The 144,179-nt window shown below is 44.1% G+C and overlaps 1 protein-coding gene across 2 annotated transcripts; it reads right to left on the bottom strand.

Annotated features, from left to right (window-relative positions):
- Positions 1-38,251: 38,251 nt before the first annotated feature.
- On the bottom strand, positions 38,252-108,306 carry NCEH1 (neutral cholesterol ester hydrolase 1). Of its 2 annotated transcripts, none has more exons than XM_041003122.1 (5): positions 108,057-108,306; positions 58,504-58,763; positions 55,895-55,957; positions 43,823-43,994; positions 38,252-41,857 (listed from the first exon to the last, which is right to left on the bottom strand). In XM_041003122.1, the coding sequence occupies exons 1-5, from the start codon at positions 108,192-108,194 to the stop codon at positions 41,240-41,242; spliced, it is 1,251 nt and encodes a 416-aa protein (XP_040859056.1). In that variant the 5' UTR covers positions 108,195-108,306; the 3' UTR covers positions 38,252-41,239. The 2 variants fall into 2 exon arrangements, with proteins under 2 accessions (XP_040859056.1, XP_040859057.1); XM_041003123.1 differs by having other exon boundaries at positions 55,895-55,964; positions 58,535-58,763.
- Positions 108,307-144,179: the final 35,873 nt, after the last annotated feature.

The raw sequence follows: 144,179 nt of genomic DNA, 5'->3' as shown, positions 1-144,179 counted from the left end.
ATCCGTATGATTGTGCAGTTCACAGCCCAAGCCATAGTGACTCTGGGACAGGGTTTTCATTGGCCAAATTTGTTCATTTGAGGACACAGAGAGAGGCACATCTGCTGGTTCACTGCCCAAATGCGTTCACACCTGGAGCTGGGCCCAGGCCATCCTGGCTCCACTGTTTCCTGGAGCCTACATTAATAGGAAGCTGAACTCGGGAGAAAGAACCAGGTCTCTTATCCCAGACACTCTAGTGTGAGATGCGGCGCCTTAACAAGGGTCTTCACTGCGAAGGCAACACCACTGACGTGACTGTTTTGTAACCAAGGTAGTTTATGCACAAAAGCTACTGTGCCTTAGGAAGGCTGTAGATAGAGCTACCTAGCCAGGCCAGTCTGCAGAGCCCCAAACAGCTCCTGAACTGTGAATTTCCGGGCTGCGCCAGGTGCTTTTGTGGCGCGGGAGGGATTCGGATCAGTGCGATTTCACTTCAGGCGGTTGTTGCATTAGGGGCTGAAGCTGGGGTTGGGCTTGGGGTTAGGGTTAGGGTTACATACCTTCCTTCCGCGTGTTTCCCCCCTATGTTTATGTTACATATCTTTCACCTTTGTGTATATCACTTCCTCCTTCATCACTGCTGACCCGTCTCTTCTATCCAACGCCCTTGGAATTTTTAATGATTTTTTATTTTAATATTTATTTATTTATTTATTTTGTTATTTCTTTGGATGAGCTTAGGCATTTGACGAATTGCTTGTTAGTTTTAAGGTCAGGGTCTAGATTAGCATCACGGTGAGTGCTAGGATTAGATTTACACCAACTTCCGCCTACGTCACTTCCATCAGTCTCCTCCTTTTACGTCATTTCTGCAACTCTACTCATATGACGGTTGGTCACGCCCTCATATTTTTCTTTCCGAAAAAAATTTCTTGTGTGGATTTTCATTCTTTGGTCAAGCTGCTTCGCAAGTTGGGGAGGAGTTCTTGCCCACCCGCAGCCATAGACTGTTCCGCAGTATCAGGACCCGCACCTTGTTTTTTCTCGCATTTCCCCTCCACACGGGTTGCCCTCAGGGACCCCGGAGCTTCGGATCAGTACGATTTAACTTAACTCCGAGTCCAAAAGTGCATACTGGGACGTATTTGACCTGGAGTCACTCCCACAAAGGAGTTTGACAAGTGGACCACATTGGGTTGGGAATGAAAATGATGTCTCATTATGTTGGACTTATGTTTTACCACGTGGACATGGTACACACCATCTCAGTCATGTTGTAACATCTGTGCCACGTGTTAGATTGCCCCCTTGTCCCACAAAGAAGCCAGGACTAGGTCACACAGGCACGGCTGATGCAGTTATGCCAGTCATCACAGTGCAGCCCCAGGAACTTAACAATGTGAATGACTGAAGGTATGTGGGGCTAAATGAAAATATACAACAGAAGAAGAACTCAAAATCACTTGCCGTGAAATCATGAAAGTTGGGGCTGACTCCATACTAATCCTCTGCCTGTAGTGCCAGCATGCCCTACGGGTGCTGATTCAAGCCCCAGCTGCTGATTCAAGCCCCAGCTGCTGCACTCTCCTGATTCAGCTCCTTGCTGGTGGCATGTGAAAGCAGTGGAGGATGGCCCAAGGGTTAAGATTAGGGTCTCGTCTGGTTAGGATCTGGTCTGCATTTGGGAGACCAGAAAAGGATCCTGGCTCCTGTCTTTGGATCAGGTCAGCTCTGGTCACAGGAGCATTTGGGAAGTGAACCAGAAAGTGAAAGATCTGTCTCTGTCTTTTTCTCTCTCTCTCCTCTCTTTCTGTGTATCTTGGACCAAATAAAAATAAATATATATTTAAAAAAATGAAAGTGAAAGAAAAAAGAAAATCCTGAGTTGCATTCACTTTGCGTTCCATCACTCAGTTTCAAACCATGCTCTTTTGATCCTACTGGATATGTGTTAAGAACACTTAAGTAAGCCTTGCCTCTTTTTCTGTTTCAGATACCATGGAGGAGGGGTGGGTTGAAAGTCCTAGCCCTGCAATACAAAGTAGACAATCAGAGTATATGCAGAAACCCTGCCAGCATCCCCTGTGTGGTGGATCTGCTAGGCATGGGAGACCAGCTCACGTAAGGGCAATCGCTCTTATTTTGCTGTAACCAAACCCTGTGCCAGTTAAGCCTGGTTAGCTTCAACCCTGAGTGACACTTGGCTTTATACTTGAGCACATCATAGTATAGCTTAATCTGTGGTACAGCCTGACCATCTAGTGGAAAATGAGATCCAAAGGATGGATGGAAATACAAATGGCAAGAAGGATGTGATACTCACATCCTCACTTCAGAACCAATGACACTGGAGACATTCCACCGAGACTAAATCAAACTGGGTAATGAGATTATTCTTGATGATCCAGAGGAACCACGGCCATCATGGAGGATTTATAAGTGGACAACAGTAGAGTTATAACATGATGAGCAGAGGTAGAAAAAGGAGATGTCACTTGCATCCTGGGCCAAGGAAGGCAAAGTCTGGAACTGAGGGGGAAATAAAAGGAACTGCTTCTCTCCTGCAGCCTCAGAGAGGAACCTCCACTTTGATTTTAGGACTTCTAATTTCCAGAGTATCTGTGCTGTTTTAAGTCACTAGTATGGTGATGTATCATAGCAGCCACAGGAAACCAACAGATGTCCAACAATTAGACCCCAAAAATACAGCAAAGTCGGGTGTTCTTTTCAGCAAATCAGCCACAGGCAGGAAGAAGCAAATTAAAATGTATGAGTTGCCGTAGCATGTGCTAAGGAGAAGGCTACATACTTAACATGTATGTATGCTTGGAAAAGACATGTGAAAAGCAGAGACTTCCTCTAAGACCTGGGTGGAATTTCAGCTTAGCCATAGTTGCAGATGAGTGGTTTTCTGTTTTTTCATTTCAGTTGACTGTATTATAATATGCTGGTGTGATAGTACTAGCCTTGCAGCGGTGGTGGAATGAGATAAGAAATAATATATTTAACTGTTAATATCAGTACCGCTGTATAGCAAAGCACGGTTGAACCCATGTGCTTCCTGTGACCATCACTGAAGCAATACATTGCTCATGGACAGACTCTATTATGTCGTGGTTCCTTCTCCACTGTTTTAGAACTTTCCACTGGCCGTTATCCTCTACGTCTCACTTCTATACAAAGAGCCACAAAACATCCCCTTCCTTAACCCAGCTCAGCACAACACTGGCTATTACAACCCGTGGCTTACAGTGTACTTGGACAAGAGCAAACTACACACAAATAAAAGAAAGTTGTACAATCCCTTGCAACTTCATCAGAGTTCCCCCGTCCTTGGAGGGACCCTTACGTGCTCTCAGGAGTGTGGCTTCTCTCGCGACTGAACAAGATCTTTCGCTTTTCCTGCTTTCAAGAAACAAGTTAGCAAATAACTTTTTTCTGAGCCCCAGTCTGTTTTACTAGGTAGATCATCTGCTGTCGCAGAATCTAACACAGGATGTAAAATATTCCTGAGATTCGTACCTGAAGCTTGATGCTTGTGCCTTTGAGATCCAACCTCTAGCGGTAACTGGTGAAGCAACTCCCTTGAAGTCTAAGTCACATGGTATGATGCAGGAAGTTAAGCCTCTGCTTGGTGTTGGGATAAGAGGCAACTGAGGATGACAGAGACCTTTAGTTTAGGCAGAGGGTTTTATTAAGAGAGAGTCTAATAGACTGCTCCCTGGCGGGAGATGGCACAGGACCACTTGCGCGTGGTAGGGTGACCACGTGAGCAAATGGCCATCCAAGGCATACACCACTGTGTTGTTGTTGTTGTGCATTTTAGGCAGGGGGGATGGTAGAAGGTGGCTGCTGCTCAGTTTGCACATGCTTGTGACATGTAGCATGTGTACTCATCATGGTGGATGTCGACCTTCTGAGCAGAGGCAAAGTTAGCGTGATTCAGCTTTCCAAACATTCCTGATGGGAGTGTCAGCTTGACATCCCACAGGATACTAGAATCACTTCTGCTCCACCCATCTAACGCTTGGGATGCCATAGTCTAAATCAAAATCCCGACTACTTTGCTTGTGATCCAGCTTCCTGATAATGGAGGGGAGCCCACCCCTGTGTCTCATGGACAGATTCCAGATGGAATTCTAGGCTCCTGCCTGTGGTTTTTGCAGGCATTTGGGAAGCGTACCAGTGGATGGAAGACGCCTCCCCACCTCCACTCCACCACTCTGCCTTACAAATAGATGAAAATGAATAAATGAACACTAAAACAAAACCAAACAAAATAAAAAATCCATGGATGTCACTTTGCCCGTGGAGTGAGCAATGGCTTACGTCATTGAGAGGAGGAACAACGAAAGCTATTCCTTCTCTGCATCTCTATGGCGAGAAGCAGCAATCAGCACAGATCAGCAGCCATGAAAGCAAAGGATTCTTTCTGTCCATGCTGACTCCTGTTAGGACCTTCAGCAACACCTGCACAGTGGTCTTCCAACAACTGAGGGATGGGGGATGGGACAGCTGACGTTGATTGAAACTAACCACAATTTGCCACCTAAGCCTTTACTCAGAAGCTGCAGTTTTCAATCTACTGCAGAATTGTAGAGCTGTGCCACCAGATTCTGGCAATGCAACTGCTAACGACGAACATAGGAAGAGAGCTTTCTATTCTCTCATCCAAGTACTAACCAGGCCCGATCCTGCTTAGCTTCTGAGATCAGAGGAGAGCGGGTGTGTTCAGGGTGCTATGGCCATAGACGAGAGCTTCCTATTCTGCCATTGTCCTAAAATCCTCCCTGATGAATATGTGTTATTGCATGTAAATGAAAATTATACTACATCCTCCATATCTGAAGAATGTTTGAGGGACTCTTTTAAGTTTGGAAATGGGATTTCAAAGTCTTCTCGTAGTGAAACCACAGAGAAACAAAAGCACAACTTCAGAAAAATCTATAAAAAGAAACTTAGCTTCTGTTTGTTCCTGGAATAGAATTTCAGTTAACCTTAAGAGGGAAGCTTCCTTCCTCTTGGAAATAAACTTCATGAAAACAAATCAGAAGGAACAAAAGTTACATAATTTCTGTTGCCAAAGGATTTAACCATCATATAATTAATTTTCCTTTTGATTGAATTATATTTTTTCTCAAGTAAAGGAAAGACTTTCAAAGTTACACCTAGGGAGTATCATATATAAATATATAAATATATAGTATAGTATAGTATAGTATAGTGTAATATCACATACAAATATATTTAACATAGAAATATATGATATATTTGCTCAGGTGCTGCAAGATAGGTTATACGAATGAGTTTCACATTCTTAAGGAGTAAATCTTGAATTTGTCAACTGTCAAACAGAATATGAAACTACCAAATATCATTTGTGGCATTTTGACTTCCTTTGAAAAGCTACCGTGTGAGCATCCATATGATGCTCCCTGAGGGACTTAAAATTAACCCCCAAATTCCTCCTTGATGCACAATTGCAACATTCTCTCTCTCTCTTTTATTTTTCTTCACTTCACCTCCATGGAACAGGTGAAGTCTTAGTTGCAACTGAAGCTGAACATGCCCTACCCCCATACCATTATACCAGCCTAGCCACAAGGAGTATATTTCCACTTTCCTTCCCAGTTCAGCTTCATTCTAACAAAAAAGGAAAAATTGGATACACTGATGTTTACTATATGCTGAAACTCACACAGAATTGTACCTTGGATAGAAGTGTGATGCCTGGCCACCACCCTCATAATGTCCTACAAGAATATTGTCACTGCTCTAAATACACTCTTGTCTAGTTGTCCTGCATGGAGAGGAAGCTGCAATTGACCAAGTAAGAGAGCAGCTTGAGTTTTGCTGGGAAAAGTAAAATCCTTGCTTTTGAGTTCGGTGGAAACTGGATCTAGAGATGCTGTTATCCACGGGGCTGCTTGTAGACAGACCTAGCCATCATGAGAACCAGGTAACATGGAGGGAGAGAGGGATACACAGACACAGACACACAGACACACACACCTGCATCTTCATTGCTAGACTTTTCAGTTACATAAACCACCACATTCTCATTTTTAATTCATCCAGTATGAGATGGGCTTCTGAATGACTCAGAAACATGAACAACTCTAGAAATGAGTCTAAGGAAGATAGGTTTTACACCAGGCAAGACTGCAACTTATCACAGCCCAGTAAAATCCTTTCTACCCTGACTGAAAAAGAGATCTGTAATTGGTGATAAACTGCTCACTTGTCACCTGCTGCTGTTGTTTAACAGACACACACAACAACTCGGTACTTAATAATACTGTCTGCGTTTTGCTTTGGAAAGGCAGAGTTGCAAACAGAAAGGGACAGAGTGACATACAGAAATTCCCCAAATGGCCCCCAATCTGGTGCTGGGCCTGGTAGAGTCATGAGTCTGGAACTCCATCCAGATCTCCCAAGTGGATGGCATGCGCCCTAATACTTGAGTCATTTTCCACTGCCTTCCCGGGTGCACCAGCAGGGAGCTGAATCATGTACTGATGTTAACAGGAGGCAGGTTAATGTCACAATGGCCCCGCACCCATAACCCTTGACACATTCCTGTCATCTAACGCCGATGGTTCACCTTAGGGTTCCCATGGGGTGCTGTATGTTCTATAGAGTCTAATAAAAGTAAAATGAAATGCACCCATCTTTGCAGTATCACATGGGACAGTTCCACTCACCTCAACACCCTCTCGGCTCTGCTTATTTTCCCTCCCCACTACCCCTGATAAATGATCATTGCTTTGTCTCCATAGATCCAGAACATTGTGTAGTTGGAATCATATATTCTGAGGCTTTTTCAGATTGGCTTCATTTTTCTTTTTTAAGATTTTATTTAATTTTATTGTAAAGTCAGATATACAGAGGTGAGACAGAGAGGAAGATTCTCCATCCTTTGATTCACTCCTCAAGCAGCCGCAACAGCAGGAGCTGAGCCTATCTGAAGCCAGGAGCCTCTTCTGGCGCACAGTCCCAAAGCTTTGGGCCATCCTAGACTGCTTTCCCAGACCACAAGTGGGGAGAAGGGTAGTGGGAGTGCTGGGATCAGAATCAGCACCAATATGGAATCCCGGTGCGTGCAAGGTGAGGACATTAACTGCTAGGCCACCACGCCAGGCCCAGATTAGCTTCTTTCATGAGGTAATGTGTGGTATTAAATTTCCTTCCTGTATTTTCCTGGTTATATAGCTCATTTCCTTTTAACATTAAGTAATAATTCATTATATGGATATATGTCAGTTTATTTATTCACCTATCTACTGAGGGGCTTCTTGGCTGCTTCCAAGTTTTGAGATATTATTATAAATAACTGTGTGCAGCTTTGTGTAGACATGTTTTCCACTCCTTTGTGTGAATATCAAAGACATGATTGCTGAATCATATGGTATGTACATGTTCAGTTTTGTAAGAAACTCTGAAACTGTCTTGGTAGGTTAAACTGCTGTAACACAACACCATAAGCTAGGTAGGTCATAAACCATGGGAATGTGTTCCATAACTTTAGATTCTGGCAAGTCTAAGTTATATAACTTGGCATTAATGTCATGAATCCCAATCATGAGGTTTCTAATCACATAACTTAATATCTACTAAAGTTTACATTTTCTACCACTGTCGCCTTTGGGGTTAGTATTTCAATGTATAAAAGCAGGCAACACATTCACAAGCAATGCTTTCTAATGCCTTCTAAAGTACTTGTACCATTTTGCTTTCCAGCATCAACAAAAAAATTCTTATTGTTCCATACCTTTGTTAGCGTTTTGTGTTGTCAGTGTTTCAGACTGAATTCACTGTAATAGATGCACGATGATATTTGACTGCTATTTTAGCTTAAGATGTCTTAATGACACATGATATTGAAAATATTTTTGTGTGCATACTCACCAGCTGATGAGTGTCTATGCCCCTTTGTATTCCATTTTCCTCACCTTTAACTTCCGTCCCCAGATTCAAATGCTTGAGTGGCAAATGGACTTAAACTTTGCAGGGTTCCCTGTGATCTCCTTGGCAGTTGGGATATAGTCCTTGGTGCCCATACTGATAGGCCTTGTGAGGATCTGGGAGCTCCAGGCTGGGATGCAAGCCTCCTCCTGTCCACCTGCTTCATTCTGGGATCTTCTTCCTCTCTCTGTGTATGACCTCCTATTAAGAGACTGTCAGGATCGCTCTTGGATTCCACTGTATGTCTTCATAATTTTTGCTAATGACTAGTGTAGTTTCGAGTCTGCTGTCTGTAAGTTACCTGTTACAATCTTAATAGATTATATTTAACATCTTCCCCACACACTCTAAGAAGGTGGAAGATTTCTCTGCTCTCCTGACCCATTGCAAAATACCATAGGGTATTAAAAGCATATCAGACTTTTCAGTTCTTTGATGTAGATCATAAGCAGTCTGTTTCTCATTGATTATTGGTTCATTGGTTACATTCACAATGTCTTATTGCGTGTGATACAGGCTGTTTGAGGGTGTAATAATATTACAATTTACAGGTACTATTTTTATGATTGACATCATTTCATCATAGGCTGAGAACTCTGAGGTCAAGCATTCCCTATCAGATCTCCCACATGGGATGGAAGAATCCCAGAACCCTCCTCACAGGGTCTAACGACATCGGAACAACAGCCAGGAATCCCGAGTGGTCCTCAGAAACAGAAGAACAGTCAACTTCCTTCAGGACTTGGGAGAGGAGCTTTCTCTGGTCCTTACTTAGTCACAACTTTGGCTCCCCACCCTCTCTTGCAATGACCATTAGGGTTGCTCCAGAGCCCCAAAAATTAGATCAGCTAGACAGAGAGAGAGACCAATAAGGAAAGCTTAGAACAGACAAGAAAAAATCAACTTGGACTTCCACATACCTTACTAGGTAGAACACAAAGATCAGTTACTCCTCACTAAGGTATTGAAGATTTCTCTGCACACCCCTCGTAACATATTGTTAACATATGCCTTGTTAGAGTTATGGGCCTGTTTGGACTATCCTAAAATTCATGAAACTCAGTAAAAATCACACTTGAATACTATAAGCTGCTAAATATAAATATGAAGGAAAAAAAGACACAAGACAGCTGACTATACCCTATAACCATTTTAAGGTTTATGGCAGTGGGTTATGTATAAAGTAAAATTGGAATGTCAATGAAGAAGTTACAGGATGTGCATAAGAACTTGCATTTTCTAGCACATTGGTCACTCAGTACCATGTCAATTGACTTCATGATCTTGTTAACGCCCATGTTTCTTCCTGTTGTTGAATTTGGGTTGTGGCTTTTTATTGGAGGGGACGATATTCTGCCAACTGCCAACTCTGCTTTCAGATCAAGGATGGTCTCCCAATGAAACTGTTGAATTTATCTGGACAATAAGATGCTGAACTCTCTATATAATCCATGCCCACAATGCTAGAATTATGACTGGTTATGAGTTGTACTACTGTAATAATATGGAGGAACTCAATATGGGGGGAGAGCTTGGGGGAATCAGTAAAAACAAACAAACAAACAAAAAACACTTTGCAGGGTTAAAGTCCAGTTTCTCTGCACCAACTTAAAGGAAGCAAATGAAGGCAAATGTAGTTGAACATAAGATTGATAATTTGTGGAAAAGTTGATTCTTCTTTCTCCAACACATTCTTTTGATTTCATTTTATTGAAAAAATTGACAACTACTTCATTGTCCATGAGGTGTAATATGGGCTGAGTGGAAGGAGGCCTGCTCTTGCTTTGCACTGGCCAGGTATCTTACCAGAATGCTGAATTCTTATAGAACAGCTGAAGCAGTAGAACTTAGTGTTGTATGGCAACAGCTGTCAGATTTGGCTGTTGACTACAAAGCCACAAATATCCCACGTCTGTGAAGCTGAACAAACATAAACCAGTAAAGGCTTGCGAACTTTAAAGATGTGTTGCCAGAAAAACCTTAAGCCTGCAAAAATGCGACTCCTCACTCAATCCCCAGGCCTCAAAAATTCCAGCAGCTGGAAACTGGCAAAATTAATTAAGGAACTCATTAGAGAATATTCGTTGTCCCTGCCTAGTAAGATTCACCGGCTTTAAGGCCTTTCGTATTCCATTTTCCTACCTTTAGAAGGGATTTTTAGGATGATTGTTGCTGTTTTCCTGTTATTTCATTTTGTGGGAGATCTAGAAGATGGATATGACACTCATTCATCCACGGTGTCATAGCATAAGAACTTACGAGAAATGTGGACCTGCCAGGAATTCTGAGGTTGTATATGACAACCGGGTGCCACCCAAAGAGGAACACTAAGTATTTATGGTTGTAAGCAGATGGGTGAGTTTCATTAATGTGCAGAATTTCCATAGGGAAGTCTCCCTATTATGTGAGGTAAAGAATGTTTATGAACTTCCAGAAGCTAAGCGATACCTTTGATATGTAGATCTAGCCTACAGTCTGGGTCTATCTAGCATCCATCCTTGATATTCACAACTCAATTTATAATGGGGGAATAACCCAATCTCCTTGGATCCGTGAAATCTCAATGGTACTGACTCTATCCCTTGGACTTGGTAGCAAATAAATGCATTGTATCATTGACTTAAGGATGCACAGATAATGCAAGCCAGTCTAATTAGAAAAGGCATCCCTGAATGATTTTTTGTAGTCAGAAAAGATCAGATTCTGTCCCATCCTTTCTAACATGATAGACTGCAATCCTGGATCTCCTAATGGTACTCTCACTCCCACTTGGAAAGAACCTGCTTACAGTAGAACCAACACCTGAAAGTGCAGTTGAGACATGGGGACATTCCTGACTTGATCTCTTGATCATCTGAATTAAATTTGTACCTGAGAACTTTCACCAGACTTTTTTGTTATGTAAGCCAGTACATTCTTTCTTTTGCCTTGTTAACTTTGCTTCAGGGGCCGTTGCTAGCACTCAGCAAAAAAAGTTGCCACCTGCAAAGCTGGCATCCTATGTGGGCATAAATTTGAGCCCTAGCTACTCCACCTCCAAATCCTGTTCCCTGCTAACATGCCTGGGGAAAAATGGCAGAAGATGGTCCAAAGGCTTGGGCCACTGCAACCACCTGTAAGATGCACTTGGAATCTCACTTTAACCTGAAAGGATACTGGCCATTGCATCCATTTGGAAAATGAACCAGCACACAGAAAATCTTTCTGTTTCTCCCTTTCTCTCTTTAACTCTTTCATACAAAAATAATTAAGCAGTATAAAAAAATTATGGCATTTGGTGACTTTCCTGGCTGTGTAATCCCATTAGACTGACTGTTTCAGTGTTGCTTTTTCCTAGTCCATAGGCTATTAGTTACCTTGCTTTCAAGAGTATATTTTCTTCCCCAAAGTATATATTTCTGCTTAAAATTTGTAGGTTAAAAACTTGTAGGTTAAAAACAGGGTTATTAGTCTGGACTGGTCAGGGCAGCAGCACCCAAATGTGCATCCTGATTAGGGTGTGGGGTGGGTAGGGCTGCAACGTTCACTAGCTCATACAAGGCCAAATGGAAGGCCAGACTGCGCCGTGCACTGGCCTAACCCAATGGCATGTGTGAGAACTGGGTCTGGGAGTGGATTAAGTGGAGGAACTTGGGAAACTCCCTTGGCGAGTCATAGCTCCCGCCGGTGAACATGTGGTCCAGACCTGGGGGTCAGACAAGCTGGGCAAAGCAGCTCCAACAGCGGGCAAGTGTGTCAATTGGCAATGGAACAGGGTAGATCAGGCAGGACTGAGCAAACCTTAGCCCACAAGCAAAACTACAGACCAGGAGGGAGCACAGGTCATGCCGAGCTAGGCTCTTGTACCTGCTGGTCTGCATGAGCCAGGAACACTAAGTCACAGTGTCTAAGGCAGAGGTTGGGATGGGTGAGGGGCTGTGCCAAGCTGAGTCAGAGCAACCACTGGCATGCATGTGATCTATGGCTGGGAATAGGCCCAGTTGGGGAGCTAAGGGGACAACCCTAGCTAGGTTGAGGTTCCCACCAAGGGGCGAGTGACCTGGAATGGGGGCTGCGTTCTGATCTGGAAATGGCTGTAGTCTCCCTTGGCACAAATGTGGACTGGGATTGGATGCACCGAGCCAGGCCAGACCCCAACTCCCTCTGGTGTCCTCCTGGAGGACCAGGATAGATGTGTGATGGACTAGACAAGGTCTCAATCCCCTACTGAGCCATGTGTGAGTCATATGTGGGTATGGACAAACCATGGCTGGGCTGAAACATCCAACAGCAAGGACCAGTTTGGGTTGAAGGCCAGTCAGGAAAAGCCACGGTTCCTGCTATGACAGGAGGTGAACTGAGTAGAACTGGCTCATGGGCCCACTGGTAAGCATGAAACCTGGCATTGGGAGAGGTTCTGATGGAGGAGCCTGAGCAACTCCTCTGGCAGGACACAGACCTGGCAGGTAAGCGCAAGAAACATGATAGGAAACAGCCCAGAACAGGCCATGGAAAGCTACCCACCGGGATACATTTGGCAGGGGTCGAGGGAAGACCAGGCTGAATCGGTCCACTTCACCCACTGGCAAATCCAAGCACCAGAACAGTGTGGGTCGAACCAGGTTCGGTTGCAACAAAGACTAGTGCACAATATGGAATGCCAAGGTGAGGTGGCCTGTACCGGAAGGGATCGCAGCGCCCAACCAGCAAATGTGAGAACAAGGAAGGAAGGGGGCAGAGCCAGCAGGGGAACAAGGGACGGTTCCTTTGCTGGACAGCTACTCCAGCTGGAGAGTGTGAGCTGAGATGGGGACAGACCAGACTAAGCAGGGCTACAGCACCTGTACGCCTCATATGGACTAGATCAGGGAAAAGCCAGGCTGGGCTGATTATTCCTACTGGTGTAAATGAAATTAGAGTGGGTGAGGGTTGTTTTGGCTTAGCCACAGCATCAGCCTGAAGAAGCTGGCACTGGGGGCTAGTTCTGTCAAGTTAAACCACAGAACTACCTGGAGAGTACATAATCTGGGAGTGGGAGAGGCCTGGGAGGGAAATAGTGGGCTCCTCCCTCTTGGGTTACCACTCCCACGGGAGGGCACGAAAACCAGGGGCTGGGGTGGAATGGGGTGTGGGACAGACTAGACTACTGCTACACATACTGGCAAACCAGAGTAGGGGGTGGGCAGATCTGGTGGGGGTTATTGCGGGTTGCTCCAACTAGGCTGCAGCTCCCACTGGTTTATGTGAGGGCCAAGTATGTGCTGGGCAGAACCAGGCTGGACTGCAACACCCATTGGTTCCAGGGAAAATCGGGAGTGAAAACAGAACCAACCCAGCAATTGCAACCACCAGCTCATCGGGGTGATGGACTGTGCCGGGCCCTGTACTTGCTAGCACATATAAGAATATGGTCAGAGAACACCTTAGACAAAGTTTATTTGGAGATCTTCCTAATCTAAATGCTGGACTCAGAACCCTAACCAAGAAAAGAGAGAAGACAGAACAGGTCAACCAACCATCTCAGCTATGATGGACTATGTCAATCAGTGGATTTTTCTAAGACCTCATAGTGCTTGGAGTGGCAAGATTGGCAGTGATTCATAACTGTTGCAATATCAAAACCACTTGAGCAAAAACCTCAGAGCATACCCCACATCCAGGACTTGGGGAGGGTGGGAAATTGGGTGGGCCTTCTCCCTTAATACCCCTCTTTAAACATGAAGGAAACAATATGAAAAAATACTAGTCTTACCCACTTTGCTGTAGCCCTTGAACCTTTTTACCCTAATTAACTATGTAACGATTGTCAAAATATAATAATAATAATAATAATAATAAAACCACAGTTATTATGTTCCTAGCACACATGCTTCAGTTTGACAGGTGTCAACAGATGGTGTCTGTATCCCCAGGTTAGTGCCTGTGCTCTGCCACTTGGTCAGTGTTTGAACTGACTTGGGTAATGGCCACCAGTGTAAGCAGCTTTCTAAAGATACTTTCTGCTCATGGACAACTATCTTACCTAATATAACTGACTCTTAAATGTCTGTAAGTGTAGTTAGAGATTAAAACTTTTACCAAGTAATAGAAGAGTGTGGGATTTTACCTAATATTTAAGGCAGAACAAAACCATTTTTCAAAAAAAAAAAAAAAAAACCTCATGGAATGTCTGAAAGCAGAATAGGAGGGCTTGAGCAAGCCACTGGTTCTGATATTACATCTATGTTAAATGAGAGAACTTGATTCCTTGCAGCTCGAACTTTCTTCCATTCATTTTGGAAAAAAGAGAAATAAAAATGAAACAGCTCAGAGAAACAAAACTTAAGGAAATGTGACTAATGCTGGGAAATCAGGCACACACCCAGAGCTGGAAAAAGAAACCAGAGTGAGCAAACATACTTGGCTTGCACACACAACAGATCTGCAATGAACAAAAGTACATTAAACCAGGAGGAAGGCAGGCAGGTGTGAACCAGGGCAGAGAGTGTTCCTGCTGTGTTGCTTTCTTCTTGGAAGACTAGCCTCTAGTTTGCTACTTTTTTTCAGACTAAACTCAAATTTTTAAGGCAGATTTTTTTTTTTTTAGCTGAGCTGGGCACACCCAAGCATTATTCTTTCAGTATTTGCACACTCCAGCAAAATTATGTTCTAGAACTACTTAAAGTGCTGTTGGTACTTACCTAGCTTTTTTTCCTTCTTTCTCTTCCTGATTCTGACTTCCGAAAGTTAAGATAAGAAAAATTTTTAAAAAGGGAAGAAGGAAAATATACAGGAAATAGGTTTAAATGTAAGCCTAAGAAAATACTTCTTCATGGTTTGCTATAAGGAAAACAAATTGCAAAGATCATAGAACTGTTTTCTGAAGAACATAAGAAGCATTCAAGATTTCTTTAAAAATTATAATATATACATTTTTTTTCCTCCACAGTTCACTTTCTTTTTATAATAACTTCTCAAAGAGACACCTGAGGGTTAAGAACATTGGTTTTGGAGACCAGTGTTGTGGCACAGTGGGCAACCTGCAGCACTGGCTTCCTATATGGTCGCCCATTCAAGTCCCAGCTGCTATACTTTTCAATCAGCTAATGACCCGAGAAAGCAGCAGAGGATGATCCAGATGCTCGGGCCCTTGCACCCATGTGGAGACCCAGAAGAACCACTGGCTCCTGACTTTAGCTTGACCTAGCTCTGGCCATTGCGCCCATTTGGGATTGCTATGAAGAGTGAACCAGTAGGTGGAGGCTATCTTTCTCTCCAACTCGGTCTTTCAAACAGATAAATAAACCTTTTAAAAAGAAGGAATATTGTTTTTTTTAAAACAGAACCAAATCTTTTTAATTCTGTCTTCCCTCTCTCAAGTCCTCCCTCTCCCGCTGCCAGCCAAAATGAGATGAGTTCAAATCTTGCCCAAGTAGTCATAGGCTTAAAATAGAAGAAGACATCATTTCCCCCATCTGTGGAAGTAGGATGAGGGATGAGTAACCGATGCACCATCCTGATCCCGGGTCTAGCTGCCACTCTCTCACACCTCTCTGGTAGGGGAATTCATTTCTCTATAACTCAGGGATGCCTGAAGCTGAGCAGCAGCGGCTGCCTGGAGATTTCGGAAGGAAAATTCCAAGGCTCTAATGCTAACATATGAAAGAGGAGGAAGTGTCAAGTTCTAGTCATGAAATGTCCCAGTGGATTTCCTTTGAACTTTTTAAGAAAACTTTGCCTCTGCCAATTTGGGACTAAGTGGAATGATACCCAGGGCCCAGAACCAGTGATGGACGATGCTGCTGTGTCTGCTTGGCCCGGCAACCTGGCTCTGAAGCACAGCATTCTGAAGATTAAGTGTCTATGGACTGTGGGAGAATTCCAGAGCGCTGCATATACTCCCTACTCCTGGGGATGCGGTCATCGTGCTGGCTTTGTGCCCTGCATGGAAAAAACAAGAGAGAATTTATTGTTTCTCCTTGAACTTTTGGAAATTCCAAAGCTCCACCTAGGCATATCCTTTCAGCGACCTCATTGTAGCGCATGTGCAGTGGGGTTACACTGTAACTGTTCAATCCCGGCTGGATGACCTTAAGTAAATGTCAGTGTTGATATTTTTTTCCTTTTTTTTTTTTTACCCCTTTCCTGACAAGGATAAAACAAAAAAGGGAAAAACACACTTGGAGTTCTTAAGGGGAAAGAAAATCATTACTAAAAACTAGCAACCAAGATAAACTCTACGATACATGGAATCAGTATATAGATTCATGTGCATAGTAAGTACTGGAAAAGCTGCGGAAATGGTTTATGTTGTTGTTGTTACTTTGTTACCTTATTGTTCCTTTGCATGGGAGTCACATCCTCTTTGTTTATCTGAGGGAAACACTGCCAATTCATGGAGGCATGATGGTGCTTCAATCCAGCTGAGCACTGGGAAGTAATTAGCTACAACTGGGCTAATTGGGAACTTCCCAGTGACTAGCTGGAGTTCTTCAGGAAATTCGTTCTTAGCTTGAAAATAATAGGATAGCTCATTTTCATTTTTGACTAAGGATCTGAACAAAAGCCATATTCCTATAAATAATAAAGCCCCCAAACCTCACCCAGCATGGAGATAAAATCCCAATTAATTTGCTTCTTAATAGAGAAGGGAGAGTAATGCAGAAAATAAAACCAAATAAAACTCTAGCCGGGTGTGTAGGGACTTGAGTTGGTTGTTTTATTTCCAGTTATGCTTTCGTGTTCCAGTTGTGAAGGATCAAGGTGTTCTGTGACTTTTCTTGCCGTGCAATGATCTGGTTCCAAATTTAACCCTGTTGTTTTCTGTGTCCTCTTTCAAGTGTAGCATTATGTTGTGAGAGCAATGGGCACGGGAGTAAAAACTTATACAAATCCAATCAACTTTAGGACTAACAAGCCTAAACTCACATAGAGTTAAGGAACCCACAATATTCACAGGGCAAATGAGGGCACACAAACTTCAGGGATTCCAGCCGTGCTACTGTCTGTCTTCCCTTAATAATGAACAGACCATAAAAACGAATTCTAAGGAACAGAAAGAGAAACTGACACACTCATTTAAAGGCAAGCAACTCCAGAGCTGTTAACTTGAGCAGCATTTGTGTTCCCAGCCGTCTCTATCAGCTCCTTTACAGGGTGTAGGCTCTTGGGACACAGCCCCCTACCAGATTGGTTTTACACTGATTTGAGCGACACAGAGTTCTGGAGCCAGGACCTTCTTTAGCTTCTGAGGTGACATTCAGCGTGGTCCCCGGGCTCCCTCTTGCTGGTACTGCAGGTACAACTCCCAGATGGTGTCATTGTCAAAGTTAGGCACTTGGAAGATGCCCTATAGTTTGAGGGTGATGTTTAGGGGAGCTGTTTGGATGCTAACTTAATCAGCAAATGTTTTCTCTAATCCCCTTTGCCCCCTCTCTCATGCTGGAAGATGGAGAGAGAAAAGAGCCACGTGCAGCAGTGTGGAGGAGTCAGGGCCAGGCACAGCGTGACAGCATTGGAGCTGGGAGGGTCTCTGGAAAGGTCTTGGAAACTTTTGGAGCTTCAGAGACCGCTTGCTGCTTCCCTGCCCCCTTGCAGGATGGCAGTGAGCATGAAATGAAGTGGGTGAGCAAGCGTTTTGAGACTTCTGTACACCCTAAGCAGGCACTAGTGTATTTTAGCACAATCTGTGCCCAATTACAGTATGAATGCAGACATCATTTTCTAGTTCAAGGAATGAACGGTTCTTAATGGTTCTCTGCAGGTTTCTAACTGTCTCTGATTTGGGAGTCCTGGCAGGCAACAGCTTCTGTCTGAGTGGATATGTGGAGACAGACAGATCAGAACTCACTGGCACCGTGACTTCTGTGGGTCACTTTTCTACCCTGTGCCTCCATTAGGCATCTCCAACGAGGTCTGTCCTGGGAAAGTGCCTGATACAGAGTGCGGATGCCATAAGTAAGCCCCCTCTCTAAGTTAATCACATAAAACAGATTTCAGCAACATGCTTTCCATCCAGAGGTACACAGCACCAGCCATAGGCCACAATGAAAACAATCCTGTGAACATCAACAAACTTGCATGATGAATTGCAACTCAGCACTGTGAGAATGGAGGAATTGATTTTGTGAAAAGACACATTTTCTCAAGTGAGACTATAGAATGACAAAATATGATACTATAGTAATGTTATCCACGTGCAATGCCATCAAAAGGCATCTTTTTTTATTTTAAGATTTATTTTATTTTTATTGGAAAGGCGGATACACAGAGAGGAGAGACAGAGAGGAAGATCTTCCGTCTGATGATTCACTCCCCAAGTGAGCGCAACAGCCGATGCTACGCCGGTCCGAAGCCGGGAACCAGGAACTTCCTCCGGGTCTCCCACGCGGGTGCAGGGTCCCAAAGCTTTGGGCCGTCCTCGTCTGCTTTCCCAGGCCACAGGCAGGGAGCTGGATGGGAAGCGGGGCCGCTGGGATTAGAACTGGCGCCCATATGGGATCCCGGGCGTGCAAGGCGAGGACCTTAACCACTGCGCCATCACGCCGGGCCCAAGGCATCATTTTTTAAAAAGTAAAAATAAATGTAAAAATCTAAAGTGTCAGCTTTACACTGGATTTTTAAAAAGCCTTTAGTGTTTAAACTCCTTTTTTGCAGGCACTTAGAGTATCATTATTCCTGCTCGTAAGTAATGTGCATTTATGAATCCTTGTACTTTTTCTTTTTAAATTTTTACGTATTCTTATTGTTTAACCTAAGATCAGAGCAATTATCCAAGTTCTTTTTCAGTGATTTCATGCAATTCTGCATTTCTTGGAAGAATTGCAACCCTGCTTTGCCATCTGTTTGAATTGTACTGTGAGAGGTTTGTAACATGCTACAATCAGTAAGAGACAGACTGAAAAACTCTGACTTGCTTATCAAGGGAGGTAATCAAGCTAACGGGGCAGGCTGGTTAGCAGTGAGTAAGTTTGTGAATATCGGTTCATAGGTGAGTATTTTCTTTTTTCAAAAAAAGTATTTATTTATTAATATGGCACACTAGACCAGCCCTCCTCTCTCCTCTCTCTCTCTCTCTCTCCCTCTCTCTGCTTCAGATTTATTTATTTATGCTTGAATGAGTTACAGAGTGAGGGAGAGTCATTAGTTCATTTCCAGAATAGACACATGGCCAGGACTGGGCCAGGCAAAATCCTGAAGCCTGGAACTTCATCCTGGCCTCCCACGCTGTTGGGCCATCCTTTGATGCTTTCTCAGGCGCGTTAGCAGGGGGCTGGATTGGAAGTAGAGCAGCTGGGACTCCAACTTGTCCCAGGTGAATAGTCAGCACCATAGGCAGTGGCTTAACCTGCAGCATCTTCATGTTGGGCCTTTTACACCAATTGTCTCTTAAACACCTTTCTGTGCCAGTTCTGTGCTACTCATTCTGCAAATAGAAAATACTTTCATATATCAGTAGTGTGATATCAGACAAAATTGAAAAGTGTTTATTCATCGAATTCATTGTTTCCAACAAAAGAACAATACCTTAATTTTTGTGTGTGTAAAAAGCCAGTAGTTGGGGACAATGCTGTCACACGACAGGTAAAGCTACCACCTGCGGTACTAACCTAACATATGGGTGCCGGTTTGTGCCCTGGCTGCTCTACTGCTCATCCAGCTCCCTGCTCATGGACCTGTGAAAGCAGTGGAGGATGGCCCAAACTCTTCAGCCCCAGAACCCATGTGGGAGACCCGGAGGAAGCTCCTGCTCCTGGCTTCAGATTGGCCAGTTTCCTGCGATTGCGGTCACTTGAACCAGCACAAGGAAAGCATCTTTCTCTTCCTCTCACCCCCGTCTCAATCTCTCTCTCTGTAACTCCACCTTTCAAATAAATGGATAAATCTTTTACAAAAGGCCACTAGGTTCGTCAGAAAACATCACTAATTGTGAAAGACTGAGAAAAATATTTGTAGTCGATAGAATCTCCAGTAAAAGGTTTATTTCAACCTGATTTTTAAAGTCATCAAAATATAAGCAATTTTAATTTTCAATGCTGTGCTAATTATACATGGGTAATTTGTTTATGTTCTATGTGTGTCTAGCAATATTGTTTAAAAAAATAGTGAACGATAATTTATGTTCTGTGCTCTGTAAAGTTGAATTGTACTGCTCAAACAAACTCAACTATCAACCCACAGTGGAAATCAGCAATAACAGACACGATTCAGTGTCCAGTCCTCACAAACCACTTGGCCAAGTAGGAAAAGTAGCGCTCACATTTCGCCTATAGGGACACTGAGAGCCTGGGAGGTGCAATGAACCACAGAAGACATGGAGGAGGCCAGTAGACCCAAAGGCTTCTGCTTGCTGACCTCTCCGTGTGCGCCACCACGCGTGCTGCCTGCACGAGGAACAAGCTATTTTTTTCTGATTGAATTGAGTCTCTAATTCCCACGTGACTTCTCTATGTTCCCTCTGATTTCATGCTGGGTCCAACACCCCACTCCAGTCTCCTCTAGTGTTCCCAGCAAGCAAACTGCGCTGCTCCATGAACTTTAATACAGACAGATTTGTGCCCATTTTGGCCTTCTGCCCACCATCCTTCAAAGCTAAAATTAGGATTTCCCAGTTGATTCCCTAAAGCGCTCTGCTTAATTTTAATCTCTTTCACATCCTGGTGACTCTTCTTCTCTTTTACTCAGCCCTTATAATGTATTGTTTTACATTTCCGGTATTGGGGTATTTGCTCTACCTCAATTAACATGCATTACTTACCTTAAAATGTTTTTAAGTTAACCAGTGTAAAAATGACTTCAAAAATGAGAAATGCCTAATGCGTATGTTTCAAATTTAATAGGTTAATGGCAAAGCAGTAAAAGAAATATATATGTATGTGTGTGCATGTACACATTGCATATATATATATTCCATATATATATGGAGTTATTTCTTTTTATTGGAAAACCAGATATACAGAGAGAAAGGGACAGAAAGATCTTCTATCTGATGTTTCATTCTAAGTGGCTACAATGGCCAGAGCTGAGCCTATCTGAAGCCAGGATCCAGGAGCTTTCTCCAGGTCTCCCTCACGAGTATAGGGTCTAAAGGCTTTGGGCCATCCTCCACTTCTCTCCCACACCACAAGTAGGAAACTGGATGGAAAGTGGAGCATCCGGGGCATGAACCTGCACCCACATGGGATCCTGGTGCATGCAAGGCAAGGACTTCAGCTGCTAGACTATTGCGCTGGGCCTGAGAAATATATATTTTAAAGATTTATTTTTATTATGTTTTATTGGAAAGGCGGATATACAGAGAGGAGAGACAGAGAGGAAGATCTTCCGTCCGATGATTCACTAACCCAAGTGAGTGCAACGGCCGATCTATGCCGGTCCGAAGCCAGGATCCAGGAACTTCCTCCAGGTCTCCCACGCGGGTGCAGGGTCCCAAAGCTTTGGGCCGTCCTCGACTGCTTTCCCAGGCCACAGGCAGGGAGCTGGATGGGAAGTGGGGCTGCCGGGATAGAACTGGCGCCCATATGGGATCCCGGGCGTGCAAGGCGAGGACCTTAACCACTTGCGCCACCGCGCCGGGCCCGAAATATATATTTTAAAACATTTATGAAGCAAGCTTGGGAACACGCATCTTCATATGTAGAGAAAGGAAAACAACAATGCAGCAGAAAAATGGAGTGACATAGGTGAGAGGGAGTAAAAGCTTCCTAGTTTGAAAAAGTTGAATAACTTTAATACATATATTTGATCTAATGTACACCAGAACGATAGCTAATAATAGTGTGTTACACATTGAAAATTTGTAAACAGAGTGAATTAAAGACACTGTTCAAGCAAAAAAAGAACTCTATAAAGTGATGAAGATGTTACCTTAATTTACCTATAGTAATCCTTTCAGTATGTACACATAGCAAAGTACCAGGCTGTGTATCTTAATTATATAAAATGAGAATAGCTACATTTTTTTAAAAGTATCTTATGTTTAAAATGCTTAAAAATAATTTGGGGGAAGGGGAGCTGGCACAATAGCTCAACTGGAAAATACTCCACCTTCAAGCACCAGCACCCCTTATGGGCACCAGTTCATGTCCCAGCTTCTCCATTTCCAGTCCAGCTCCCTGCTTGTGGCTTGGGAAAGCAGAGGACGGCAGCCCCAAGTCTTGTGTCTCTACACCCGTGTGGGAGACCCAGAAAAGATTCCTGACTCCTGGCTTGGATCAGCTAAGCTGCAGCCATTGCAGCCATTTGGAGAGTTTACCAGGTTGATAGAAGATCTTTCTCTTAGTTTCTCCTTTGCTCTACAAATCTCCTTTCCGATTAAATAAGTAAAAAACCAAAATTGAAAGAACTTTGTTCTATTGAATAATGAGTTACTTTATTGAATATTGATAACCACAAAAAGGTAAACTTAGCCAACAGGTAAGTGCAGTGCAGTGCAGGATGGCTAGAATATTACCAGAGAGAAGTGTGCTATTTAGGGAGAAGCCAGATAAAAAATGACTGATTAGAATAACTGATGTGAAGAGTCACTTTAATAAGGCTTCCCAACTATTAGATTTGGAGCTTGTATAAGGATTTAAAAAAAAAAAAAAGCAAGCAAAACAAAACCACATCTCCTTTGGGGTAACGTGACATAAGACAAAGAACTTGGGCGTCTGACCTATTCAAAGAGCTTGGGTGTCCGATCACTTTCTAACCATGCCGCCACTGTCACTTTCATGGTCGTCTTTACTGAGCCATAGGTTGCCCCAGGTGTTTGGTTAAATATTATTCTTTCAGCATATTCCTGGATAGGAGGAGCATTTGAACCAGTAAACAGAACAAAGCAGATTTCTCTCCTTCCTGTGTTAGCCTTGTGTGATCTGATAAAATCCAGAATAGGAGAAAAGACTGGAGAATAAAGGAGAATTCACCTGCTTGGAGATGTTTGAACTGAGGGATATAGTGTCCTGTTTTCAAATTCACACTCACGCTGAAACTGATGCTCTCAGCTCCCCTGATTCTCAGGACTTCAAACTCTACGATTACACCCTAGGCCCTTCTGTATTTTCCGACTTGTGAACTGTGGCCCCTTGAACGTCTCAGCTTGCATAGTTGCAGGAGCCAATACATTATAGTAATTCATTTTATTTTGCCAAGATAGACATACACAATGCATATGTTGACAAAGTAAGGAGAAGACAGAATTAAAAGATAATACCACATAATTTTGAAGTACCATCATACCTCCTATTGGTTCTATTTTTCTCTGAAAAAAATCAAGAATGAAACAGATGTAGTCTTGAATGAACTAATAAATCTTTCAATGTATGATTTACAAAACACACAATATTGCAGTGTCAGGAGACAGTATTTGATATGCTTGTCACACGTAGTCATAGGAGTATAAGCATTTAACACATCATATTCATAGCTAATATTGTTAGTCTTTCCTTCAGGATATGTAGACCATTGCTTAAATACAATTGTTTTGCACTTCTTAATATTTTAAGTTACATAAAAAACAGTATATTTCCTATCTTTTGCTATTCTGTTATGTGCCTTGATTTTGAGACACCCTGATTTTCACTGAGAGCCTGGTGTACCAAACCTGGCCAGCTAAAGCTAAGGTGGAAACAGGGTGCAGCTCTCCCTCACTGGACAACAAAGTGTTCCCTCTTGTTTACAGCGTTCTTTCTCTATTAGATCATCCAATTCAGAAACCGAAAAACACATGATTTTGGGACTACTTAGAGGGCATTCTAATTTGGCTTCATAGAACTTCATGTGCTGTTTGGGGCACACGTTTATTATGGCTTCACTGAAAAGAACAAATGTTGACCATGAGGGCAATAGAACATCATTTATCATATTATCCTGGTCTCTTACTCCCTCTCAGCAAAACTGGAACAAATAATGCAAGCTTGATCATGATTGACCTGGCTACAAACTCGACTTTAGAAATGGACATTGTTGGAGCAGTCATTGAACTCATGGAAGCTTCAGAACCAGACCTGAGAGGAGCGCTAAAGCAGTGAGTCATTTTCAAGTGACCTTCACCCTGTTTTTATACCAGTTCCCAGAACCCCAAGCCAGCTTTCATTCTGAACCTCCTTCCTTCTCTGTGTTCTTTCAAGTCACTCTATTCCAGTAACAATTAAAGCTGAGTTATGCTTTGGATTTAATGACTTAATATTTTACCCATCCAGGTGCACTTGACTTTTAAACAGAGAAAGCAGTTATAAACCAACATTTAGCATGGACATATATAACCTGTGTTTGGCTTTAAGTTTCATCTGCATAAATCATTAATCAGTGCTTAATTTCTCTGAGTTTCAGTTACGACTGTGAAACCGATAAAAATTAGTTCTAAGATTGCAGTGAAAATTGAATAATAATGTCTGCAATAAATTCTTCGGTAGAACTCCAAGTTTTAGGTCTCACATACAGTGAGCTTGGGAATGACCCATCCATTCTAGCAAGCGAAAAGTAAGCCACCCTAAAATAACAACTTCTCTTAGAGCCACAAGACAAAGTCATGGGCAAAAGTGCTGTCCCTCAAATTGGAGAGAAAAATTACAGGTAACTAGACAGAAACCCACGGGTATAAACCTCCAAAAGAAAATACAGCCAGGAAGAGCAACCTGAATTGCCCTGGCATAAAGAAAGCACTCAACTTTCGACATTTCTAGCCTTTCATATAGAAGGGAGATATTGAGTGTCAAGCCCTTCTGGCCATCCTAGCCCACCGAAGAGGATGTGCATCCCTGACCAACAAGCGCACACGAAGTTCACCTTCCACAGGTATAATCCCTAAAAGACTGATGTTTAATCCTAGGAAAATAGATTACCTCCCCTGTTCAAGCCACATTACCAAAACCTTATTGATAACATTTGTCATCCCCAGTACCTCAAGTATAGCTATCAAGAAATAACGACATGCTGAAAGGCAAAAACTGTAATTTAAAATCAGACTTTGATACAGCAAGGATGTTGGAATCATCACACAAGAAATTTAAAACACCTGTGATGAACACCCTAAGCATTCTAATGGATGAAGTATAGAGCAAACATGAACAAATGTGAGAAGAGTGGTGGATATGTTAGCAATCCAAAGAAACGTCTTTGTTAAGCTGATTGAGTATGGCCGAGGAAAGAATCCCTGAGCTTGAGCTTGAGGATGTATCAATGGAAGTCTAAAAACTTAAAAGCAAAGAGACGTAAGACAAAAAAAAAAAAAAAGAATATTCCCAAATTCCAAGGTAGCCTGTGAACAACAAGAATATCAGAAGACCTAGAATAAACAAGACTCAATTGCATGTCATCCATAAGAAATTCAGAAGAATATCGAAGGATTCCAGCTCTTCTTCCAAGTCACAATGAAACTGAACTAGAAATGAATAAAAGTAATATCCAGAAAAACCCCAAAATTGTTGAAGGAGAAATTTTAAAATATTTTGAAATAAATCAATCAAAATACAATTTATCAAATATTGTGAGATGCAGCAAAAAATAGCACAAAGGGAAAATTCATATGTTGAATGCATATATTTGAACAAGGTATCTAAACTTTAAAAGTAAGTAAAGATTAGAGCAAACATCAATTCAATAAAAGAAAAAGCTGACTTTTTTAGAAAAATCAACAAAATTAGTAAACCTCTAGCCAGATTAATTACAATAGACAGGAAGGGGTGGGTGCTTGCCGCATTGCCGAAGATAACACATGGCATATCGCATTCGGCAGTGGAATTCTGGCTCTGGCTCCACTTCTGAGTGTAATTTCCCGCCCCTGTACACCATGTGCATCAGGTGAATGCTCAATATTTATGTTTCTACCACCCGTGGGAAGACCTGTACTGAGTTCCTTGTTCCTGGAGTCAGCTTGGCCAAGTCCCGGCTGTTTTAGGCATTTGGGATGTGAACCACATGCTTGGGTCCCTTCAACCACGTGGGAGACCTGGAAGAACTCCTGGTTTCAGATCGGCAAGGCCCTGGCCATGGTGGCCACTGGGGTAGTAAACAGGTGGACAGAAGATCTCGCCCTCTCTCCCTGTGCCTTTCAAATAAATAAAATAAATCTTTTAAAAGAAGCCTTGACAAACGAGGAGTCGCTACTTACAGGTGAACAAACTGATTTCTTGATATGGAGTCTACTTCTGATGAAAATTCTGTGAACATTTGCAGTGAAAAACAAAGAATTTTGCAAATTACATAAATGTAGTTGAGAAGTATGTTTAAGAGGGTCTATTCTTACTTTGAAACAAGTTTTGTGGCCGAATGCTATCAAACAGCACTGCATGAGACAGCGAAGTCTTTCGTGAGCGATTCAATTGTTACAACAACCTTCATTGTTGTCTTATTTTTAGAACTTACCATTGTCACTGTTAGCAATTTTTAACCATAAAGTAACTTATAGCAAAGCAATGTACATTTTTAGACATGTATCCTTAATAGAAAATAGTATACACATATTTTTTAAATGCACTAGAAAACTGAAAACTCAGTGTGACTCACTTGGTTATATCTCCTTTCTTACTCTGATGAGGTGCTAAGCACACAATATTTTCCAAGGTAAACCAGTTTACAGATGACAAGTAAGCAGATGGAAAGATGCTCCACAGCAGGAAATGTGCATTAAAGCAACACTGTAAACCACCACTCACCCATCAGTGTGGCCAAAGTCCAGACCACTGATAATGCCAAATGCTGGCGAGGAAGTGGATCAGCAGGAACACTTAGCGGGGAGTGTGATGCTAGAGGGGATTGAAAATGGTATAGTCACTTTAGCGAACAGCTGACAGTTTCTTACAAAACTGAACATTCTCTTACCATACAATCTAGCAATAATCACCTTGGCTTTTTTTTTCTTTTTAGATTTTTTGTTTTGTTTTGTTTGTTAGAAAGGCAGTAATACGGACAAACCAGGGAAAAAGAGAGATCTTCCATGTGCTCATTCACGCCCCAAATGGCCATGACATCCGCAGCTAAGCTGGTATGAAACTGGGAGCCAGGAGCTTCTCTTCTGGGTCTCCTACATGCATACAGGGATCCAAGGACTCGAGTCATCCTCCACTGCTGTCCAGATGTGTTAGCAAAGAGCTGGATCAGAGTACAGCAGCTAAGTGTTAAACCCAAGCAGGCTTAACATGCTGCATTACAACGCCAACTCCATCCTCTTTGCTTTACATTCAAAGCAGCTGAAAACTTAAGTCTGTGATGATCAAAGTTTGGAAGCAATCAAGATGTTCTTCAATAAGCAAATGGATAAATTGTTATATTTTCAGATAAGGGAATATTATTTAGTGCTCGAAAGCAATGGGATATCAAGCCATTCAGTGACAGACAGAAAATTTAAAGGCATATTCGTAATTAGAAGCCAGTTTAGGAGCTGGCGTAATGGCTTAGTAGATGAAGCCATGGCCTGTGATGCTAGCAGATGACATGGGTGCCAGTTCAAGTCTCAGCTACTACTCTTCTGCTCCAGCTCCTTGATAAATGACCTGGGAAAATCAGCAGAAGCTGGCCGAAGTGTTTGGGTCTCTGCCATCCGTATGGGAGACCCAGAGGAAGCTCCTGGCTCCTGGCTTTGGCCTGGCCCATTGCTGATCGTTGTGGCCATCTAGGGAGTGAACCAATAGATGGAAGATCTGTGTTTCTTCTTCTCTCTCTTAATTATAATTTTCAAATAATTTAAGTAATTTTTTAAAAAAGAACCCAATCTAAGAATGGTACATGGAATCAGGGGCCCGAGCTGTGAGGTAACAGATAAGGCCAATGCTTGAGACACCAGCATCCCATATCGAAGTCCTAGTTTGAGCCTTTAGATGCTCCACTTCCAATCCGGCTTCCTGATAAGGCATTGGGAAGGCAGTGGACGGTGGCTCCAGATGTGAGATCTTCCTCTCTATACACGTTGGAATTACGGCCAACAAGACTCCCTTTTCCCCACATGAATTAAAAATTAGGGCTCAAAAGTAGGCAACAAAGATTACTTGCTGCTGAAAGTCAAAACGAAAGGTTACTAGAATATTTTTTGTTATTTGGCATACGAATTTCAGCCAGGAGAACCACAGGACATTGATGTTATAATAGAACTGGGCCTATCATTTCCTCTAAGTGCCATTCTAAATTAAGTATCACTTGTAGTATTTTTTTTTAAGTGTAATTATTTCAGATAGCATAAAGTGCTACAATTTGTCCGTAAGGAGTAGACATAAACAACATCTATTTCCCCATATTATCCAGGCTGCCGAAGTACTAGGTGTGGGGCTTAGGCTCCAGAGGGAGGGCATTAGCCCCTCCAACTCCACTCCTCCCCAGCTCTGCCCTGTTGGGGGCCCAGGAAGTCTGACCGATATAGATGGATCAAACAGGCTTTTTTTCTCCCAGTTCAGAACATGAAAATCCCGGGCATGTGAATCCAGGGCAGAAAGAGAAAGAATCCCGGAAGCGATGGCCCTGGCTTCTTCTCTGTGGCATCAAAACACACACCTGATGTTGGGCCTTCCTTACACAGTCACCCACACGGAATGAGAGCTAACCCCTTCCCTGGCATACCACGTCCAGAAAACTAAGGGTTTCTCTTGCTACCAGACCCAGAGTGTTGTGCGCCTCCTGTCCCATTACATGCTGCTCATTTCTTGGCATGGTGTCCCGATGAGCCAGTCGGAGCCATCTCTTTCTTGCTGGGACCCAGAGGACGCCCTCCTGTGCAGAGAACAATGCATCTTCTTGTGGACCTTCTGTCGGAAAATCTAGGAAAATCCTGAACAAAACCATTTTTTACTGACACATCTGAATAACTCACTGGTCACATCATTTTTATAGCTCAATTTACAAATACTTACATACAATATTTCAACCAATCTTATAATGAGGGAAGTGACCATCAACAACTGAATTGACAACATAGGCGTTCTCATGCTATGTTTAAGAGCAGCAGCAACAACATTACTTAGAACTTTGGTAAGATGGAAGTTATTGAGTCCTGTCCTAGTTGTAATGACTCAGTAACTTTCGGGGTGGGATAAGAAACCTGTGTTTTATTTAAATTGTTGCTGATGTTTTGTAGGGGCTTTTAACCGACAGGGACTTTACTCTGTTAGCTCTACCTTCAGACCAGAGAAGGTCTCCCCTAGAAACCGCTGAACTTATCTGGACAATAAGATGCTGAACTCTATGCTAGGTATATGCATGCAAAGAATGAATCCCAACTGAACTTGAACTGTGGTTATGCAGCAAGGTGGAGGAATCCGCCATGGGGGTAGGGTTGTGGGAGGGGTAGGGGGAATCCCAGTGCCTACAAAACTGTATCACATAATACAATGTGATTAACAATAAAAAAAGAAAGAAAGAAAAAGAAACCTGTGTTTTAACAGACTCTCTGGAAATTTCTAAGGCATGCTCATTAAGTATGATTACTTACATATGTTAATGTAAATAACACCCAGGACTTAAACAAGCACTCCAGTGTGTGAGGTCAACATCGCAAGCAGTGGATTTTTCTTTTTCTTTCTTTTTTTTTTTAGATATTTATTTATTTTTATTGGAAAGGTTGATTTCCAAGGAAAAGGAGAGACAGAAAGCCCTTCCATTCACTGGCTCACTCCAAAATGGTTGCAAATGGCTGGAGCTGAGCCAACGAAAAGCCCGGCGCTTCTCCTGGGTCCCCAGGGTTTGGGTCAGCCTTCATTTCTTTCCTAGGCCACAAGCAAGGAGCTGGAGCTGATGTAGAGCTTCCAAGACATAAACCAGTGCCCATATGGGATCCTGGCACTTGAAGCAGGAGGATTAGGCAATTGAGCCGTTGTGTATCCCATGTAGTTTATCAAATGGCTAAACATCTATCATATTCCTACCAAAATTGCGCAGTAAGGCCTTGACACTCAAAGTATAATTGGCTGACCAGCAACATTAAATCATCTGGGAATTTGGAGAAAGACAGACTGCTGGGCTGACCTAGACATGGTGAATTACAATCTGCAGCCTAACAAGACCCCAAAGTATTCATGTTTGAGAAACAGAAGCCTTGGTAAATAACAAGCACTTAAAATCCATCCACAGTTGATAATCATTCCTGATCACACAAAGTTATGATGGCTTGCAAAAGCAAGCCAAGGGGGCCCGGCGCGGTGGCCTAGCGGCTAAAGTCCTCGCCTTTGAACGCACCAGGATCCCATGTGGGCACTGGTTCTAATCCTGCCAGCCCCACTTCTCATCCAGTTCCCTGCCTGTGGCCTGGGAAAGCAGTTGAGGACGGCCCAAAGCCTTGGGACCCTGCACCTGCGTGGGAGACCCAGAAGAGGCTCCTGGCTTTGGATCAGTGTAGCTCTGGCCATTGCGGTCACTTGGGGAGTGAATCATCAGATGGAAAATCTTCGTCTCTGTCTCTCCTCCTCTCTATATATCTGACCTTTGCAATATTTTTAAAAAGCAAGCCACGGAAGACAGAGAAATTGGACATTGAGAAGATAGGGAAAAAGAAATAGAAACTCTAGAGGGACAAAGAAAAGAACCTGGATTCTTGAACTTTCTGCATCAAGCTTTCTGAGGGCAGGTTTCTCTTCATTGTTTTTTTTTTTATTATTTTGCACATCCAATTGATTTCTGGTTGCGACCTTAAGATAACCTCCCTGATTACATAAGCTAGCTTAAATAACAGCCTGTTTCTTGCAAGAGATAACTTGCAAGGATTTTATGGCTAAAAGAAAGTGAAAATACATTGCTTTGAGTCATTTTGCAAACCCTGAACAGATTATTATTTGTGGATATGTTGACATTTCTTTTTCATCTAAAAATATTAAAAATAGCCATTATTTTTTTTAAAAATCCAAATATTTCAGAGAAGCAAAATGGGTAGAAAAAGTTTTTTTCTCCCCGGCCCTGCTCCTGCATTCCTCCCTAAAGGTCACCAATTAATGATTTTCTACATAATATTTAATAATTTTCTATGCATCTATAATGTCTTCTTTCAAAAATATTTGAGATGGAGAGACAAAAAGCCACACACAGAGAGAAAACCAGACCTGATTCTCCCAAGTCTCCCACGTGGGTGGCAAGTACTGAGTCATCGCTTGCTGTGTACCAAGGCTACACACTTTAGCAAGAAGCTAGGATCTGCAGTAGAGCCAGGACTCAAACCAAGTGTGCTAAGACAGATGTGCGTGGCCCAGCAGCGTCTCCCTGCTGTGCCGGATGTCCGTGCTTGCTTTGAGCATTTTTTATGAAGGAAGAGATTTGAAACAACACAATTTTTAAAGTGGAGGGAAGGGCAAGCCACCGACGACATGTCTCTCCGTATTTGATGGTAGAGGTTGAGCTGGGACCAAATTTCTCCAAATTCCTGTAATGTCTGTCCCCTATAACCTGGGCGGTGAGCTTGTCCCACAACATAGGCTATCTATTTTGTGAAGATGGCAACCCCAGAAAATTCCCTGATGAAGGTGGCGTTGGTGTGTGCTTAGCCTTGGCAGTCCAGCTAGCCCTGCTCGATGGCTTTCAAGGCAGTATCTGCGCATCTGAGAGTCCACAGGCCACGGCTGGGTGGCCGGGCTTGCCGGGGAGCACAACCTAAGGCCGAAGGCCCTTTATGTCCTGCTGCACCAAGTGGTTCTTCACAAATGTCAAGTACCATTTCACCGGCAGCTTTTCTCCAAATGGAAAGCAGATATCGACCTTGAATAAAAGCATGTTTTTAAAAAATGGACAAAATGCTTGGGAGGGCGGAGAAGTGAGTCATGTTCAACCAAAGAGCAAACTGAGATTTGTTTGGTTCGTTTTGAGAGTTCAGTTTTTCTCCCATGTACTCATGAAGGCTTTCCATTTTCTCTGTTTTAAAAGAAACCACCCAATTTAATTTATTCTGTGATGAAAAAGGACCTTTTATTCAAAGTACACATCAGCTATTAGGAAATCATTGTTTTTTTCTCCTCACCCAAAAAAAAAAAAAAAACCGGATGAAACATAAACAGCATATTAGGTCACTGAAGTTGACTTTCAAGGGCGCCCTCTGCTGGCAGCTGCCCATATATTATTTTATTTCATTTCAAGGCAGAGAAACGGAGACCTAGACCTCCCATTGACCCGTTTGCTCCCCAGCTGTCTACAACAGCCAGGGCTGGGCCATGCCCAAGCAAGGGGGCTGCAACTCAGTCCATTTGCTCTCATGGATGACAAGGATCCAAGTTACAGCTGTGTGTGTTGTGGAATGTGGTTTAAACCCTGCCAGTTGACCACAGGATGCTAAGCTTAGAAAAACGTGGTCATGTATGAGTTCTAATTTATTTGGGGTGTTTTTATTTTCAGCTGTAAATTGGGCAAATTTCAGAGATGTGAGAATGAGGGGAGAGAAAAAGATCATTAGAGACTTACTGCCATTGTGTGCAGGAAGTGGTGAGGGGCTCAAGTGGATATTGTGATTGAGGGGAAAGGGGAGAACCGAGGAGATACACTGCCCCAGTACTGCCCTGGACAACTGGAAGAAATATGTTACAATGAAACGCAATGGGGACTGCATGAGAGTACTGCAAAAGTTCATGGGAGGGCGGGCATTAGGTGTGTGGGTTAATACGCCACTTGGAATACTTAACAACCCACATGCAGGAGTCCGGATTTGAGTTTTAGCTCAACTCCTAATTCTAGTTTCCTGTTAATACACTGGGAAACAGAAATGGTGGCTCAAGGAGATAGGTGCCTGTCACTCACGTGGGAAGCCTGGACTGGGTTCCAGGTCCCCAGCTCTGACCTGGTCCAATTGTCACTAGTGTGAGCATTTGAGAGTGAACCAGCAGATATGATGTCCCTCTCCCCCTCTCTCTCTTTTTTCACTCTTTCGCCCTCTTCTCCCCTATCTCTAAAATAAAACAAGTTTTAAAAGACAATTTTTAAAGACTCGGTGATACATGCATTTAATATAGTAGCTAAGAACGCCACTTAGGATGGCCACATCTCTGAGTGCCTGGGTTCAAATCCTGGCTGCATTTCCAACTCCAGTTTCCTGCAAAGAGAACCCTGGGAGGTATCAGCGATGGCTCACGTAGCTGAGCCCATACCACACATGTGGGGACCTAGATTGAATTCTTAACCCCTGACCTGAACAAGCCCTTGCTGCTGCAGGCATCTGGAGAGTGAACCAGCAGATAGGGGCTGTCAGTCTGTCTCCATTCCTCCTTCTCTTCCTTCCTTCCTCTTAAGTGCATAAGTAAATTTCAAAACACTTTAAAGAAAGCTATAAAATAAATTTTGTAAATCTCATGGAAAACGGATTTAAAAGATGCTTTGGTGAAATAGGATGGAGTCATAGTTTTTTGTATGCATTTTTCATGAACTTACCTGATTTTTTTACAGCTGTTTTTTTTTTTCAAAAAAAAAAGCATTTATTTATTTTTATTGAAAAGGCAGATTTACAGAGAGAAGGAGAGACAGGAAAGTTTTTCCGTCCACTCAAGCACTCCCCAGTTGGCCGCATTAGCTGGAACTGAGTCAATTTGAAGCCAGGAGACAGGAGCTTCTTCTGGGTCTCCCATGTGCATGTGCAGGATCCCATAGCTTTTAGCCATCCTCCAGTGCTTTCCCAAGTCACAAAAAGGGAGATGTATGGAAAGTGGAGCAGCTGGGACATGAGCCAGTGGCTATATGGGATGCTAACACTTGCAGATGGAGGATTAGCCAGTAGAGCCATCGTGCTGGCTGCTTCAATGAACTTTTGAAAAATAAGCTAATGCCAGCACAGGAAGGAAAAGCTGATACATTTAAGACTGTCAGTGGAGTTCAACGTGAAGATGACCAAGACATAGTTTCTAGAAGAAGATGAGTGCATGAATCTGAATCTCATGTAGGGGCAGAGTTTAGAATTTAGGGTATTCCATCTCTATGGGTCCTTTCAAAAGACTGGAAGGCACCCCCTTCATAGCCGCAGATGCTCGCTGCTTTTCTCAGAGTATGAGAGCTTGGAATAGACTTTTGAATATCAGCCAGTCAGTATGAGGACACCCTTCCCCTAAACTACACTAGCCCCCCATCAGGATGTCTCACCTATGAGATGGCTCACTATGGCAGCAAGCCTTGTTGAATCCCCAGACGGGGACATTCAGCTGGAGGCATATTTAACCTGGGTTTAGTGGGATATGTTTATGGGACTTGCTACAGATTTCTGGTGAGTTATTGGTTCCTGGCTCGGAGAACACTCCTCTCCTACAAACCACAGCAGTACTGGGTCAGATGTGCTGTAATACCACCATATTCTATGGTACCTGCATCAGAAGGTTAGGGCTGAGGAGTGGAGGGCATACAAGGTTAAAAATATGCCAACAGCAATTTGTAGAAAAGTTTCCCTAACTTCAGACACCTAAATGACATTTAAAAAAAAGGACTCTGTTCTCAGCAGTGACCAGTCCAAACGAGTTTCCTTCTGGCAAGAAATCCAGTGCATTAAAGGTGGCTATAAATCCTTTGGCATTCCTACGGTTCAGCAGTGGTACCTATTCCTTCCCTTCAACCTTGGCTGGTCCCATGATTTGTTTTCAGCCACAGGATATGATGGAGTTGATGCTGGGGAACTGCCAGGTGTACAAAGTTTTTTGCCTTTGTTGCACTGTTCATTGTGCACTCCACCTGGCATGCTTTTAGCATCCCAGTTCAGGAATGCAAGCTATGAGAAGGAGAACCAAGGCACTTGGCCAACCACCAGCACAACTGCCAGCCACTTGATCAGTCATTGTGGATGTTCTGGCCAGGTGGCTCTTAGATGTTCATGGTTCCAGTCAACCTACACAGAGTAGATGGTCCACCAGGCTCAGCTCATTCAACTCAAAACCTTGAGATGACAAATAGTATTGTTTTAAATGAAAAATTTCGGAATAAATTTTACTTAGCACTTATTTTAAACTCTCACACACATGATTTTCTTCTCTGATAAAAGTTGGATAAAGTAGAGCTTTGCATATTTACATTTCTCAACTTTTATGTGCTTAAAACATATTTTTCAAAATTTTTATTTGAGAGAGAGTCTTCCCGTGCACAAATCCCCTCCCCAAATGTTCACAACAATGAGGGGAGTGCCAGGACCGGGGCAGGCTTAAGTTATGAGCCAGGACTCAACCCAAGATTTCCAGGTGGGTGGCAGGAATTGAGCCATCACCACTGCTGCCCGAAGTCTGCATTAGCAGGAAGGCGGAAGGTGGAAATGAGCAGAACCAAGTATCGACCCCAGGCGCTTTGATGTGGGTACCTTCACAGTAGGATGAACACCTGCCCGTGTCAACTATTTTAGTCGAAGACAATTCAGTGTTTGGATCAGAAGAAAATGAAAATGAGATACAGGGCCAAGGAGGAGTTTGGTCCAGGCAAGGCAGATTGGATCCTATTCATATTCACAGAGCCAATATGGAGCAAGCAGAGATGTGGAGTTAAAGGTACAAGGCAGATAGAGATACTCTGGTAAGTGCTTGCATGAGACAATGATGGATTGGATTAAGGATGCTACGTAGTACCGGCTAGGTGGTACTTGGCCCAAAGGAAAAGCCACCTCATCCTGTAAGAGTGGTGGAAATAAAATAAACATGGAAGATGTTATTGAGTAAACTATTATAGTAAACTAGAATACTCAAAATTACTTTAATCTGTGGCCAAGCAAAGTTAAGTACATAATATTTCTTGAATGTCTGAATTTAACAGGGAGGGGGAGCTTGCTTTCTCTATTCCTGCAGTGGGTTAAGCAGTTGCTTGGGATGCCACATTCCATAATGGAGTGTGAGTTTGAGTCCTGGCTACTCTGCTTCTAAACTAGCTTCCTACTAGTGCATCCTAGGATGCAGATAGAGTGCCTGGCCCCTGGCTTCATGCTGCCTTTATGACCATTTGAGAAGTGAACCAGCAACAGAAGCTCAATCTCTGCCTCTCTTTTTCCATTCTCTCTTTTCTCCCCCTTTCAAGCAAATAAAAATAGCAAACAAACATTTATAAATATAAAAAAAATGAAAACAGAAGTAAGGAAAAGTGTGGGCAAGTAAGTGCCAGGATGGGTCTCGGCTTAGCTCATGCAATGGATAGTGGGAACAAGGTTTTAGTGAATGTCTAGAGACTCGAGATGCCCCGCGCCCTTGGTTTTAGCAAAAGACCCTTCTCTTGTTTCGACAGCACCTCGAGACCCCGCGGGCCCTGTAGTTGGCAAGAAGCCCAAGGCTCTCCTGGTATTTCCCTCAATCTCAACCTCTTCTGGTGATTTGGGTACTTTCCAGTTACTTGTTCAACCCTTCCCCCTGACTACCCCGGCCAATACCTATCCTGTGGTAGACTTGTGATAGTCTTGTAATAAAAAATTCCAGGATGTGGGGAGGTCACATAAGTCGTGGTGGGCTACATGGTGTCACCTAGCAAAGTACGTGAGAGTTGTACTGATTGGCTAGGCTTATAATATGTAATAGATGCTTATATCCAATAGCAATATTGTTACTACCCTGAAGCTTGTTTTCCTGGACCCTCCCTATATAAGCTTGTGCATGATTGCTAATAAGCAGAGAAGTTCACTGTAACTGTCTCTGATACTTCTCTATTGAGAATGCTGTCACTGCCTCATCTTACCTGGGTGAGTGGTCTACAGCTGAGACCCCTTCGCCCCAGCAAGATAGCATCCTAGAGGTGATAGAATTGCTTCTTAACATTTCTGAAATTATTGAATTGACTTCCATAGAACACCTGTGAAATGTGTTACGTAAGTCATTCTTTCAGAGTGTTTTGCAACAAATTGTCCAGCATAACAAACTTTATATTCACTGAGAAAAATGCAAAACAGATTCGATTTGTAAGAGAAAAAGCTATCTCGAAATTAGCTTGTTTGTTAAAATTTGGCATTTAGTAGAATTTAAGTTATTTTAAATGTATTGGTTTTGATTGGAAATTTTTAGATAACCTTATGTAACTATGATTTATTTTTGACATAATCTTAAATTACTTCTAGAGAGAAACACAAGGGAAATAAGACCCTAATTCTTCATAATTGAATGTGTGAGGATTTACTTATTCAAAGACGAGCTTTGATCACCTACTGTGTGTTCTGTTCTAAATGCTGAGAAAACAGGGATGGACACAGCAGGTGCCCAGGGAGCTTTCAGGTAAGCATGAGAGAACAAACGTAAGCATGTCAGTCATGAAACAAAGTGAAGATGTCAGAGCACTGAGATGAACAGCAATAACAGCCAACGAGGTCAGCTGGGGAGTGATACAAGGTGTGGGTGCCAGCTCTGGCAGGTGCAGTGATTCAGCCTTGACAACACATGGGAGAGAAGCCTTCCTAAACAGCACATATGGGTACAGGATGCCCCAATCCTTCACTCCAACAACATCCAAGTGTTTCAGTACATTTGTACGTGAGTATTTGATGCAGTGCTAGGACACCACTTGAGATGTCTGCATCCCATATTTAAATGCCTGCATCCAAGTCCTAGGTCTGCTTCTGACTCCAACTTCCTGCCAATACGTACCATGGGAGCCAGCATGTGATGGATGGCTCAAGCATCTGGGTCCCTGACAGCCATAAAGGGGACCCAGCCTGAGTTCCCAGCTTCTGGCCTCACCCTGGTACAGCACTAGCTGCTGCAGATATTTAGCAGGTGAGCCAGTAGATGGAAGATCCCTTTTCCTCTCTACCAAATAAGTAGTTTTTTTTTAAAAAAAAAAATAAGATTATTAGAAAACGTGTGATGTTGTAAAAACTATGGATAAAAGGAAAACGGAAATCCAACCAGAAAATACTAAAACAGAGTAGGCATTTAAGTGTACCAAGGGAGAATTATTAGATGTTATTTGATCCTTCTAGCAAAATATAGTGGAGATGAGAATAACTATAATTGAATGTAAAAACCTCATTTATACACTTATATGGAACCACTTGGCACAAGTTAAAACAACGTATTCTGGGGAAAAGAAGTTTGGCAAATTCCTATGATCATGATTAAAAAAAAAAACGAAGTATGAAGCGAGTAGATTTCTTTGTGATGACAGGGTCAGTTTGAGAACTCACCTTCAGTGAAGGTGGCACTTCTTTGCCCGACATGGTTCAAAGGCACTCTCTTACAGAATTATCACTTCTTCCTAACTGTGTTCTGAGGGTCCCCAGTAGCCACAGGCTTGGGGTGACGTTAAGGAATGCATGAGCCAACGCAACAGAGATTCCCACAGGATGGCAACACCATGTGCATCCAGCCAAGAAAAGAGCGAGGTCAACAAGGAGGACCCTGAGCTCCTGCTCTGTGGCTACAGGACAGAGCTGCATGCTCCAGCGGGCAGGATCACGGCTGCGCATCTAGGATGCAGAGAGAGAGCAGGACCCCAACCAGGGTCCACAAAGTCCGAGGAGGGCAAGTCCGGACACTCGTTCCCAGATGGAGCCATTTTATTTCCAAACATGATTCAAAACAGATAACTGACATCCTATCCCCACTCTGGATTTTCAGTTTATAAAATATATTTGCTGCTAAAGTCCTTCATAAAATCTGTCCCTTCCCCCCCCCCAGCTTTGTCATGGGAGGTAAACAAAATATCAAAGGTTAAAAGTTCATGCATAAAATATTGTCTCCATCATGACAGTTACACAATAGCCTTGAAATTTTTACAAATCAATGATCAAACACTAAGATTAATTTATAGTTCTCTATATTGTTCAGCACTTTAAGGTTGTTCTTCATATATTAATGTTCGTATTTCATAGACAACAATGACATTACAAAGAGATTAGCAACATTTTTCATAAAATAGGAAAACAAAACAGTTACAATACTAAAAAGGATCAATCCACAGAGCATAAATTTTTTTATAAGAATAAAAACGCAAAGAACAATAAAACTCAAGTATTTCATCAGAAACAGTGGTTGACCCCCTTTTTTTTCACTCCCTTTCATCTGAGACTCTTAGGAATCTGTAATCATTTGTTTTCCGTAATTACCTGTAATTCCTTTAGAATTCACCTCACAATTCTGGTTAAAAAGTAAGTGTTATCTTAAAGTACTGTGTGCAAATATTAGGCATCGTCTTTTATAAAGGTGCATAAACTCAAAATAAGTCCACCAAAGATGGTGTCAAAAGGAGTAATAGCTTAGGAAGAGAATAGGTGTCAAAGAGTAAGACCCCAAAGTCCAATAAAAATCTCTGATGATGAATGTGCCTGTGCATATGGGATTATGGCCCACTGTAAAACCACTGCGAAGGGTGTCAGTGTGACTGGCCAATCTTTCAGAACGGTTCGGATTTGCAACCAACAGACTGAAAAGATCAGGTGACCAAGCCAGCTGATTTAAGAAGAGGTCCAGGATGGTAAATGACCCGCCTAAGCAAGTTAGCATGCATTACTCGACACACACTCGTCTGTTGTATCAACTTATGATGGATATCACATGCTATTGACTGTTGTAATACATGAAGAAATAGGCCTGGAAATTTTCATTCGCTGTTTCATGGCTGGAAGAGCCATCCTTCGCAGCAATAAAGAGGTTCAGCTTTCTTTCCTGGGGACCTTGTATCCTTCATTCCTCAGCCGCGCTGCTCTCGCCACTCCTGAACAGTAGCATGGAGTGGGAGAGCAGGAAGGGTGGCCGCAAGGAGAGCAGAACGACTCAGCTCTACTCAGAATTGGAGTTTCTAGCCAGGCCAAGGATGTCCCCTCTGCCAGTGACGACTGAGTGTGAAGTGAACCTTTGGCGGCAGCTGGGACTGGGGGCGGGAGGGTGAGCACCGAGGGGAGGAGGTCAGGCACCAGGAACTGATGTGAATCCTTCACCCAGAAGAACATGAGTCGTGGTTCCTCTGACGAAGAGCAGAGTTGTGCAGCGAATGTCTGCACCATGACCATCCCTCACCTGAAATGCTTGGAACCAGATGGGTCACACTTGGCTTTTTTTTTTTTAATTTTGGAATATTTGCATGCACATAATGAGATATCTTGGGGATGGGACCTAAGTCTAAGTAAGAAACTCATTGATGTCTATTATATATATATTTTTGTATGTATAGCATGAAGACAATTTTAGACAACATAATCAGTAATATTGCATATTGCACTTCTGGCAAATTGTCCACTTCTGGCAAAATGTTAGTGCTCAAAGAGTTCAGAATGAAACATTGGATTTTTGGTTTGGGGATTCTTAATCTGTGGAAACTTAATGTGTTTATTTGATGCTATCATATTTTCTAATTATTTTTACTTGTATCTGCATATAAATGTCAAAATATTTATGCCTAAGATATAGTATTATTAATAATTTATTTCTTTCCATAAAATTAAATGTGGGTATAACTCTAAAGTAGGTTTTTTAAATGCTGTTATTTAAACATTTATTTCCAAAAATGTTTAATTCTAGCTATGTATATTAGCCACATAGGTTTACGATAAATAACTTGAAAAAATAAACAGTGTATTATATTATACCAAAATAGCCCCCATTTTAGCCATAGGAGTGAAAAAGTTGAGTTTTTAAGAACAGACTAAATCACCCACAGATATTTTTCATCATTTTACACAAACAGTACATATATTTTCTTCCCTGCCTAAGTCAAATATATACCTACTGCTCTTGGTAATTTAGGTCAAAAGGAGTGTCATGAAATATGAAATTGTTTAACTTGCCTGGTTCTACCTTTCTATAATGAAATATTTAGCCTAAATCTAAGCAAATGTGTTCACAAAAGACATCCTCAAGGAGACGGCATAATCCAAAAACACAACTTCACAACGTGGAAGATACCCTGTGCATGCATGTCTTATTTTCTAATCACAATTGGTAGAAGGTTGCTTTCAAGTATTATTTTAATCCAACTGGACTTAGAGCTAGCTCATAAAATTAACACTCGAGAAGAAGAAAGTCTTTGAGATACTTGTTCTGTCTGGAAAGCTTTGCTCAGGATTCCCACAGAAGCAAAATTTTCCATCCACAAAGACCCAAGGGCGCAGGATCCCAGCACAGACCTGAAAGCGCACGCGCTCACCACTGTCTGCCACCAGGTAAAGCTCATGCAGAGCTCATGTTCTCTCAACACGTCAAAGGGCATTGCATCATCCACAGCTGGAAAATTGCTCCTGAAACACACAGCTTGAGGGAGGCAGGGACAGAAGCGGCTCCCAGCTCCGGGTCTGGTTATCTGCAGAAGTCGGATGCAATAATAAGCACAGAAAGGGCAACCCAGGCTGGGAGCTGAGTATGACATGTTTGCATGTAAGTTACCCCAGTTCGTCCACAGGCAACACAGATGATGAAACTCAGGAGGTCAGAGCGGGCAGGTGGGTGGGAAAAGTCAACAGAAAGGGGGCACATCTTGCCAAAGCAGGTGTGGGGATGGAGACGGACAGAGCCTCCCCTGAGTTCCCCCATCTTCACAGGTTCTGATCCAGCCACTTGATAAAGCTGTTCCTGGTCCGGATGCCCACGGAGAAGTCGGTGGGCCAGCTGGTGAAGATCATGCAGCCGTGGAAACCATCCTCAAAGTGGTCAAGGGTCACATCCACACCGGCACTCTCCAAGCGCTTGGCGTACATGAGTCCGTCGTCTCTCAAGACATCATGCTCACAGGTCAGGATGTAGGTCTTGGGAAGAAGCTGGAGAACTTCCTGGTCAGCAATGAGCGGGGCTGACCGGGCATCCAGCAACTGAGGAATCTCCTGGATGATCCTGGCATTACCCGTCGTGGGCACAACGGGCTTGTAGTGCTTGGTGATGGAGGGGGGCAGGAGGGACGTCCAGTTTAGCCGGGCCCTGAGGGCAGCAGCCTCTTCCACGTCCAAGGACGTGTGATTGTTGACAATCATCGCTTGCACAAAGTCATAGTTGCCTTTGAAGTAGTCCACCCAATACTTGACCATGACGTAGCGGGGCAGGATTGGGGTGTGTGAATTTTGTTGATAAGAGGGTGTGTTGAAATCCAATGCTTGGAGGACCGGATAAATTAAAGCTTGCAGTTTGATCTTAGGTTTCAGGTTGGCATCTTGAACAAACTGGAGAAGAGGAAACGAGAGCATTATTCCAGTTGCTTTGGAGGCTATGGTATGTTTGCCACTCATAGGTTGGGGATAGGGGGTCTTTAATATTTTACCCATACTGTTTGTTGGCACTTAGCACCCCTGGCTGGGTCTTACGAGTGGACCAAACTCGGTCAGAGAGTGAGAATTCAAACAATGCTGCTGTAAGGCACTTTCCACTCTATGCAACAAGCACCAGAAAGCAGCAGAAACGGGCAGCACTCCCTTTGGCCTGCCCGCAGTGTGGGTATACTGCCCCGTTTGGAACTCCAGGATTGAAAATCATCCATTTGTCACTCAACATCTAAAAGGAAGCTAACTAGGTCACAGGGCATCGCCGGCAACTAGACGATGTCCAAGGTAACTTTAGCCTACCAGTTGGCCTTCAGACCTGAACTCCAGAGCCCGTCAGTCTCAGGTAAGCCTTCTGTGCTATGGAGAAGCCCGAGGAAATAGTCAGTAATAGTCACCTGGGCCAGTGCGGCCCACATCCTCCACTGAGTCCTCACAGCTGCCCTGCAATTGATGACATCCTCCTCATTTTCTCAAGGCCCGGAGAGGGTAAGGACTTGCCCGTGGCCCTGTAGTTCTCACAGGTTCAATCCTGGAGTGAATCCCAGTCCTGGCTGGCTCCAGAGTCCAGGAACTGCATCAGGGCTTCCTTCTGATCACTTCTAATGCGATAGCAAACTGGTGAATGTCACATGACAATTAAGTGCTTTATATCCAAGTATGTCACAGATTAACATGCCTGATACCACTCAAGGGAGCCGAGAAAAGATAGAGATAGGAACATTACGGTGCTATGCGTAGGTTAATTCATCTCTAAGAGGAGATTGTTGGGATTGTCATTGAGTTCACATGGGTGCCAAGAACTGTAAGAGTTACTGGACACAGTTCTCAGAGAATTTAACTAGGTAAAACTCAAGTCAACTAGTAGCACAGCACCCAAAATGGCCCACCATTTACTGTGTTTTCTGAGATATCAAAGAGAAATGCGGTAGCACTGGGGAGTGGACAGCATTGTGGTGTAGCAGGTGAAGCCGCTGTCTGTGATGCCTGCATCCTACATGGGTTGCAGTTCAAAGCCCAGCAGCTCCGCTTCCAGTCCAGCTCCTACTAATGGCCTGGGAAAGCAGAAAACGGCCCCCATGTGAAGGACTCAGAAGAAGCTGCTGCTTCCTGCCTTCAGCCTGGCCCAGCCCTGGCTGCTGTGGCCATCTGGGGAGTAAACCAATGGATGGATGGAAGAAATCTTTCTATCTCTTCTCCTCACTCTGTAACTCTGATGTACAAACAGATCTTTAAAAGAGAAAGAGGGAAAAAGAGAAAGTTTGGGAAGCCCTTTCTAGTTTTTAAAGAATTCAGTAAATAATGCGAATTGCTAAGCCAGGAAGAAGAATGGGGACTAAGGGGGCATTCCCAGCCAAGGGGTCAGGGCGGGTACATCAGGTAGCAGTGTGGGCAGGACAACTGTCAGAGTTTTGGGGACTCTTAAGGGAGTGTGAACTCTCTACGTTGTATGGATCGGATTCCAAGGGGCTCCGATCACGCAACGTGGGGCAATGTGAAAGGAGTGCTACTAATGACGTGGGAAATTAGCATCTGGCGCAAAGCTCCATGGGAGCCATCCTAGCAGCAGGAATGAAGCGACAGCAGCTGAGACCAGAGAAGTGGCAGGTACGCTTGAAGGCCAGGCATCTCCCCAGAGGGGCAAGGGGCCCTCCCCCCACCTCCCCCACTAACTGCAGCCAGGGTCTTCAAAAGGTCTGAGACCACACTCCCTTCAACGACCTGACTTCCTGGTTCACAACCACCTCTGAGACTTCTGCTTCTGAGGTCTTCACAGGGATGCGGCAACAGGGGCAGCCCGGACCTGACAACGCCATTGTCACACCCACCGGGCATCATCGCTGCCCCTCCGCAGGACAGTGGCGTTACCTGTTGTCCCAGGGCAGCAGCCAAATTCCCACCAGCGCTGTCACCAGAAATGCCGATTCTGCCCGGATCAACCATGTACTTCTGTAGGACTTCGGGCTGCAGGAAATACTTGGTGGCACGGGCTATGTCATGGATCTGCTCCGGAAAATACACCTTGGGAACCAGCCTGTATCTGCCAAGACCAGAGTTGCATCCATTTGATAATGTCACCACGTTTGTACAGCCATTTAAAGGAGGAAACAAGTTCTTCCACAGAAGGAAACACACCAGAGGGAACCGAAATATCTAGAAAACCATCCATCCTTCTGCAAATCCAATACCTGAAAATGTCATGATGCTGAATGAGCAACATTCTGCTTCTGGCTGTCAAGAAATAGAACCAATTACATCCCATTCATCACCACCAATATATCATGGAAGAACTTCAAAGGAAAAGGCAGAAGTTCCTGGCAGTGACATGAAGACAGCGCTCATAAACTTGAGCTTCTGCCTCTGGAAGTCTGCTGTCCCACTCTCTGAACTTGCTCTCTGGCGTGCAGGCAGCAGGCGCCCAAGGACTCAGCAGTGTTCGTCACTTCTTGGGTAACATCACACGGCATGACTGCATAATCTAGGGGAGGAAAGCTGTTCCCCCTGTGAGGAGACCCATGCCAACTCGCGCCTGGGAGAGCGACATGTCACCACAGGAGGTGAGCCACGCTCCCCAGCTCCCTGCATTCCGTCTCTCACAGGCCTCTGAGACTATCTTCACTACCTCTTTGTGGGTCCTGTGGGATCGCAGTAGTCTGTGCAACTTGTAGAGTTCATCTTGTCTTTAAAGTCTCCGGAAGCCTGACGGCCGTCGGGCCACACTGTTACCCGATGTGTCCATGCTGGCACCCTTAGCCTCCCACTCGCCTCCCTGGCTGAGCTATCACGTCTCCTCACTCAACCCTTACCCAGGTGTGGCCTCCTAGGCAGCCTTCCTCGGCTCCACTTGTTTCTGAGGCTGAGCAGGCCACTCAAAGACAGGCTTGATATTCCTACGTGTTGGGGTACACCGCTGCTCTAAAGGCTGTTCGCCCTCCCTGAGACTGTGCTGTGTACATGGCTGTGTTTCCAAGTATCGACCAATACGCTGCCTGGCCCACAGTCACGCACGCAATGTTGTTGTTGTTGTTGCTGTTTGAATGCTAGTGCACCTTCATTCTGCAAATGAAGAAACTGAAACACAGGAAAGTGACGTTCCCTGTCAACAAAGCTGAACTCGCTCCTAAAGAAAGAAGGATGGGAACAGTGAAAAATCAAGGAACGCTCGTTTAAGACTTAAATCTTTACAAGATGTTTATGCAGAGTCAGAAAGTTGCCGCCCACTGGTTCACGCTGCAGAGGCCTAGCTGCGGCGAGCCCAGGGCTGACCTGAAGGCCCGCAGGACACGAAGCTGGGAGACACTCAATCCACACGGCTGGCAGGAACCCACGGCTTGGGCCATTACCTCTGCAGCCCACCACCATCAGCAGGGACCTGGAATGCTGAGGTGGGGGTCAGGAATTCAGCCCGGCATTCCCAGCGGGGACCTGAGCATCCCTCCTGCCAGGCTTGTCTGTGGCCCCAGAAGATTCCAACATTTTAATTTCCACTTTATAATTACCTCATTTATTTTCAGAAACTAATTTTTTCAGCTCCTCTAAGTCCATTTATCTTCCCCATTTAAAATCCACCTAGCTAATTAACTATCTTGGTATTCACTGTTATCACAATCAAATGGATACATATTTGTGAAATACTTCATTAAGTGGTAAATATGGAGATGATCACTCAGGAATTCTATTTCGAAAACAAATTGCAATAAGAAACTTTGTTAGTGACTGCCTTATGCAAGATAAAATTCTCTAATTCCTTTCCATGTTCTATAAATGTTTACCAATTAATCATCCAAAATGTTTTTCTCAGTTGATTTCACTGTATGCTCATTTCATTCACTGTGCGCAGATAGTGTAGTGCATGATGTTCTCCACTAGGGGGCGGTATCTCACAAGATTCTACATGACCCTCGCTCTTAGGGAAGAATTCAAAATTTTAACTGCAGCATTATCAAACTGAATTCTTAATTTTAATCAAAACAAATGTATTCATCCTCATGAATAGATTAACGGAGATAAAGGCTACTGTACTCCAGCAATTTCCCATATATCTAGCTGCCCAGATCAGAACATCTTCCTACCACATATATACAACCATATGAATCAAATAAGTTTTTCAGGTGCTGTTTCAGCAACAGTTTCAAGGACTTTGGATCAAAGAAAATGGGCAACCTAAAAGAGCATGGCACTGCTTAATCCTGCCAATTAGTAACTGGCTCAGAGAACAGAGTCAACACTCAAGAAAACCGGCAGCTTGGTAACACTGCCATCCTAACCCCTCCCCTCGTCATTTCCCAAACGGAAACTTTGTTCAGTTGCTTTTCCCAGACAGAGACAGTTTTGTGGACTTGAACACATACTCGAACCAGATGATGCTGGGGTTCCAGGTAGCTTGCAATGTACCTATCAATAGGATTAGCTTTTGAAATCTTTTCACAGATCTGGGCAGTGTGGGTCCCTGGTGGCGAGGTCAAGGCAAGCACACAGGAAAACGTTTGCTGCCCCCGACTTGTATTCAGAGCCACATCCCGAGATGCACTGCGCCAGTTGTGCCTTAACCCATGATGTCACAGCACCAGCATCCCATCTGGGCCCCGGCTCAAGTCCTGGCTGCTCCACTTTCCATCCAGCTTTCTGCTAATACTCCTGGAAAAGCAATGAGGCTGGCACAAGTGTTTGGGCCCCTGCACCCACATGGGAGACCCAGAAGAAGCTCCTGGCTCCTGGCTTCAGGCCAACTCAACTCCCAGCTGTTGCAGCCTTTGAAGAGTAGAAGATCTTTCTTCTCTGTGTGTGTGTAACTCTGCCTTTCAAATAAATACATACATCTTCAAAAAAAAAAAAAAAGACATTTAGAAATATGTGTACTTTGCCCCAGCTTATGTCAGAAGAGGCGCCAGGGCAGATCCCTGCCTGGTCTCACCACAGCTCACAGGCTCCAGGCACAGGTGCCGCAGGCTCGGGCCTGGGGCCACACCAACTGAACCACTGTGTGAGGATGACCAATTTGCTGCTAGGTGAGATGTTTCACCAAGTGTTCCACAAACATGGTTTATTCAGGTCTCAGAGCAAACCAGTGGGGCTGAGGACAAGACTGGGGCTGGGGGTTGAGGGAGGGTGCCAACTGGCCTGCAACAACTAGGAAGTGGCAGAGTTGGGATCCGAACTCAAAGCGCTTCAGAAAGCTTCCCTTACCCCTCTTTAAACTAGTTCTCCTTCTTCAAAACACAAAGCTTTTTAGCACACACACACACACAGCAACTTCCAAAAGCTGGTGGAAAAACAGAATTAAAAGATAGTTATTTTGATGTAAAAAAATGTAAATCTATACATATATATATAGTTTAAATATATAAACTATATTTTAGTAATGATATAGAGGAACTAGGTGGGGGGGAGGGAATTGGGAAGGGGATAAGGGAAATACCAGGAGCCTATAGAACTGTATCATAAAATAATAATAATAATAATAATAAAATTTGTTAAAAAGAAAAAAATACATATAAACTATTTAAACTATTCCATTTAAACTATTCCATTTCTTTGAAAGGCAGATTAACAAAGAGGAAGAGAACAAGAGAGAGGAGGAGGTGAGAAAAGGGGGTGAGGGAGAGATCGTCCACCTGCTGGTGTACTCCCCACATGACTGCAGTAGCCATGCCTGGGCCAGGTCCAGCACAAGAACCTGAAACTCCATCGGCTCTCCCCGTGTGGCCAGGGATCAGAGATTTCCGGGTCCAGCCACACACTCATTTTCCTCAGGGAGAAAGCATACCTACGGGCCCAGCACGACGGCTCAGTTGGCTAATCCTCCGTTCACAAGGGCCGGGATCTCATATGGGCTCCGGTTCATGTCCCGACTGCTCCACTTCCCATCCAGCTCCCTGCTTGTGGCCCGAGAGAGCAGTGGAAAATGATCCAAATCTTTGAGACCCTGCACTCACGTGGGAGACCTGGAAGAAGCTCCTGGCTCCTGGCTTTGAATTGGCTTAGCTCTGGCCATTGTGGCCACTTGGGGAGTGGAACTAATAGATGGAGGATCTTTCTGTCTCTCCTCTCTGTAAGTCTGCCTTTCCAATAAAAATAAGTAAATTTTAAAAAGTATAATTATGTCACAAAGAAATGCAATGCACATCTACCTGAAAGAAACAGCCCCAGCCCCAGGGCCTAATGCTTTGTCACCAGGACCCGTGGAGATGGGGCCACGCTCAGGCGGACTGAAGGCCAGGGCAGACACCAAGCAATTCTGGAGTGGAGGGGCCAGCTGAGCTGCCCCAGCTCACCGAAGCAGAAGTCCTGAGTGACACGAGCATCCTCAGAGGCCAGGAAGGAGGCCTCTCCCCGAGAAAAGCTAACTTGGGAGCCGTGCCTGCCACGTACTGCCATGGAAGAGGGTGGTGTGCTCACGTGGTGCCAGTGAGGTGAGAAGCAAGCAGAGCGCTGGGATGAACTCACATCCCTGTTACACTCAGCCAGACAGCAGATCTCACAGCATTGCTCCTCTGCCCTGCTGCCATCTTCCAAGAAAAGGTCAATGCATTTATCTTGAGAGCATAACAATATGAAATTCCCTATTCCTCCAACCTCCACTCCCAGACCCATCTTGGAAAACCCACCTCATCAGGAGGGGATCCAAAAGCAACCAGTAATTCAACCAACATTCTTGACTGAGGTCGATGATTCTATGGAAAGAATCTACTTGATGCCCCCAAAGAAACTTCCTTTCCTTGAAAATAAATGAAGGGGGGAAAGGGGGTGGCATGGTGGCTCAATTGGTTCATCCTCTGTCTAGGAGCACCGGCATCCCGTAAGGTGCTGATCTGTGTCCCAGTTGCTCTACTTCCTATCCAGCTCCCTGCTTATGAATTGGGCAAGCCATGAGATGATGGCTCAAAGCCTTGGGGCTCGGCATCCCTGTGGGAGACCTGGAGGAAGCTCTTGGCGTCACATCAGCTCAGCTCTGGCCACGGTGACCACTGGGGAAGTGAACCAGCAGATGGGTGACCTCTTTCTCTGTCTCTTTCTCTCTCTGGAAAATCTGCCTTTCAAATAAAAATAAATAAATCTTCAAAATAAATAAATAGGTAAAATTACACTAAGAAAGACTCTCAGTGGAAGATCGTGTCTCTTTTCAGCCAGAAAAACATAATTTGTGGAGGTAGTTACTGGAGTAGCTGCAACCCTGTCGGAGTCCCCGGGCTTGAGTCCCAGTGAGGTTCTCGACTCCAGTTTCCCCCTAATGCCCATCCTGGGGTGGCTCCAGTAGTTAGGCCCCCATGGCCTTTGTGGTAGACCCAGGTGGAATTCTCCCTGCTCCTGGCTTTGGCCTGGCCCAACCTCAGTGGTTACAGGAATCCCAGTGAACCAGCAGCTATAACTTCCATGTTTCTATGTGTGTGTGTCTCTGTCCCTTTGTGTGTATGTGTTGGTCTATCTCTCACATAAAATACAATTTTATGATGTAATTGGTACATTAAGTTTGACAAAGGGTCTTCCTCTTTATTTCTTACAGTTGGCCTCCTGAGTTAACTTGGACCACCAGTCGCTCAGCAAGGAGAGTGCAGAGTAGCGCAAATGCTTGGCTTTGGATGAGAAAAATATCTAAAAGGACTGACAGGTGCCAGGATACTTCAGTCACGTCTGGGAGCCTGGAGTGGGATCTTTTTAAAGGATATAAAGCTCTGGAGGGCTGTTCCAGCTTACAAGGCTGTAAACTTTATCTACACAAACAGCAGGGAGGTCTCCTGTTCTGGGCCTTGACCTAAACTCCTCCCATTTAGAGGCGGAGGCAAGCAGGACCTGCTATCTCAAGGGTAAACCGAGAGCCAGAGCAATTCCCCAGGGGACTGCAGAAGCCCAAACAAGTCCAGCACCAGGCCCTTCTAGACCTTCTCCCAGTGGTCTCAGCAGCTAAAAACACCTGCATCTGGCTCAGTTGCGCAGACTCAGGCAGGTATCCTGGAGCTGTGACCCCGGCCGATTCTAAAGCTCCAATGCCCTTCCCCCTGAATTCCAAGGACCTGATCCACAAGGAAGAAGTCAGTGGGGTTTTTCCTTTTAATGTTGATAGAAAACAACCAAGAAGACATGAGTTAACTATATCTCAAAGGAGTCATTCCTTCATGAGAAGCAAATAACCTACTTTTCACAGAAGGCACAGACTTCTCTCTCTGCAAGAGTAGTTCATTTGTGATGCTATTAAGGCGTGCTAAGATTGTCAGCACTGCATAAAGGGTCCCTCTGCCTGGTTAGAGAGAGGAATTTTGTCTGCCTGCCTCAACCAGGCTGCCTGGCGGGGCTGGGGTGCATGGTAAGCAAGACTCTCTCCACCCATGACTCATTGGAGGAGCAAGATAAGGAATGAAGGAAAGCTCGAGCTGGTCACTCACCACTGCGCCTGCAACTTCTCTGTATCTTTCAGCTATAAATATTGAGGAACTGTGCCTTGTATTGTACCTCACTCATTAAAGCACTTTGGTTTTGTCAGCCTGCACTCATCTCATTGTTTTAAAACTTGTTTTGAAAGGAAGTGTGACACAGTGAGAGAGTCTATGTGTTTTCCAGCCACTGGTTCATTCTCCAAATAGCTGTAGCAGCTGGGACTCTGGGCCCAAGGCCAGACTGAAGCCAGGAACCAGCAACGTCATCTTCAACTCCCATCTGGATGGCAGTGATCTCCAAGTAAGTGGCATGGTCCCAAGGACTTGGGCCATCTTCTGCTACTTCCCAGGCACATTAGCAGGCAGCTGCATCAGAAGTGGAGCAGCTGAAGACTCCAACAGGCAATTCCGAAACAGGATGCCAGCGTTGTAAGCAGTTTACTTCACTCATTGGCCCAGCTCTAGCATCTCATTCCTGAATGTTCTCTGCTCCCCGCCCCACCCCGCATGTGCACTGCTGGAACTTGATGGTTGCCCCAGTAACCGGAGGAGGACGGGAGCTTGCTTTGAACCTGACCTCAGACTTGCAACCTGGAAGGAAGGAATTCTGGCGGGTTCCTGGAACAGTGGGGTTACCACTCCACCAATAAAGGGGCCAAAGAAACCCCCGTTTCAGCTTCTGTGTCAGGGTGAATTTAAAAAGCCCCTTGCATGTCTCTTCCTGGCTCTTCTTCCTCTGCAGCCCTCTCTTTCACGACTGTCTGGGAAGGGAAGCCCTTGACCGTGGTTCCCTGGAATGAAGGCCATCTAATTTTCTATATATATATATGTTTGGCTGAAGTGTTCTTTCCCTGGCAGTCGGCCAATATTACAGAACTTTCATGCGCACTTGTTCTAATGAGGTTCTGCTCATCCCAATGCCTGCCCCAGGCCCATTCTGTGCGGCCCTCTCCTGCCCTTCCTGTGAGCAGAGGTCATCCGGTCTGAAGCTTCCAGCACTTACCCTCCCATTTTCCATCACTCATCAGCCTGAACCCTGCCTGCCTCAGGTTTGATTGCCCATCTAGACTGCAAACCATGTGAGGGCAAGAATGAATACTGTCAGGCCCGGCGGCATGGCCTAGTGGCTAAAGTCCTCGCCTTGGATGCGCCGGGATCCCATATGGGCACCAGTTCTGGTCCCGGCAGCTCCACTTCCCATCCAGCTCCCTGCTTGTGGCCTGGGAAAGCAGTCAAGGACAGCCCAAAGCCTTGGGACCCTGCACCCATGTGGGATGCCTGGAAGAAGCTCTTGGGTCCTGGCTTCGGATCGGCATAGCATCGGCCATTGTGGTCACTTGGGGAGTGAATCATCGGATGGAAGATATTCCTGTCTCTCCTCCTCTCTGTACATCTGACTTTCCAATAAATAAATAAATCTTAAAAAAAAAAAAAAGAATGAGCACTGTCCTACACACACTGAATAGGAGCTCCATAAATATATACAGGGGGGCAGAGGCAAACGCAAGTGCGAATGTGAGTGAAAAATGGGTTCTCCGGGTAGAACTCTGAACATACTTCTCGAGAGAAACACCATGATCATGGGATGTTGATTCTTCCTCCCTGAAGAGCCTAAGTTATCAGGCAGCCTGTGGGGTGGCTAGGATCTTAACCACCTCAATCTCATTATTTCTGCAAAATGAATGGTGCTGGGAGTTCCCGACCCTGATCAATACGTTTGTAAGCTGACTTGCTCTGTCTGCCTGCTACCGCACGAATCCTTCAGACTTGTCTCCAAGCACTGACAGCATCTGAAAACCCTTTAGTGTCACTTAGCTGACTTTCATGACAACTTCCTGAAGTCATTATTCCAGCTCACAGCAGGTCCACTCAGCCACATGTATTCCGAGTCTTGTACTAGGGAATACAAAGGAAAGATGGCAAGCTTCCTGTTCCCAGCAACGGCTGTCTACACACACAGGAGAGAGCCCCTGCCCCCAGTTTGCACATGCGTTGAGCGGCTGAGGTTGTACAACCATGAGAAATGGCACCTGAGCATGGTACTACGACAGCTCACAGCTGACAATCTGGTCGATGCCACATAGTGTAGATTAGGAACCTGCTGGTTTGATGAAAGCAGTCCTTTCTTTGGTTTAGTTTAAAAAGATCCTAGCCAGCCTTTTATGTTTTAGACTCCAAAGAGAACCTGCTTCCTCTGAGCTAGTTGCTTTCAGGTTGGGAAGAGCCGGAGGAAGAGCTGAGGCCTGAAGCTATCCGCTGCCATCAAAGCCCCGAGGGCTAGGTCCTGTGTGCTGGGGTCTGTGTGATGGGTGTGGAAGACAGGAAGGTGTGAAGAGTATTGAGCCAGAGTTTGACTGATTTTGTATAAATAAAGCGGACAGCTTTTGTGCATCATCCATTATGATCATGGAGTCCTAGTGGTCCGTCTCTTTCTTTCCTCTTTGCGTCTCATCCACGCACCCTTCGCGAGTTCCGAACTCAGCTGGAGCTGGACTCCGGCACCTGTGGACTAACTGGAGAATGCTCCAAGCGATGAGGGAGCCAGCCCAGCTGCCCTCTTTCCCCTGACCCGCCAGCAGCTGGGGCTACCCAAAACCATGGTGCAGGATCATGCAAACCTGTTCCTCAAGCTTCAGCTGCAAGCCTTGCTCCGTAATGAAGCCTAGCTATTTCAACCAGCCCTGCTTTCCTCCATCCAGTGGCCAGGCCACTGCTGCTGTGCTGTCCTGGAGCTGCTCGGGGTTATCTAAAGCCAAACCTGCGGGGAGGTAGCCACAGACTACTCAGTGGGACAGCTAGTTTAGGATCTGCCCAACTATAAACACCTGGAAACCACAATCCCCCGCCCCAAGTGTAAGAATAATATCCTTCCATCCATCACTCCATCTCTTTCCTGGGATTCCACCTGTTTCTTCTGAGATCAGGGGGAAAGATTCCAGGAAACTGTGTGCATATGAGATTCAGGTGGAATTTATGGAGATACCATAACACTCCCAGGTAGCTTCGCACCACTGGCTTGAACTGGCTCACAGCAGCAGCCAGACCTTGGCAGCAGTCTGACCAGGGTTCGGTTCCCCACTCTGCTACGTGACTGGCTTTGCTGTCAAGCCTCACGCAGACTCCCTGGCTTCCTGGGCCCTCAAGTTTCCCATTTGTGAAGCAGACATGAAAATATGCATCTAGGATACTTTTTGTGGGAAAGAAGAAGACTCTCCATGCATTCCACAAATGTTTATTGAATAACCATCCTATGCCAGGGATATTTCCAGGCACTAATGATTCTGCAGTGGATAAAAGAGAAAAAAAAAATTCCCTAGAATTCCTGTGTTAAGTTTATACTGCCTACTTCAATAAACACATAGTAAGTCCACCACGTGGTCTGTTTACACAGCGATGAAATTTGGGAGCGAAATAAAGCAGAGGAAGTGGGTTGCATGTTCCGCAGGGATGTGAAGGAAGGTCGGTCTGAGGGCAGGGAGACACCAGCAACATGCAGCACCGTGCTGATCATTGTTACTTGTATTCCTATTAGTGGCCCACAGGAATAGCTTATCAACAAGTGGTACTGACAGCCCAAACCATCAGTCCTAACCACTGCCATCACCTCTACTAAATACACTAGTAGCTGTTGAGCTTTTGTCTAGTGCCAAGGTCCAAGTCACAGGACTTGTTCTAGGCAATAACGCTTCCAACTCTTGGCAATATGAGAAATTCTCTTTAAATCTTGATTGTTGGGCCCGGCGGTGTGGCCTAGCGGCTAAAGTCCTCACCTTGAACGCACCAGGATCCCATATGGGCACTGGTTCTAATCCTGGCAGCTCCACTGCCCATCCAGCTCCCTGCCTGTGGCCTGGGAAAGCAATTGAGGACAGCTCAAAGCTTTGGGACCCTGCACCCATGTGGGAGACCTGGAAGAGGTTCCTGGTTCCCGGCTTCGGATCGGCATAGCACCGGCTGTTGTGGTCACTTGGGGAGTGAATCATCAGCGAAAGATCTTCCTCTCTGTCTCTCCTTCCCTCTGTATATCTGACTTTGTAATGAAAATAAATAAATCTTAAAAAAAAAATAAATCTTGATTGTTAGACTAGCATTCAGGAGTGTTGGGCAGTGAATGCGTGGGCTGGTGGTTAAGACATCTTCAGATGCTACTGGAATTCCCAGGTTCGATACCCAGCTCCTGAGCTGCAGCTTCCTGCTGCTGCAGACTTGCAGAGGCAGCAGTGGACACTCTAGGTACTCGGCTTCGTGCCACCCTGTGAGGGACCTGGGGTCCTGGCCCACTCCTGGCTTTAGCCTGGCCCAGTCCCTGCAACTGAGTATTTAGATTGAATGGGTTTCCCCTAAATAACAATATTTGAGAAACAGAGATTGACGGTGGTGGAGTTTCTATCTATTCATTCACTCCCCACGGCTCACACAGCCCAGGACGGGAGCAGATGCAGGCTACAGGTGCTGAGCCTTCAGACCACCGCTCCAAGGTGAGCTGCGGGGACCCAGCTCCCGGAGCCCTCACCGCTGCAATGAGGGTCTTTATTAGGAGGAAACTGAGTCAGGGGCTAGGGCCAGGGATTAACCTCAGATGCTTCAGTAACACACTGAGGTGTCTTAACTGCCAGGCTAAACACATAAAATTTGTATGTTGCTAGTAACTGTATCTTTCCCTGGGTTATGGTGAATTTCTTTTCCAGAAGTATCCAAGACTAACATGAAAAATGTAACTCGATATAAGGGTAGTTCAAAAAATTTTAAGTAACATGAGAAATAATTTTTTTTCTGATTATGTTAAACGTGATCCTGGGCAAATCACTACTCTAGATCTATATTTCATGTTTAATAAGTCACTAGGTCATTGTCTAGTTATATAATTTACTTATTTGAACTCAGAGACACAAAGAGACAAAGAGATAGAACTGCTGTCCACTGGTTTACTCCTTAAATGAAAGGCCTGGCTGCTGCCAGTTGTGGCAAAGCCAGCTAAGCTGCTGCCTGCAGTGCCAGCATCCTATATGCACACTGGTTCGAGCCCTGGCTGCTCTACTTCCAGTCCAGCTCCCTGCCTATGAGCCTGGAAAAGCAGCAGAGACAGGCCACATGCTTTTGCCCATGCACCCACCTGGGAGACCCAGAGGAAGCTCCTGACTCCTGGCTTCTGCCTGGTCCAGTGCTGACTGTTATGCCACTTTTGGAGTGACATGTTGGATGGAAGACTCTCTCCTGTCTGTCTCTCCCTCTCTCTGTTGTTCCGCCTTTCAAAATAAATACGTTTTGAAAAAGATTATTTAAAAAAGAGAGATTTTCAGAAAAGAAGGGACTGGGCCAGACGGAAACAGGGAGACAGGAACTCAATCTGGATCTCCCATGTGAGTGGAAAGAGCTTGGGCACCTGAGCTGCCTCTAAGAATGTACAACAGGAAACCGGAGTGGAGTTCCGAACTCAGAATTGAACCCGGGTACTCTGATAAAGGACGCTGATGTGTTAACTATTAGGCCAAATATCCACTCCTCCATGGGTATTTAGAATCCTTTCTTAATTAAAATTCTTTTTCTTTGAATGGCATGAATTACTTACTCAATGGAGACAACAACAGCATTCAGCTCCTCAGCCACTGCCGCACACAGCTCATCGTAGTATCTGATTCCTAGAAGAGACAAAGGAATCGTCACTACAAAACAAGTCAGTTACTATCACCCCTTCTTGGCTAGTTCGGCACCATTGCGTTGCATGTTAAGCCTCAGCCTGCAGTGCCAACATCCCATAAGGATGCCAGTTCAAGTTCCAGTTTCTCCATTTCTGACGCAGCTCTCTGCTAATGACCTGGGAAAGTAGCGGAAGGTGGCCCGATTGCTTGGGCTCTGCACCCACATCGGAGACCCGGAAGGAGCTACTTACTTCCAGCTTCAGACAGGTCTGGCCACGCTTGCCATTTGAGGAGTGAACCAGTAGATGGAAGGCCTCTCCTCTCTCTCTCTCTCTCTCTCCTTCTCTTTCTCTATTATACTGTGCCTCTCAAATTCAACTACACAAATCTTTCAAAAACTGTTGCCCATTCTTACATCATTACTGCATTCTTCAATTCAGCTAAATTTGTCTTGTTCTTAGAGTTGAAGTTAATAATGAAAATAAATAAGAAGCACGTGAATAAACAGACAGATTCACATGATAAATGAAAAAAATACTAAATTTGGGCTTCTCTTAAAATGCAATGACTGCAAATAACAAGAACTCTATATGAAATTACTTCTGAATTTTTTTTAGCCAATTCAACATTTACTCCATAATGGCTATAATGAAGCACATCGAATTAATCATGTTATTTGTACCTGTTCCCATGCATGCCTTTCCTTAAAAATCAAGCAGTTTCTTCCTTGGAATCATAAACTTGCATTTAATATTTCTTTAATATCTTTACATTTCTTGAATATCTTCCTATGCCGTGATTCAATGATCAATACAAAAAAAAAATTACATTCTCTTCAAATCTCTGGACATGAAAGAAGCATGATAGGACATCTAAGCATTTGGAGAAAGAGGGTCCCGGGGCTTGCAACAACAGAACAATTTTGATATGTAAGAATTTAATCTTGTAATAAATTAAGACTTCTTTATGCCAGCAGAGCCCCTGGCATCTCCTTCCTTATCGGCTTTCCCAAAGTCCCAAAGTCTTCAGTTACAGAAACCCAGGGCCAGGTGCATTCCCTACCAGCCCATGAGCCTCCTCCGGGCAGGGAACGCGATGCAGGAAAGGCCAGGGTGATTGGACGGTCCATGCCGGTCCTACAAACCTACGCTTCCTTTCCTTCAACGCTACCTCTTGCGTGGCAAGTGTTCAACGTGACAGACTCAGTGTTTTCCAAGGCATGGACTGTCCCCTCCGTCTGTGCCTCCCCATCCCCTGGGCCCCCTGAAGATGATCAAAGGCCCAGTCTGGCCCACAGCTTCGTGACATTTTTGCACTGAAAATCTGCGCTCCTGAGTCTTGGGCAGACATGTGTATTCTGTCAATATTTATTGAACATACAAACACACCACTGAATGAAAGGATAACTCATGGAAATGAAGCTCAACAAAGTGGGAGCCATTAGTGTATGTGTGTGTGTGTATATATATGTGCTACAGAGACATAATCACGTAATGATAAACAGAGCAAGTTGTCATTGCCTCGGAACCTGGAGCCAAGAGCTCAGAGGTACAGATGAGCAAGAGACACTCTGGTGACGGCCAGAATCCCATGGCCTTGCCTCTGGGCTGCCCCACTTGGCTGCCTACCACTTGGACTCTGTTCTACTCATGAAAAGTATCCAACTCAAAAGAAAAAAAAAAAACTTTTTTCCTCTCAGTGGTTGGCTTTTATGTTTTAATCTCTGACTTGCCAAGTACATACCATGTTGATAAGTTTACATGCGCATTAAGAAATAGCTGCTCTGGCTTTTTATAGTGACAGCTTTAAAGCGTAATGTGGGGAAAAAGAACTATTGATCACGCTGTTATGTACTGTGGCTCAAACGTCTCGTTTTGGTGCCAGTAGGTATTATCAGCACTGCACAGTAAGTTAGTCTATGATTTAGATCACAAGCAATGTTTTCAAACAGCCTGGCTGAACTAAAAACCCACCCAAAAGGGTCCGGCACAGTGGCCTAGCGGCTAAAGTCCTCGCCTTCAGCAGGCCAGGATCCCATATGGGCACGGGGTTGGCCCCATTGCCCATCCAGCTCCCTGCTTGGGGCCTGAGAGGTAAGTCGAGGACAGTCCAAGAACTTGGGACTCTGCACCACCTGTGTGGGAGACCTGGAAGAGGCTTCTGGCTCCTAGCTTCGGATCAGCTCAACTCTGGCTATTGCAGCGATTTGGAGAGTGAATCATTGGACGGAAGATCTTCCTCTCTGTCTCTCCTTCTCTCTATGTACCTGACTTTGCAACAAAAATAAATCTTAAAAAAAAAAAAAATCCAACAAGGAAACTCCTCTGCAGAGGGTAGCCCTCAAACCGGGATCCTTTTTGAGAGTGGAAAGATAGATACTATCAAGATTTTTACTTGGACAAGCAAGACAGAGGACGGTCCAGAGGCAATGAGAAAAATGATCGCCTTAGCTTTACCCACTGGGTAAGCCAAACTCAGTCACACATCCATTCCCCCACCTGCACCCTGGGGGGAAGGGTGGAGGTTGACTTCGCAACACCTAACAGGTGTAAAGGGAGCAGGACACCTACTTGCGCTGGCCAAGGCCCACCCTCCGCCGTGGATGTAGATGAGGCCGCGTTTCAGGGACTCTCCCGGCTTGAGCGAGCCTTCGAACACCCTGACTTCCACGCCGTCGAAGTCGGTGTCGGTCACCTTCACGTGGGCCGACGACCAGGCGCCTTTCTTGCCGAATGCGATGATGATAAAATTCAGCGCGATCAGGTGGTGGCTCAGGCCCAGGTAGTGTATCAGGTTACTCTGCAGGGTGAGGGAAGGAATGAAGGAAAAGAACCCGTGACAATGTAGGCGCCAGAGCTTCCCTCCCCGCCCGTCAGTATCTGAATTCTCAACCAGCAATGCAACTCCCCAAACACTGCTTTCCTTTTGCTCCAGGACTCCAAAATATTTTCACGGATGACACGTCCTTTCATTTCAGACCAACTCTGGGATGGAAATGGAACACCTGTCGCAGCCATGCTACTGATAAAGTTTAGAAATGCACTTAAACGTTGCCCATTGAGAGCAATGGGCATCAGTCTAGGACTCAAACCTAGGCAGGACTGCCAGCATCTAGGCTTCAGTCCCTTTTCCCCACCGCTAAATAAGTACAGCCGAGTCACAGTAACATTATAGCAGAAATAGTTAAGTGTAAATAAAGAGGGAAAAGTTTCATATTTACCTTCACTATTTTTTTTTAAGATTTATTTACTTTTATTGGAAAGCCAGATATACAGAGAGAAAGATCTTCCATTCACTGGTGGCTATAATGGTCAGAGCTGAGCTGATCCAAGGCAGGAGCCAGAAGCTTCTTCTAGGTCTCCCACGTTGGTGCAGGGTCCCAAGGCTTTGGGCCGTCATCAACTGCTTTCCCAGGCCACAAGCTGAGAGCTGGATGGGCACTGGAGCAGCCAGGACATGAACTGGCACTCATACGGGATCCCGGGTACATGCCAAGTGAAGACTTGAGCCTCTAGGTTACCGCGCAGGGCCCTACTCTCACTACCTGCAAAGTGCTTGCAAGCTTCTGTATTCACACGTCTGGATTGTTTGCAGAGGAGGAAGCGATGAGTAAACGAGTAAAGGAATGAGCTGCATCCCCAGCACTGAACAGCAGACTAGTTCAGACATAACCAGAAACATCTCAGAAATATGCAGTCGTTCCTGGGCCCTGCACTCCACAGCAAGCATCCTCCCACACGGGCTAGGGGTAGGCCTGTTATGGAAACTGTGGGCAGCTCTCTGATGGGCTGCAGATCCCACTAGTAAGCATGAGAATTAGGGCTGGGGGCAGGTCTGGCCAGACAGGCAGTGGCACCCACCAACATGAGTGTGGGCTGCAAAGTAGGGTCAGTTGGGTAGAGCTAAGTCGCAATGCCCATTGATGTATACAAGAGCTGAATGGGATGTGGAATAGAATGGGCCAGTCTGCTATACGTACAGGCAAGCACAGGAACCAGGGCTGGGGACAGGCTGAGAGGGGTTGCCCCAACTGGGCTATAGTTCCTGCTGGTGACTGTGAGGGCCAAGTGTGTGATGCAGAGTATCCATTGGTCACAGCATCCATTGGTTTACATAACAGACAGGGTTGGAGCTAAAACTGACCCAGCAAGTACAGTTACCATTGAGTGTGTAGGCTGACATGGGTGACAGCCTCTGAGCCAGGCGCCTTACTGGCAAGCACACACAAGAGTCAGGTCTGGGATCACTTCAGAAAAGGTTTCTGTGGAGATCCTCCCACCGGAACCGCTGGGCTCAGTCAGAACTCCAACCATGGGGAGAATTGCAGGATCTGTGGTCTGACTGTGGAGCACATGTGTCAGAACTGGGCCTCCTCAGTGGCTCAGACAGAGCAGTGGATGGCATGCCCAGATGCACGGAAGAATATGGCAGTTCACTGGGGCCTACGGAAAACATCTGGTACTAGCAGAGCAAGGAGGGCAGAGCAAATTGGTCAACTACCCCGGTCAAGCACTGACAGCAAATATCTGGGGAAATGGAGGCTCAGGGTGGGTTGTGTCAGGAGATACACCTTGAAATGATGCCCTCATCCTTGAGTCAGCAAGATCGACAGCATTTCAGAACAATCGAAACCACTGGATCCCCACATCTGGGTCCCTGGGATGATGTCAGGTGGCCGTTCTCCATCCCCAGGGACGGGGTGGTGAGAAGTCTGGGTGTGGCTTCTCCCTAATTTACCCAGATACAGGAGGAAGGAGGAGGGAGGGAGATTTGGAAACAATGGTCTCACCTTGCTCAACTATGTAAACATTATCAAAAATCAAAAATAAAATAAAAAATGATGTTCCTTGAAAAATAAAAACAGGAAGAAAAGGTAATGAACCCAGACCACTCAGACTGGCATCCTCCGCTCTGAACCCCAGACCACCCAGACTGGCATCCTCTGCTCTGATGCCCAGATCACTCAGACTGGCACCCTCTGCTCTGAACTCCAGACCACCCAGACTGGCATCCTCCGCTCTGACGCCCAGACCACACAGACTGGCATCCTCCACTCTGAACCCCAGACCACCCAGACTGGCATCTTCTGCTCTGAAACCCAGGGGCATTTAGCTTGAGCTTAAGCATCCACAGGATGTTATCTGCTTGCAGAAGGATCAGAGAGGAAAAGACCTAAGTCAGCCACCAGGCACAGACCCTCCAGGGTGTATTCCTCTTTGCAATTCTACCAGGGCCTCGGCAGCGGAGGAAGAGTGCTCTTCAGTGGGACTTGAAACAGAATCCTGGTGATTAATGAAATGATTAATGCCCCCTAAGATCAAAGAGACTGTGTTTGCAGTAGAAATCAGAACTGCGTGAGGTGTGTACCACAATGGGCCTCCCAGCCAGGGAACAGGGCGCACTGACGTGCTCTGAGGAGGACCCCTGTGGGCGATGATGCTCATTCCCTTGGCCATCCCCCTGAGCCCCTACCACAATGTCCCCAGTACACACACATGTACACGTGTCAGTGGGTTCCACATTGTGAAGTCAACCACCTGCAGATTGGAAATATTTGGGGAAGAAACCCTGCATGCAGCTGTTCTGAACATGTATTTTTTTACATGTCATTATCCCTTAACAATCCACCATAGCGGGGCCCAGCACAGTAGCCTAGTAGCTACAGTTCCTGCCTTGTACACACCCGGGTTCCCATATGGTTGCCGGTTCTAATCCTGGTGGCCCCACTTCCCATCCGAATCCCTGCTTGTGACCTGGGAAAGCAGTTGATGACAGCCCAAAGCCTTGAGATCCTGTACCAATGTGGGAGACCTAGAAGAAGCTTTTGGCTCCTGGCTTTGGATCGGCTCAGCTCCAGTCATCGTGGCCACTTGGGAAGTGAATCAGCGAACCGAAGATCTTCCTTTCTGTCTCTCCTCCTCTCTGCATATCTGGCTTTCCAATAAAAATAAATAAATTTAAAAAGATACAGCACAGCAACTATTTTCACATTATTCACATGGTATTGGGTACCAGGAGCAATCCAGAGATGATGTAAAGGGTATGGAAGAAGGTGCAAAGATAATACACAAGTTCAAAGATGCTTATTATGGGAGGGAAACGATACTAAAAATGTATGATTATTTTATGCAAAAATTTTGAACTCCAAGCATACAAAAGATTTTCAAAAATTTGTGGAAAATCATTATGAAAACACTGCACAAGAATTTCAATGTTTAATTATTTATCTGTATTTATTTGAACAGCAGAAAAGTGAGAGAGCTCTCATCCACTGGTTCACTGCCCAAATGTCTGGAAATGCCAGGACTGGGCAGACCAAACGAAGGAGTAGGAAACTCAATCCATGTCTCTCATGTGAATAGCAGGAACCCAAGGACTTCCGCCTCTGCTGCTGCCTTGGTGTGCAGGAAGCAGACATTGGGAGCAGAACCACAACTCAAAGCCAGCCATCTGACATGGAACATCCCAGCCAAGGTCTCAACCACTCGGCCAAAAGCCTACTGTTAGATTTCAATTATTTTGCACCAAGAATAAAGCATTTCTTTAATTCTATTTTTCCGCAGATTTTCTGAAGCACTCATGTACTACATCATGTTATATAATGGACTTGCATATTTGATTTTAATATCCTGGGGGAATGGGTTCTAGAACCTATTCCCCACTGCTGGTAAGCAATGACTACATCACACACACATGCACACAGAATGCATACACACACAAGCATACGTAGACGCTTTGTCATGAAAAGCATCAGAAGGCCCTTTATCATATAACCATTAGTGAGTGTTCCTGAAAAATAAGATTAAGAGGCAATTATTCTAACAATGAACAGCTATTTCAGGAATCCATTAATATTCATTTACTGGCAAGTATAAGCTGAAGCAGAGCAAGTGAATATTAATAACATGATTCAACTTCTATCTGGGCCTGGCATCAATTGCCCAATTTACTGAAAAAGTGAACACAACAGTTCATGCCCTTGACGTTAAGTCAATAAATATATACACATGCACATGTATATTCATATGCAAATATGTATATGCATGGAGGATTCTAGTCACCCATTTAAGTTCACTGGCTCATTGGGTGAAAGGCAATCAACTTTTGATTTTATACTGAGACCTTAATTCAACTTGGGCAGTATTGAGCTCTGTCAGGGCACAGTTGAAAGTCACTGTATTCACCAGGTTTCTAGAATAGGCACAGAAGCTGTTGTCAGCATGTTATCAATGAACAGAGAACACCCAGGCCCATTCCATTACCCACAGGACAAGTAGCTAGATACGCCTGAAAAGATGAACTGTGAACACAGAAACTGCAAAGTTGGCTCTTTCTCAATTGTTTTCATTTTTCTTGGCTGCATGCAGACTTGATTAAATATTTATGACAAATTATAGATGGTTCTGCACCTTAGGATAGCTGTAAAAGCAGCATATTTTCTTAATAGCAAAGAGCAGAATGTTAGTTTTGTCAGAGACCCACGTGGGGTTTCCTTTGTGTGTGCTGCTCGCCCTAAGGACCTGCAGACTTGACTCAATCTGTCCACTGCTTTTCAGAAACACTTCTGATTCTCAGCTGGCATTCAACTGAATTGGCAGAATTTCTGAACAACCATATCCACACTGTTTACAATGGTGAGAGGGTGAGGTAGGGGCATAAATGTTGGCTAAAAAGGGGAGGGGTGGGCAACTTGTGCTATAGAGGAGGAAGTAAGAAAAGGTGGGTGGATACGTGAGAAAAGAATTTAGAAAGCCAAGGCCAGTGTGGTGGTATATATAATCCTCTTCCTCCAGCACTGGCATTCTATGTGGGTGTCGGTTGCAGTCCTGGCTGCTCCATTTCTGATTCACCGCCCTGCTTTTGGCCTGGGGAAAGCAGCCAAGGATGGCTGAGGCCTTGGACCCCTGCACCCACATGAGAGATCCAGAAAAAGCTCCTAGCTCCGAGTTTCAGTCCAGCCCAGCCCAGCCCAGCTGTGGCCATTGTGGCCATCTGGGGAGTAAACCAGTGGATAGAAGTTCTTTCTCTCTGCCTCTCCCTCATTCTGTAACTCAAATAAACAAATACTTCTTCGAAAAAGGAGAAAAACCTAGAAGGATTGCTAAAGGAAAAACTATGCCAATGACTGAAATGACAGGAAAAGAACAGTCATCCCACAGCAATGTCAAGGTTGTTTCAAAATGTGAAAATGGGGATAGGCATTGTGGTACAGCAGGTTAAATCACCTCTTGCAAACTAGGTATGCCATAACGATTCTAGTGCCAGCATGACACTTTCGATCCGGCTCCCTGAGAATGCAGCTGCTGATCCCTGTTGCCCACATGGAGATTTGGATGGCGCTCGGGGCAGGTGGCTTCAGCCTGGCCCAGTGTTGGTCGTTTCATATATTTGGGGAGTGAATCATCTGATGGAAGATCTCTGTGACATTCTGCCTTTCACATAAAAAATACGTAAATCTTTAAAACGGAAATGGAAAAGACTACTAAAGAGTAACCTGTCATTAGTTGCTTTAACAGTAAGCTGCAACAGTAACCCATCATTAACCACTTCTACTGTGACCATTAATAGCAGCTGTCACTAAGTGCCAGGGTAAACTGTTAGATCCTGGCTACAGTAGTGTGAGGTGGGAACCGTTACCTTCCTTACAGAGAGAAGGGGAGCCTAGAGATCAAGTCACCACGCAGAAGCTGCAGTCCTAAAGCAGTGAGAGGCTGAACACACAAAGGCCCCTGGAAATGCGGGGTCAGATGAACACGGGCCCGGGCATCAGTGCTGAGCCCTCTCCGCTAAGGGGCGACAGTCACATGTGTATGTGACGTCACGGAAGTGTGATTAGCACACAGCTCTTTCCTCTAGTACCGACTGCTTCCCTTAGCTCTTATTGTTCCACTCCTTCTTCCCAGCAAATAAAACGATTAGCCAAGCCCTTCCACGGCTGGCACTTTGCTGGATGGGTAGGAGTACAAAGAGAAACCATGGACAGAATGTCTTCTTGGTACAGAAGGATTTTAAAGATAGACATCGACCTCGAAGACTGCACAATGACTGCACGATGAATAAGAAAGTCTGTAGAAGAAAAGGTGATTGATTCCCCAGGATTGGTGGTAGGAGACGGAAGAGTAAGTGTTATAGATGAAACCAAGAATGTTCAGAGAACCATCTGGAAGCCAGTGAGAGAGCCCTAGGCTGCAGGTGTGTGGGATCTGAGGCAGCTGACTTCCGTCTCCTACAGGGACAAGATTTGGGGGGGAGAGTCAAGACCTTAGGAAAGAGTGGGTAAAGGTTTTCTAGAAAGATGGTACCTCAAACTGCGTTGCAGTCTCCTAGCCTGGAGCTGCTAAAGCAGTGACAGAGCAGCCTTGGTGCCCAAAGAAGCAGGTCTGGGGGTCCAGCAGGTTCGGTGGCTGCTTGAGACACTGGAATCCCATATGGGAGCAGCAGCCTTTCCTATCACAGCACCGCTTTGGGTCCCAGCTGCCCTGCTTCTCTCTGGGTTCCTTGCCCACTTGCCCAGCAAGTCAGCACATCCTGCCACCCATATGGGAGATGCAGAGTTCTAGGCTCCTGGTTTTAGCATGGCATTACTGGTCATTATATAGGCCATTTGGGAATAAACCAGTGAATGGAAGACTCTCTTTCCTCTCTGTAAAAAAAATCTGCCTTTCAAATAAAAATAATTTTTTAGAGATGGATTTCTTTTTATTGCAAAATCAGATATACAGAGATGAGGAGAGACAAAGAGAAAGATCTTCCATCCATTGATTCACTCCCAAAGCAGCTGCAATGACCAGAACTGAGCCCATCCAAAACCAGGAGCCCAGAGCCTCTTCCAGGTCTTCCACACAGGTGCAGGGTCCCAAGACTTTGGGTCATACTCTACTGCTTTCCCAAGTCACAGGAAGGGAGCCAGATGGAAAGCGGGGCCCCCAGGATTAGAACCAACACCCATATGGGATCCCAGTACATGCAAGGCAAGGACTTTAGCCGCTAGGCTATCACGCAGGGCCCAAAAATAATTTTTTAAAATAAGAATAAAAGAGTTGGAAAACTCCACGAGTAGCCAAATGTTAAAGCCAACACCAGCTGCAAATTGGCTGATCTTGCCCAGTTGATGTAAAGAAGGCAGGAAAAGAGACTTTGAAGCTTGCCTCCACATCAGCCCAGGACTCGGGAGGCAGGGAAGGAAGTAAGGCTTCCCCATCACAATCAATGGCACTAGCACAGTGAAATCTGTTGGCCAGGATGGATGATTCCCTACCCAGGTCTGATGACTGAGGATCAAAGGACCAGCAAGAATCAAAGCATCCTAAACAGAAAAATACGATTTAGTAATGTGTAGTGTGGGTTATTATGCTTGTGAATTAAATTCATTAACCCAGAGAACACCACCACATTCAAAGTACAGAATGTATTCTTTGAGCAAAGCATTTAGATGGGGAGGACAGGACTTCTGGAAATGGGACTCGATCATTGGAAATGAATAGCTGGTGTAGGTAAGCAATGAAAATGGTAAGAGTGGCAAAGAGAAAGAGTGGCATGAGCTCGGAAAAGGAAGACATCCCTTCTAGCTAGGGATGAAATCTGGTAAGGCGCTAGCCTGAATTGGGACTTAATGAAAGATGAAGTACAGGTAACAAAGAGTGGAAACCAAGATGAAACAGTGTTGGATGGGAGTTTTAATGCCAAATGCCAATGGTAAGGTAAATAAGCCAAGAGGAAGCAGGGAACACGGTGATAAAAGGTTTGGCCTGGGCGTGTGTTTGGTGCAATGGTTAGGACATTGCTTGCGATGCTTGCATCTTGCATCGGAGCCCCTGGTCTTAGTTCCGGCTCCTCCACTTCCTCTGCAACTGCCTGCTATTGCATAACTTTCGAGGCTGCAGTTGGTAGCTCAAGGCCTGTTCCCTGCCAGCCAGGTGGGAGACTTGAGTTCCTTACTCCCACCTCTGGCTTGTAAGAGCCTTGTCTGTTGTACACACTATGGAAGTTATCCAGCAGATAGAAAATGACTCTCTGCCTGTCTCAGCCTCTCTAGGTGATTATTATTATTACTATTATTATTATTAAGATGTATTACTTATCCATGCCCAACGCAGTGGCCTAGCAGCTACAGTCCTTCACTTTGTGCCAGGATCCCATAAGGGTGCTGGTTCTAATCCCAGCGCCACCCTCTCCCCGCTCCCCCTGCCCTCCCCTCCCACTTCCAATTCAGCTCCCTGCTTGTGGCCTGGGAAAGCAGTCCAGGACGGCCCAAAGCCTTGGGTGGGGCTAGGCCAGAGTGAGGATTCTGGAACTCCATCTAGCTCTCCCATGTGGATGGCTGGGGCATAAAGACTTGGGTCATCTTCCTCTGCCTTCCCTCGTGCACTTAGCAGGAAGCCGGATTGGAAATGGAGCAGCCAAAATCAAATGCCACATGAGATGCTGGCATCCAGGCACCTGCTGTGTCACAACACCAACCCCTCTGCCTCTCTACTTTTGAACAAAGTGCAAATACGATTCTAAAAAGCTTTGTCTAGAAGAGGCATGGGGGCGTACGCAGCCTAGACTCCAGAGCCAGAATCCCTGGGAAAAAAATCCGAGCTCCCCACTTTGTAGCACTTACATCCCGGGTAGGTTACTAAACCTCTCTGCCTCCAATATAGAATAATTATACTGACTATCCGCCGTGAGGACATGGCTCTAAAGCTCCTAGCACACGGCCTGTCACAAGCTAAGCCGCCTAGGAATTACCATGATGCCTACACTTCTAATAAGAGATTTCTTGCAAGAGGAAATTTTTATGTTTGAGACAGACAGTTCAATATTTCCAGGAAAGCTGAGACTCTTTTGTCCTCAGCATGTACCTTTGTTATTAGTATCGTGTTGACAAGCTTCCGAAATTTCTGAGTTTGTATAAAGTATGATGATTCTCTCTGAAATGTTTAGAGCAAAGGGGACGGGGAAGGCTGGGAAGCAGCAGCGGTACACTGATCCTTCATCCACATAAATAACTTAGCATGGGAGCCGGTTTCCATGGGAACTGAGTGCACTGTGTGCAGCAAGCATTCTAACTCACTACCTGCTTCATAGCTTCGATGCAGAAACTTGGCATTCTACTTAGATAATCCTCTAACTTCCGGCGTGGGCATTTCACTCTGCTAAATAGATTCTTATTCTCCTTTCAAGATTCTGCTCTGCTAATGCTTGTTACAGAAAACATTCTCAATTGTGTGGAACATTGATTTGTCTGGTGGTGAGTGTGTGGTCACACCTTCTGAACACCATAGCGTCTAGGTGCGCTGTACATGCAGAATCCCTTTGGGTTGTTGGTGTCACTCAATCTGGGTGACTTACACTTGGGTGTCATGAACACAGAAATTCTATCCTACATAGAAGTTGCCTTCATGGCGGGATACTGCCAAAGGTCATTCAGACATAATTCAACAAGCCTTAATTAGGCACCTACTGTAGGAACAGGCACTGCCATTACTATACGCAAATGAAGGTGAAAGTCGGAGCCAGAACTGAAGGAGGTAAGAATTTTAAAGCCTTGTTGAACGCCCTCCCTTTCTCCAAAATTTCATCTTTTCTTTAAACGTCTTCAACTTTTTGTGTTGTTGTTTATTTATTTTTATTGGAAAGGCAGACATACAGAGAGGAGGAGAGACAGAGAGGAAGATCTTCTGGCCGATGGTTCACTCCCTAAGTGGCCACAACAGCTGAAGCTGATCTAAAGCCAGGACCCAGGAACTTCTTCCAGGTCTCCCATGTGAGTGCAGGATCCCAAGGCTTTGGGCAGTCCTTGACTGCTTTCCCAGGCCATAAGCAGGGAGCTGGATAGGGAGCAGGAATGCCGGGATTAGAACTGTGCCCATATAGGATCCCGGGCGAGTTCAAGGTGAGGACTTTAGCCACTACGCTATTGCGCCGGGCCCAAACATCTTCAATTTTTAAATTTTCTCTGAGACTTTAGCTTTCCAGTCAAATCTCATGATTTTTAAGTGTTGACTCAGATTGACACTGAAAAAAAAAAAAAAAAACCCCGTTGCAGAATAAAGAAAACATATCTGTAGGCAAAATCTGGACTAAAGACCGTGAGAGGCAACCTCCAATATGGAGGCTAATCCATCTGACTGTACCTGAGTGGGTAGGGGACTAGACAGGGCAGGATTAAATGCCACTCTGCAATGGAGGTCTCAGTTGGGGGCCGACGGTGAGAGAACTGACACACTGCTCACGGGGCCGGGCCAGGCTGGCATGCTGGAGGGCCAGCCCTGCTCACAGGACCGGGGGCCAGGCTGGCACGCTGGAGGGCCAGCCCTGCTCACGGGGCCGGGGTCAGGCTGGCGGGCATGCCGGAGGGCCAATCCTGCTCACGGGGCCGGGGCCAGGCGGGCATGCTGGATTGCCACGGGATGCAGCATGCAGAGCTCCAGGCAGGTGTTCCGGTGCGCCGTAAGACAGAGGATGAGGGCAGGTAAGGCTCATTTAAAATTAGTCCTTGTAAAGCTCTTTGGGTTTTTATCCAGGTTGCAAAAGACACAAAGCAAATGCAGGAACACTAGATGCAAGGGGGAGGGGCCTGGAAACAGCCTGAAGGTAACTGTTAAAACTCAAACTGCGGGGCCCAGCGCGGTGGCGCAAGTGGTTAAAGGTCCTCGCCTTGCACGTCCAGGATCCCATTATGGGCGCCGGTTCTAATCCCGGCAGCCCCGCTTCCCTTCCAGCTCCCTGCCTGTGGCCTGGGAAAGCAGTCCAGGACGGCCCAAAGCTTTGAGACCCTGCACCCATGTGGGAGACCCGGAAGAGGCTCCTGGCTTCGGATTACCATAGTATCGGCCGTTGCGCTCACTTCCTCTCTGTCTCTCCTCTCTGTATATCCGCCTTTCCAATAAGAAAATAATAAAAAATAAATCTTTAAAACTCAAACTGCTTATCCTGGCAGTTTTTAGTCTAAACTGGCTGATAACTCTAACAAGGCATATGTCAACAGCTGAGGTGCAGAACAATTATGCTTCAACACTATAAGCTGCTAAATACTAAAATGAAAGTAGACATGAGACAGCTGAATAGTACCCTATAGCCATTTTTAGGTGTATAGAAGCCGGTTGTATATAAACTAAAATTGAAATGTCAATGAAGTAGTCTCCGAATGTGGTTAAGAACTTGCATTTTTTATCATATTTGTTACTCAATACCATGTCAATTAATTCCATAATGTTGTAAATTGATGTTGATGTTGTGTTGGGGCTTTTAATTGATCGGGATGATATTCTGCCAGCTCTACCTTTCAGACCAGAGATGGTCTCCCCAAGAAACCGTTGAATTTATCTGAACAATAAGATGCTGGATTCTATGCTTGATATAGGTATGCAAAGAAAGAATCTTGACTGAATTTGAACTGTAATACTGCAACAAGGTGGAGGGTATGGGGAGGGTTTGGGGGAATCCCAGAGCCTATGAAACTGTGTCACATAATGCAATGTAATAAAAAAAAAAAAAACTCAAACTGCTGGAGGGCTCTGAAGAGGAAACAAAATGATCAGAGTCAATAATCCAGAGCAAGAAGGAAAACCTTCTGCCAGGTCAGCAAGAAGAATGTGGAGGGCACACCCTGTGGCAAGGAGGGAACTGAGAACATCAGGATACAGAGGTCAAGTTGGGAGGCATGTCAAAGAAACAGCTGCTAACTAGGACATTAAAGGAAACTATGGGTTGAAAACTGACCCTTGGCCTATCTGGGAAATCAGTATTGCCAGCCAGCAGAAATTTTAGATGCATTAGGAAGGCACAGCCCGATTATGTCAATATCTTCCTCATCGTTGTCTTCACCTTGCGCTCCAGTAGCAGTAGAGACACATTGTGGCATAGCAGGCAGAACCACCTCCTGGCACAATGGCAGCCCATATGGGCAATGGTTCATGTCTGGCTGCTTCACTTGCAATCCAGCTCCCTGGTGATGGCTTCAGAAAAGCAGTGGAAGATGTCCCAAGGGTTGCAGCCCTTGCCAACCATGTGGGAAATCCACTGAAGCTCCTGGCTCTTGGCTTCAGCCTGGCCGTTGTAGCCATCTGGGGAGTGAACCAGCAGATCGAAGATTTCTCTGTGACTTTAACTCTGTAACTCTGACTTTGAGAGCAAACACCACCACAACAAGAAGAATGGCACGTTTCTCCAGATGTTACATAATTCAGCCAGTTGGGTAATACATGATTGCTAAGTGATGGAACAACAGACTGAGTGGATTCCCCAACACTCTAAGGTAGCTACCTCGGAAGCGAGAAAGTGCAAGTTAACAGTTTCTGGTTCTGCCACTTGCCAAACTGGTGGTTTACATGAAGCTACTAGACCATCACCCTTTTCCGTAAGCTAACAACAATGAATCCGACCTGCTCTGAGTTATTATGCGGGTTTAATTAAAACAGCCTCATACCTCCTTATTTCATTTAGACCCATGGTTCTCAAAAGTAGCAGCATATTCGAATCTTCTAGGAGCTTTTATAAATTACCATTGCCTGAGTCTAATCCCACACATATTAAATAATAATTTCTGTGACTGTGACCCAAGACATGAGTATTTGTCTTGGCGAATTTAATCCATGGCATGGTTGAGATTCACTAAGTAAGTCAAGCCAACTCATGCATTCAACCAATATTGACAAAACATCTGCCAAAAATGACTCACAGATTCATTTTCATAAAAACCTAGCTTAGCCTCAACATGACCATATGAGTGGGCCTCAGTAGCACATGGAACAGAGAGATGCAGATGCCGAGAGGAGGTGAACTGCTGAGCCTGCCTGGTGATGGGTTTTTGTCCTTGCCCTTTAACATTTCAGAGTTTCCAGGCAGTACTATGCTTGTTTGCCCCAGAAGCTGCTTTTAGCAAGGCAAGAGGGATCCCTCCACCCCTCTGAGATTCTAGCTTTGAGACAAAGCTTACCCTGCTGATTCCTTTTTTTGTCACGAAAAAGGCTACACAGGATCGATGACGCTGGGGCCTGTGTTGGCACCAGCTCCCAGTATGAGTCTAAAGGGTTCTCCTGCACACAAGTGCCCCTGTCCTTTCTGTTATCTGCCCAGCCGCATTCTAAGTATCCACACCTCTATTCTCCCTGCCCTCTTTAGGCTCCATATCAGACTAGATTGTACCTCCCAGTTTCCTCAACCAATGAGAAACAAGGATGGGAACTTTGGGTGGCAAAGCTCAATGGAACTAACTGCCTAGAATTCCCGCTGGTCACCACTTTCAAGGCTTGGTGGGAAAGTTGGGGTGAACAACATTTTTTGCATCCTTCAAATCTCTTAATTCATCATTTGGTGGTACATGGTCTCCGGTGGGCTTATGTCCTGCATGCCTATTTGGTCACAAGCATGCTAAGCCTTTGGGGGTAGAGGCTGTCCTTAAGAAACACAAAAATGTAGAAATATCTTTGACACGATGAATGATTATGGTGTACTGGGGAAACTCAAAACTGCAGATCTGTACCTTCAAGTACAGAGGTAGGTCATGGAGGCTAGGAAAGAAACAGCTGAGGTCATCCGAGGAGGCTGCTGGGACACACCACCAGCTCAGGTGAACAGAGTTCCAAGAAACGTCAAGTAGGCTGCCGAAGAAGCCAGGGAAATTTCTGTGGCTGTTTCTGGTCATGCACCCCATCTCAGTGCTTTCTCCAGCTCACGCAGTGGGCAGGCACATGGAGTGTGCAAGTCATCAAAGCCCCCTTCTGATTCTCAGGCAGAGCACAAGGTTCAGTCACATCCTCATTTGCTAAACTCTGAATCTCTCTACCCCACACCAACTCTGAACACAGGACGGGGACTCTCTAAACTCCTTGTCCAGGAGCATTTAGGCCATATGGTACATTCCATCAGACAGGGACAGTTAACTTGCTCACAGAACTTGGGCCCAGCGCAATGGCTCAGTAGCTAAAGCCTCACCTTGCACACACTAGAATCCAATAGGGGCACTGATTCGCCTCTTGGCTACTCCACTTCCCATCCAACTCCCTGCTTGTGGCCTAAGAAGGCAGTGAAAGCGGCCCAAAACATTGGGACCCTGTACCCGCATGGGAGACCCAGAAGAGGCTCCTGGCTCCTGGCTTTGGATCAGCTCAGCTCTGGCCATTGTGGCCACTTACAGAGTGAACCAGTGGACAGATCTTGATTTCTGTGTATCTGCTTTTACAATAAAAATCTTATTTTTTTAAATAAAAAAGTTAAAACTGTGAGGTTGAATAAAATAAAAGCCAGAAACTTGAGGAACATCATTACTTAAAGGGTCCGTGGACAGTAGTAAAAGAACAAATCAATAGGAGAGGGCTTGGGGGAGAGTAGAGAGAATGAACTGTTACTGAAGTAAAAGGAACAGGAAGTGGGCTGGTGTAGTATAGCCGGTCAAGCCGCCACCTGCAACGGCTTTATCTCATATGCATGTCTGTTGGAGTCTGGCTGCTGTGTTTCTGCCCTAACTCCCTGCTAGTGTACCTGGGAAAGCAGCTGAAGGTGGCCCAAGTGCCTGGGTCCCTGCCACTTGGCTTCCGCTTTTGGCTTGGCCCAGCTCTGGCCATTGTAACCCTTTGGGCAGTGAACCAGCAGATGTCTGTCACTTTGCCTTTCATATAAATAAAATAAATCTCTAGCCTCTGGAACTGTGTCATAACAGTTTTAAAAAGTGAAAAAAAAATCTTGAAAAAAAAACCCACAAAAAACTAGGAAGGGATGGGGAACGAAAACTTCAAGAATAAACAAGTCACTGCGGAAGATCTGAAAAGAGGTCAAGTTAAGTCACGGGTAGGCCACCTTCAGCAGCTGTGGGCTGGCTGAGAGTCAAGTTACACCGTGCTGCACAGTGAGTGAGAGGTGAAGTGACAGTGGATAACACATGTAAACAGACAGCTCTGATTGTGGAAACAAGCAAGGCATTGGGAAAACAGCCCAAGGGAAGTAACACGGAGACTCTTCTCTTCCTTCTAAAATGTTAGACATTTGATTTGCTTCTAGAGAAAGGGGTTTTAACGGAGCGATACAAGATTACAGAGGAAGACAGAATTAAATAGAGGCCCCCTAGAGGAAGAAGGATCCGGATCTGGAAGGATCTGGAAAGCAGGAAGGCTGGCCTTGGGAGAATCAGCAACAGATAACTATACAGAGAAAAAAAGAGGAAAGGGAGGGGATTTATCTCTAAATGCAAGACAGAACTTGATTTCTATTGAGGTCAGTTCTGTCCTAAGCCTAAAGAAAATAGTAACTTTTCAAACACTGGCCTCTTAGGAGGCAATCTGTTTCAACCTGGCTTCAAGCCCCATAACTCTGGTAAAACTGTCCTTGCTAGGAACATTGTTAACCCCTCTATTTGTTCTCTTATCACAGTAACAATTCCCCATCATAGTCTCTCTATTATTCTCATTTTTAATTGGCTGATTCTTCCTCACCTGCTGGTCAGCCCTTTCAGTTTCAAGTGCCAAGCCGTTGTCTAATGCCTGCAGAGACACTAATTAGGTCAGTGGAATTGGCATCCAGGTATGGGGTTATTGCTTTCTGCATACTGCTGTCAGAATTCCTACTCTAAAAAGTTGTTCATATTAACTGAATTACCTAACCACTGAAAAACCTATTGGTACAGGCCGAGACCCATGGCTCAGTGGCTGAGTCCTCACCTTGCACACTCCAGGATCCCATATGGGTGCCGGTTCATGTCCCGGCTGCTCCACTTCCCATTCAGATCCCTGCTTGTGGCCTGGGAAAGCAGTTGAGAATGGCCCGAAGCCTTGGGATCCGGCACCCATGTGGGAAACCTGGAAGAAGCTCCTGGCTCCTGGCTTCGCATCAGCTCAGTTCTGGCCATTGTGGCCATCTGCGGAGTGAACCAGAGGAAGATCTTCCTTTTCACCTCTCCTCTCTGTAAATCTGCCTTTACAATAAAATAAATAAATCTTAAAAAAAAAAAAACTGAACAAAACAAAACAAAAACCCTTATTAGTATGTTCTACAGAAAAAGAAGGAGAAAAAGGATAGGAATCTGACATGCATATTTCATTCTAGTTCCAACATTCCAATCTCATATCTCACCACCTCACCCATCCCTGGTACTCAAGCTCAACTTGCATAACTTTTTCACTTTTACCTGCTATCCTTGTTGACAAGGCTCTCCAGTGTTACACTGATGGGTCATAAAACCAACTGATAATTTTAGGAAACTTGGCCAGTAAGCTGACATTAGGTCAGTTGCTTGCAAATGGCTGTGGTGCAAATCAGCAAACGTTGTCCATCAGATTCCAGGCCTCCCTTCTGGTTAGGGACGCTACCCATCTTGTATTTCATTTACTTGGCATTATTTTTGTGGAATAATCCTTCTGATCAACACTGCAAGAATGCAGGCACGCGAAGGTTCTACGTGAAATACAGCTACACCCTCTCCACCTTGCAAAGCCATGGAGGAAAAGAGGGAAGAACTTCTCAGGAGGGTGTCCCCGTGGGATCACTCCTCACAGAATTGAAAATAGTTTCTTCTGGGCCTGGCGGCATGGTCTAGCAGCTAAAGTCCTCGCCTTGAACGTGCCAGGATCCCATATGGACACCAGTTCTAATCCCGGCAGCTCCACTTCCCATCCAGCTTCCTGTTTGTGGCCTGGGAAAGCAGTGGAGGACGGCCCAAAGCTTTGGGACCCTGCACCCGTGTGGGATACCTGGAAGAAATTCCTGGGTCCTGGCTTCGGATTGGCATAGCATCGGCCGTTGTGGTCACTTGGGGAGTGAATCATCGGATGTAAGATCTTCCTCTCTGTCTCTCCTCCTCCTCTCTGTATATCTGACTTTGTAATAAAAATAATAGAATCTTTTTAAAAAATTAAAAATTTAAAAAATTTAAAAAAAAAAAAGAAAAGAAAATAGTTTCCTCACATACCTAAGAAATTCATTGGAAGCCGCAGTGAAGTCTGAGGGGAACCTTACTACCACAGCAGCACAGGCCAACCCTGGCTAGAGAAAGCAAGCCACTCGCAGAAGGCTTCCAGAAACCCAACCCTGCCACTCTCAATGCCCAGTGCGTTCTCTCCAAGCCAGGTTCTTGGGCTATAACTCAATCTCCGGAACGTCAACTTTCGTGTTTGTTTTTCAATGTCACGCAGAAAACAAGAAGCTTCGATAACGCCCAAGGGCTGATGTTGTTCCAAACCTCCTATGTTCTGGCGCTATGTCTAGGGAAGTAGCGTGTGCGCAGCCACTGTTCTCACTGGGCAGGCACCGCAGGCCAACGGTGACGTTGGGAATCACCCCACACTGCATTTGAACTCATGTCGCCTGGCCCCCGAACCCTCTCTACTGCCTCTTACCAGTAAGTGTGTTCTAGAACCTGTATCTTAAAACTAAATGACTTCACATCTAGAGGGTACATTCAGCTTCCCAACACTCAACATAAAGGAAACAACTATACAGATGTTGGTCTTCAACAACAAAAACAAACATTTCTCTCTCCAGCCTCTTCTGGCTGCACCCTTTCTCCCTGCAACTCCTATCTCACTCTCCTTTACCTTCTGTAGAAGCAGGTGCAGGAAAAGGAGATTTTCTTAAAAAGTTTTGTCCTTATGTGCAGCCACCTCTGTTATCAGCAGTAATTATCTTGTAAGCTTCCTGGACAAAGTCTTGGTCTTGGGGCCTCGTCATTTTTTTTTCCCCCAGTGCCTCATGCGCAACAGATCATAAGCCAAGGTCCTTTGTGAGGCTGCCCAAGCTGCTCCGAGCCTGCCTTGATTGCCAGGACAAGCGGCATTTGTTTTCCTCTGAATGTTCCAACAGCAGCTGACTAAAGGCGGCATAGAACAATGACACCTCCCAACACAGCCTCCCAAGTACCCTTCTGGGATACGGCAGCTCAGAGCATGCCCACTCATGCCCTCTGCCTGACTTCCCAGGCGTGTTACACAGGCTACTCCAGAAGTCAGATTAACTTTCTCTTTTATGTAAAGGGCAGGGAGCAGCAAAAATGACCTTTCAAAAAACTGCTTCTGAAATGTCATGTAAACCCAAAAGACATAAAACAGATCTTTTTTTTTTTTTTTTGACATCAACACATGTCTAAAGACCCAGATTGCATAGGACGATGATCACCAATTAAGTAACCTTTTGTGCAAATTCACTCATGCAATATAAAATGCGGCACGGTTGATGGCCACTTGAACTTGCATCTCATCTTACGAGAGAGGAAAAGCAGAAATTACCTTCACTGTGTGCCCCCCTGGAGGCTTAAGAACGTTCAGTGTCTAGCCCAGAATCATAACGCTCTAGGTGTCAAAAAGAGCAGCAGAGCTCAGATCGAGTGAGCCCGACCTGCTGTGAATATCACTACTCGGCTCTTAGGAGACAGGCACTACCCCAGTCACTGAGCGCTGAAGCCTCACTTCCATGTGGCTGTTCCTGGGAGAACAATCAGAACAGAGAAGGGACGCAGAGCAGGAGACACACTCAGGGTGGACGCTGCTGGCAGCCTATTCTTTGTCCTGGCAGATCTGTTCAGCTGGATAGCAGAACAAGTTTGCTACATAAACAGTGCCTGAGAAAATTTGCATCAGTACAAAAGCTGAGCAATTACAATCTCCACAGCCGGTAGTCTCAAGTTAAAGTAGCTGAGCCACTCCTGGGCTTGAGGCCTTAGAGACCCGGGGGTGGGGTGGGGGTGGCTGTGGCCTGCCAGTCCTCACCAAGGTGGGGCTGGCTCTTGAGTGAGGATCTGGGTAGAATCTAGAATCTCTTGAACAAAAGAGGATCTAGGTCTAGGCCAGGGCACACTTCTCCTTTTAACACAATCGCACACTTGAAGCAGTTCAACTCCTCTCAATTCGTCTAGATCCACAGTTGCAACAATCTAATATTAACTCAAAATCAAGATATCTACATAACAGATGAAATAACTATAGCATCCTCCTCAGGGAAATATATAGGTGAAATATCCCACCCCACAGAAAAGGGTCCACATTTTTTTTTTATGCTATTTTCCCAGAAATCTCTGTGCACGTATTGCCTACCAGGACAATAAAACAGATTGGGACAAATACAAACATAAGCTACATCCTGAAGAAGCTGATGGTATCAGGGTCCCTGGAACAAAAGCAGGGCACCAACCCTGGCAGCCAGGAGCAGTACATCTCCCTGCCCCCTCCCTACTCTGCTTGGCCATGGGAGGGAGGGCAGGGTCTTCTCCCATACTTCCCTTACGCCCATCCCCTCCCATCCTACCTAAAGAATAGCATAGGCCTGCAGTCCCCTCAGCTGTGGAACAAACATTTAAAGCCATTGTCTGTAGCAGGGTAGGTACAGTCAATAAAAAGTAACAATTTCTACCTTGCAAGGTACTCACAGCCTGCTGACATCTGAAACTAGCTACTAAGGACTAATAAAAGAAAATTTTCTTTTCTGCTAAAAGAAAATGGGGGAGAAAGGTATTCTACCAGTGGGGGGGGGGAGGAGGAAGGGGATAACATGCAAACTGGGAAGAGGAAGGCTTCCCTGAAATTAGGCTTAGCTGTTCACTAATGCTTATTATTTTGATCTTCTTGAAAGGCAGGGCAAGAGAGGGGCAGAATGAGAGGGCTCTTCCATCGACTGGGTCACTCCCTAACTCCCAGGGCTGGGCCACGTAGAAGCTGGAAGTCAGAAATTCTGGCCTGGTTTCCTCATGTGGGCCACAGGGCCCTGGGCTGTCGGCTGCCTCACACGGGCTTTAGCAGGAAACTGGATTAGAAGCAGAGGAGTTAGGACTACAAATTCTGATACATATGGTGGGCTTCCCAAACAGAGGATTGAGTCACTGCATTGCAATGACCATCTCAATCCTTTTGAGACTTTTTAAAGAACATCTGTTGAGCTCTGCAAGTATTCTATCCACATCCCTAACTCCCAGGACAAGACTCAGGGAAGTAAAAGTCATTTCATGAGCAAGGGAATCAACCCCCAACTGAACTTATCAGAGGAGTCTGATTCAGCCGCAGACTGAAATGATTCATGTAAAGATCCACCTGTTTGCAAGGCAAGATCACTGAAAACTAGTTGTTCGATTTTGTATTTTTACCGTTGTCATTACACAATCCAATTGTTCTGTTCAGGATTAAAGAGTGGCCCATAACCGAGGCAATGGAATGTACACTCTTGGGCCCTATTCTATCCTTCGCGAAAGACATCAGTAGCAAGAGCCCCTGGCCTGGTGGATTGCATGCGTGGAACATCTTCCATTTAGCCCATTAGCTTGCTGATTTCCTTTGCAACTTTTACAACCAACAACCCTGAAGTGCTTTGCCAAGGACAAGCCCACCTCCCTCTCGCTTGAATGTCTCTTAACCCTGGAGATGCGTCCTAGCGTCCAGCCCTCACCTAGTCCCCTCCTCCAGAGCCGGTCTCTGGTCTCCGCGTGAAGGAGTGCATGTCTCCTCCGCATCTCGATTTAGGTCAACTCTTCTGCGTGTGAGGCTTGCTTTGCCTGCAATGCCTCTGAACTGAAAGGCAGAAACCAGGCTTGCGTCGGCTCCGTATCCAGGCAACTGCGGCAGGCGCGCTGCCAGGAGTGGAGGGGGAGGTGCGCAAGACCTGCCCGATGTCCTCCCAGGCCAGGCAAAGAACCAGCTACTTTCCTGGCCTCAGGCCCGCTTGGCAGCCGCACTCCCCGCAGTGGAACCAGTCCCGCCCTTCAGAGAGAGAGAGAGAGCTCTTGCCCGCGCACGCAGCGCCTCCGCAGCACGGGCCTACATCTTAGCACTTCCAAGCTGCGGGCTTGGGGAACCAGGGAACTGCGGAGCGCAGCCGGCTGGAACAGGTATGCAAGGTTCAGGCTCCGGGTCAGCCGCCCAGCAGTGGGCAAAGGAGCGCCATCATTGAAAGACCTAAACAGGACTTAGGGAGAACCTACCCAGCTCGCTAAAGTTGTGTCCTTGTTCTCAGACAGCTGCAGCAACTGTAAGAAGAGTGAAGCCAATTTTGATAAGAAATTTCAGACTGTGGGGAAAAAAGCGAACTGCCTTCTAACGGCCCTTGTTTGCCAGGATACTGAGCTCACCCGCTGAGGTATGCTTGGAGCTTAGGAATGAAGGGGTTAAAATGGTAGTGGGGTACACAGAGAGGAGGAGTGGGGAGTCTTTCTCTGAGGTTTTAAATAATATGGGCCAGACACTGAAGAAGTGGACAAGGGTTAAACGCTAAAATACTACTAATAATAATTTTTTAAATTAATGGACTTTAGAGACAATTTTAATTAAAATATAACATAATAAGATCCTATTCTGAGGTTCCTATAACATTGTCTTCAAATAATACACATTGCTTACAAACTTTTTGAAGTCCTGTATATGCAGCAAGACAGTTATCTTTACATTTCATTTTTTCCACAAACTTTTTGAAGTGCTTTGTATGTGAAACCAAGCCGATTCTGAACCACCCCTAAATTTCAAAGCGTAATTTTACTTTGATCGCAGAAACATATCCAACAGTGTTCAAGACAATGAAGATGAGTTAAACCTGGAACTATTTTTGCCATGATTGTTTCTGTAAGCACTGGAAATCGAGGATTACAAGACTATTACAGCACTGTCACACTATGCATGGGACAAGGATGCTTGATTCTCTAATACTTTTAGCCCTGAAATTCCCAAGCGCAGAAAAAAACAAAACCCAAGGAAGATGCTGTCTTCTGCAACTCAGAACTGAGCTCCACATTTTAGAAGGGAGTAACAAAAGGGCCTCCTTGTGGCATAGGTGGTTCAGCCACAGCTTCCAGCGTAGGCATCCCATATCCACAGCAGAGTGCTGGCTCAAGTCCTGGCTGCTGGCTGCTCTGCTGCCAGTGTAGCTTCCAAGGAATGCGCTTGGGAAAGCAACAGAATGTAAACCGAGTATTCCGGGTCCTGCTACCCAGCTGGCAGCAGCAGATGGAGCCCTGGTCATTGCTATTCTTGGGGAAAGTCAAAGGATGCAAGATTCTCTCTCTCTCTCTCCCTCTCTCTTTCTCTCTTCCAGGTTTCTCTGCTATTCTGTCTTTTAAGTTGTCAGGTGGGGAAGTAGACATTAGCCTCTGTGCACAAGAGCACACACACAGAAAGTTCCTCACACTGAATGAGGAAAGGAACATAGAAGCAGGCCTTGAAGAAGTTTAGTATGGGAGATCAAAGTTTAGGTGGGTCCCAGCCTTCGCCCCCAAGCTTCTAGGCATCTTAGGGTTATCTTCAGAACCCAGTGCCAGGGGGACTATTAAGGCCAGTAATACAGTGTTGATAAAGCCCCAGGAGGGATTTCATGAACTGGGAAGGCCCCCAGGCAGTCTCCCAGAAGAGCTTGGAAGGAACCCATACCAGGGAAACTCCAGGCAGAGTGCCGAAGGTGCTTGTCAGTTCTCAGCTGAGTGCCTGGCTGGCTGCCAGGGGCATTCTCTTCCCAGAACCTCACTGGCCTGCCTACTCCTCAGAGTCCCAAGGTTTTGGGTCATCCTTTTCTGCTTTCTCAGGCCAGAGGCAGCGAGCTGGGTGGGAAGCGGGGCAGCTGGGTCATAGACCAGCACCCACATGGGATCTCAGTGCATGCAAGGTGAAGATTCAGCCATTGAGCCACAGCATGGGACCCCAGAGCATGTGTTTAAATTATAAGGCACTTTAGCTAGTATTTTAAAAATAATGATCTGAAAGAGACAGAGACCACAGCACACTCTGAAACACATGTTTCCGATATGATGCAGTTCAAACCTATGAAGTGACGTCATTTTTAGTGCATGCAGAAATGATCAGGACTTGCCATTGTTTGCCACGCTGCCTTCAACTCCTGCTGCTGAAGCTTCATCCCCAAACTCATATGCTAATGGCTCAACCAGGTGGAAACTACAGCCAGCCTGAGTGTTTAGAGGTGGGCCTCTTAGGAAGGAATTAGGCTTAGTTGAGGTCATTAGGGTGAAGCCTCTGTGACTGACTCCTGGTGGCTTTAAAGAGGGACAGAGACCAGGCGCAGAGACACAATTGCTAGAGATAGCCCTAGCATGTGACCAGATCTAATCCAGTGACATACAGGTGCTATCAGGATGCCTTGTCTGCTCCAATCACCTTCCTTTCATGTAACTTCCCTTTAAGTCTTATACGATCTCAATTTCTTGGAAGCACCCATCCTGAGTTTTCTGTTTCTCTCTTGTAAGCCCCAGGCCATCACATGAAGTTTAAAAAAATTTTTTTTATCTCTATTACAGTTTCAAAGCTTAAACTGACATGAAATGTGCCATATTAAATATGATAGGCCCCGCATGATGGCTGAAATGACTAAATCCCACCTTGAAAGTACTGGGATGCCAGAGGGTGCCAGTTCATGTCCCAGCTATTCCACTTCCCATCCAGTTGGCTGCTTATGGCCTAGGAAAGCAGTAGAGGACAGTCCAAAGCCTTGGGACCCTGCAGCTATATCAGATAGCTGAAGAAGCTCCTGGCTCCTGACTTTAGATTGGCTCAGCTCTGGCAATTGCAGCCGTTTGAAGTGAATTAGTGGAGAAAGGATCTTTCTCTCTGTCTCCCTTTCCAATAAAAAAATCTTTTTTTTAAAGATTTATTTATTTTTACTGGAAAGTCAGATATACAGAAGGAGGGGAGACAAAGAGGAAGATCTTCAGTCCACTGATTCACTCCCCAAGTGGCCACAACCGGTGGAGCTGAGCCAATCCGAAACCAGGAGCCAGGAGCTCTTCCAGGACTCCCATGCAGGTGAGGGTCCCAAGGCTTTGGGTTGTCCTCAACTGTTTTCCCAGGCCACAAGCAGGGAGCTGGATGGGAAGTGGGGCTGCCAGGACACAAACTGGTACGCGTATGGGATCCCGGCGCATGCAAGGTGAAGACTTTAGCCACTAAGCTGCCACGTGGGCCCCCCCCAAAATAAGTCTTAAACACACACACGCATATAGTGGTACATAAATAAATGTTACTGCTTGAGGGTATACTGGAATTTAGAAGCTAAGGATTTTCAGGAAGAATACAAACACTGTCAAAACTCAGGTTATCTGTGAGTTTTGAGTCGGGTGTAATCTAGCAGTGTATAAGGAAAGACAAGTGTAAATATTTCATTACAGGAGTTGGTAAAACTTAATGCTGTCAAATGGTTTCCTCCTTTCTCATTGTATATGGAATGAATCAGATAACCAAGCGCAATTTCTGGCAGAGCTGTGTTGAAAGTTAACATTAATCCTTTCTTTATCACTTAAAATGAAGAGAATCATGAAATAAAAATGAGTGAGGGAATTGATGTTTCCACAGGCAACAGAGCTGTGTTTGAAGTTAGACTCCTATCCACAAAGGACAGAAAAACCACGATGGCACATTTGCTCACCACTTCATCCTCCCGAGAAAAATGCCTAGCAACAGTACAGGATGCATTTGAATGCTCACGGAATGACTAGATGTCCGCATTGTCACTGGAGTGTGTATTTCCTCCTTAAAACATACTGGCTCGTCCCAATATGCAAGACTATCAACCAAGACACACATTATCATGTCTCATAATGAAGAAGCAAGTTTTATCTTAGCAAATATTCGCAAGGAAAAGTCAATCTATAAAATGTGCCAAGATTTCAATCAAACAAAAATTGAAATATTTCACTGTAGTGCAAATATGATCTAGTCACTGCCTGATTAAAATGTATCACCCAGATGAAACTCAGGTAAGTCAGTGACTCACGAGAGTTGACACTAACTCAGCCTACTTCACAGGCCTCGTTGCTTTCGCTGGGAGATGTCACATTGACATAAAAAAAATCAGCTGAAGAGATAAAGTCTATCCTCAGCGCAATTCTACAGAAAAATCCCAGGAGTTGGAAATCATTGTACCATTCAGGACTCATTTCCATTGGGCAAGCCAAGGCCCTCTCTTGGCCTAATTCTCTCTAAGCTGGGATTCAGCTCTCATTTCTTCATATATCTTTCCTCACTGAACCCCTTTCCAAGACCTTAATCCCAACCAACTGAAACTGGATAAAAATAGAAATCATATACTCTTAAAACCCCCAAATAGCTAAAATATGGATTCCTTCTTAGAAAACCGAGAGATGCGTGACAACCCCCGAATCATCCAGTTATCAACATGTGCAGACTGGAACCAAGCAGGCAGCGTTCTAGCTCTATGTTCTTTGACTATGTCTCCATTGAAGAAACTTCTAGTTAATGTCAGGGAGCTGCTGCAACGCCACCTTTTCTATCCTTTCCCCTTCATTGCAGAGTTAACTAACTCTATGCTTGTTTTGGGGTGTTTTAATTCTGCTGTCTCACTTTTCTGGTCCATCTGGAGCCACTTTTCTGGTCCATCTAGACCTGGAGACAGGGCACACACACCCCAAAGTCTTCATTCTGAAGGCTCACTCTCGGCAGTCTTTTAACAGAAATCTGACAACCTGATCTTTGGCCTCTTGACATCTGCTATGATTAGCAAATCCCTCTGAAACTCAGGTTGAAATGTAATTGCCTTTAGGAGGTGGTTAGGTCACATGGGCGGTGCTCAAGTGGTTGAAATCTGTTACTGCTGGAATGGGCTCCTGAGAGAAGCATGAACACATCCAGTTTTTTCTCTCTGGCACAATCTGTACCCCCCACCCCCCTGCCATGTGATGCCCTCTGCCATCTGATAGTGCTGATAGTCAGAGTTAGAAAGAGAGAGAGAGAGAGAGGATGAGACAGAGAAAGAGGGAAAGAGAGAGAAGAACATCTTCCCATCCTCCAGTTGACTTCCCAAATGGCTGCTGTGGCCAGAGTTGAGCTGGAACCTGGAGCTTCTTCCAGGCCTCCCACATGGTGCAGTGGCCCAAGCACTGCAGGCAGCTTCCACTGCTTTCCAAGTTGCTAAGCAGGGATGTGCAGTAGCCAGGTCATGAACTAGTGCCCATATGGAATGCTGGCAGCAGCCTTACCACAGTGCTGGTCCTAAAGCATTTCTTTACTTCAGAAATTAACAACAGGAGACAGAATGAGGCAACATCTATAACTTCCCGGTGGTTGTTGCCTTTGTTTACAGGCTAGAATATTAGAATGTGAGAGCTGGAAGGAAACTGACAGGGAAGTCTTCCCCAAGCTGAGTTCTGGGCGACATCAGATGGAAGGGATTATTTTGCACTGAGAACAAGGGTGAAGGGCTGTCTGCACAGCTGTGCCTGCAACATGTCATGTATCAGTTCTTATCTCAGTGACCACATCAGCTTTTCAAACATACTGGCAAGTTCAAGTAGTAAGAGACTGGTTATTTAATCTTTCACTTCTTCATACCTACAAATTTCACCTAACATTGGTTTCAGAAGACTTGTCTAGCTCTCATATTGGACAAATGAGTACCGAGCTGCATTCTGCTCTTGGGACAACAGCCAGAAATCCAGCCAACTCTGAGCCCCAGGACAAGGCCTATGCTCTGAGCAGTAGTTCTCCTCTGCTGGATCCAATTGCTTTTGGCTTTCAGCACACCCAATCTCCAACTGGTTGCCTGCGAGGGCCTACAAATCTTCACATAGCATATGCTTGTAGGGGACAGGAGGAGGGTGGATGCTTGCTCTTATTTCAGCTTGATTCTACATTTCATGTTATAGGCCAGAGGGCTGTACTAGTTTCCCTCCCTTACACAACTTTGACGCAATACTAGGTATTACGGCATGCTATACAAAGCCAATGGAGAGAGTTCAAAGAGACTTGAGGAACAAGCCCAGAGCAAGGCATCCTGTAGAAGATTTGGGGGTGATGCACTTCATATGGGGCTTTAGTCTTTAGGTGACTGGGTGGGTAAATCCAGGCCCTCCACAACTTCAGTAGAATGTGCCCACCTCCCCATGTTTCCACTTCACACATTCTCATAGCTTTATAACATGTTTCCTTCCCTTTTTACCATTTCCTGTTGGCTTTCTCACATCAAAAGTTTTAATGAACTTAATACGCCAGAAATCAGTTTCTTCTCTGCTTTTTTTCTTGGAAGAAAAGGAGGGTGTGTGTGGAAACTTGCCTTGGATAAAGAGAGATGGGCCAGTATTTACACAAAGTGCTTGCTATCTTTCCATTTAGGCCCTTCTAGAACATGCCCAGTGAATGGACAGTGATGCTGGGAGTTGAAGGCTGTGCCTCAGACAGTTCTCACTGAGAGGTGGCCCGTGCTTTTACACAGTTCTTGCTATGGTTCAAATATGATTTGTCCCCCGCAAAACTCATGTAGAAATTTACTCCTCAATGTCATATGCTACTTGTGTTAAGGAGTGGAAACCTAATCTTTGGAACTCCCAAGCTTGAATCCTGGGAGGAGACAGACATAGGAAGGATGACCCACAGGCACAGACAAGCAGCTTGCTCCCCGTTTCTTTCACAGGATGCCTCATGCTGCCTCAGGACACTAACAGCAAGATGGCCAGCGCCAGCACAGGGCCCAGGACCACGCACCTCTAGAACCATAAGCGACAATAAATCAATCTTCCTTATACAGTGACCTGCCTCAGATGTTTCATTAGGCTAACAAAAAAGTAACCAGTACATCTTCTTTATTCCAACTTACTAGCCCTATTCCCAGTCCCAAACATGCTTACTGCCACCAATTTGCTTTTGCTGCTTTTTGTGATTTCATTCTGATACTCATAGACCATGACAACACCAAAATATAAAAATAGAAGTTCTTTCCGTTTTATTTATTTCTCGTTTGAAATGCATAAAAGCTGCTGAATTGGCAGTGACAACTGACATGAAGAGATCATGAAGAACTGAAAGGGTATTTGTTGAGAGCTCCCAAGGCCTGTAGAAGCTGATGTACTTGTTTCTTTTAAAAATTTCTTTTCCTTTCCAAACACAGATTTTTGGAGCCAGCATGGCTGTAGGCTAATTATTCTCTTGTAGTGCCAGCATATGCTATGGCCGCTGGTTCAAGTACTAGCTGTTCCATTTCTAACCCAGCTCCCTATTTATGGTCTGGGAAATTAGTTGAGGATGGTCCAAGTTCTTGGGGCCCTCTACCAACATACTCATGCAAGACCTGGAAGAAGCTCCTGACTCCTGGCTTTGGGTCAACTCAGCTCTTGTCATGATGGCAATTTGGGAATTGAGCCAAATGAAAGATTTCTGTCTCTCTCTCTTTATGTTAAGTAAACAAAACTTTATATATTATTTTTATTGAAAAGTCAGATATACAGAGAGGAGGAGAGACAGAAAAGAAGATCTTCTGTCCAATGATTCACTCCCCAAGTGACCACAATGGCCAGTGCTGCGCTGATCGTAAGCCAGGAGCCAGGAACTTCCTCCAAGTCTCCCACGTGGATACAGGGTCCCAAAGCTGTGGGCCATCCTTGACTGCTTTCCCAGGCCACAGACAGGGAACTGGATGGGAAGTGGGGCTGTCAGGATTAGAACTGGTGCCCATACGGGATCCTGGTGCATTCAAGGCAAGGACTTTAGCCGCTAGGCTATCACTGCACCCGGCCCCTGTATTTTTATTTTTCATGATAAAATTTCCTAGGCTCAAGGATTTCTCTCTCCCCTTCTTCATCACCCCTCAATTTTTTTTCCTACATATTATTACAATAGTATAGTCCTTCAAGAAGAGTCACAAGCCCATCATGCTGCTAGTCAAGTACATCAGGACATTGTAGGTATAGACAATGATACAAAGTAAACAAATCTTTAAAAAATAAAATATACTTTTCTAAATACACACACACAGATTTTCTTTTCCTTGTCAGAGATAATTATGGTCATTCTTGGAGGAATAATAGAAGAAATAATTAATAAACATTCATCTTTCTGAAATAACTACTGTGTTAGAAGACAAGAGCAATAATTAAAAGACAGTACTATAGTGGCCAGCACTGTGATGCAGCAAATTAAACTTGTGCCTGCAGCATCCTCAACCTGTATGAGTGCTGGTTCAAGTCTCACCCACTCCACTTGTGATCTACCTTCCTGTTAATACACCTGGAAAACAGTGGAGGATGGAGCAAATGCTTGGGATCTTGTAGCCACACTGAAGATTTAGATGAGGATTATGGCTGTGGCTTTAGCTTAGCCCAGCCTGGGCCATTTACAGAGTAAACCAGGAAATGGAAAATCTCTCTGCCTTTCCCTGTGTAATTCTACCCTTCAAATGAATAAACAAAAAATGTTTAAAGATTTTAAATTTTTTAAAGATTTATTTTATTTTTATTGCAAAATCAGATATACGGAGAGGAGGAGAGACAGAGAGGAAGATCTTCCATCTGCTGGTTCACTCCCCAAGTGGCTGCAACAGAGCTGAACCAATCCAAAGGCAGGAGCCAGGAGCTTCTGGGTCTCCCACATGGGTGTAGGGATCTAATGCTTTGGGCCATCCTCCACTGCTTTCCCAGGGCATAGTAGGTTACTGGAGGGGAAGTGGAGCATCTGGAACATGAACCAGCATCAATGTAGGATCTCGGTGCTTGTTTGGTAAGGATTCAGCCATTGAGCCATTGTGCTGGGCCCCCAAGTTGTGTCTGTGTGTGTGTGTGTGTGTGTGTGTGTTTTAAGAGTAAAACTACTTAATTTTGAAAAAGAGAATAAATATGTGTACATATTTAGAAAGAATTCAAGCCGCCAAAATGCTGTCCACCTCTCTACTCATGATCAAATATCTTGGCAAATACGAGCAAGTAGGCTATTTATAATCGGCTGGTTACAATGACAGATGGCTAATTCTATGCCAAGGGTCACAAGCACTGCTAAACAATGTTCTTCAAGCCTCTGTCCCTGAGTGTGAGAGATAGATCAGACATTTTGTGGTATCCCCAGGTATCCAGGAGAGGAATGGAAGCTGACACAAAGCAAAGCAACTTCAGAGCAGATGAAGGTCCTCACCCTTGCTAAGGAGTTAAGGACTCACACATGCGATCCAATGTAGCAAGAAGGGACCCAAATGGTATTTGTTTATCGGGAAGAATTAGAGGGGGTGGCAAAGGGTAGAGAGAGAAAGAGCCTTTCACGTATTAGTACTCTCCCTGAATGACCACAAGCAGCCTGGTCTGCTCCACTCTAAAGCCAGGAGCCAGGAACTCCATTCTGTTCTCCCACCTGGCTGGCAGGCACCGAAGTGCTTGGATCATTTTCTATAGCCTTGCTGGTTGCATTAGCAAGAGCAGCCAAGACTCAAACCAGCACTCCCATATGGGATGCTGATAACATGAGCAGTAACTTCAACTTCTGTGCCAAATGTCAGTTCCTCAAGTCCTTAAAAAAAAAAAAAGATCATTTCTGAAGTGTAAGAGGATGGAGCTTAAGAGCAGGAACTGTGCCTGTTTATGCTGTTTCCCCAATGGGAGAAGAGTGGGGGTACACAATGATGTTCTCGGAAGAAATGAACTTGAATTGCAATGTCAGTTGTTTTCAAGGAAATCCCCGCTAAACAAGGTACGAATGTAAACTAGTCATTGAAATTAGTTCTAAAAAATCAGCTCCAGTTGTTCCTACTGGAAAAGCATATATCACCACTGGCATTGCACACATTGTCAGTAACTGATATCTTGGAAGATAACTTAAGATATAAAAGGGCCTACGAAAATACTTAAAGCTTTTGTACATCCACTTTTTGGGTATCACTTGAAGAAAAATTTAAAAACAAAAAGACTAACTACATATGTATGTTCACTATGACATTATTTAAGTAGCAAGTTAGTAGTCTGTCTTTGGTGATACAGAGACGGTCCTGTTAGAGAACTTGACTTCTAACAGGTAGGGCACAAGATTTTATTCATTTACTACAAGCCAAGTTAGGAACAATGTGTGGGACTCTCACTCCACAGCCCACAAACTTGTATGTATAGTAGGACAGTATCAGGAAAACAAGGCACTGTGTTTACAAAAAGAGAAACCAAAGGGAAAGCAACAGAAAATAAATGATGGTTGTGTTAAAGTTAGAATACAGACGTTTTGCTTTTTCTTCCTCTTTTTTTTTTATTATGTATTTTCCAAAACTTCTGTATCATGTTTATCTGTCTTCCACAATAAAAAAATATTTTTACTTCCCCAGTAAATAATGACTATAGGAATAATGCCTATAGGAATTCTGCTTCTGTGGGTAAATTCTGGAGCAGCTGGACCAGCCTGGGAGTAGAGAATGCAAACACGCACTCATTGACCATCACTTTACCTACTCAGCAGTCTGCACTCCTCTTGCCTGCGCATACCTTGCCTGCAGAGCCTGTCTTTGTTGCCCATGCAGTACATGCTGTCCTCAAAGACACAAAAAGCTGAACCATAGATTCCATTGGTGACTAGTCTCTCCCAGTTCTCCTGGTAACCAAGGGACCTTTCAGTTCTTCAGCTCCATCTCAGACACTGTTCCTGTGAGGCCCCTGTCCAGCTCCCCCCAGGACAACCATGCTACACTATAAGCTCTTAGCCCTTGTATCCAGCTTCTGCTGTTTTGAAACTTGCTACATTACCCTCATCAGTTTCTGGACTTATCTGCCTAACTTTTAAGTCTAGTATACTACCTTTTACAAAATCACAGAGTGAAGGAATATACAGATTTTCTGCTGCTGCTTCTTTTCATTGTTGCTTATGAGTTCATGCCTGATAAAGTAGCAGGCAGCTTTGCTTAGGCTATTCCAGGGGGAAAAAAAATCAGCAATTCGTGGTCAAAGTAAGCAGTTTGCCTGGTTGAGCCTACCAATGCATGTAGTTTTTGAAAAGGGGGATATACAGGAATGACTCCTGTCAGGGTTATCACCAAACCCTCCGTACTGTACAAACTGTCCAGGGGCTTTTTGACCACTCATGCATTTACTTACTCAGCAAGTGTGTGTTTGTTTTGTGCCAGGTACTTTTAGCAAGTGGGTACACACTGGGGAATCCACAGAGCAGCCCTCTTCTAGCCAGGAAGGGAAGACAACATTACTTAGAAGTAACTGAAGAAAGCAGACAATTGCCTTTGGCAAGATGAAAGATCTGGAATAGACGGGTAGGAAAGAGCAGGATGGAGGAGGAGAGCAGGGAGGAAGCAGGCTGAAAGAAAAACTACATTGCATACTTAAAACAAGAGGTCAAGTTCCCTAACCATACGCCCGCCCCATGGTTGAACACACAAGTAGGTTTTGTATTAAATAAAGCACCATCATTGCCAACAACTGGAGTGTTTGTTTCAAACTTCTTTCAGAAGTAATACATGACAGGAACAATGAGCTGGACTGACTCAACGTTTGTGTTGAAACAAAAAACAACTGGAACAAAACAACAAAAAAAGTCAATTTCCATCGTATTATTTAGTTACCCAAATTGGAGTGATACTGTGCCGGATTTTGAGATCCCCAGAAAATCGAGTCTGAAGTTGGTGCTAAGGCATAAAGGCGGTTTATTCAGGTTAACCTAGGTCTCCCAGCCATCCTCACCCCCAGAACAGCAGGGCTGGGGCGGGGGTGGGGGTGGATGGAGAGGGGCAGAAAGAGAGCAAGGTTCAACAGCACAGGGTTCTTATTCATTTCAGGACAATTCCATATAATTAAACAGCCATGATTGGTCAGTTTTAACTGTTTACTTTCAAGAAGAGCAAGTTGGCAGGCTTCTATTGGTGGATTTGAAGCAAGCAACTTTCAAAAGGTACAAACTGATGAGCTATAGAGTAATGGGTCTTATCAAACACTTGGTACCTCCTTTCTGAGGAGTGCTCTGCCTACGTGACCTGCCAGGTGTCCTGTCAGGCCTGGAGTTCACACAGCCCCCAGCAAAGCAATTAAGGCAGAAATTACAAAAGCAGAAAACATCTAGGTTCTTCAACACCATGCAGATTTGTAAAAATGATATATATATTTTTAACAGATTTATTTATTTCTTTGAAAGGCAGAGTGACAGAGAGTACAGAAGAAAGACATCTTCCATCCACTAATCATTGCCCAAATGGCTGCAGTAGCTAGAGCTGGGCCAGGCTGATGCCAGACACCTGGAACTCCATCCAGGACTCCCACAGGGGTTGCAGCAACGCAAGGACTCTGCTCATCGCCTTTTTCTTCCTCAGGCCCATTAGCAGGGAGCTGGGTCAGAAGAGGAGCAGCTAGGACTTGAGCAGGTGCATGATACATGGGATACTGATGCTGCAGGCAGCAGGCTTAACTTGCTGTATGCCAAAATGCTAGCTGCAGAGATTTTTAGCAAGTCATTTCAACTTTATTTCACCAAACAGTACTTATGGTTAAAACAAATCACACACTGGTTGTATGCTTTCACGATTCTATTATTAGCTTACCAAAAATGACCACATCTAAGAGAACTAGATCTTAACAGTACAAGACAGGTTGATATCCCCAAGGTTCAGTTAGGAAAAGATTTCCTTCGAGTTCTCATTTCATTCTCCCAGGAACTTGTCAGAAGTAGCTCTCTGTGTGCGTCCCATCTCCACTGCAGACTTCTGAACCTGCTGCTTTCTCTTCCCAGGATGTCCCTGCTGTCTGATTGATCTTTTTGTCACCTTTTCAGACTCAGCCCAGCCAGTGTTACATCTGGCTTCTTCTGCCCATGTTCATCAAACATACAAGGAACTTTCTCCACTGGGAGGAAGTGTGTGTGTGTGTATGACACATTCTGGGTAACTGATCAGTGTCTGCTGAAAATACGCTGACACTTGGAAAAGGAATTGTGCATAGAGTTGTCATAGTTAGCACTGCACGTTCAAGTACAATTTTACTGTTAATAAAAGCACCCCAAAAGTAAACCCGGATCTTGACATGCTTACGAAAGCACAGGAACCAATCTGCACTGTAGCTACATTTCCCAGTAGAGAGAGCTTTCCCCGCTCTGTGTCATGTTGCACTGAGTTTACAGTGGTGTGTCCAATAACATGATGAACAAACATTCAGCTTGCACAAGAGGAGCTGTGTTGAGGTATGAGCAGGAGACATGATTTTCTTCTTCCCAGTAACTACTTACACACAACTGGATCCTGCAAGAGTCTTCACTCTAAATAGCATCAGAGCTGCCTTACCCAACGGCCTATAATGACATAATGTCTTCCCATCTCCATCCTCCTCCCAACGAGTCAATGCACTGGTCAGGGTGCCAATGGTCAAACATGCTCACAATGTGCTCCTCTTCTACAACCTTCTGCAGCCTCCCTTTAGATATGGTCTGACCAGGACAGTGACCACTCAAATTTCTAGAATGTCAACGATCTGTTAAGTATGCTGCATGATTGTCTTGGTTCTCAAGGGGGTACAGAACCTAAAAACACTACCTGTGGTTGTCAGCCCCTCTATGAAACCCACAAGCAGACTTAAACAGGAAGAGGATGTGTCAAGGGCAGGAGAGAGCTACTGAGAAGTCAGTCAACGGCCAATAGCATCCAAATGTGTTTAGAGAAGTTTTAGAGCATTTATTCTATGGTTTGCGCCAAAATGTGCTTTTGCAGAGACAGAAAACTTAGTGTCAACATGTTTAGAGCAATTGAAAATCACTACCAACAGATTCTTTCTGTAGACCTAAAACCATCAAGGGCACAGCTTCACTTAATCAAGTAAAAGCAGGCCATTTTTGTTTGGCTCTGTGAGCAATCTGACTGACAAGTCATTGGTTTGGGTTAGGAGCTGCTTCTGCAGCTTCTGGTACATACAGTATTGTATAAAACGATAACCTACTATCCTTGGCAAAAGTACAATACGTGTATTTTTTCAATAAAAAATGCCCTTCTTTTTCATTTTGTCTGAAAGGTGGACATACATGGAGAGATCTTCCATCTGCTGGCTCACTCCTCAAATCCCCACCACATCAAGGTTCAGGTAAGGCCGCAGCCAGGTCCTGGGTCATCCATGTGGGAGGCCTGCTCCCTGGGCGTGCAATAGCAGGATGCCAGGCATCGGGGGCAGTGTGATGGCTCAATGGCTAAATCCTCACCTTGCAAGCACCAGGATCCCAAATGGGCGCCAGTTCACGTCCTGGCTGCTCCACTTCCCATTCAGCTCCCTGCTTATGGCTTAGTAAGGGAGTGGAGGCTGACCTAAGTCCTTAGATCCCTTTACCTGTGTGGGAGACCTGGAGGAAGCTGCTGACTCCTGCCATCAGATCGGCTCAACTCCAGTTGTTGCGGCCATTTGGCGAGTGAACCAGTAAATAGAAGATCTTTCTCTCTGCCTCTCTTTCTCCCTTTACATCTGCCTTTCCAATAAAATATGTCTATCTATCTATATATATATATTTAAAAGGAGTCAAGAATGTAAAAATATGTTTCCACATAAATGAACCAAGCAACATAAATTTAAAGGTAGATATTCGGAAATTTAATGAGAGTTTCTTTACTTTTATTTCTGAATATACGTGTGTGTGTACACATGCATATACATGGTTGCACTGTATAGTACATTAGTAATGTCACCTCAAGTTCTAATCACAATTTATAAAACCTATTTTGACTATCTCCTACCAGAAATAATAGCTCAGTGTCAACACTGTCACAGTGAAAGCCTGACTTCTGGCAGCCACCTTTGAAATCATGCCCACAGACAGGCTCTGGGTGGAGACACTGCAGGCTCCATCAGGGGCATGGCTAACGGCCCACTTGGGTCCTCCTTTTCTTGGTACCTCCTCAGTGCAAGGTCAGTGTCCTCTGGCAGTGCGCTTTCTGGGTTTCACAGCATTTCCTGGTTTCCTCTGTGTTCCCTTGCTGTTTCACCTCCTTTGTTGGCCTTAGTTCCTCCTGACAACTCTGACATTCAACACTGCTTCCACATGGGTTTTCACATATTTCCCAAGATCACTGACTTGCCATGTTCACCCAACAACTTCCACACTTGCTGGCACTGGATTCTAGCTCTGGGCAAGTTTTGTGAGCTCTTTTAACTTGGGAGTTGCTCTACGTCAGTGCCTAGCACATAATTGCCCAGTTAATACACAATACAGTCTGTGGTGAACTTCACTATTATGGTAGTTAATGGAAGACATGCTTTTAACAATTGCAGAAGTCCAAGTAGGCTCTTCTTACACACACACACACACACACACACACACACACACACACACACACACACACACCAGATCTCTGGGCTGCAAAGACAGCAGTCATCTGAGACAATCTTGAGTCCTTTGTTGGAGAAAAGATCAACCCTCATGCATTTAAGACTTCTTCACCACCTTCACACAGAAGTCAAGCAAACCACTTTTAATTTTTGTAACAAAATGTCCCATCACTAATTTCACTTCAAACGTCTGAGGTCTAATTTCACTTTTCAGGTAACACCAAAAATTCTAAACCAAATTGACAGGTTGGCAAAGCCCTGTGGCAGTTTTTGATACGACACAGTGATTGTCAAGGAGACATGTAATTTCTCCAGCTTCCACAGCATTAAACGCGTACAGATGACATAGATTAGAATCCTGGTTCTACCACTTACTACCTATGTGACTTGGGCAGCTATTCAGCTCACCCTCTGTGTCTCAATCTTTTCCTTTATAAAGTCAGAATCACAATAGTACTTGTTACCTCTCAGGGATTTATGAAGATGGGTGAATTTAGGAAAAGCATAGAACAATCACATTCATTCATTCCAACAAGCTTTGGTTATTATCTCCACCCTCACAGATAAGGAAACCTACACTTACAGAGGTCAAATAACTTGTTCAACTGGTCACACAGCTGGAAGTACTAAAGCCCCATTTATTTTAGAAATTTATTTTATTTATTAGAAAGGCAGAGTTACAGAGAGAGAAAGAAGAGAAAGCCTGCATGCTTTCATTTACCGGTTCACTCCAACTGCCCACTCCAAATGGCTGAAGCCAGGAACTTCATCCGAGTCTCCCACATAAGTATAGGAGCCATAGGACTCGGGCTACCCTCCGCAGCTTTTCCAGGTGTTATCAGCAGGGAACTGAATTGGAAGTGAAGCAGCCAGGACTTGAAATAGTACCCATATGGGATGCCTGCACTGTAGGCAGTGGCTTATTAACCTGTTTGTTGCACAACACCTGCCGATAAAGTTGGAATTTATACTTTATCACCATAACCAATGGCAGTCCTTGTTAATAAGTTCTACTCCTATATAGAAAGCCACAAACTGAACAGTAGTAATATGTTAACAGTAACAATGAAAATGGTGTCGTGATGTCGTGGTACAGCAGGTGAAGCAGACACCTGTGACTCTGGCATCCTATTTCAGCACTGGTTTGAGTCCACTGGCTTGCACCACTTCTGATCCAGATCCCTGTTAATACACCTGGGAAGGCAGTAGAGGATGATTCAAGGAGTCGAGTCCCTGCCATCTGTGTGGGACACCTGGGTGGAGTTCTAAACTTCTGACTTCTACCTGGCCCAACCCAGGCAAACGTGGCCATTTGGCCAAGTAGGTGGAAGATTTCTCTGTCTTTTCTTCCCTCTATGTAACTCTTCCTTTCAAATAAGCAGATCTAAAAATGGTGAAATAAAAGAATAAAAGGCAATATATTTAAGTACTGTAGATAACTGCTAAAAAATTAGGTATGGGCTGAATGTTCCCATGTGCCAGATATTGCTCCAGATTGCTTTATGTATTACCTAATGTTTGATGAAGAGGACAGAATGGCAAGGAAACTGCATGCATGCACATGATTGCTTGAACTATTAATAATAAATGGATGGACTAGGTATTATAACCATTTTGCTGCATCAGGAAACAAATTCCCAGGTTAAATTATCGGTTCAAAGTCACACAGCTGGAATAGTTCAGTCTCCTTGATCTCATGTTCCACGCTCTTAATGGGAACATTCCACCAAATTTGCTAATATTCCATCAGCTTCATGAAGTATTTTGTGAAACAGGAGACCTATAATCAACTGAATTTGAGATTTGACAAAAATTCTCTGAATAGGAGCGTAGTAGGAATTCTAGAATGTTTTAGATAAGGAGGAAATTCTAATTACCTTACTAAACTCAGTAGTTCTCGAAATTATTCAATGAGAGAATCCTTTGCAATGTGTACCGTATTATATCATTAAAGCAAATAAAGACACTGTTAGTATGAGGTGGTCCCTGCACCTGGAGCTCCTAAGCATACCAAAACTCAATTCAGCACAAATAGCAAAATGAATCTGAAGTGGAAGCAATAAAAAACCACTAACTGTCCCTAACGGAAAACTTTCCACTTGACCACAGCCATGTAAGGCTTACATCTAGCTGTCACCAGCTAAGAATTCTCTCCAGTCAGGTTGATCTGCAACAGCTCACTGTCCATGCAGCAGGGTAGAGCTCTCGAAGCCTCCTCCAGTTCTGAGTGCTGCCTGATGCATCATGTGGTCTTTTTACTTAAATGAACTCTATAACATTTATTTTGGCTTTCATCCATATTATGATCTTTCAGAATTAGAATGTGTACATACATGATATGAACAATCTGTTGGTATGATGCATTCCTAATATGACTCACAGGAAGAGAACAAATGAGTTCCGGGGTGGGGGCAGGTGGGCGGGGAGGGAAGGACACAAAGAATCTGACAAAAGACTGCTGGCTCTGGCTGAACGGGCTCTGCATGCAGTAGAGCTGGCTCACAACCGGCTCTGCTAGCAGGTGCGTTGTCAGCTTCACTCTACCAGAGCCTCTATTTCCTTTGTGTAAAAGCAAGACATCCATCCTACTGTTTTCCTGGGTAGTTGTGGTAGGTGGATACATATTATGCAGAGACCTGCCAGCACTCTGATCCCATTAAAAACAGAATTGATTTGCACTGCCACGAAAGCCAAGGAAGCATGGGTTACTGTGGCTCCTGCTTCTCAAGAGAAAGAAGAACTGTGCTGGGCGATGGAAGCGACTGAAACCCGGTGGGGCAAAATGATCCTAACTTAGAACTAACGTGCAAACCAAGACAGCAAGGCAAACAACTGCACTTTCCAAAAGTACACCAAGAAGTTCAAAGACAACTCATGGGACTGGCACTGTGGTATAGTGGGCTAAATTACCACCTGCCATGCTGGCATCCCATGTCAGAGCACTGGCTCAAGTTCTGGCTGTTCCACTTCTGATCCAGCCTGCTGTTGATGTGTCTTTAAAGGCAGTGGGAAATGGCTCAATTGCTTAGGACTTATTGTAGACCTGGCTGGAGTTCCAGGCTCCTAGCATTGGGGTGACCCACTCCTGGCTTATTGAGACTCTCTGGGGAGTGAATCAGTTGAGTGGAAGATCAAAATTTAAAAAGATACAAAATTTAAAAAGAGAGAGCAAAGCAATTCAGTCTCAGGGCAAGGACAGTATTATTGGACAGGCAGCTTAGAAGGCAGTTTGTTACATAGTTTCTCATGGGATATTCTCTGGTAGCCTATTCAAAAGGAAAGGAAAGAGAATGGCATCAGATGAATGTGCAAATATGCCAGTCATTGTTTAAGAAGAAGGCTTTTGATTCTAAATGATACTTAGCTGCAAACAGGTCCTTAATTCATTCCAAATTCCAAAACAAGCATAAGTCTGTACAAAAGCATTATGAGGAAGCCGGAAAAAAAAAAAAAAAAAAACCAGTGAGGCCTGTAAAAAACTAGAAGTTACCAAGGGCAACAAGAAGCCATCTGTGGCTTCGTTCCAGGAGAGAAGCACGTGGGAGCACTAGGCCTGCCCCTGGAGACGGATGGAGCCACACAGACACCACAGCAAGCACAGCCACGATTCCTGTTCCCTTTCTATCTTCTTTATCATGAATGATCTCCAAACAAAACAAAAAAAATACATCAATCATAAACGAAAAGAGAGACATTATAATCAGTGCGGAATCCTATGATTACATAGTGGGAATCTTTAAATAAACACCAAGAAAATAGAAAAATTTGGACTCCCACCTCAAAACACACACATATGAAGTGAAAATAGATCATATATCTAAAATTAAGCCCTGGAAACATACTTCTTGAATGAAAATAGAGACCCAAAGCTGGATGGACTTGGGGGAAGTAGTTACTATTTTGATATGGGATTCAAGAAAAAGCAGGGGCCTGCCCGGTGCAACAGAAGACTAATCCTTCATCCCGTGGCATCAACATCCTCAATGGGAGACAGTTTCTGTGGCAGCTGCCCCATTTCTGATCTGGCTCACTGTTTGTGTCCTGGGAAAGCAACGGAAGATGAAGGCTCAAGTCCTTGGGACCCTGCACCCACGTGGGAGACCCAGCAGAAACTCCTGGCACTAGTTTCAAATTTACTCAGCTCTGGCCATTTTAGGAAGTGATCCAGTGGATAGAAGATCTCTCTATATCTCGCTTTTCAGATAAAAAATAAAATAATTTCTTTCTATAAAAAAGCAAAACCAAATAGTGAGAAAACAGACAAAACAGACATTAAAATCGGATGGCCTTGTGTGAATGGGATTTGAACCCATGCCTCAAGAGGGGGCAGAGACTCGTACACAGTGCCTTAGATCTCCCTAAAAGCAGTAAAACTTTAAGAAAAAAAGAAAAGAAAGAAATAAGGAAGTCAGGAGGAAAGAAATGGGATATTACTAAACTCCTAAAACTGTATTGTGAAATATGTGAAAGGTATTCACTTTAAATGAAGAATTTTTAAAGTATATAATGAAAAAAAGTTTTAAACATTCCATTCCCTTAAAAACATTAAAAAAGAAAAGAAGAAACATAATGGCCATAAAAGAAATGCAAAAGGCTAGCGGAGGGTAGAGAGATAAAGGAATGCTGTTTGTTGCTTGGGGGAGGGGATGCCAAAGTCTCTACCAAAGATGATGTTTGAGTTGCCACTGGAAGACCCGAGGAAGGTTGGCCAAAGTCAAAGGGCAGGAGGACAGGCAAGGTGGAGGGGACAAGAATGAAGTATCAGACATGGTGGGGTTGGGGTCAGCACAGGGTGCCGGGCAAAGAACTGAATATTTCTTTCTGCAGAGAAAATCAAGTCAAGGTGGGGATGACAGAGTGGCTCCTGGAGCGCTAGCTCAGATCAGGACACTCCCGACTCAGGCCCAGGGAGCCTTTGACAACTCTGACTTGATTGTGCTGAAAGCCTGCTGCTAAAATAATGCAGCCTGGGCAACTACGCAGGTTAGTCTGGGAATAATTCTGGTCCTAAAAGCAAGAATAAAGGAAAGAAGGAAGGGAAGAAGGAAAGGAGGGAGGGAGGAAAGGAAAGGAAGAAAAGGAAAAGCGGGGAGGTACGACATTGTGGTGCAGTGAGTTAAGCTGCCCCGATGAGGTCAGCAGCCTATATGAGCACCAACTGGGGTCTCGACTACTCCGGTTCTCATCCCTGCTAATGTGCCTGGGGACCCATGCAAGGCATCCATATGGCATTTCAGACTCCTGACTTGGGCCTGGCCCAGTCCCGGCTGTTGGCTGTTGTGTCTATTTGGAAGTGAATCAACAGACAGAAGATCTCTCCATGTGTGTCTGTGTATCTGCCTTTCAAAAAAAATAATATCTAAATATAGAAGAAGGAAAGTAGCTGTTCTTCTGGAAAGCTGATTAAGAGTGTCTCCTGTCATTCTCAACAATGTCCTGGTTTGGATAACAAATGATTTAACTACTACTTATATATAATGTGGCATCTTGTGTTTAATAGCAGTAATTATGGCAACAGCATGCACTTCTAACAAGAAAAATCTGTAGAGAGGGGAGCTCCCCAATAGGCATACAATCAATGGATTGCAGGTAGGGCACCCCAGATACTGAGGTGTTACACAGGCAGAAACTTCACATTTTAATAACTTTTCAAAAATTATCAGCATTTGCACTGTGATCACTTGCATAATTCTCTTCATAAACCTTGTGGGTCTATCATTCAAGTCCATACAGTTTCTTTCCAAATTAAATCCCATACCTTCCTAGTATACTGTAGAAATTGAATCCTCCCTTTGACATGAAAAAGGCTGAGAAGGACTGACTCAGAGTAACTGTGAAAACTCAGAAAAGGTCAAGGGACTTAGAAGCATTTTCCCAGCAACGCCCAGCAGCGAGCACATGCAAAGAAAAGCCCAGAAATTTTCACCCCAGTCCCTGCTTCACCAAGAAAACTCATCATGGGATCCTGAGGATGCCACCAATCTGTCCTCACCCTTAAGTCTCCTCAGCTAACAAATGGAAATAGCAATGCCCACCAGTTATTTACTATGAAATTCATTGAGATAAGTGAAACCATTCACAAACACTAAAGGGCTATGTAAACGTATGGTACAGTAAATGCTGGCCTCATTTTTCTTTAGGTTGCCCTCTTCTTCCTGCCAACTTGTGCCCCAGGGGTTCCCTGCGTCCACTGCTTTCCCCACTGCCCCTTTGCCATCCACAACCAGACCCCATTGCCAGCCCAGCCCTCTGCATCCTGCTCTCTGGATCTCACGTGTAATAGGAGCCACTTTTCACTTCTTTAAATCTGGGTCTTTTCACGGCTCCTGAGACTGCCCTTCAACACTGGCAGATCACATGGCTTCCCCACTACAGATGTTCCCACGGCTCCTTCCTTACCATAGAGCCCTCCATTACTGGATCAGTGCTTTCTTTCTACCTTTCTCTTCAACCTTTGAACTTTAAACTCCAGCCAGTCTAAACTACTTTTATTTCCCAACTCTGCCAGCCTGTTCTATTAGAACCATCACAAATACAAAATACACGTTATGAAAAAACTGGGAATGGGTTTCAAACATTTTTTGCACCAAAATAAACTTTTCTGTTAAATGTATGCATTTATGTACTTGGTATAATGGCTCAGCATGCACTGGAATCTCATATGCCCCAGCTGCTCCACTTCCCATCCAGCTCCCTGCTTGTGGCTTGGGAAAGCAGCCAAGGATGGCCCAAGGCTTTGGGACCCTGCACCCATATGAGAGACTCGGAAGAAGCTCCTGGCTTCAGATTGGCTCAGCTCCAGCCATGCGGCCCCTTGGGAAGATAATCAGCAGACAGAAGATCTTTCTCTCTGTATTTCCTCCTCTCTGTAAATCTGCATTTCCAATAAATATAAAGAAATCTTTTTAAAAAATCTATTTATTCTGAGGGATAGATAGATATTTATGATAGAGGGAGAGACAGAGAAAGATCTTCCATCTGCTGCCTCACAACCTAAATGGCTACAATGGCCAAGGCTAGGTCAGGCCAAAGCAGGAGCCCCTGCCATCCTCTCTTGGAGTACTTGAGCCAACTTCCACTGTTTTGCCTGCCACTTTCGTAGGGAAGTGGTTAGGAAACTGGGCAGCCTTTACTCCAAGTAGTACTTACATGGCTGGCATCACAGGTGGCAGCTTAATGTGCAGTACCACAACACAAGCGCCTCCATGAACATTTTTGCTGCTGTCTCTTTCAGCACATCCCTTAACATCTTTCTCCCGCCTAGCCTCTTGTACTTGGCTGGTTCCTACTGAAAGGCAATCTAGCACACTGATTAAACTCTGACACTTAGACAGATTGGAATTGAATAGAGGCTCCAGTTCTTACAAGCTTTCATTTACATTGCAATTCTCTCCTTTGTCACATAAGAAAGATAAAAAACTGTGTCAAGGGCTTTGGCACAGGGCTGACGTCATCACCTGGAATGCCTGCATTTCATATCAGTGTGGTTGGGTTTAAACCCTGGCTCTGCTTCAAATTCCAGCTTCCTACAGATTACATCCCAGAAGGCAGCAAGTGATGGTGTGGGCTCCCAATCTCATGAGAGCCTTGGATTAAGCTCCTGGCCGCTGGCCTCAGCCTGGGCCAACGCTAGCTGTAATGGAGAGTGACCCAGCAGATGAAAGATATCTCTTTCTCTGTCTGTCTCTGTGTGTGTGCTCTAAAAAAGACACATGTGCCTGACGGTATTAAAGTAGGGACTTAATGAATGCAGGCCAGGTAAAGCATAACATCCGACAAAGCAAATGCCATGACATGTTCCACAGGTGTTGCTTTTACTGTAAACATTCAACTATGATAACTCAGATCAGACACCAGTGTGAAGCAAGTATTCTCCAGTGTACAGTCTACTTTAGCTGTCCTTTTCCTAGCTCTTACAGCATTGCATAAATGCCCGTCTCCTAACCTGACTTCCATCAATCATGAGCACAGTGTGTCACTGTTGGAGGCTTATCTCCTCTTACTCAAATGGAAGCTTGTCACATTACCCGTTTATTCAGTTCTCTTTTATCAGCTTCCTGCATCTGGATCTGTCAATATTTAATGAACAGGTGATGACTTCCGGATGGTAGGGTTTTAATTTTATTTTGGAAACACTGAAAGATAGATTGTTAAAATTTTACAATGTGACATCCTGGATTAGGCATGGAAGAGGGCCAGGTTCGTCACTTGAAAATTCAATTACCTTTTCTCATTGCTGGTAGCATAAAATGAAGGAGAAAATAAATTATACCTCCCACATTGTTTCATTAGGAAGTAAAGGCCAGTAACTGCTAGTTAAAAAGAAGTGGCAACAGATGTTTAGCATCACAATTAAGGTATCACTTAGGATGTTCAAGTACCAGCTCTGCTCCAGATTCTAGCTTCCTACTAACGTGCAATCTGGGGAGCAGCAGATGTGGGATACCTTGACTGATTGCCTGGCTCTGGCTTCTGACTAACCCAGCCCTCACCGTTGTGGACATTTGGCTGCTAAACTAGCAGACTGCAGATTTCTCTCCTTCTGTTTCTCTCTTCCCCTTCTCTCCCTTTCAGATAAATAAAAATAAAAGTGATTGTTCACAGAAAGATTTGAGTGATCAACTGCACTTTGACACTTCACAGAAATGCCTTCATAACAAGCTCAGGATGTCAGAAATAGAGGTGCACTAAGATAAAATCATAATGATGGTATGTCTTTGCTCAGGGTATGTCTTTGTAGGGGAAAAAAAAAGAAAACTGTAAGTTAGACAACAGTCTCATGCACTTGGCACTTGAATCAAACTGACCTTAATGCTTCGTAGTTGCTGTCTGCCGTGATTGACAGACTTCTCCCCTCATCAAAACAACTGCTGATTAAGCACTGACCCTGAAGTTACTCTTTAAGCTGTGTGCTGCCTTGCTTTTAAGGAAAATCCCATCAATTCAGCCAACATGTATTTGTGGTTGGCAAAATTTTTAACTTCCATGAAGAAGTACACATCATCAAAAGTCTGGCAGGGTTAGAGAATACTTATTCATTTTAATACAGCTAATTTTGCCCGACACTTAGTAAATATTCCAGTTCAAAGCTATTATGAAAAAGCTTAGTACGCTGGTGTTCCACAGGGTTCCCAGCTGAGCTGTCACTTAAACCACACCCACACCGCTCAAAAGCACCTCATGCACAAAAATTCAGCTGAGTTCACATTAAATCCCAACAAGCCTGGGGACGTGTAATAGGATGAAAAACCTTGTCCAACTACTCTAAAAGCACTGTCTTCCACACACAATAGGGGAACCTTCTGCACAAAAGCCAGTGGTAACAACCACTCCTTAACCTTAAGTCACTGAAAAGATTAGAGTGGAAGCACTGGCAAGTCAGGAAAAAAGTCAAGGCAAAACAAGTCAGACACCTGCCCTAAACTCCCTAGACACCATGATTACCTGTGAGTGACTATGTCTCTATCAACCCTTCACTCATACACGGTTCCTTCTTCCCATGGCTTTTGTAACTGGCAGCTCTTCTGTGTCACCTTCTGTGACACCTTTTCTGGTTTGAAAAGCAGAGGCAGACAGCTCCCATCTGCCGATTCACTGTGGAAAGGCTAGGGGTGGGTGAGAACCAAGAGTGTGGGTTTGGATCACTTGAGGCATCACTGCTGCTCCCCAGGGTTTGCACTGGCATCATGAGCCACAGCCAGGAACCCAGCACGGGCCCTGGAATGTGGGATGCAGGCAGCTAACGATCAAGGCTAAACACCTGTTCTGCAGCCTAGCTTTTTTTTGTTTTTGTTATTATAGTTGTGCATTAACATGTCTTCTGCATCCCACTAGATTATGGTTTCTTTTAGGTCCTTTTAGAGTCTTCCCCAAACACTCATAAAGTCTGCTTTAAGTCTAAGCAATCAAGCATGAACACTGTGACAACCATACCTACAATCAGTAATTGACTTCCAGAGAAAATTTAACTAATAAAATATATATCACATTGGTATGCAAAGGCAGATTAATTGCACTTTAGCAGGAGGAAACTTATTCTTGGGCACACACACAAAGTTTCTCCTGATTACATGCTTATTGGGAAATACACAGATATTAAAATCAAAGATCCAAGATTCCTTGTGACCTGGCGGCAGATCGCAATGAAGAGGCCAGTGAATGAGGCCTCACGTTTCCCATAAATGACAGCACTGTGGGATGAGCAAACAACGCTTTCAATCCTGTAAAATGTTCCCTTCGGTGCAGCCACAGCTTTACCTAGAGCACTTACAAGAAACTCCCTCCACAGGGATTCCCGAGTCTAAAGCTGCTGATGGCTGTTGCCAAACTGCCCTCAAACGGCAGTAGTTCTGAGGTTCAAGTCCTCAGCAATGTACACTTCGTAGTGCCACCAGCTGCTGCCCTGGGATTGTCCTTCTGTTTGTTTGCTTGATCCTTGCTGCTTGAAAACAATCTTCAACGTCCACGTCTCCTTGTGTCCCTCTAGTCTCCTGCTATCCAGTCTTATCTAAAGCAATCCTCTCTCCCTTCTCGGCCCTTCTTCCATCTGTGCCTGCCCACAGCTCCAGTCTGAGGCTGTCTGGCTGCAGTGCAGACATTCTGCCCAGCTCCTCTTTCATCCCTCTTAGACTCTTACAGCCACAGAAGCAACGGACTAATCTCAGAAACTAATCCCCACTGATGCAAAGGGGCCGGTTCCCAGGAACGTGTATGCAATATAACCTGGGCAATTTAAGCAGAATACATTATCCACAACAACAATGCATTCTGTTCTGAACCATCAGTGGTGCCCAGGTTTTGCTGCAATTGAAAATCAGCCACGGGAGATTTCCTAAAAGCACTGCTAAAAATACTCATGTCCCAGGGATCTGGAGTAAGTTTGATACAAAGTATGACCCAGGCATCAGGATTTTGATGAACACTTCCTAGGAGTTTCCTACGAGGCTGCTGTGTTTGAGACACATTACAGATGCTAAAAGCCTTCCTCTCAGGTAATACTAGGAAAAAAAAAATGGAGAGGGGGCAATGGACATAATCCTGATAATCTGACTCTGCACCAGACAGAGGAGATAAGGAGGGTTAGCGGAGGCATTTGCCAAGGACAGCACAATCAATTAGCATTCACACTGCTTGAAGCAGGCAGGTGCTGCTGTGCTAGGAAGTGGGCCAACACTTAATCTCTGATAGCTTCAGTTGCTTTTGTAAATGAACCGGTCGATGTAGACTACAATAATTAGGGCACAATACTTCAACGATACAAATTGTATTTCATTTAGTGTGTTGTTTCCACAAAATTGGGTGGTTCTACAGATTCCCCTCCACCACCCCCCATCCCTAGCCCACAGGGACTCTTGGGAACAACTTTCAGAATAAGAACATTGAACTACATCACTAAATGTCACAACAATCTCCCCAGGGAGTTTGTCCCCTTCCACAGGGAAGACTTGGGAACAGGAGAAGTGCTAACATGTATGCCTGCCTAGACTATGTTTTCATCTGTTTGAATGATCTTATTGGCCTTTGAGATGTTTTTCAGTTCAGAAGAGGTGGTGAGAGCCTATTCCCGAGCCACTGTTACGTAGGGACACCTGTTCCCTCACCTACCCTCTGACCATCCACATATATGCAACCACCACACATGGCTACCTATATTTTCTGCATAAAAATAAGTTTATCTTCTAATTCCATTTCCCTACAGACTCACTGAAGCACCCTGATACTGTGCAAGGCCCTCCCCATGCACCTGCTCAAACATTATTGTTGCCTATAATCTGTGCAGGGTGATGGTTCTTCCCACTTACATAATGCCTGGGGTGGGGGAGAAAGGGAAGGCAGAACCTCCTGTGTTAAGGCTTCCTGGGTACCAGATCTGTAGAAGGGACCAGCCATCGTCCCACCATTGTTGTCAAGAGCATAGCAAGCTGGAGGCAAGAAGGACATCTGCTGCTTCACACACTTGTCCTCGGAGAGAAAAAGTAACCTTGGAAGCGGAGAAGGTGGATGGATTTAGAAAAAAACAAATCCAGATTGCAAACATGCCACAATATCCTAGATTGGGGTCTCGCGGCACCGCGAAGGCAGCCTCCACACTGTGGAATCTTACACAGAGCGTGAGTGGACAGGGACAATGAATAGTCACCCTCTACGCAAATCATGATGTTTCTTCCGTTCTCTAGCCGTCATTCTTCAAAGAAGGACTTCACAAAAATAACCCGGGATGAAAGCCCAAGGTTGAGGGGAAGGGGGAGAGAAAGTGGCTTTGGAAGGAGGTTATTGAGTTTTCTGATAGAGCATACCGCTCAGAAATACTTGTACAATTAAGCCTGGGCCCTGGCTGCAGAGTGTAATTTACATTTGAGATTCTCTGACATTCAAAATCATGCCTTATGCAGTGGAATAAGCTTGCAACAGTTACAGTGTCTGGTCTCTGGAGGGAGGCACACACCGCGATACAAAACAGGGAAACGAGATCCTTCCAGGTTAAGGTTCAGGTAGAGGTTATCTCCTTGCCAGCCAAGGACAGAAAAAAAAAAAAGTAGGTGCTGCAGGGCAGACCAAGAGCACACATCCAGCGAAGTAGGGCGGCAGTTACTGCCACGTTTCTTGCCATCCTAGCCTCCCGGCCTCCTTTCTGGGTTGGGAGCAGAGGTGCCACGCGTGAACTGCACGACCCACGAGGACCCTCTGGAGCCCAATAGAGTCCTGCCTGCTGCCCCCGCGAGAAGCAGTCCAGGGCCGTGGGGGCCGGCCCGCCCGCGCCCCGTCTGCTTCTAAGTGGCTGTTTTCCCCGGAATCAGGCTCTAAACACGGTTTAACTCACTCTCTGCCGGCCCCTACCGGAGAACGAAAACGAGGGGAAGGCTTAAAGATGGATTCGTTTTAGACGTTGCAAACCAAGGAAGAGGGGGGGCTGCTTAGGAGGAAGGTTAACCTAGAACTTCACTTTCCCAATCACTATTGCCGGCGCCACACATATCCAGCCCGCGGCCAGCAATTTCTCCTGTACATTCCCAGTAGAACCACCTGAGAATGCGCCCACCTCGCCGCGCGCTCGGGAAACCTGCGTCCCCCGCGGATCGAGGTCGGAAGGCTGTTCCCCTTGGAATACCTCCCGAGAGGACCAGGAGCGAAGCAGCGCCCGGCTGCGTCCTCACCACTTGCTGTGCGCCTCGAAAAGTCGCGTCCAGCAGCATCAGCTTCCAGGGGTCGGACACGGCGCCGGGCAACGGGATGTAGACGTAGTAGGCGGCCAGGGCCACCAGCGCGGCGAGCAGCACGCAGGACGACCTCATCCTCCCCGGACTCGGCAGGCCCGCAGGTCCACCAGGGGGAAGGGGTGACGCCACCGAGCACCTTCGGCAAGTTTCTGCCAGCGGCAAGCGGCTCCTTGGCTTGTTTCTTATATGCCCAGGAGCCAATCGCGGACTGCGTCGGGAGGAAGTCGGAGAGCTGACGTGCCCCTAGCGCCAGTCCTTGCCAAGTGTTGCAGGCGCCCAGGCTGAAGCGGGCGCTGGCGCGGTGCGTGGTGCAGCGGGCCCTGCAGGACAGCGGCCTGCATTGCACGCCAGGTGGACGGAGAGCTTCCTCACTGATGCTGTCAGACAGCAGACTCGAATTGTTCCGTTGGGGTGAGGCTCTGTTCAGGGCACATGGATCATTTGGCACAAAGCGGTGATGGTCTTGAGAGAGATTAAAACCCCTCTCTTCCAGAGCCAGATTTGTCCTGTGGTGTAAATTCCAGCTGAGAGGCCATGAAAGAAATCCCTGTTGCTCCAGTAGTGCACTGAGCACTCAGGCCGGTTTCTAAATCCTTTTCTCCTGTGGCAGGAAGCGCAGCCCTTTTCCACAGCTCCTTGGAGAGGCGGGTTCCGGGGCGGGAGGGCGGGGGTAGAGGGGAACAGGCAGGTGCGTTAGGAGAGAAGCCTGCTGTGCCAGAAGAAGGAAGCACTCAGAAAGTTATGGAACCGGTGGGAGCTTGAAGGATCTCCTCAGGGCTAAAGCTGGGGGTAATTTTAGCATCAAAACAAGCTATTTTAACAAGTTACAAACAACCAAAGTCCAGGATTCCAATCCAAATGATTAAATAAATGGACAAACAGGGACGGATCTCTCCACGGTGGAAAGTCAACTGTGAGTCACAGAAAATTCTAACTGCATGCTAGAACTAGAGGGTGAAGGTTTGACATTGGATTTTAATTTCACATCAGACAACCTCTACCCTACTCAGCATTACAAAGTGAAAAATCTTCTATCTTCTGTTTCACACGTATAAGCAACCACATGTGCTGGGCCTGAGCCAGCTGGAGCCGGGAGGCTGAAACACTGGGGTCTTGAATGGCAGTAGCCCAGGCCCTCGGGTCATCTTTCTCTCCTTCCTGGGCACATTATCAGTGAGCTAGGTTAGAAACAATGCTGTGGGGACTGGAGCTGGCATTCTGATCAGAGATGCCAGCACCGCAAGCAGCAGCTTAAACCACCGAAACTGGACACCAGCTGTAATAATTTCAATTTAACCCACAGAAGTGAAATAAGCAAAAAGTCAGAACTGGTGTTGGGATGGCTAGGAGAAAGCTCGCTTCCTGTTCTAAGTTAGAGAAAGGCATTTTTTTACACTTGATCTTAGCCAAATGGCCAAGAAGTGATAAAGGCATTTTTTTTTTATGAAGGACAAATACCAATGATGTTTCTAGTTTAAATTTGAGAAGATGCGTATTTGTGTGTGATTGTCATGTAATTAAAAGCTGATCTTTATGGGTAATTAGAAACAATGTCAGAGATTACAATTTGGGCAAAATTACTTGCTTTCAGTTAATGTGCAAAATAATTGGACATTTCACCTTATAGGCTTAAAAGTTTCCTCCTGGATTTTTAAAAATAAATTTATTTATTTTTATGGGAAAAACAGGTATACAGACAGGAGGAGAGACAGAGAGAAAGATCTTCCATCCACTGGTTCACTCCCCAAGTGACTGCAATGGCCAGAGCTGAGCCATCTAAAGCCAAGAGCCAGGAGCTTCTTCCAGGTCTCCCACGCGGGGGCAGGATCCCAAGGCTTTGGGTTATCTTCAGCTGCTTTTCCAGGTCACAAGTAGGGAGCTGGATGGAAAATTGAACATCCAGGACACGAACTGGCACCTATATAGGTCTAGGAACCTGTAAAGTGGGGATTTAACCACTAGGCTATCACACAGGGCCCTCTCCTGGATTTTGATTACACATTTCGAAGAGCATACATGTTAGAACTAATGCCAAAAAACAAACCAAAGCAAGCCAAACAACACCCAAACTCATAAACCTAGAACCAGCCTTCTCTCTTCAGTCAGCAGCACCAAGCTCAGTTTTATAGAGGACCAGCGCAACTTTATGTCATGATTGCATTCCTCTGGTTTGCCAGTAGTTCCCATATTTACAGTGTCCATGCAATGCAGTTTCTTTTGAGCAGCACACAAAGCGAAACTAAGAAGTGATGAAGAAACCCCAGTCACCCTAGGTCCTCCCTCTGTGGGTCTGAGTTTTCAAAAAGGAGATCTAGTTAAGATACAGGCCTTCTCACCACTCGGTTCTTAAATACCTTTCCAAGGTTTCATTCATTCAACAAACTTTCCTGGCCCACGTTGGGCAAAAGCAGATGGGTGTGGGCGAGACCAGAGCTTTTTCTTGCCTTTGCCTGCTCAGTAGTGGGAAGATAGAATGTAAGGAAAGTACAGAAGGGAGAGTCTTAGCAATGCACATTGAATGCTTGCTGTGCACTTCGAGCTCAAGACATCTCTGTGAGGTACCACTGTCATTCTGAAAGCAGCTGGAGAGAGGGAGCCAGGCGCTTTGCCTGTGGGAAGCGCAGCTGGGAGCCGAGGGCCCTGAGGCTGGGCCTAATACTCAGGACCTGTACCTCTCCACTCCGCTGCTCTGGGACTCAGTGGGCAAAACCAATTGAATGGGGTATGTGACACCTGTGGCCAGGGGTGGTTTGAAGCTAGGAGGGGAGGGAGTGAGACTCCTGGAGGAGATTGTCAGCATCCGAAAGAGGAGACAATGCCTTGGCTGGGAGGAGACACTGAGCAGGACTCTTGGAGACTCAGAGAAGAAGTATGAAGTGCTGGGATGCCCAGGACACGCAGGCTCAGAAGAGGGGGCAGAAGGGTGGGGGGCGTGTAAGGGAGGGAACAGAGGCTCAGTGCAAGAGATGGGTGAGGGACCAGTAGAGCACTGTAAGGATTTCAGATATTCTAGAATTAGATGCTTTATAAATGGAAATGATATGAAGGAATCTATATTTGAAGAATTGTTCCCCCACCAGCTCCTATATTGACACCGAGATCTATGAGATGGTTTATGTGGTAGTCCAGATGAGAGATGCTGGGGGCCTGGAGTGGCATTTAGCAGCGGATTGGAGATAAGAGGAGAGCTTTAGGAGCTGGCCTGGTGGTGTAGCAAGCTAAGCCTCCACTTACAGTGCTGGCATCTCATATGGGCACCGATTCAAGTCCTGACTGCCCCACTTCTGATCCAGCTCCCTGCTGATGGCTTGGGAAAGCAGTGGAGGATGGCCCAAGTGGTTGGACCCCTGCACCCATGTGGACAACTCAGAAGAATTTCCTGGTTCCTGGCTTCAGATCATTCAGATCAGCCCAGTTCTGACATCTCTCTCTCTCTCTCTCTTTTACTGTCTTTCCAATTGAACTAAATAAATCTTTTTTTTTTAAAGGACACATTTAGAGTAGAGATAGTGTAGATTGGGCCTGCTTACACATTGTGAAGCATCATCAAAAGAGAGAACAGTCAATAAAATGCCCTGGTCCGTACATCATATGGCATAGCCCGAGTCATGCAATTGACTTAGGTACTTTTACATGATTACCTCAATTTTTATTATCATCTCCTTAAACTAGGACACCACAAAACCATTGCTTATCAAAATCTTTATTTTTTTTTTTGTTTGAAACATTGCTCAGGGCAGCAGTTTGGTGTGGTTAAGACATCACTTGCGCCTCCGACATTGTGTGGATCCAAGCCTCCTCTCCCAGTTCCAACTTCCTGCTGAGGCAGCGCCTGGCGGGCAGCTGGTGATGACTCAAGTAGCTGGGTCTTTGCCAGCCACATGGGAGACCCAGATGGAGCTCCAGGCTCCTGACTGCCGTGGCCCTCTCCTGGCTGTTGTGAATCAATGAATGAAAGACACGTATCTCCCCACTTCTTTCTTTTTCTCTTTCTGCCTCTGTGTGTATGTCTCTCTTTGTCCTTGGTCCTTTACCTTTCAAATAAATAAATTTTAAAAAATAAATCTAAAATGCTTTAAAATGCGCCCCAAATATCACACATATTAGCATGTTACCCAACTTCCTCACCTATGAAAGGAAGAATTTCGGCTCAATATTTATTGAGTTCACGTAAGGGACCATGAAGGGCACTGCTCTGATGAACGTATGGTTTCTTCACCTGCAAAAGGTGACAAATATCAGAGGTGAAATGCAGAGCAAGTCGGGGCTAATTCTGTTCTGGGAGAGTGACAGTAAAATGATCCACACAGAAAGTGATGACTTAGCAGGTTCTGCAGGCGAAGACGAGCGTGCAGGCCGACCACAGGAAGGTCATCGCAAGCACACAGGATTGAACAAGACTTCCGGAGTGCCGTGTGAGCAGAGGGCTAGCTCAGCAGCCCCGCATTTCTGGAACATCAGGTCCTAGGGCTAGAGAGTGATGAGATTTCAACCTAATCAGAGTAGCCTAGTAGAGGTCACATGATACAGCAACTTACATCATGCCAAGGAGATGGAATGTTATCCTGTGGGCAGTAGAGAGGCATTGAAAGGCTTGTGTTGGATTGCTATGGTAGTGGTAATGACAGGTAAACCGACAGGGAGAGAGCAGGGGAAGTTGACAGAAAAATGTTAGTTCTAAGGTGTCCAAGATGGGGATGATACGAGCATGGACTTGCCCCAGGAAATACAGTGATGTGAAGAATCGATGATCATGTGGTATGAAAAATCAGAGAGATACAAGGAAGAGAACTTGGAGAAGGAGAGCAAAGGAGTTGTCAAGATGAATGTCCAGCTTTCTAGCTGAGGCAGCTGGAAACATGAGCTTGCCCTTCCAGTGGTAAAGAATGGTTTAAGAGTTAAATGACTGAGGCAAAGATGGTAAACTCTACTTGGAATAGTTAAGTTTGGAGTGTCTATGTAATATCTAAGCAGAGATACTGAGTGGTCGTGCAGCATGTGAGTTAGGCACTCATAGGAGTAACCCAAGCTGGAGATGTAATTGTGGGAGTCTCCACTCAGTGACTGAAGCCAGGACAGAGGACGGGGAGAGAACCTGAGAGGGAAAGGATGTAAAGGGGGGTTGGGGCTTTGGTATTTACTACTGCATAACAAGAGGAGGACATGTTGGTAAAAGAGGCCAAAAAGCCTTGACATGTTCTGCGGGATCTGGAAATTGCAGTGGGTTTTGAGGACAAGTGAAAGTGACAGGCTTTCCTGTTTTCAGAAATTTTATGTATTGTATGTATTTAATTGGCTGAGACACACAGAAAAATAAATGGACCACAAGAGAGAACTCCCATCCACAAGTTCGCCCTCTAAATTTCCTTCACAGCAAGGGCTCCACCAGGCTAAAACTGGGAGCCTGTGCTCAACCCAGGTCCACTATGTGAGTGACACACGTCAAACACTTGGAATGCCACCTTCTGCCTGTGCTCACTAGTGAGAAGCTGCAGTCAGGAACAGAGACTGAACTTGGACTCAAATACTTCTTTGTGGGATGTAGTTGTCCTCACTGCTAGGTTAAATGATGACTGAGAAGATGGAGCCAGTTAATGAATCCAGAGTTTTCAATTTGGGTTGTCAGGAACAGATATAAATAAGGTTTAGTAAAGGTTAAGTAAAACATTGTGATATACTCAGGGTGAAATGTCCTGGTGCAGAAACTAAGCAATCTGACAGATTCAGCTTTAAATCTTATAAGGATAAGAGGAGATGGCAGGGCTGGAGAACAGCCAGCATGGATAACCTGTATGTCGTAATGTATTTAACCACTTCCACAAGACATGTAAGGCAAGGAATAAAAGTACCTAATGAGTGCCAGGAACACATAATGCTATATATTAAACTATTTTTACCAAATATAGAGTTATTAACTCAAAGCATTTAAGTAAACAAGAAAAAGAATGCTGCAGAGTATCCGAAAATCTTTAAAGGGTTTTAACTTACTTAAGATAACATTTAGCAGAGGTTTTTTATTCATATGATCTAAATGCATTTGGTTGAAGTCTAAGTCACTACATGGTATAAATTTGGTCTTGAGTTGTTACATGTATAATGTATAATCCTTTCTACTGATTACAGTTTGAAGCTCATTCTTTTAAACATTATTTGAAAAAAAAAACAGAGACGCAGAAAGAGAGGGAGAAACAAAAAAGGGGCCTTTCAGACACTGGTTTTCTCCCAAATGCCTGCAAAAACCAGGGCATTGCCAGGTCAAAACCAAGAGCCCAGACTCTCATCTATAAGCTCCCATGTGGATGACAGGAAACCGAGTATCTTGGCCACCATTTGCCGCCTTCCATGTGCACCTGCAGGACTTGATCCCAGGCACTGCCATGTGGAATGTGGGCATCCCAAGCAACAGCTTATGCTGATAGGGCACAACACTCGCTCCTCATTCAGGATCTTAAAAATCATGACAGTATTAAATTCACCTGAAACACACAAAATCTTGGCTTCAGCCCGAAGAATGAAAAAAAGTTTGTTGTAACCATGCTGATCTGTCTTTGGAGAGTCTAGAAATCCTAGGTATACCAGCCCCTGGCAACCCTAGCAGGACCACACTATTGCTCCTTGATCTGTGATATCCGTGCCATGTCTTCCCATGACATTTAACTTGCTCTCCAGGACCACTCCTGCACTTCTTCACCTGGATGTTAGCTTGGGTGATTCTGTTAGCATTCTGGGCTACAACAGAGTGCCTCAAACTGGCTCTCTTGAAGAAGCAACAGGTATGCAATCCTTTATAGTTCCAGAGGACAGAAATCTAAAATCAAAGTGTTGGCAGGACCACGTTTTCTGAAGGTAACTAGGGGTTATACTTCCTTGCCTTGTCTTAGTTTCTGTGGCTCCTGAAAATCCTTAGCATTCCTTGATTTTAAAAATATATCCAATCTCTGCATTCATTCACAAACAGAAATCATAATAAAAAAATTTGGATGCAAGAATCTTCAGCAAGAAACTTCTGTTGATTTTTTTAACGATATAAAATTACAGATCCTAGAAGTTTCAGATCTGGCTTTTTAAAAGATGTGTTCTTAATATTTATTTTTATTTGAAAGGCAGAGATACAGAGATTAAGACCATAATAGTTAGAGCTGAGCTGATCCAGAGCCAGGAGCCAGGAGCCAGGAGCTTCTGGTTCTCCCAAGTAGATACAGGGACTGAAAGATCTGAGCCACTCTCTGTTGCTCTCCCAAACCCTAAGTAGGGAGCTGGATTGGAAGTGGGGCAGCTGGGATACATGCAGGAACCCAGGTGGAATCCTGGTAACACAGGTGGGGGCTTAGCCCACTATGCCATGATGCCGTCCCCAGATCTGTTTTTAATTAAACCACTGGTAGAATCAAATATAGTGATCACAATTAGAATTCATCTAACTGGTCTGTGACAACAAATACACACAACGCAAAAAGCAGTCTCCGTGAGATTAACATACTGCGAATGAAGTGTGTATACAGTAGGCATCTTTACTCCTGAGTAAACAGTGGGATTTGCAGTTTTAGTTTTAATTATACTTTTGCATTATGTTATTTTTTTCTTTTCCTTTGCTTGCCATGTCATAATACATTTATATATCAGAAAGTTAAGTTTGCTACTGTGAAATGAGTATGTTATTTTAATAACTTGAAAAAAGAAGGGGATATAGGCAGGGAGGTGGGGGGAGGGAAGAATCCTTATACTTCTAAATCTGCATTGTGAAATGTGAAACCTACTCATATAATTTTAAAAATAATGAATTTTAAAAAGAGTTCATCTAACTTAGTTATATTTTTGAAAGTTAACGATAGAAAGATCAGTGTATGATTCTTGAGAATAAAGCATTCATATTAAATATGCTTCATAATGTTTATTAAAATCATCCTGTGGCCTAAATTCTTGGGCCACCTACTCAGTGTGACATTAAATTTTAGGGGCAAGATATAGTGAAATATATCAAGTGAATTATTTACTCGGTTCAATTTCCTACTGCCTCTTGGTTCTAAATGCTAATTGCAGAAAAAGAAATACATGCTCGATTGGGCATTTTCTTTGGCCATTGTTTATCATCAGAAAGTTATTCTTTTCAAAAAAATTCCAACTCATGATTAGTTATTAATGACTCCAACGACATTCTTAAGCACAATTTTTAAATCCTCAGCCAGTTATAGGCACATGGCTGATGTTCAGTGAAGATATATAATCGGTAAAGTCTAATATTTGGAACTGATTGGCTGACCATGGAAAATAAAGAGCATTAACTCCCCTCCACAGCTAAGTGCAATGAAGTAAAGAATTGTACAAAGTGTAAAACCTGTTTTAAAGTTTACTAAATTCAAATGAGCTTTTTGGTGCATGTATGAGGTTGGGAAATGATCTAAAACTTTTTGGATCTCTTCCAGAACAAGAAAGAAACAGGTCACTTAGATAAAATGCCAAGGTTTTTTTTGTTTTGTTTTGTTCTTGTTTTTTTTCGCTTCTTAAAGGTACCAGAAACTCAAAGGCAAGAACTGCTTAAAATAGATACAATTTTATTCTTAGAATGATGTTAATTAAGGGGAGTATTTTGCAGTTGTATTTGGCAAGCTGTAATTTCAAGGCTTCTGGGAAATGAGTCAATGCTCAAAGCTATTCTGTCACATCAGCACCTTGTTATGGTTGTTCTTCCCTGGAGCCTGCAAGCCAGGGGTGCTCATTTACTACTTATATATGAAATCTGGCATGGCAGACCTTTAGTGTATTTCTTTAACATTTAAAGAGAGAGGGCGCGGTGGCGTGGCCTAGCTGTTTAAGTCCTCACCTTGAACACACCAGGATCCCATATGGGCGCCGGTTCTAATCCCGGCAGCTCCACTTCCCTTCCAGCTCCCTGCTTGTGGCCTGGAAAAGCAGTCGAGGACAGCCCAAAGCCTTGGGACCCTTCACCCGCGTGGAAGACCCGAAAGAAGTTCCTGGATCCTGACTTCAGGTCGGCATAGCATCAGCCGTTGCGCTCACTTAGGGAGTGAATCATCGGATGGAAGATATTCCTTTCTGTCTCTCCTCCTCTCTGTATATCTGACTTTCCAATAAATAAATAAATCTTTAAACAAACAAACAAAAACATTTAAAGAGAGACAGCTTTCATTTGCTGGTTCACTCCCCAAATGCCTTCAACAGCCAGTGCTGGGCCAAGCTGAAGCCAGGAACCAGAAACTCCACCCCAGCTGGGAGAGGTCCACACACTTGTCAACTACTGCCTCCCAAGACGCAGTCTAGAATATGGTTTCTAAGCAGTGTGGCCAGGACTTAAGCTAAGATCTTTGATGTGGGATATGGGTGTTTCACAAACACCTGTCCCAAGAAATCCTGTCACTGCCAAGAAATGTAGGACACAATTAAAATCCGTGTTTTCAAGGTACCCTGTTTCCTGAATCGGTCCTTGGTAGACTCAGAAGAGCAGATTCCAGCTCATCCACATTTAAACAACAGTCTCCTTGTCATTCCTTTGAGAGAGCTGGCAACTGGGGCAGGCTGGGGATTAGCTCATAGTTAGGCAGGTACTCAGCAGTGGTAAACTTGCCACAGGGAAAGTTGCCTCCACTTATCTTGGCTCCTCCAGCTGCACTTGCCTTCTTAACACAGAAGGGTTAGCTTGCAAATGTACAAACTGTATGCTGAGGTCATATGATGAAATTAAAACAAATCATCCCATTGAAAAGCAAGCGAACAAAGTATGTTACTTTTCGCTCTGAAGTTATTTTCCCTTTCCTTAGGCAAGGTGACTCTCTCAACTTTTGCAATACTCATGACTAACTCACACTAAATTAGCTTATAAATCAGGACTAACTTTATGAATAGAATTACAAGATTAATTCTGTAATCAGGGAAGAGATCTCAGTATTCAACTAATGAAGTGTGAAGTGACTTGCTTCACAGGTACTACGGAAAACATTCACATTTGAGGGTTTTTTTAACGGTTAAAGATGAGGGCCTGTTTCTGCTAAATTAAGATCTCATTGATTTTCAAAATTCTGTGATCATCTACTTCACACTAATTATGTGTCACTAGATATTTTTCATTCTTTTGTAACTTTTTCACATTTGTTGTAAAAATTTTTTTATCCTTTTCCAGGTTTTTTTTTTTTGTTGTTGTTGTTAAGATTCCTTTATTTATTTGCAAGGCAAAGCAAAAGAGAGGGCGGCAGTGGCCCAACGCCAGGAACCAGAGTTCATCCAGTTCCCCCTGTGTGGGTGGCCATGGCTCAAGCACCTGGGCCAACCTGTGCTGTTTTCTCAGGTGCGTTAACAGGGAGCTGGATTGGAAGCAGAGCAGGCAGAACTACAACTGGTGCTGCAATATGGCACGCTGGCCTTGAGGGTGGTGGCTTCCTCCACTGCTGTGGCCCCTCTTCTATACCCACGTATTCTGTTCTTGAGGCCCACACTGAATTGATAAAAGCCAAGCTTCACTTTGAATCTCAAGCCAAGTTCTGTTATAGGCGATGAGTGTTTGACAAAGTAGTTAAGATGCCACTGGGGGAGCCTGCATCCTGTGTTGGGGTGTTTGGGTTTCATTTCCTGGTCTGCACCCTATTAGTGCGTAGCAAATGAAGGCTCAAGGAGTTAGGTCTCTGCCAATTGCGTTGGGGGCTCAGAATGAGTTCCAGGTACCAGGATTCTGGCTTTGGGCTCCTCCAACTATAGCTGTTGTTGGCATTTGAAGAATGAACTGGCAGATGGGAAATGGCCCCTGTACTCCCCCTCCTGCTTCATCTCCCTCTGCCCTCTCCCCTTCCTTGAAATAGATAAATAAAATCTTGTCAGGGTGCCTCTTGGATTGCTAAAAGAATATCTATTTCTTGTGTGTTGCTTGCTGAAATAACTTTCTTTTAGGCCAAGCTTCCATTGTAATGAGGTTATTGATTGCCAGAAGTGATAGAATTCATAGCATTGTAAAGGATCCCCATCCTGAAACTGTTTAAAACTAAAATAAGTTTTAAACTAAGTAAAGTTTTAAAATAAATACTCAGGGAGTGTTTATTGCTCAGTGTTTGCTGCTGTTCTCTCTACCTTCTGCTCTGATCATTCATTCAGGAACTGTGCTCCTCATTTTGTATTTCAATCATTAATTCTACAGTTGTACTACTCATAGAGTCTAGTATTTGTACAACTTGCATTGAGTGTAGTTTTCACATGTGCTTTTTCATTCAATTCACAAAACTGGGTAAGATTGAGAAAATGGAATTCAATTTTTCAAAAAATTTATTTCATGGGGCCAGCATAGGGACTTAAGAGGTTAATCTTCTGCCTGCGAGCGCCAGCATCCCCTATGGATACTGATTCATGTCCTGGCTGCTTCACTTTGAATCCAGTTCCCTGTTTATGACCTGAGAAAGCAGCAGAGGATGGATCAAATCCTTGGAACCCTGTACCCATGGCAAGACTGAGCAGAAGCTCCCAGCTGCCAACTTCAAATCAGTTTAACTCTGGCTGTGAACAGTTGGTGAGTGAGCCAGCAGATGGAAGACCTATCTCTCTGTTTCTCCTCTCTCTCTCTGTAAAATCTGCCTTTCAAATAAAACAAAATCTTTGTAAAAAAAATGCTTTAATGTATTTGAAAAGCGCAGAGGAGTATGCAGAAATCTCCAAATCCTCTGGTTCATTGCTCAGAGTCCACACAGTTGGAGCCAGACAAGACCATGGGCTGGAAATCCATCTAGTTTTCACACACAGAGGAGCAGGGACCCAAATGCATGGGCCATCACCTGGGATCAGCTGCAAAGTGAGGCTCAAATCCCGGCCCTTGGATGCAGGATGCAGGTGTCCCAGGCAGCACTTCAAGTCTAACACTCAAACTGGGTGTTACTTTTTTATCCAATCTTACAGATCAGAACACTAAAGGTTCAGCTAAATTGAGTTCGCTAACACCATTTACACCCAAAATAAATGTCACCTTTTTTGCCCTTTTATTTTTATTTTATTTGAAAGGTAGAGAAAGAGATTGATTCTACTCACCAGTTCATTTTCCAAATGCCTGCAACAAGCCAGGATTGAGCCAGGTTTAAGCCAAGAGCCAGGAATTCCATCCGGGCCACCCACCAGGACAGCAACAATATTGGGACCATGATCTGCTGCCTTCCATACGCTTCAGCATGGAGGAGACAGGCCTCACACCAGCACTCAGACTCAGCTGGCAAGCACGACAGGTGGTAGCTTAACGCACTGGGTCACGGTGCCTGCTCCTAGATGCTTCCCTGCAGTGATGATGGAGAGGAGGGAGCAGATTAACTGTCCAAATTAAGTATAATGTCTTTGTAACATCAGTTTTTAACAGATGTTTTTCTTTTAAGCTTTTTCTCTCTTGAAGTTAAAGTGAAAACCGTCTCCATTCTTCCTTCACAAACCACCAAAAACAGTCATTTTTAGTATACCGCATTTAATTGTAGATTTGCAACTTTCTAACATGGAGATGCGGTTATATTTGGTAATAGATGTTTCTGATGTTATATATTATGCTCAATAAAGGGCAATTGTAAGAGAAGTAAGGCAATTGTCTCAGAAATCACATGTATCCCACTGGCTGTAAAGTCAGAATTTTGGCTGGAAATTGCTTTCTTTTTGAAAATGTTGGATTACAGGTCATAACGACCTTAGGAGATAATAATAGAATGCATTTTGTTTAAGATTTATTTGTTGTGATTGGAAAGACACATATTTAGAGATATTAGTGAATCTTTCACCTGTTGGTTCACTTCCCAAACAGCAGCAACAATTAGAGCTTAGCTGATCTGAAGCCAGGAGCCAGAAGCTTCTTCTGGATCTCCCTTGTGTGTGCAGGGTTCCAAGGCTTGGAGCTTTCCTATACTGCTTTCCCAGGCCACAAGCAGGGAGCTGGATGGACAGTGGGGCAGCCAGGACACCAATTGGCTCATATATGGGATGCCAGTACTAGGAGATAGAAACCTGACTGGCTTGCTGCACCATCATGGCCCCTGTGTTTTGCTGGTAAAGGGAGTTTTACTCTCTTTAAAAGAATTTGAAGCTGTTAGTAGTTGTCTTGGGAGCAAGATTATTATGTCATTGTCATTTTCAGCTTATGTGACTTTTGGTTAGTCTCATTTTTATATCCATTCTGTCATTCCTTTATTTAACCTAAATTTACTCAGTTTATGTTAGATTTTGGGATATAAGAACAAGACAGAAAAGCAAAAATACAAAGAATTAACAGCTAATACATGGGAGACATAATCTAGTAGTAAAAATGAATATTTCTTCATTAAATATTAAGTTTCCCAGCATATAAGGTTAATTTTTCAATTTCTGCTTTTTGGAAGGATTTTCATCCGAGTGTTGACAGTTTACTTATGCTTATATTCAGAAAAGGATATTTACTCACTAAAAGAATTATGCCAAATGTAGTTGTATAATGTACAGTTATTAATTTTTATGTGGGTGACCACAGAAATTTTACAGACAATTAAAACACGCCATTGCTAGTCACAAAGTTTTCGTTAGCATGCTACCTTTCAAAACTGCTTGGGATTAGAGATATTTGACTCTGGAAAACTGAAATTTAGCTCATGTTCCAACTACGTTGAGAAACTTTAGCTATTTTTAGAAGGTGCAATTATAAAGTAATAATATTGATTTTACAAACCATATTCTTGAATTCAGCAATAATGAATTAAAAACGCAAATATTTTCAGTCATAATGACTAAAGTTAACTGGAAATCCAGTTTAATCCAACGAAACTATGTTGAAATGATGAGGGAGCAGGGCCATGGATGGGGTCAGCAAATGGGCAGTGGACTTACAAAGAGTGAAAATTGAGGCTGACATTTGGCATAGCACTTAAGATGCTGCTTGGGGAAGGAGGGCTACACTGTGTCACAGTGGGTTAAGCTACCACTTGCAACACTGGCATCTCATATTAGAGAACTAGCTTGAGTAGTGGCCGCTCCACTTCTAATTTAGCTCCATGCTAATGCTCCTGAGAAAGCAGTGAAAGATGGTCCAAATGTTTAGTTCATTATTGCCCATTTGGGAGACCATGATGGAGTTCTGGATTCCTAGCTATGGCTGAGTCCAGATTGGCTAGTGCACCATTTGGACGATCAATCGCAGTGAATGAATAATTTTTCCATCTCTTCCTCCCACCCCCATCGTATAAAATATATATTTTTTTTTTTTTTAGATTTATTTTTATTATTTTTTCATTGGAAAGGCGGATATACAGAGAGGAGAGACAGAGAGGAAGATCTTCCGTCCGATGATTCACTCCCCAAGTGAGCGCAACGGGCCGATACTATGCCGATCCGAAGCCAGGAGCCTCTTCCGGGTCTCCCACGCGGGTGCAGGTTCCCAAAGCTTTGGGCCGTCCTCGACTGCTTTCCCAGGCCACAAGCAGGGAGCTGGAAGGGAAGCGGGGCTGCCGGGATTAGAACCGGCGCCCATATGGGATCCCGGGGGTGCAAGGCGAGGACCTTTAACCACTTGCGCCACCGCGCCGGGCCCTAAAATATATTTTTTTAAAAATGGAAAAAAAGAGATGCCGCTTGAGATATGTGCATCATGTTTCCAAGTGCTTGGGTTTCATTCCTTTCTCTTGTCCTTATTCCAGCTTCCCAATAATGCAGACTTTGGAAGCCAGTAGCCTCAGGTGCTTGTGTCCCTGATAACTGTGTAGGAGTCTGGATTGAGTTTTGGGCCTGGCTTTGGGTCTGTGGGTATTTGTAATGAACCAAAAGATAGGAGATGCTCTCTCTTTCTCTTCATTCCCTTTCTTTTAAAATAATTTTTTAAAGCCACCTATTTATTAATTTGAAAAGCGAGGACAGACAGGGAGAGACAGAGAGTTTGTTCATGTGCCAACTCACTCCTCCAGGTCCAACACGGCCAGAGCTAGGCCGCAGTGAACTCAGGATCCAGGAGATTTTTCTGCATCTCTCAGAAGTGAGTCCCAAAGACTTGAGCCACGTTTTGCTGCTTTTCCAGGCCAGGCTGGCTTGTGAAGTGGAGCAGCCAGGACTTGAAGCAATGCCTATATGGGATGTCAACTCTGGTCACTTTGCCTCCTATGCCACAATGCTGGCCCCATTTAAATGCATTGATTTTTTTAAAAATTTCCTGCTTTTATGGAAGTTGTGCAGTTCAGAACAATACAGTGTGAGCAGTACCACATAAAAATACATTGCAAGCAGCCCAACTACACAACATGATGTGAGTTGAGTTCCATAGGAGCATGGGGATGGGAAGAGTTCAAGTTGAGGTAGATAAGGGTTCACAGAGTGGGGAAATTTATTTTGAACTTTAGGGAGTGAAACGGGAATCAAAAAGTGCAGAAGTGAGAAAAGACAAAATTTGCCAACAGAAAAATCATATTGCTATAGAATTTCTTTTAAAAGAAATATTAATTTATTTTTTAGAAAGACAGATGTATAGTGAGGAGAGAGAAAGATTTTCCATCTGTTGGTTCACTTCCCAAATGATCACAGAAGCCAGAGCTGAACTGATCCAAAGCTAGGAGCTGGGAAATTCTTTCAAGTCTGCTGTGCAGGACACCTGCCTTCCATGTTGGAGAGCTTTGGGCCATCTTCTGTTGCTTTCCCAGGCCATAAGCAGAGAGCTGGATGGGAAGTGGAGTAGCCAAGGCATGGACCTGTGTCCCTATGGGATGCTGATGCTGGTGTCCCTATGGGATGCTGATGCTGGTGTCCCTATGGGATGCTGATGCTGATGCTCGGAGTGGAGGATTAGTCATTTGAGTCACCACACCGCCCCCTATAGGGTTTCTTAAAACATTATTTCTGATTTATTCTGTCCTCTGTCCTCTCTTGTAGGACCAGGTGTCCTCTGCAGGTTCCGATGGACTGTCATCTCCTCCATGTGCGTGTGGTTGTGATGTTTTGTGCCCTAATCAACTATGTAAAGATTATCAAGATAAAATTAAAAAATGGAAAAAATTTAAAAAACATTATTTCTTACAACTGCCTACCTCCCAAATGATTAATATCTAATTACTCAAAGTATGATTATGTTTTTAAACACTTCTACAGATTTGATGATATGCTTTCTGGTTTAATCAATCCAACAGGAACACCCTTCTCTGTTAATACTCACCAGACTCTTTTTTTTTAAGATTTTTTTTTATTTGAAAGACAGAATTACACAGAGAGAGAGACAGAGAGAGAGAGAAAGAGATTCCACCCAATGGTTCACTACTCAGACGGCTGCAGCAGCCATGATGAGGTCAGGCTGAAGCCCTGAGCTTTTCCTGAGCGTCTCACATGATTACAGGGGCCCTGCACAAAGTCCAGCCTGTACCACTTTCCCAGGTACATGAGCAGGGAGCTGCAACAGAGATGGAGCACCAGGGCACAGAACCTGGAGATGCCAGCATTGCAGCACATTTATCCGCTTTACTACAACAGTGGCTCCAACCAAACCCTGTTTTCATTTAACTTTATCAATCATTCAATCTCACATGATCTCAGAAACTCAGTAAAAACTTTTTTAAGTGCAGCCCTTCATAAACCTGAGCAAGGGAACATGGACTACCACAGAGCCATCTTGAGTCAAAAGTGAGCACTTAACACCCTCCTCAGTGCCCCAGCCGAGTCCTTGGTTTATGCTGCCAGTTCCAGGCTGACTTTTCCCTCTTGGCAAGAGAAGGGAGCAGCAAGGAAGAATCTTGCTTGCCAAACTTTGTTAGCTTAATCCTTAGCCTGAGGCTGAAGGGATACCATGGAAGCAGTATAATGGATGGTAGGTAAAATAATCAGATTTGCATTTTTTTTAATGAGCAAATACTGTGTTGACAAGGGTAAGGTGAAAGGATGTCACTGAAAATGAAAGTGATAGATAATCTAGATGAGAAATGAGATCATAAAAGATGCTAGCAGGGTCTGGTGTGGTGGCCTAGTGCCTAATGTCCTCACCTTGAACATGCCAGGATCCTATATGAGCGCCAGTTCTAGTTCTGGAAGCTCCACTTCCCATCCTGCTCCCTGCCTGTGGCCTGGCAAGGTAGTCGAAGATGGCCCAAAGCTTTGGGACCCTGCACCCGCATACGGGAGGTTCCTGGCTCCTGGCTTTGGATTGGCACAGCACCGGCTGCTGTGGCCACTTGGGGAGTGCATCAGAGGATGGAAGATCTTCCTCTCCGTATATCTGACTTTGCAATAAAAAAATAATAATAAGACAGCACACTTGGTTTTAGTTTCTTTTTTTGTGCGTGTGTTTATTGTGTGTGTGTGTGTGTGTGTGTGTGTGTGTGTGTGTGTGTGTGTGTGTGTGTGTGTGTGTGTTTCGGCTTTAGTTTCACAATGGTGTTCCCAAGAGCCGTGCTTTAGCATTCAGCAGTTTCTTGGTTGGTCACATTCATGAAAAGCAGAGAAGACAGTAAACAAAAAGGACTTTAATTGGAAAAAATGAACTATGTAATTTGAAACTATTGATAAACATTTAGCTCCATTATATTATATATAACAGCTTCATTTAATCTTCAAAAAGGAAACATACAAAATGTTAATGAGAAATTATAGGAAATTGTGCTTAATGAAGAAGAAAACGGCATAATATTTTAATAGCCTGTATAAGTTCAACTGTGTGTGGCAAAGAAGGTAAAAATAATGAAAGACAAAGCTGTAATTTTGCACCCCCCATAACCCATAACCCATCTGGGACTTTGTTAAGCACCACAACTTTCATGTTAGTATACAGTAGGGAAATATTTTCTTTTTCATACCTATCTGCACAGAATTACCTCTGCATTATGGCTGGTTTAGGATGCCCTCGGGTATTCTAGTTGCACAAAAAGAAAAGCCGCATGAGAGTACTGTACCCCTCTAGATGAGGCCATTGCAATTTGTTCAACAGTTTCATTGCTGGTACCTAGTACAGCACCTGGTATACAAATCTAGCAGTAATAAATAATACCAGTGAAGAAATAAAAGTAATTTGCTAGCATTTGTCAGGCATACAGACACTATGCAAAGCACCAACACTTTCACATAACCCTCATGAAAAGCCACAAATTTGAAATGGGGCCAGTGTTATAGCATTGTGAGTCAAGCTACAACCTGTGACACGAGCATCCTATATGGGTACAGGTTCAAATCCTGGCTATTTCACTTCAATTACTTACATTTTTAAAATTTTATTTTTAGTGTTGTTTGCATAGTTAAGAAGGGGATGTATGCCTATGTGGGGCCTCTGATTAGGTGGGGAGGGTTGAGGTATGGAGGAAGGTGGGTGGAACAAATGTTCCCAATTTTGTTTTTCTTTTTCTTTTGTATCTGCAGGGGAAGAGGGTGCAGTTCCTTGCTGCCAAACTACAACAGGGCCCGAGGATAGGGGATGACATACCTTCTTGCTCCCCCCCCTCCTTTTTTTTCTTTTGAAAGATTTGCTTTTATAATATAGCTGATATGGTAGGTGAATTTTTAATTGCCTAAATGTTCTCTGCACTGACTTTCATAGTGGCTACACTAGCCTGCATTCACACCAGCAGTGGAGTAAGGATCCCTTTTCTTCACAACCTCGCCAGCAAGTGTTGGTGTTTTTCTGTATATGGGTGATTCATTCAGGCATTAGGTGGAACCTCAGTGTTATTTTTATTTGGATTTCCCTTATTGCTACAGAGCTTGAGCATTTTTTCATGTGTTTGTTAGCCATTTGAGTTTGCTCCTTTGTAAAGTGTCTGCCCATTTCCTGTGCCCATTTCTTGACTAGTTTGTTTTGATGTTATTGTTGTTCTGGGGCTCTCGGTATATTCTGGAATTTAGCCCTTTGTCTTCTGTGTAGTGTGCAAAAGATCTCCCATTCTGTTGGTTTCTTATTTATTTTCTTGATTGTTTCCTTTGCTGTGCAGAAACTTCTTAGCTTAATGTAGTCCCATTTGTTTATTTTGGTCTTGACTTCTTTTGCTTTGGGTATTTTTTTTCTAGGAAGTTTTTGCCCACTCCTATGTCTTGCAGAGTATGTCCAACTTCTTCTTCCAAAAGTTTGATGGTCTCTGGGTGTAGGTTTAGATCTTTAATCCATTTAGATTTTATCTTTGTGTATGGTGAAAGGTGTGGGTCTTGCTTCTTACTTTTACATGCTATTAGCCAGTTGTCCCAACAGCATCTATTAAAGAAATGTTCCTTTTTTTCCTGGATTGGTTTCTGTTTTCTTGTCAAAGATTATGTAGTTGTGCATGTGTGGGTTCCCCTTTGGATTTTCGATTTTGCCCCATTGATGTACCTCCCTGTTTCTGTACAAGTACCAGGCTGTTTTGCTCACCACTGCCTTATAATATGTCTGAGGATCTGGGATTGTGATCCCTCCTGCCAGGTTCTTAGTTTTCAGGATAGTTCTGGCTATTTGTGGTTTTTTGTGCTTCCAGATGAACCTTTGCATCTTTTTTTTTTTTTTTTTAGCTCTGTGAAGTATGTTTTTGATATTTTAACTGGAGTCGCGTTGAATGTATATATTGCTTTTGGTAATATGGCCATTTTGATGATGTTTACTCTGCCCAGCCCGGAACAAGGTATTTTCCTCCATTTTTTGAAGTCTTTTTCTATTTTTTTGTTTTAATGTTTTGTAGTTTTCCTTATATAGGTCTTCCATATCCTTTGTTAGGTTTATTCCTACATATTTCCTTTTCTGTTCTGTTATTTTGAAGGGCACCATGTTGGTTAATTCTTCTTCAGCCTTGGGATTGTTTGTGAACACTATGGCTGTTGATTTATTTTCATTTATCTTATACCCTGCTATTTCACTGAACTCTCGTTTTAGTTGTAGTAGTCTATTGAGTCCCCTGGTTCTCCAATTATGGATCATGTCATTGACATTGATAATTTTATTTCCTCCTTTCCCATTTTAATTCCTTTAATTCCTTTTTCTTGTCTAATAGCATTTGCAAGTATTTACAGTCCTATATTAAATAGCAGTGGTGATAGTGGACAGCCTTGTCTGGTTCCAGATCTTAGTGGAAAGGCTTCCAGCCTTTCTCCATTCAATATGATGTTGGCCTTAGGTTTTTCATATATTGCTTTAATTATGTTATGGATTGTTCCTTCTATGCCTACTTTATTTAGTATTTTTAACATGAAGTGGTGTTGGATTTTGTCAAAAGCTTTTTCTGCATCTATTGAGACTATCATATGATTGTTCTTGAGTTTTTTGATATGGTGTATCATGTTTACAGCTTTACATATGTTGAACCATCCCTGCATGCCTGGGATGAATCCCACTTGGTCCAGGTGAATGATGTGCTTTTGTATTCTGTTGGCTAGCATTTTGTTGTGGATCTTAGCATCTATGTTCATCAGGGATATCGGTCTTTGTTGGATCTCTATCCGGTTTTGGTTTTAAGGTAATGTTGGCTTCATAGAACAAGTTTGGAAAAATTGCTTCCCCTTCTATTGATTTGAAGAGTTTATGGAAGATTGGAGTCAGTTCTGCGTGGAATGCTTTGTAGAATTCTACAGTGAAACCATCTGGGCCTGGACTTTTCTTTGTTGGTAGGGTTTTGATTACTGATTCAATTTCTGCCTCTGTTATAGGCTTCTTTAGGCTTTCTGATGCTTCTTGGCTATATTTTGGTAGTTGGTGGGAGTACAGGAACCTCTCCATTTCTTGGAGCTCTTCTGATTTGTTGGCATATAGTTGTGTATAGTAACTTCTAATTATTCTTTGTATGTCTGTGGTGCCCATTGTGATGTTCCCTTTTTCATCTTTGATGCAATTAATTCTCGTTTCTCTTGCTTTTGTCAGTTGAATCAGTGGGATATCTATTTTGTTTATTTTTTCATAAACCAACTTTTTGATTCATTGATTTTGCGTATGGGTTTTTTTGGTCTCTATTTGGTTAATTTATTCCTTATTTTGATAATTTCAAGCTTTGTGCTATTTTGAGAATTGTTTTGTTGATTTTCTAAATCCTTCAGCATATACTAAGCTCATATATCTGTTGTCACTCCTGTTTCTTGATATGGGCTCCAATTACAATAAATTTGCCTCTTAAAACTGCCTTGGCAGTATCCCATAAATTTTGGTATATTGTGTTTGAGTCTTCATTGGTTTCAAGGAATTTTTTTATTTCTTCTTTAATTTCTTCTCTGACCCATTGTTCATTTAGGAGCATATTGTTCATCTTCCAAGAGTTTACATATATCCTGGGGTGTTTTGATTTGTTGATTTCCAGTTTCATTCCGTGATGGTCTGAAAAGATGTATGGTATGATTCTTATTTTCTTGAATTCAGCAAGACTTGTTTTGTGCCTTATCATGTGGTTGAACCTGGAGAAGGTGCTATGCACAGCTGGAAAAAATGTGTATTCTGTGTCGGTGTGATGGAAGGTCTATATATATCAATTAGGTTCATTTGTTCTGTAGTCTATGTGAGTTCTGTTGCTTCTTTGCAGAGTTTCTGTTTTGTTGTTCTATCCAGCGGTGTTAATGGGGTGTTAAAATCTCCTGCAATGATTGTGTTGCCATCAATTTCTCCTCTTAAGTCAGTTAATAATTGCTTCATATAGCTGGGTGCTCTCTTGTTTGGCATGTAGACATTTAGTATCGGTTTTTGTTCTTGGTAGATGGCTTCCTTTATCATTATGAAGTGTACGTTTTTGTCCCTCTTAATATCTCTCATGGTGAAGTCTATTTCATCTGAGATTAGAACAGCTACACTTGCTCTTTTTTTCCCTTCCATTTGCGTGAAATGTCTTTTTTCCATCCTCTCACCTTCAGCTTCTTTGCATCTTTGCTGATTAGGTGTGTCTCCTGCGGGTAGCAAATAGCTGGGTCTTGCTTTTTGATCCATTCTGCAAATGTCTATCTTTTGATTGAGGGCGTTTGTGTTCACAGTATTGACAGGTTGCGATTTAGCCCTGTCATGACTGTATGTGTGTGTGTGTGTGTGTTGGTGTCTCTGTCTAGAGTTTCCTTTTATGTGTTTTAGTGTGAAGATCTTCTCCTTTGCCATCTTTGCTTCTGGTCCATTTCTTTTCTTTCTGACTTCAGCATACTACAGAGGAGCGATTCTAGAGCTGGTTTGGTGTGGACAAATTCTTCCACCTCTCTATACTGTGGAAGTATTTAACTTCATTTTCGAATAGAAATGAAAGCTTTGCTGGTTACAGTATTCTTGGTTGACAATTGTGTTGTTTTAAGTTCTGAAAGATGTTACCCCATTCTAGTCTTGCTTGAAGGGTCTCTTCTGAGAAGTCAGTAGTGATTCTGATTGGTTTTCCTGTAAATGTTATTGTGCCTTTTTTTCTTGTTTCAATATCCTTTCTTTTTATTCTTTTGAGAGAAGCTTGATTACAATGTGTCTGGGTGAAGATTTTTGGGGGTTATATCTGCTTGGTGTTCTCTCTCCTTCTTGGATTTGGCTTGCTTTTATGTTCCCTGAGTTTGGGAAGTTCTTCTTTACAATTTCGTTGAACACCTCTATAATCCCGTTTCTCTTTCCACACCTTCTGGAATTCCTATAATTCTCATATTTGACTTTTTGACTGTGTCATTTATTTCTTGTATAGATTTCTTAGTTTTGATCAGATTTTCTTCCAGGTATTTCATTTGTTGTGTATTCTGGACTTAGATATCCTCTATGACTGAAATTCTTTCCTCTGCCATGTTCATTCTATTTGTTAAGCTTTCCGCCGTGTTTTTCAGTTGTGAAATTTCATGTTGGAACTGCTTAATTTCTGTGCTAATGTTATTTTTTAATTCCTTGAGCTCTTCCTAGCGCTTCTCACTGTCTCTGACAAATTTTATGATTAGTTTTTCTATATTCCTTATCTGGTAGCTCCTCAATGTCTTCATTTTGCAACTCAGAGATTGAGATTGGTTTTTGGTTGTTTTGAGGGGAAGTGCTGGTTTTCTCCTCTGAATAATGATTTATTCTGATGCTTCTCCCCATTGCATTGTGGTTTCTTGTCGTTCTGGAATTCTAGTCTCAGACTTGCTTTGGGGGGTTTCTGGGACTTCTGTATCTATCTGTTGTTCTGTGGGTTCTGGGGGCCCATCAGTCTGCCTGATTACCAGCTGCTGCCACCCTGTGGGAAACGGGTGGTTTCTCTCTCCTCCGCTGATGCATTTCCCAGTCTCTGACGGGAGTGGGCTTTTGCACAGGTTCGCTTTCAGCCGCTTGTCCACAGGCTCTGATCTCAGTGTAGTAGCCTAGAGCAGGTGTGGTCCAGCTACCATCACACGGTGTGCAAAGAGCAGTGTGATTCTCCATGCTCTATGGCGCAAGGCAGGTGATGTCAGAGGGATTGGGTAGATTTTGTACCTTTGCCGCTGGGTTCCCCTGCAATCTGTTGGCTATGGCACTGACCCAAGTGTGCCTTCAGGGGCCGAGTCCAGGAAAAAAACTCCATCGCCTACAGGCCTGTGTTTCTGTTCTGAGGGGATCTGGGTGCTCCTCCGCATGGCTCAGGCCTAAGTGCCCATGGGTGGACATAAGCTCAGGTACTATCCCTATGGCTCTAACCCGTGCATTACACTTCCCCACTGCTCCTTCCCCAAAGGCATTCCTTTCTCTGCAAGCAGGCTCTCCAGACCGCCTCTGTTGGGATCGCCCCTGCAGTTGCATTTGCAATCTCCGCTGAGGTCTCCGGCACCCTCACAGTCTCGCTGTGATGGGGCCACCAGGCAGTTCTAAAGGTCTATCTCGCTTGGGGCCGCCTCCTTGGTCTGGGTCGCTGTAGCTGCTGGGGATTCTGTCGTGGTCGCCCAGGAGTTCCAAAGGTCTCTCAATCTTTCTCTTATCCTATGGGTTGGCTGAGGCTGCCACAGGTTTTTTCCCTGCCTGGATTTGAGACTCACCAAATTTTGAGTTCTCTAGTGGTATCCACTTTCGGCAGCTCTGGGTGTGGCTCACTGTCTCGGTGGTGCTTTTCCTTCTCTTTTTTCTGGGTTGCTTTTCTGAGTTGTTTGAATCCTCTTGGCTCCACAGGATCCAGGCAGCTTTGGACACCTTTCCCTGTAATTCTATACTTCCTGCTCTCTCCTCTGTTTAATTCTGTCCCTCTCTCTCTGCACTCTCCCCTACACCAACCTTCCGTAGTCAGCCATCTTAACTCTCACTCCCTGTCTGTTTTTAAATAGAATAGGCTAAGTAACTATGCTGGCATACTAGTATGCTTATCACAGATTTGGCATTAACCAGGCCCAGAATGCTCAACAGCTCTTGTCTGTTTTTCTCCCTCGGTACAAGTCAATTTAGGCAGTTGCTCACAGCTGGGACTGAAAACCTTAAACTTTTTCAGGATCATTATAGAAACAAAGTAGGATCCCTTTGATTCTAACTAGTTTGGTTTCTACATGTATTGATGTTCATGGTGATATATACATGTATATATATATATAATTTAAATAAATATATGTATATATTTAAATAGTCAATAAGCTTAAAAACAACACATAATGGGGCTGGCATTGTGGTATAGTAGGTTAAGTCTTTACCTATGGTATCAACATCCTATATGGGCTCTGGCTCAAGTCCCTGGCTGCTCCAACCTGGGTAGGCAGTGGAAGATCATCCAGATACTTGACCCATGCACTCATGAGACTCTTAAGAAGCTCCAGGTTCCTGGCTTCAGCATGGCCCAGTTCTGGCTGTTGCAGCTATCTTCTTCTCTCTGTGTCTCTTCTAGTTCTGTCTCTCTAATAGGAACAAACAAATGAATCTTTTTAAAAATCAACAGATATATGATAGGATAAATTTTCATTGTAACACATACGCCATATTAATTTAAAAAATATTTCCTTCATCTTTCCTTTGTTTCTCTTTTAGTTAAAAAAAAAAAGAGTCTGAATGTCAATGATGTAGTCGGTACTTCTCTTACCACTGGACAAGTATCAGAGAAGAAAACAGCCAAATTCAGCTTTCACAAAGCTCACATCCTAATGTGGAGAATTAGTAAATATAAAGATAAATATGCAGTATGCTTAAATGTGAAACAAAAATGCAAGGCAAAGGGGACAGGTAATATTTGAGAAGGGGCTGCATTTGGGGTGGAGTTATCATCTAAGATGATGGGAAAAGTACATTCAGGCAGAGATGTGAAAGAGTTACCCAGTCATGTGTACATCAAAGAGGAAAGCACTTGAGTTAAGAGTGTGAGAGCATGTTTGAGGAGCAGCAAAGTGGCCAGTGTAGCGATGGCTAAGTTAAGTGCCAGAATAGTGTGGGGTCATGAACACTGTGAGAACAGTGGCTTTTGTGCGGAAGAAATAGAGTCAGCAGAGTGCTCTCAGAAGAGCAACATGATCTGACTACCCTTGTGCCTTATTGAGTGCACGCTAGGAAGGTTTAAAAGTAAAATTGAGACAAGTTTAAAAATTACTGTAACAATGCAGTTAAGAGATGGTGATGACCTAAAATTGAATATTGAAGGGGATAAGCACTGGTATAATGTCGAAAGTATTGCCAAGGAGATTTGGACTTGCAAAAAGCGACCTTGTGCATTTTTTTGTTGCAAGTGAAAAAATGCAAATTATGTAAGCATCAGTCTTGGGAAATTGACAGAAGCTAGACCCAGGGAACTAGCAATGGAAACACCAGCAGAGACCCCCAAGAATTTGGTCTACATATCGTTGTTGCCATTACAATGCTTATGTCCTTTAAATCTTTTTGTACTTTTGATACATTCTAATATTGAAAACCCCCTGAGAGAACATGTGATTGATAGACCTTCAGTGATGGGAAGATGTGTTCTTCAACTACAGGTCCTCCTCCAGTTCCACCTGCAGGGGCTCCTCCATTCCTGAGACCACCAGGACTCCCAGGAACTTTACTCCAACTTTCACCTCCAGGACCATTACCAGTCAAATCCCTGGCCCTTCACTCCATGTCTGCCTCCTGGCCTTCCACTATGGGGACTTCCATCAGGGCTACTCTCATTGCACCTTCCAGACATCCCTCCACCTTGCCCTGGCATGATACAGTCACCATGGGTGCCTAAACTTGGAGCTGTCACACCTGCACTTTTCTCATCAGCTCCCTTGCTGAACCCAGAGGTTTTGAGGACCCACCCAATGTGATTCAGTGACTCAAAGCGGGTGATACAAGTGCAGTCACCACTGAGAAGAAAGCCAAGCCACCATCAGGACCAAGCCACAGATCCACTAATCAGAAGGCAGAGGTTACTCATCTGTGCCCATTACATTGAGAGAATGTTTTGAGGGGCAACTACTGCTCCTCAAAGAAAAGTCACAGAATGACTCAGTTATGCCCCTTCCAAAATAGCCCCCACATCTGGCCCTGCTGCTTCTGTGCCTGTACAAACTGAGGGTGATGCTTTTGAAGCTTTCATGAAGAGATGGGAGGACTACTGTGACAGTTTTTGATGCCAGAGCAGGCTTCTGTTCACATCAGTGGCTCATGGAGAAAGAGGCTTTTATTAGACTTGGGGGTGGGGCGGGGAAGAGCGACTTCCATTGTCAGGGCATTTTCTAATTTCAGTTCAAGGAACATTCTAAAGTTTAGCCTTGTGCAGGAGAAAGCATTACCCATTTAAAAATTCAAGCTCACATATCAGTGTTGGTTAACTATGCAGAGAGAAATGTCAACGTGTATGGTTTCATGTAATCTGTGACAAATGTTCAGCTGTATTTTTGTTAAAATAAACCATGTCAACAACAACAAAAAAAGAGAACATTGCATTCAGAGTTGAACTGAGCAAGCCAGAGCTGCTAACATCCATTCCTTGTTGCACCACCATTTCACCCTGTCTCTTCCCTTCTCCAGCTCTTTGGAATTTGTCTTCAGGGGGGAATCATGGTAATTATATATATATTTTTTTATTTTCTAGTAAGCTATAGGCACTGGGATAGAGATTCGCAAAAAAGCAGTTTATCTCATCTTGCCTTTCATGTTTTAAAAATATTTTCTTCTAAATATTTTAAAATATTTTCCTTATAATGAAATGCATCACAATGCCATTTTCTAAAACAAAATGTCATTTCCTAATACAAAGCAAGATATGTGGGAAGAAAATGGACAATTTTTCGATTAAAATTATTTCCCTCTGGCTTAAAAGAAAGATGTGGTCATGGCAAAAGACAGACATTATTTCTCACTAAAGCCATTTTCAATGGAGTCTCTTCAAAAGGAAAATAAGATTATTATTAGGAACTCTTATATGTTCAACAATGAGGAGTATAGTATTGTCCATTAAGATGTTCATGATAGAAAACAGAAAAAGTATCTTCCCAAAATATTAAAATAAAAGAGAAATAATCTCCCCAAATGCTATTTTTTCCTTTGCAACCACCAAAAATATTTTGTATATTCTTTTTTGTATATTTCTTTTCTTTATATGCATAAATTTTTGCATAGCTGTATTATATAATTACACAGCATTTACAAAAATATATCAGTTAAATTATTTTCAATGTATTCTTACAAAATGTACATATATATATATATAATATATATTTCAGTTTGAAAGACAAGGTTAGAGAGATAGATGGATAGATACCATCTATCTTCTGGTAAATTCTCAACATGGCTACCATGACTGGAGCTAGGTAAGGCCAAAACTGGGAATTAGAACTCTCAGTCTCCCGTGTGAGTGGCAGAGGCCCAATCATTTGGGTTATCTTCTGCTGTTTCCCAGTTGCATTAACATGGAGTTTGATCAGAAGTGGAGCCTAAAGTGGCAATCATACATACGCATTGCAGGCAGTGGCTCAACCTGTTGGACACCTATTATTCCTTTTACATATTTTCCTTCACTATTAAACCTAGAGTCAGCCAGCTGAGGTCAAACAGGCATACTTGTACATTTGAGATAAAATAATCACTATTTTTTTTAATAACATGAGTTTCATTTTTATTTTATCTGCATTGGCAATTCATTTTTTCCATTCATTTGAAATGAAATAATAATATGAATATTGCTAAGCATAATCAAGATATTCGATGGTTGCCATAGTAGATACTAATTCACAAAGGTGGGGTTACTGTCAAAATGCTAGTCAAAGACAGTATCACTTTCTGGGACCTCAAATATTTGCAAGTCTGTTTATGCTGTTTATGTTTAATTCATAATTTAAAAAATGTATTTTTACTTTAATCAGAGATACAGGGTGGGAGAGAGTGAAAGAAGGAGAAAGAGAGAATGCCTCTGTGTGCTGGTTTGCTTCCCAAATGGTTGCAGTGTCCAGAGCTGAGCTGATCCAAAACCAGGAGCCAGGAGCTTCTTTCAGATCTCCCACAGGAGCACAGAAACTTGAGGACTTGAGCTGCTTTTCTAGACCAAAGCTCGGAGCTAGATCAGAAAAGGAGCAACTAGGACACAAACCAGTGCCCATATGGGATGCCGGCATTGCAGCAGGAGGATTGGTATGCTAAGCCATCATGCCAGCTCAATACATAAAATTTTGGCTTTTGGAGTTTTCACTATTGACCTGACCTTGGTAAAGGAATATAACCTCTATGTTGCTGGCCCTGGTAAAATTCCTCCATAAAATAAAGAATGGGACTAATGAGCTGAGAGATTTCCCTTCATCTAAAATTTTACTAATCAAATTACACAATTTTAAATAATGGCCTCATCATATTTGGAAACCTCCTACTCCTTCAAGGACAATAATTCTATTTCTCCAAGTGAAACTTTATATGTTAAATTTGTATAGTCTTGCAAATCTGTGTCAAGTGATCTATAGCCTAATGATTCATATGAATAAAGCAACGACTCATATGCTAATTACTGACTACTGATGTGTGCAAAATAACCTCTTCTTGCTCATAGTGCTTGTAATTTCTAGAACCTGTTTTAACCAGCATGGATGACAGGTTAGAAAGTGTTACATTATAATTAAGTTGGAAATATGACATTTTAATTGGAAAATGTTAATAATTCCTAAAAAAGAGATAGCCATCCATGACTATTCAGTGAAAGTTCTGAAATAATAATCTGAAGTGATAAGTTCTTCCAGGGACTGAATCTTGGCAGCTATACATAGTGTGGCATTATATAAAGTTATGCAGCTCATAAATGTGTTGAGAAAATAAAGATGGACCGGAGAAGGAGAAGGAGAACAATAATAACCTGATATCTGTGACATTACATTTGTACCTCTTAGTTATGGTGGAATATTTAACTCTATGATGAAGACTTAAATCTACTTCGGGATGTGGACATCTGGTACAGCAGTCACTACGTCACTTGGGATTCCTGCATCCCATATCAAACTGGGCTTGAGCTTAAGCTCTGCTTCCAGCTTCCTGGTAATGTGTACTCTAGTGGTAGCAGGTACTTGGCTGTGCCACCCACGTGGAAGACTCAGATTGGGTTCTTGGCTCCTGGCTTTGGCTTGGCTCAGCCCAGCCTGTTACAAGCATTTAGGGACTAAGCCCACAGATGTGAAGATTTCTGTCTCTGTTTCTCTGCCTTCCAAATAAATAAAAGCAAAAAATCAATTATCTATTATAAAAATGTGCTGCTTGATAGTAAGTTCACAGTTTGAAATAAAATCTGGGTGGGAGGAAGGACATTTGACAGTGGGTAAGAGACCTTAGGGTACCTGGTTCACTCCAGATACAAGTTTCCTAATAATGCCCATCCCAGGAGGCAGCTTCAGACAGCTGGAACCCTGGCTCCTGGGTTTGGTCTGACCCAGTCCTGCATGTTGCAGGCTTTTGGGGAGTGAGTCAATCAATGGGGGAAATCTCTGCTTATCTGTCTGTTTCTGTCTCTCTGCCTTGCCAACAAATAAAATATAAAAATAAATGAAAAAAATTCCAGGGTAGGAAACAGCAGCACAGGTGCCATCTGTTCTGTGGTCAGGGGGAAGAAGGCAATGTCAAGAACTATGAGTCCTGGGCCTGGTGGCATGGCCTAGTGGCTTAAGTCCTCGCCTTGAACACACCAGGATCCCATATGGGCACCAGTTCTGGTCCCGGCAGCTCCACTTCCCATCCAGCTCCCTGCTTGTGGCCCAGGAAAGTAGTCGGGGATGGCCCAAGGCTTTGGGACCCTGCACCCATGTGGGAGACCCAGAAGAAGTTCCTGGATCCTGGCTTCAGATCGGCATAGCGTCAGCCGTTGCGCTCACTTGGGGAATAAATCATCGGATAGAAGATCTTTCTCTCTGTCTCTCCTCCTCTCTGACTTTCCAATAAATAAATAAATCTTTTCTTTTTTTTTTTTTTAAAAAAAAGACTATGAGTCCCATCAAGCAGTGACCAGGTCTCAGCTGCGATGCCACTAGTGGGAGCCACAGAGGTAGAACCATAGTAATAGTAGTGGAATTGGCAGTAACATTAACAGGTGGCAGCTATTGAATATTAACTATATGCCTACATATATTTTAAAAACCTACTTTATTTGAAAGGAAGATTTACAGAGATAGAAGGAGATACAATTCACAGAAAGAGAGAGAGAAAATTCTATCCGCTGGTTCACTTCCCAAATGGTCACAATGGCTACTGGGGCCAGGCTGAAGTCAGGAGCTTCTTCAAGGTCTCCCAAATGGATACAGGAGTCCAAAAGACTTGAGATCATCTTTTGCGGCTATCCCAGGTGCACTAGCAGGGAGCTGGGTTGGGAATGGAACAGCCTGGACTCAAACTGATGCCGATATGGGATTTTGGCAACACAGGCAGCAGCTTAGCACACTATACCACATTGCTGTTCTTGTAAAACATGTCTTAGCCACAGACATCAATTGTTTCAAATATCACAATAGTATGAAGTAAGTTACTATCACAGAAGGGCAAGCTGAGGTACAAAGAGGTTAAGTAAGTTGCTTTAGGTCACAGAGGTAGAAAATGGAAAAGTCCACTTTGGACCACAGAGTGTAGCTTCCATATTCCTCAGTCACTGATTCTATTAATCAGGCAAGAGGAAGTTTGTTTAGAGCAGCCAAAGCAATGGTGGCCCAAGGAGGAAGTTGTCCACTCGGACTGACAGCCTGGGGGCCAAAGTGTCTCAATGTGATTGCTGCACTGCTAACAGGTTGTTGCATATTGTCTACATCTGGCTGTTGGGTCCATAGAAAGAGAGAGAGAGAGACTAGAGAGAAGAAAAAGTGGTAGAGCCTGAGTCTCGGAGTGAGGAACTCTGTGGTTCATGCCTGCACACAGAGAAGCAAACGGTGTTGATAGCTACTACCACTCAAGCTGAGTAAGTTATCCTAGGAAATGAACTTGGAAGGGATTGGGTTTCAGCAATTAAATATGGGATTTTAACAGGAATACTAGCTTACACTGTTTTAACCCACATTCGTTAACCATCACCAACCCACACTACCCACCTGATCATGAGGAAGCAGTTACTCCATATTTAGTAAGAAACACAGGTTTAGAAAGCACGTGCTAATATTTAGCATGCAGATAGTGTACATTAATTTATATGTAAATAGCAGTTTTTAGTAAACAGACTAATGAGCAGAAAAAAATATTAGAAAAGCAGTTTAATGAGCTTAGTGACCTATTCTGCAAGCATAACATTCTGACACTATAGCACTAACTTGCCAACTTCCAAATAGCTGGTGGTGTGGTCACAAACTTTATTATAAGCATGCACTACTTTTAGATTCAAGTTTCTAAACAATTGAAAACTCAGCAGTAAAAGTAGAAAAGGAATATTGATGGGTGCTAATTTACTAATCAAAACAATATTTAGATGAGGTGCCTAACTAATCTCTGACACAGGAAATAAGATATGACAAAAGTCAAACTACTGGGCCTGGCACAGTAGCCTAGTGGCTAAGGTCCTCACCTTGCATGCCCAGGGTCCCATATGAGCACCGGTTCTAATCCTAGCTGCCATGCTTCCCATGCAGCTCCCTGCTTGTGGCTTGGGAAAGCAGTAGAGGACGGCCCAAAGCCTTGGACCCTGTACCTGTATTGGAGACCCAGAAGAAGCTCCTGGCTCCTGGCTTTGTATTGACTCAGCTCTTGGCCATTGTGGCCAGTTGGGGAATGAATCAGCCGATGGAAGATCTTCTCTGTATCTCTTCCTCTCTGTATATCTGACTTTCCATAAAATAAGTAAACAAATAAATCTTTTTTAAAAAGTTCAAACTATTGAAAAATACTATCTTGCCTCTTTTCCATAGATACTTATTGAGTGCACATATGAAAAGCATTAGCTCATAAAGATGACAAAAATATAGTTCTGCTCCTTACCCCTTAAGTTTTTGATATTGAATAGAAGGGATAGCCTTATCAACCAGTTACAATACGAAGTGCTAAGAGCCATATCGAGTTATAAGCAGTAGTCTGTTAACACACACTAGGAAAAATTAGCTCTTCACAAGATAGTTAAATGAGGCTATCATTTTTTTTTTAAAGAATATAAGTGAAAGGCACAAGGATGGAAAAAGAGAGCAGAGCTTCACCCCAAATGCTGGCTCCCTCTCTAAATGCCTGCAATGCCTGGGTCAGTGTTGGGCCTACGTTGGCGGCCAGGTCCTTGCTTGCTGTGTGTGTGGCAGGAAGCCTTTCCTGTTGTCTCCCAGGCTTCACATCAGCACGAAGGTGGAAATATGAGCTGGAGCCAGGATGGAATCTGGGCACTGCAAGGTGGGACTGCGGATGTCCTAACCTGCACTCCAAGTGCTAAGCCACAGGGCTGCCACTGTGCATGCACTCTAACAATGAACTGGAATTTTCCTGCAGAAAAATGAAGTAATGAAAGTGGGGGAAAGGTATGCAAATTTAGAGGTTTATGGAAGTAACTGGCATGTTTGCAGACTGCCGAGAACTTCAGAATGACTAAACACAAGGTATATATTTGAGATGGGAGTCATATTGGGAAGAATGTTCTATACGATGTTAAAGAACTTTGACTTTATTCTATGAGTAATAAAGAAACCTTGTATATTTGGTTTTTCTTTTAAGCATTCATTTGAGTTTTATTTAAAGGGCAAAGTTACAGAGGGAAGGAGAGACAAAGAGAGATCTTCCATTGTTTCATTCCTCAAATGGCTGCAACAGCAGGAGCTGGGCTGGTCTAAAACTGGGAGCCAGGAACATTCTCTGGGTTTCCCACTGGGGTTCAGAGGCCCAAAGAGTTGATCCATCCTTCACTGCTTTCCCAGATCATTAGCAAGGAGCTGGACTGGAAGTAAGGCATGCAGGACAAAAACTGGTACCCATATTGGATGCTTGCCCCTGGTTTCAAGGAGGGGCATAATCACATTTATTTTTCTAAGGGAAGATCATTCTGTGAGTCACGGCTGGGAGTAGAGCATGCTTAGTTACATTACGACCAACTAGAATGCTATGGTCATGATTGGGGTGAGAGAAAATGAAAACCCAACCTTAATCAGCCTAGAAGGGAAGAACTGGATTCCACTTTTTCTTTTTTTTTTTGTTTGAGAAAATTATGAGAATGCTGTTGATGCTGGTAGCGCCTCAGGGGGACAGGAGAATGGAAACAAGATGAACCAAACAGAGATTCAACTTAGGGGTCTCAGTGATTTAGCAGTTTACCAACTAGCAGAGCTATACGAACAAGAGGAGGGGCCGGGTGAAGTCTGCCCCCTGCAGTGCTAGAATCCCATAGGACGTTGGTCCGGGCTGGTTCACTTCCAAACCAGCTCCCTGTGCCTGGGAAGGGAGAGGATGATGGTCCAAGCACTGAACCTCCACACCCTGGTGGGAGACCCAGAAAAACATCCTGGTTTTGGCCTTACCTAGCACTGGCTTTTGCAGGGAATTTGGGGAGTAAACTAACCAGTGAAAGATTCTCTCTCCTTCTCCTTGTTAACTCTGCCTTTCAAATAAACAAAAAAATAAAAATTTTAAAGATTTATTTATTTTCACTGGAAAGGCAGATTTATAGAGAGAAGGAGAAACAGAGAGAAAGATCTCCCATTTGATGCTTCTCTACCCAGATGGCTGCAGCAGCTGGACTGAACTGATCTGATACCAGGAGTCAGGAGCTTCTTCTGGGTCTCCCATGCAGGTGCAGGATCCCAAGGACTTGGTCTATTCTCTGCTGCTTTTCCCAGGCCACAAGCAGGGAGCTGAATGAGAAGTGGAGCCGCTGGGGCATGAATTGGAGCCAAATGAGATGCCACATTGGGAGGTGAAGATTTTGGCAGTTGAGCTAATGCACTGGTCCTAGTAAAATGTAAATCTTAAAAAACAAACAAACAAAAAATAAAACTAGAAGAGAACAGGTCTGTAGAAAATTGGGAGAAAATAAGGAGTTCTCATCAATACATGTAGAGTTTGATATGATTGTAGGTCATAGAGGTAGAGATGTGATAAACAGCTGGCATTATACACTGGGTTTCAAAAGACTGGCGAGATTTGACTGCATTAGCAATTAACGTAAATCAATGGGAATGAAAGAGTCCATCCTGGGAAGCTAGTATTGTCTGACAACAATACTTAGTGGAACACTGATACTTAACAACAACAACAACAGCAAATAAAGAAGGAAAAATAGAAGCAGAAAGAGAAATATTGCAAGTTGCGGTCTTCAAGAATCAGGAAATAAGTATCATGGATAAGGAAGAAAAGAATGCTATCATGAGGAAGGATGGAGGACTAAGCATCTTTGATTAGTGGGTGGAGATGGAGTAAGGAGAAGAGAATTTTGCAGTTGCAGTGGGAAGTATCTTGCTACTATTTCTGAGCTAAGGCAGTTTTGAGTGTAAAGCATTTAGGATACGTTCATCAGATTAGTTCATTGAACTGAGGATCTATGGATGGAAGAATTCAGCAAGCTGTGTATCTAATTTGGTAACTCACAAATAAAGGTAGTAAACTAACTTATGTTGAAAGAAAGCATTGAGAGGGGCTTGGCACCATGGCCTAGCAGTTAAAGTCCTTGCCTTGCATGTGCTGGGATCCCATATGGGCATCAGTTCTAATCCTGGGAGCTCTACTGCCCGTCCAGCTTCCTGCTTGTGGCCTGGGAACGCAGTCCAGGATGGCCTAACGTGTTAGATAGAAGACCTTCCTCTCTGTCTCTCCTCCTTTCTGAATATCTGCCTTTCCAATAAAAAAAAAAATCTTTTAAAAATTAAAAAAAAAAAGCACTGAGGAAGAAATACAGGATATTAAAGTCTTCTGAATTGAAGGAACTGCTCTATTTTCTAAATGATACTGATATTTTTCAGGCTTTCAGATAGACATGACAATTGCATTATTAAATCTTAACACATTTTTATTACTTCTTCCTTCTCTATATTTAATCAGTTACAAAATCCTATAGATTCTGCTGTTTATCTCTCTACCCTACCTTTTTTCTTAGTTCAAGCAATCATCCCATATCTGATGCCGGCACTTCGCAAGGGGAGGATTAGCCATTGAGCCTTTGTTTTGGGCCCTGAATCCCGAATTCTTACAGGGGATCTAATCGAAAGTAAACAAGAGAGTGAAGGATTCATTTTTTAGTCTGTAAAGTTAGTTAATTTGTTATTCAGTTCAAGTCAGTTGTGAAGCACTAAACATTGGGAACAATTTGTGAATCACTCAGTTACCTATTTTGCGTGCAATCACCGTCTGTGAAAATCTGTTTGTAGAACACATTTTCACTCCACAAACAGTTCCTGCATTGGAAGGCAAGTGCCATCGGAATCAGATTTATGTCTGCAAGGCATAGTCTTTCTTCCAGCTCAGTGCTTCACTGGTTGCTTAACAGTTATGGAATGAATCACTTATGGCTAAGTTAACCACAATATCCAAGCTCTCAGTCAACATGAATATACTTGGGTCCAGCTTATTTATTTTAACAATATTTGGAACCAATAATGTGAAGACAACTGTTTATTAAAGATCAATGTACCACATTTGTCTTTGGTATGCTAGCTTTATAGAAACTGCAACAATCTGGAGATGACGGGTCATGCTTTGTTTATAAGGCACCTGCCTCTTCTACGTGCATGTAGGTTGTTATCATGGTATGCCTTGATGATCTGATTTCTCTCTGCATTGTAGTGACAAATCTAGACTGGAATTTACATTTAGCTATTGTTTCTGGGTTCTAATGCATGTCATAAACTTTACTAGGTTGGGTCTGGTGCAATGACTTGCTTAACTATTTCTCTCCCAAAGGGGATCACATGTTGGAGCCGGTTCATGTCCTGGTTGCT

Source organism: Ochotona curzoniae, unplaced genomic scaffold, assembly GCF_017591425.1.
Source record: "Ochotona curzoniae isolate NIBS_2020 unplaced genomic scaffold, NIBS_Ocur_1.0 scaffold_2587, whole genome shotgun sequence".
In the NCBI taxonomy this organism is placed as follows: domain Eukaryota; kingdom Metazoa; phylum Chordata; class Mammalia; order Lagomorpha; family Ochotonidae; genus Ochotona; species Ochotona curzoniae.
This window is presented reverse-complemented; position numbering and strand designations above follow the sequence as displayed.

Excerpts from the sequence above, each read along its gene's own strand:
- NCEH1 (XM_041003122.1), bottom strand. The coding sequence starts at position 108,194 with ATGAGGTCGTCCTGCGTGCTGCTCGCCGCGCTGGTGGCCCTGGCCGCC. Across the intron at positions 55,958-58,503 it reads GCTCCCTTTACACCTGTTAG|ATACTACGATGAGCTGTGTG; the intron begins GTGTTGCGAAGT and ends TCTAGGAATCAG. Across the intron at positions 41,858-43,822 it reads CTGCTGCCCTGGGACAACAG|TTTGTTCAAGATGCCAACCT; the intron begins GTAACGCCACTG and ends CCTCTTCTCCAG.